Here is a 113,326-nt window from a genome sequence, read left to right on the forward strand (position 1 = left end):
ACACCGAGGATGAGCCGTTTTTCCTCTTATTTATTTACTATTAAGTTGTATTCTTAATTCAATATTTCTGATTTTTTGTCTCCGAATTATTTTTGAGTGTTGGAATTCGGAGTGCTTACACTATGCTCATGAAATAAAATCAAAATTACCAACAGCTTATATTATGATTAACTTAAACAAAAGGCAAAATAGGTGAGAGTATAATAACTTACTCTGTACTTGAGTATTTCTTGTTAAAGTCCTCATGGACATAGTGTGCGCACTCAATAGCAAGAAATAAATAAGACATTGTAATAAATTAATTTTTATTGCTTACTAGTGGACAAGTCAGAACCTCATTTTGTGGACAAACAGTGCTAGGCAGATACAAGTGGTGAATTATTGGACATGCAGGATAAGTATATGCAAGACTAACAACAACAACTTAGTAAAATGAAGGGTCAACTAATGTTTTCAAGTCAATTTAGCGAGGACAGTTTCAGGGAAGATCCTTGGTCAGTATACTACTTACTAATTCCGATATGAAGAAATCATAAGCATCCCTTGTCTTCTAAGCCTTCATTTCTTGCCCGGTTTTCCACGAGGCTTGGATGACTAGGTAGTTTTCAGATGCAAGCGGGAGAAAATCGTGGAAACATACGATCACTGCGTTACAGTGCAAATAGAGAGCTTAAGCACCAGACGTTCTTGACAACACGAACGGCAGAGAAGCCGTGTAAGACTGGATCGAGGCCTTCGTTCTTGGCGCGAAATAGGAAGGTTAAGCAGTCGACGTTTTTCAGACACGGACTTCTACCCGTGTTAACATGTCTTTGCTAAAAGATGCTAGAGATATGACCTTAATGAGCAAGGGAATAAGTTTCTTTACCCCACTCTCTTGACAGAATGAATAATTCGTCAATTTATTAAGCGACGTGAAATTTACCACTTCATACTTCTGTAAACAATGCGAACAAACGAGCGAGCATGAAGTTCTCAGTGCATGATCTGGATGCCTAGAGGACCATTTCTCTTTTTCTAAATTCGTTAATCACAGCGAGATTTGTTATTCTTATGTTTGTAGTAGGTTGCTCAAAACCTAGCATAGATGCATACGATATACAATGTGCAGTTACAAAATACAACCGACGCAGAAAGACAATCATCTATCTCATTTTGCACTTTGTTATTGTATCTAAATGTCGCTTAAGTGTCTTAATTCTAAATTATCGCTCAGAGTAATTTGTGATAAGCTTAAATCCGGTTTAAAAAAATCTTAGTTCTGCATTTGATGATTCAAATGGACATGAAATCAAATGACTTAACTCACCCAGACTTGGCGAGAAAATTGTCTGCCATTGTCGAATCCCGTTTAATCTATCGATTAAGCAAAAACCACTTTACGCGCTACGAAAACGTTTTTTAATCACTTAATGAAAAGCAGAAGAGCTTTTTATGGTTTTGAGTCAATAATTTATCTCCTATAAACAAAATAACAGCATATTTTTGTGGCGTCCTACCTTCAACCTGAAAAGTGGCGTTCTGGCGTCTGCGACGTGACCACGCGAACGTCATGACATGCGTAGTATGTACATAGTTCCTCTAATGACTTCCGGTAGGCGTTCGTGACCTCAGGAACGTCTGGTGCTTAAGCTCTCTAATATCATTGGGCGACTGCGTGTCGAAACGTTAGCGGACAAAGAAAGATTTCGACCGAAGCGTCTAAATTTGAAGAATATATTGTCATAATACTGCAGCACTGTGTACAGAAGCCTGCTTGCAGGTGATAGTTTGTGTCTTCAAGTGCGAGATTCAGCATGGCGAATATCGATCGTCCGGCGAATGGAGGGATGGAAGATTTAGGACCAGTGACAAGGCGAATCTCGCGCCTGAAAAACAAACTACCGCCTGTAAGCAGGCTATATGTACAGCCGCCCATTTTTAAACTCCTTTTAAACTTCGATGTCATTGCCTGTGAGACACAAACAGCGTAAGTCGGTCCTGATTGGTCAGTTTCAATCCGTCAATCGGCCGGCAGATTCTGTTCTGTAAACACCTGTTTCGGGAAAGGTTGTTGGAAGAAACTGAAAATATGCACGTGACAGCCCCGAAAGTTATTGTGGGCAGTTTTTATGTCGAGGTTCTTTGACTTCAGGATTTCAGGGAAATCTGAAAATGCCTCACAGTAAGCACGATCTATCGCCTGTTTGATGAATTCATTTATATGTTTGACTTATCCATTCACTTTTTACCGGATACCCAAATAACCTTTCAAATTGTCGCCTGCACTTTAGACTTTCTCAAAGTCTGTTTTTGTGGGAGTCCAGTGGGGCGGAGAACGAATTGGAATCCATACAGGCGCGACAAGTCGTCTCCTCGCGATTTCGTCGCTCGTTTTTCTCTAAGAAGAGCATAAAAATACGACTTGGGGCAAGTCTATCTCCTGGAGTGTCCACCAAGTACAAGTTCTAACTCATAAAATAACTGTATTCCATATCTGCCGACGTTCTTTGTCAACAGAATTACTGATTTTATTATGCTTTGTCAGTGCAAGCAGTCGCGACAAACAAATCATCCCGCGCAAGGTTTTTTTGAACACGAAAAGCTACTGAAACTCTTATCGAGCAGTGAGAGTCATAGAGAACTGTTGAACGCCATAAAAGAGTGGTAGTTTGTGTCACAGGGTCTCAATGTAGTAATGACTGGTAACAGTGGCCAATTTACATTATAACTCACAGCTGAGAAAAGAAATGAAATTGACAGTTCTTTATAAACTTATCGCAGTCCTTATTCACAGCATGAAATGATGAATTTACGTATCTTTAGCATTTGCGTAAAGATCCGTAAATATATGGCGTTTTCTTTACGGAAAAGTAACGCATTCCGTAAAGACGCGTAAATGCAAGGAGCACGTAAAGAATACGTAAACAATGTTACATATTCGTAAAGAATTTGGGTCAAAGATGGATACAACTCACTGCTTTCTAATTAGTAACCCCCCAAAAATTGACATAATCGTGTTTCGTCTGTCTTAGGTAAAACTTTATGTATTTTGAGCAATTTCACTGGTGACACTTTACGCGTCTTTAACATCCTTTACGATTATTTACGCACTGTTCTTTACGGACCTTTATCATTCTTTACGCACAATAAGTTTACACGTCTTTAATTTTATGTTCGTGTTTATCAGAATCTCTTCTTTTACGTTGTTTCATACACAGGCATAAACCTGCTGTCCGCGTCAATATATTTAATAACTTAAAATAGGCGCTCCCCATTTCGAGCTCGAGAGATTAGTTTTTTTTTTCTTTTTGAAACATGTATGATTGGACGAACAAAAATGCGTACAACCTACATAATGCCTATTACAGGAAGCTCTTCGAGCCATAAGATCAGCTGATTGCCTTGGCCTGCGTGTTTTCTATTCCATTACTCCATTACTGTGTCCCAGTCTGGGACACAGTAATGGCGGCCGGAAATCGCTGAAAACATCTGGAATTCACTTCTGCTGTAAAAATCGATCCGCTCGCCCTTTAGAACTAGCAGATATTTACATAAACACTTTTCACGATACCTCGACTGTTTAGATTGCTAAAAATCGCTGTAAGAGTACAAGAGCTGTAAGAGCTGAAAACCTTCAAAAGGAGATGCATTTAGGATGTTCAATAACCAAAGAAAGCTGAAAACTCAGAGGCCCTGCGATTTATCATTTTAGAATATCGATGACGTCACGTGAAAACAAACAATACTCAGCATCAAGTCTCATACAAAATCGGTAATGTTCGGTAAAAGATCGTGATCACGAGACTTAAATGGGCCTATCAAAAGGTGAGACATTTTATCGCACGAGTTTTAGCGTCTTCTCACCTCGTTTGCTATCAATTCTGAGTTACTTTCGCTGTGAGAAGTGATTTGTGAGCCGTTTTTCTATCGAGAAATCAAGAATGTCAAACAGTATCAGCCTGAGCGATAGTTATGTTGTTCTTCTCGACGATTCTCTCAAAGAAACTCAAATATTACGGGAGCAGTTTAGACAGCGCGATGAAGAAAATGCTGAAAGGTTCCAAGACCTGACAAACAAAGTCGACTCTTTGTGTAAACTTATCTCCGAGAACAACTCACGATCGGTAAACAAGGAATCAAAATCAAAAGGCCAATCCAAGATCCATGTGCCTTCAAGGTGTCGGGTAAGTAAGCTGTAATAAATTATAATACATTTGTTGCAGATGCATTGATTCCCAGCTTGTTTGCATATGTACCCGACGTAACTAATCGAACTGTTCGGTAATCGAACTTTATCGAACCCAATCGAACTTAATCGAACGATTCGGTTGGATTAGTTCAATAGTCGAAAAAAATCGAACTGAAAAACTTCTGTGACAGTTCGATTACGTTCGATTTTCAAACACAATCGAACCCAATCGAACTCAATCGAACACCATTGAAATAGTCTTAACTTCACCACAAATATCACTAGAGTGGAAATTACATTGATTTCACCATTTTGCAAACGAGAGAATACACTGACTTTAAAACTGAACAACCTTTCAACTGGCAATAAAAAATTACCTGGGAAAATTAATCTAACTTCACTTTAACGATTCTATAATTTATGTTTTACTCCTGACCCTGCAGGGCCTTTTTAAAATAGCCTAAGTAAAGCCTGCGCGACTGGAAATTTTCAGTGTACAGAACACGGTGAAAGAAATCGAAGAAATGGACAACTGAGCAAGAGAGCCTTTTTGTTTTTAGACGCTGGGAAAATGAGAGAGTCGTCAGGGATTCACATCCCCCCGACGAAACAGGAATTATAATAATATTAAAGAGAGCAATTTTCTTTTTTTTTATTCTCTATTTGGGGAATCCCGCGTTTATGCCACCTGTATTGCCCCATTTCAATTAGAATACTATCTCAACCACTGTTTGTTTCTATCAAAATCGAATCTATTCGAATTCAATCGAACTACTCGAACTTAATCGAACAGTTTGATTAGTTCCAATTCTCAGAACTTTTGTGACAGTTCGATTTTGTTCGATTATGGAGCTTAATCGAACCGAATCGTGTGATTAAGTTCGATTGAATTCGATTGAGTTTGATTAATTAGATGCCTCATGGACGATGATGCTAGCTTCCAAGGGTTTTATCTGGAAGAAAGGTAACATACAGCTGCAAGCCTTTATGGTGTCTAACAACTTCCTCTAGAGAAAACTAAAAAAAAAACATGCTTACCGTGCACGAATAAAAATGAGTTATAAACATAATTTGCTGAAGAATAAGTCAGAACTTTTGACATTGTTTCCATAATGAGTGGTTTAAATGGGCTTCTATGCCCAGCTGAGTATATGAGTTCAAAGGTTTTGATCTGCGTAGAATTGTAACTTTTATTTGTACCTTCCCTTGCTGTTAGATGATGTTCATTTGTTTACTTTTAAAACAGTTAACCAATTTTGAAGTTATGTTTTTGTAGTAAATAAGCAACTTCTTTTTGTTTTTAGTGCTTCCTCTGCACGGAATAAAGAAGCATTTGCAATAGTGTCAGATGCTATCAGTAATGATTATGGAGGAGTGGAAAGATGTCCTTGGTGCCCTGCCCAGCTCCGAGGTTAGCGCTCATTTTTCTTATTGAAAGCTTGTTGCACACTGTACTCCGAGTGTTAAAAGCTTCTTGTTGTCTAGCTTTTATGGTTGGGACATAAGATGTTTGTGTTGTGAAGTAACATTTTCTTGCTTGCATTTTTTAAAATTTGTTAATTTTGTGTGGGACTGCGCACACAGCCTGGGAGGATTAAAATACACTCCTCAATATTTAAAGTTTAAAAAAAGGCTTCAGAGGAGGAAATTATTCATAGTACACAGATACTAGTGTAACCATTAAACCATTATCTGGTTTAAACTAGTTATTTAATCTGTGCAGGTGCCTTTTCAACTTACTTGAGAACTTTGAAGGATACTCAGAGGAGAAGAAGGGTGCCGGGAAAGATTGACCACAAGACTGTATGTCGAAGGCAGGGGAGATTAAGAGAGGTTAGGAACCAAGTACAGTATATACACATGTAGTTGTGTATGTCACTTTGTAAAACAATGTTGCAACTGTAAATTTTGATGGATTTTTTGATAGAGATCAAGTTTTACATGTAGATTTAGATGGTGTGTTCGGGTAGCTAGTTTATTGTGTGTCAAGTTTCAGTGGAAGTGTGTATTGATTCTGTTTTTTGTTTAATCGTTTTTTTTTTTTTTTTCACATGAACAAACTGTAGGTCATGATTGCTGGGAACTAAATATATTAAAGAAATAAAAAACGCGCCCGAGTGCATTGTTGAGTTATATAAGCACGCGGGAATTTTTAAGAACATGAGAGAAGTTCATAGAGAAGCACGAGGCGTAGCCGGGTGCTTCTCGCACTTCTCAAGTGTTCTTAAAAATTCCCAAGTGCTTATATAACTCAACAATACACGAGGACAAGTTCTTTATTTCTTTTATAAAATGTTAAGAAATTGCGCGCGCTTAAGCTTGTGACGTAAGCAGCGTGCATTATAACTCCATAAAGCACGCGCGTGACGTAAGCAGCGTGCTTTATGGCGCTATAATGAACTCGAACTGGCCAATCACAGCGCGCGCAGTTCCTCTATGATTTTATAATATTTTATAAAACATTAAAGAAAGTAAGCATGTTCTCATTGGTCGATAGGTGTGTTTAGATGAGAGTATGTAAACATGGTTGTGACATCACGCTGCCTTTTTCTCATTTTATATAAGCAATAGAGGACTTTTTCCGTCTCGGGTTTGTATAACTGCCTCAAATTCTCCCAGTACCCCTCGTGTTAAGATGAGGCGATGTAAACACGGAAAAATTTCTCCATTGCCTAAATAGTATTGAATAGAACCTGATTTTTTATAAGCCTGTGTAATTATAAGGCAAGTCACAGGCTATTCATGTTTACTATCGATAAGCAGCCTGTTAGTATGTGTGAGCAAGTTCCAAAAGAAACACTATTTTGTTTATAATATTAAATAAAGAAATTTTTCTTTCCTTTTCAGAAAGTTGCTCGTCGAATTGCAGCAATTGACCAGATGACAGACTGGAACGATGAAAAAAAGGAGCGTGGTAAAAAATTTTTAACTATAGAATACACCAGCTCAGATGAAAGTGAAGTTTCAGTTGATGAAAATGGACCGGAAAGAAAGAGATTCCTGACGAAAAGGTTGGCATGGGAAAGTTCAAGTCTTAGAGAATTCAAAGAAATGCTTGATCTCAAATATAAGAAGTCCCTGAAGCCCCATGTTCGGAACTTCCAAGCTGAAAGAGTCGTCTCCCAAAGAGTGTCTGCAAGAGGTCCACCTCCATTTGCCCCAAAATGGGCATTAAAGAGTACCAGTGGTTCCACTCCAGTGGCTACTAGCACTCCTGCACGGGGAAGACATTAATCAGGGAGTGTTGCTTTGAGAGGGCTAGCAACCTTGATTAACACCTTCAATTTTTGGTATATACTTTGAACTATAGCTACTGTCTTGAAAAAATTTCATGAAGCCAAAAAATCGCATTGGTGAAATTGCATGTAAATTGTAGGTTTCTCTTGCTTTAAGCCAAAGTTTCTTTTAAAAATGAAAAAAATCAGTCAATAATCACTGAAGGAAGGCACATGTCAGTCATTTATTCATGCTTTTGTGATTAATAACTGAATGAGGATGGCTAGCCCTTTCATACCCGATTTTCTTGTTTAGTGTCTTCAGCCACAATAAAATGTTTTTTTTTTTTTAAGTAACAGAAAAAAAAGGTTGAGGAAATAATTTTCTCAAATGGGGTGTAGAAAAATCCCTGTTCTTGTTGTTTCTAATAACTTAAATATATAATGTCAGTTTTACTATTTTTGTATTTTTTTTTTTTAACGAACAGCTGTGGCTAAACTGATAATGTAATATAACTACTGTACTTACATTCATCCACATACATGGCATTGCACAGGATTTTTCAATCTTCAAAAAATATGATTTTTAGAATAAAGTCAATTTAAGTGGTTGTTTCCAACCATCAACAAATCCAAAAGGAGAATTTATAGGTATTTTAACCATTTTTTACATTTTTATTGTTCCAGTTGCATTGTTTTTCCCAGGTAAATTTCGAAGACAGACCAGTGCCAATTTTGGAATGGGAAAAACCATTATTTTCTTTTAGAAATCTCTTCCACATGTGTATATTTTCTGGTTATTTTTTGCTGCATTGTACCATAATTTGAAAAGAAAGAAAAGCATGCGTGCAAAGGGTATGCTGGGTGTGTGACACCAATGAGACAATGTATTTTTATAACAGATAATATATATTTCAGTAATGTCTATAATAGAATATTTATAAAATTTTTCAATTCTTTTCTTGTATTTATGAACGTTTCGTTACAGTAAGACAATAAAATAAATTGGAAAGTGCGAAATGTGTTGTAGTTCTTCCTGGGACTGGGTGCATTCTGAGAGGTTTGACCGTTTTATTGAAGCGTAAAATATCGTAAAATTCTGAATAGACCCTGAACGATGCGCGTTTGATAAGAGTATGTCGTTAAATTAACTCAAATCTACGTTTGCAATGGTCGGATTAAAACTGAAGAAAACGGAAAACTACAAAAGCTTTAAAGTCGCCGTAAAAATTAGCAAACATCCTTTTTACGAATTTTTACAATAGGCGTAAAGATCGCCTTTCGAAACACTTTACAATCACCGTAAAATATCGTAAACATTTGCTTTACGATTTTTTACAATACGCGTAAAGAAACCGTTTATAGTCTCATTACGTGATCTTTATATTCAACCGTTTACATCGCGTAAAGACTTTCTTTACGAAAGTCTAAAGAAGCTCGTAAAGATAAGTAAAGAGGATCTTAACGCTTTCTTTACGACGTCTTTACGGAACCGTAAATTCAAAATTTCATGCTGTGTATTGTTTTGCTAATTTCATATCAGAATATTTGCACAAAAGACAAACCATTAAGGGTCTTGATTAGTTGTGTGGGCATGCATGCACGCATGCAAAAATGGTCAATTCGATGAAATGGAAAGATAAAATTTTATTTGCTTAAATCGCAGTGTCGCCGTTCTCAAATAGCCTTTCGTTCTCTAGAAAATAGACAGCTATACTGTGAGCAGATTTTCAGACTCTATGATAATTTCTTTACATTGTACAATTCGATCGAATAAAGTTACAAATAAACTTAAGTAAAAGTCTTTATTAAGCATTCTAAACAACAAACGTGTTTAGTTACAATGATATGAACGTATAAAGCTAATGAACTAACTAAATTACTAACTGACTAACTAATAAGAGAACAAACATCTATTAAGAAAAGTCCTCTTGAAACGTTCAGTTCTGACAAGCGGGAGAATATAATTATGGCGCCTCTTTCGTAGCGTAACCATTGGTCGCTCAGGTGGCAAAAGGTCATCTAAAGCTGTTGTAAAATTGCTGTCGGTGATCTTGGCCCACAACTTCTTATCTTTTAGAATAATAATATTTTCAATCGAAAAAAGCTCTTTACAGTAGCCAAGCTTAAAAGCTCTCTTGAACAGCCTGTCTATGCGACTCAGATACTTATGATAATACGCGCAGCCCCATACTTCTACAGCATATGTAAATATAGGTAGAATAAGACTGATAAAAAGAAGATGAAGATGATATAGCGGCAGTCCATAGAATTTACAAACACGTAAGATGTACAGACGACTACTGGCTTTCGATATAATATTATCAAAATGTAAATCCCAGTTACACGGATCAGATTGAAAAGTCACACCCAACAACTTCAGACATGGTTTACGCTCTATAGAAACCAGAGGAGCAGGTAAGGCCATAGTGGATTTGCCTCTAAGAAGCATCTCCCACGTTTTCTTGAAGTTTAGTTGCATACGGTTAGCAGATGTCCGTGCGACGATCGATCGGACCTCCTCAGCTGCTGAATTGCCGTTGTTAGCCAGCGATTTTACTGGAATACTTAATGTTAAATCATCGGCATATTTCACAAGTAAATTCTGATTTGGTAGAATGGCCTTAATAGAGTCCTAAAGTGCTTACGTCACGTTTCCATAGCACCGGAATTCTGTGGTCTAAACAAACCAATATGGCGTCCCTAGCGTGACACATTGTCGTTGACCTCGAGCACTTCAAGAGCTATAATAGCGCAATTTATCCTCCAATAATAGAAATAAGATAAAGAGAATCAAGATAACCTTTGGCCTTACTATTGAAGAGTATAATAAGCGGACAAAAGCACCTGGTGAGCAATAATTCGAGTCAAAACGCAACGGAGACGAAGTTTGCGATGGGCCAGTGTTTTCATCCAGATTGCAATCACACATCTGAAAGCCACTGCTGCCGATTCTTTTCGTTTCCAGACCAGAAAAAACATAAAACACTCTATGATAAGTGGATATCATTTGTAAGGTGAGTATTTTTCGAAAAATATATATTTCGATGCTGTACCATCGATTAGAAATAGCTGTTTTTTTTTTATCTCAAACTGATTCACGATTAGCTGTTTCTCTTTCTTGTCTTATTTGTTTTCTCGCGGCTTTGCCTTTCCTTGTCTTCAGTCTTGATCTAAGATTATTTAGTTACTAAAAAACTATATGATAGTTGTGAGTATCAAAGCTTTCACTAGTATTAAGTAACAAGCTCAGAGAAATACTCGCTTCGCATTCACGTCTTAGACTACAAGGTTAAGCATGTGACCAACTAAACTTTGGGTTTTCTAAGCGCAAGTATAGTAACTGCTTCTGTCTTTTTCTGTTATAGGAGAGGAGATAGAAAGCCCAGCAAACATTCGCGACTTTGCAGTTGTCACTTTAAAGATGGGCGAAAAGAAAATATGCCAACCATCAGTGACAGAAACAGGCACAAGCTGTTTGATAGTTTGGACTTGCTGCCAGGTACAGGACCAACACCTCCCAGTACACCTACCCCCAAGAAAAAACGGAAAGTGTCTGCCGAGCCCACGAAATTACCAACTGTAGCATCTGTGCTTGAAGAGATTAAAGAGAACTCTGAACCATGTTCCACTGAATGCTCACAAGAGGAAAAGACAAGTTCCAAAGAAGCTCTACTGTCAATAGAGCTTGATATGACTTCAACAGAACTTGCTAAACACAAGGAAATGTCAAGTTACTATAGTGCACACTACTCTGCTAAGAGCTTGAGCCCTGAGGTGATACGGATGGAGACAGGTCTACCCACTAAGGATGTTCTTGATATTGTTGTGGGATATGTTTCAAGATTCAAGGGTGTGAAATAAACTATTATGCTGGATGGAAGGTTGAGGGGATCACACTTGAGGACCAGATATTTATCACTCTGATGAAACTGAAACAAAATTATACCAATCTACATTTAGCCCAGTTGTTTTCATGCAGTGTTGCAACTGTTGCTAACATAGTACTAACTTTTGTCCATGTTTTGCATTCTCTCCTGTTCAAAGACATCATGACAACCGTGCCATCTAGAGAAAAGAACAAGATGTGTTTGCCATCCTCTTTCACTGAGTACAGCAGTTGCCGCATTGTGATTGATTGTACAGACATTGAAATTGCTGCACCTAAGCTCATGTCCCAGCAGAATGCTACAAATTCCAGCTACAGGGGAATGAACTCTTTCAAAATCATTATAGGGGTTGCCCCAAATGGAGTTATAACCTATGTTAGTGATCTTTTTCCTGGCTCAGTCAGTGACAAGGTCATGGTTAAAGAGTCTGGGTTTTGTAAACATTTGAGTGCTGGTGATCTTGTTCTGGCAGACAAAGGTTTTCTCATCAGCGATGTAGTTCCAAGAGGTGTTTCAGTGAACATACCACCATTTCTCAACAATGGAAAGTTTACAGAGAGTGAGGCAAGGGCGACAAAATCAATAGCTCGATGTCGCATCCACGTAGAGCGTGCAAATGCAAGACTTAAGAGTTTTCGCATCCTTGGCTTCATCCCAGCATTTTTGAGGTGCCATGCTGACAAGCTATGCCAACTGTGCTAAGCTCTTGTTAATTTGCAGTATCCATTGATCAAGGATGGCTGCGAAGACTTTGAATTTGACTGAATAGAACTTTTTTTCAACTAAATTATAGTACAATGAGTTTTTAATATTATTTTTGTATTACTAGAAGCCCTACTGTAACAGATCAAATGGTATTGACATAGCTTTGGTCAAAAATATGATGTGGTCAGTTTTACATTTTTCTGATATTCATCTCCTTTATGTTCATTAATACAAACTACTATGTGTTCTGTGAAAATAGATTATAATGAAATCCAGTGACATTCTTAAATTGTCATTTCAACTAAATCCAGGTCAGGGGCATATGACCAGTATGGAATTCTTTCGTCCAGTAGTTCCAAGTGTGAAAGTCCTGCTGGCTGAAAGGTTTTACTTTTGTGTCTGTGAAGCTGGGAGCCTGAGTCCAGGTGTATAAAACTAAAGCCACACTTAAATTAGCTTTAAGGGATGGTGAGAGGTAGTCAGAAAAAATAACCTGTGCTGCATGGATTTTGTTTTGGTTCCCTCCCCTTCCCTTTGCATTGCTATCCAAGCCTACTTAAGTGTGGCATAAGTTTTATGCACCTGGGCCCTGTTGAGTAACCAGGATAAGTGTTACCAGCTACCAGTAGCCATTGGTTGCAAAAAAAAAATTGTTTAAGCTTGCTTTCAGGAAGAATGTAATTTATTATTAAGTTACTATGCTAAATGGAAAAATGTGGGTTCTTCATCTTGTGTCTCTATCTGAGTGTAGAATATGTAATGTTATATTAAGAAATTAATGTATGAAATTTAAAAAAATACCTTTTAACATTAGCTACTGCCTATTTACATTAGCTCCCACTCCCCCCCCTCCCCCCCACTTTGATTATGTCCAGCATCTGTGCACCACTTTTCAAAGTTCTCCCTCGGTAATCTTTGGGAATAGTTGATGAAAGTAAAAATCACTCAAGATAGTAATATTGTGCTCCCAAGATTCATCTCATTCACTCTTGATAACAACACTATCCTTTGTGGTCCATACAACAAAGTAGCAGAATTTGCGCTTTGTCAGGAACATCTGGCCTTGACACTGATGCCAGTAAACATATGTGGTAGACAGCGTATAATTCCCTTCCTTCTCCTCCAAGTAAAAGTCTTTGTGCCCACAAGCTTCCTTGATTGTCGCATTTCGATGTGTGTAGGGGCACTTACACTCAATCACCGAGTCGTCTCCCACAAGTCCATCAGGGGAAGCACCCAGAACTCCCGACTCGTGTAGCCAAAGGCCGGTCTGTACAGGTGTAAAGTTTGTGATGTTGGTGAAGGACTTCAGGGCCTCAGTCTCATTGTCCTGTCCCCATGCAATTGCTTTAACTCCACTCAAGTTGTATTCCCCAAGTAGTCGCTTGATAAGAGACGGTGTAACTCTTTTTGCCTGGAGGACGGAGCCAAAATTACTAGCAGTCAGGCGGCCTCTACGAGCTTGGTGCCATGCAGGGCTGTTTCGCTGGCCAGCCGAGAGGGTGCTCACAACATTTATGGTTCTCTAGCTAGCTCCTCTACTTTGGCATTCTCAATCAAGTACTCTAATTGTTTTTCCTTCGTAGATGCCATAAGGAAACCTTCTGAGTAAATGATATCCTCAATCGTCTTGATCGAGAGAGGGGTAGCAGGTTGTGGTTCGGGACTCAAGATCCAGCAGGTCCCTGTAAATTTGCCATAGCGCTTTAGTTCGCTGTACAGCTACATCCGATCTTCTCGGCTAGGATCGCGCGCCAAAGGGCTGTAATCCTTCTTCTTCGGTGGCGCTGGAAACATCTGGCTTGCAGACTGTACGCTTTCTGCCTTTCGCTTTCGTTTCCATTGGCATTCCAGGTCCGTCCTGCTAAGGTTATGGATGCCATAAATAAATATGGCTGCCGTGTGACTGCACTTGAACTCGCCGCGAGGACACTCGCATTCTGTGTTTTTTATTTCAAGGTTTTCATCGAGATAAATCTGATAAAAAGATAATTCGAAACAGACACGTAAGTTGCAATATATATTCCGCAATATAAACATTAAATTGGAGATGAAATCGGGGTTGGGAGTTCTTCGAATTGAACATACGTGTTGTGATCCCAAATTGGCAACTTACTGTGACTTTGTAGTCCTTATTTTTCATGCTTGCTTGGACTTCACCTTTGATAACTCCCCTGGAATAAATAAAGCTTTGGACATGGTCGAATTTGAAGTGGTTTTCTCCGCGATCAAGCGATTTCTGCTCTCCAGAAAAGAAAGAAACGAGTGAGGATATCGATAAAGACGCCATGTTTGAAGTATGAGTTTAAACTGTTTAGACCAGAAAAAAATGCTGTCATGGCAACGTGACGTCACACTTTAGGACTCTATATCGTTGACCATAATAGAAAATAGTATAGGGCCTAAAACTGTCCCCTGAGGGACACCCCTATTGATATTTAAATAATCCGTAACAATGGCATCAACAACAACTCTTTGTTTCCTGTTTTGTAAAAAACTAATAATCCAATTGGTCACGTATGGATTTATGTCAAGTGTTTTCAACTTAGAGCAGAGGATATCATGAGGGACCGAATCAAAAGCTTTGCTGAAATCAAAAGAGAAAATTCTAACACAATCAAAACCCGACTCGAGCCATTTCAGCCAAGCATATTGACACTTAATTAAGGCCATTGTCGTATTGTGGCCTTTGCGGTATGCAAACTGGTCGAAGCTAATGAAGTTATTCATATATTGAGATAATTCTTGTCTGTATACAAGACGTTCAAAAACCCTCATTATTACATTAGTCAGAGAAATAGGCCGCAACTGTGTGCAACTTTTAAAGTTGGGCTCTTTAGGCAAGGGAGTTATGTCGGCCAATTTCCAAAGATCAGGCACAATGTGGTTTTCCATAGAACAGCTGAAAATATGGGTACCAACAGGAGCGAGGTCGTACGCAAACTCTTTCCAAAACCAGTACGGGATTCCATCTGGACCAGAGGCAGTTCTTTTTAATTTCAGTAGACTCCTGGTAACACTGGAGACCGTTAAAACAGGCATCTCGCTTGATTCCGGGATAGTGACAGTGTCAATGGGTTTATAAAGGGGATCAGTGTTAATGGAACAGAAAAAATTATTGATCTCGCTCGGGGAGATAATTGAGCTTACTTGCGAGTTGGTAGACTTCCTTCCTGTCAGGGAATTAACTGTTGACCACCAAGATTTGGATCCTGCACTATGTTTCTCAAAATTCCCTTTAACTGCCCGAACTTGATTATCTCTGATCAACTTGTTGATTTTCTCTTGAAGAGTTTGGATGTCAATCGAAACAGAATTTCCTGATATGTTACTTCGCCGAATCAATTTCCGCCGTTGGTCCAGTAGATGTTTGATTAGAGAAGAAAAGAACGGGGGGTCTCTATTAGACACACTTACTGATATACCCGGAAAACACTCATCAAACATGGACTTAATCTTGGTACAAAAAAGATCAAGTTTTCCATTCACATCTCCGCATTGATAAACATTGTCCCAGTTATGAAACCTCAACAGTTTGTCCATATCCAGTTTATGATGATCACGAACATCTCTAAACATCACAGAACCTTGAAACTTGTCCATCTGATGTCGCTCAGTGCGAGCAAGAAAATACGAGTTGTGTTTAACAATGATAACAAGGAAGCAAAACCATCACAAACACTTATTCACCGGTTAAGCAACACAGAAAACATTTCGAACATCGATCAATTATCAAGATGGGCTTGAAAATTACAATTTATTTGATGGCAAATCTCATCGCGCTGTTCGCTGTTTTAATCCGCGCCAGACACCAATCCTGTACCGCCAATCACTGCGGTGAGATCAGCAATGACATTAAGACGCTTCAAACCGAAGTGAAAAATCTTGTTGCGCTCGTTATGGACGCTTTGCCTCCAAAGCCTCCAGGTACTTTTTTCACGATGATGTATTGGGGAGCGGCATTTCATGATTTCACGCTCACATGTTAAAACCGCAGTATTTTCATTCTCACAGCCTGTCCCTTCTCTTCCTGCATGGAGTAGTACAACAAAGGAAAGTAAGGAAACAGTAAGAAGTTTTCATTTCAATATTCTAAATCGCTCGCTTGATGTGTGCTGTCCATTATGGTAGGTATAAGGACTCTTGTCTTGCATACAGGTTGACTCAATCCGTTTTAATGCTCTCCTTTTCCATAAGGTCGAGACGAAGCCAAGTGTATCCGCTGATGTTTGGTTCACAAAAGATTCCTGTTTACTGTCACATGGGAAACTTTGGATGAGGTGATGGAGGATGGACAATGGCCATAAAGATTAACGGTGCAAAGGTAAACTCCTTGTCTCCTTTAAAAAACTCTGGATATAATTATTGATTAAAAAAAAAAAAGAGAACAAATGAGATTAAAAAAAAACACACACACAAAAACGAAAAGAATTAAAATATAAGTTCTTCGTTTCTCAGAGAACCTTCCATCACAACTCCCACTTCTGGAGCGACAGAAATTCCTATAACCTTGCTGGAGGCAGGACTGGGTTTGACTCACAAGAAACCAAGCTAGCGACCTACTGGAACACACCCTTCTCCAAAATCTGCCTCGGTATGAAGACTGGGCACCAGCTCAGGTTCATTGTCATCAACAGGCACGCCAACTCACTGTACTCACTGATTGCTGATGGAAAATACCGCGCTACCTCACTGGGTCGTGACAGGTGGAAGTGGTTAATTGCTTCACAGGCCTCCTTGCAGCACTACTGCAACAAGGAAGGGCTCAATGCTGTGAGAAGAAGCCTTCGTCAGTCCAAAGCAAGAATTGGCATCATTTCTAACCAGGAGAATGAATGCTACTCTTGTGACTCCAGGATTGGTCTTGGTACACGAGGTCTTCACGACGACTCCAACACGCGTGGCAATGAAGCAACATACTCGCCAGACAATGGACACAAGCACATCAAAGTCATGGGCTACATCCTGTTACAGTGACAGGGAACGCCGCTAACGTTCCAAATTTCAAGCCAAGAAGCCATCATAAATTTAAAAAAAGTAGTATCCTCAGGCTTACCAACTAATAAAACAACGGTTTCAAAATTATTTTCTTCTCTGATCAGATTTGTCTTAACTATAACTTTTTGAAAACCGGTCTAGGACGTATCAATTGTGCAAAGCCAATTCAAGTTTTGAGAACCAAGTAGAAATAGGCAATGGAGATATATTCTATGTTCATAATAGGTCGACGTCACGAGCTGCACGCGAAGGGAGGTTGTGATCTGATCACGCACTAAGAGGGGTACACGAGAATAGTGACTTTTTTTTTTTCTTTTTTTTTTTCTTTTTTTTTCGCGCGATTTGCCGTTTCCGCTCGCCTTACGCATTTGTCTGCTTGGGTGAAAAACCCGAAAAGCCTCGCCTGTTCTGCAAGGTAACCAGGAGACCAGGAAATTAATGATTTGCATGGACAATAATTGGCCCTGATACGATAACTAAAGGAACACAAAAAACAGTACCTTCAAAAGTATTGCCCATTTTCTCGCTCTCAATAGACCCGCCCATTTTTCTGAATCATTTGTTTGAGGCGTCAGTCTCTACGCGAAATACGAATGAATATATTAACAAGATTTTTATTAGTTATTCAACCGAACAGATTTCCTTCTGATATATTTCCCGTAGTTTTAACAGACCTCTTCACCACTACTTCAGACAATCCCCTTTTAATTCGAAAATAAGCCTAAATGGATCTGTGAGATTTCATTTTCAAATTTTTTAGAGAAAAGAATTCTGTTGTTATCTCGTGTAGAACAAAAGATAGTACTAAAACCGCTTTTACCTATCGACGGGGGTGGGGGAGTTAAGGGGGATAATATAGTTCAGGAAGTTTTAGAGAACGGATCGGTCGTTGCTTAGAGACCACGAAGGAAAAACATAGAAATCTGATTGCCAATTGAGTGCCAATAATGGGGGATGGGGGAGGGGGGGGGGGGGTCATAAGCATATTAAAACCAAAATTGACCGTACTCCCCCCTCAGCTTTAACTGGTCCCTTACAACAGAAATCGGTTATTTTGCTGTACGTTATGTGGTCGGCTGTTCTACTCGAGTCGCGTAAGTCATTCCTGACTGTTTAGTTAAACTCCGTCGGTAGGGTTGAGTGGCTTTGTTAGACTCGTTCGTTGTGAATTTGTGGCGAGTGAATGGTTTATATAGCGCCAGCAGTTGTTAAAATCTGTTGAGAAGAGTCTGTTCTAAGATAGCGAACCAGCTATATATCATCGTTGAAAGTAGTTGTTGCAGCCAGTGGAACTTTCTGCCAGCCCAATCTCAGGCCTGGTCAATGATGTGATTCGAATTCATTATCGACCAGGCTTTTTCACGGTGCACCATGCACATTTGGTCCATTTGCGGCAGAACTGTTGAATCAGTTTACACTACCGAGACCTATGGCAATCGACCGACCAAATACTCTTATTTTGAGTGAGATGATGACGAGTTATCAATCACCCCCACCGATAACAGTCCCTCTTAAGTCAACTCTTTCCTGAACGATCAAAGTGAACCATCAACTGAACTGAGGATAAGTTGTTGATGACGGTGTCTTTATTGTTTCTAGGAAGAATAGTTTTGCCGGTGAGGTCACAGGCTGTTCAGCTCTGTAAAACTTCAAGCAAACCGTTAGATATCAGTATAAAAAGGAAGAGATCAAATTAGGAAGTAACGGCCATTAAAAGAAAAAAAAATATGAGGAACAGAGCCTCTCACAAAATATCTTTTCTATCGTTAATTACACGTTCAGCTGGGAGGTTTGGATTTTGCGACTCTAGCAAACAAAGCTTCTCCCCTCTAATTGCTACACTTTTCCTTGTAAATGATATACGCGAACTTGGTGTTATATCATGGTAATTATTAACAACTATTCACCGAAGTGAAAATGGCTGGTGGTGGATATTACTGAGCCACGAAGCGGCGAGTTAATTATCCATCACTAGCCACCGACACTTAAGGTGAATAGTTTTTTAAGCATATACTAAAACGATGACACATGTAACTTCCCTGCGCATACAGCTCGCGACATCGACGTTTAATGGATGTCGAATATGTCTCCTTAGCAAATTTCTATAGAGTTTTAATACTTGAATTCGCTTTGTACGATTGAAGCATCTTAGACTTGATGTCAAAAACTTATGTTTGAGACAAATCTGACCAGAGGAGAAGATAATGCTGAACCTGCTCTATTATTAGCTAGTAAGCTGTACATTTTTCTAATTCATGATGGCTTCTTGACTTGAAATTTGGGGAGTGAACTGCCACTGCACCAGGATGTACCCCATGGCTTTGATGTGCTTGTCTCCGTCGTCTGACTTGTGTGTTGCTTCATTTCCACACGTGTTGGAGTCATCATGATGACCTCCCGTACCAAAACCAATTCGGGAGACACAATAGGCGCAATCATTATACTCGTTAGCGATGATACCGATTCTTGCTTTGGAATGAGGTGAGTCGTCCCCCACAGCATTGAAACCTTCCCTGTGGCAGTGGGGCTGTAAATAGGCCTCAGTACCAATGAACTCCTTCCACGTGTTACGACCCAATGAGGTGGAGTGGTATTTTCCATCAGCGATCAGTGAGTGCAGAGAATTGGCGTACTTGTTGATAACAGCGAAGTTGGCCTGTTGATAGATCTTTAGACCGAGACAGATCTTGGAGAAGGATGTGTTCCAGTACGTCTGTAACTTGGTCTCTTGTAAGTCAAACCCAGTCTTCCCTCCAGAGGGGTTATAAGCTTTTCTGTCGCTCCAGAAATCAGAGTGGTAATGGTAGGTTCTCTGATATTGATAATAAATGATTTTTTTCTTATTTAGTGTGATAGCCATTATAGACTGTTTTAGGCTCACGGTCATTAACTAATCATAAGCGACTCCTGGTGGTTGTAAGGAAGACCGTAGCCATAACTTGCCCGTCTTGTAAAGATGAGTGAACGGTCGAGCGAACGACTTTTGATAGCTGTAAAGGAAACAGCATACACTTTCTCACAAACACTATTTCGCTTACTTACACTGACCTGTATCTCGAATGAATTTCAAATGATTTTATACTTTATTAATAGCAAATCAATTTATACCTTGTTGCCATCAATTTTCATGACAGGTGTCCATCCTCTATCTCCGCATCCAAAGTCTCCCATATGACAGAAAACGGAAATTGGCTTTGAGTCCAAGAGCAGGACAACCTTACCACTCTTGTCCAATCTGTTGGATAAAATACTTTGTGAGAACTGGTAGTACATAGCGAGACTTTGGCATATTTAGTAGGTCTTATAACTTTTCAAAAGACACAACGTACGTTTCAATTCTTTTCCAAAAAGAATTCGGCTCGGATGATTATCATAAACGATCAGGAGCTGGATTGTTGTTAAAATAATTGCTTTTATCATATAAGGGGCAAAATTACTGAATTGTGATTGGCTGAAAATCGCTTAGCAACGGCTGCCAAGGTAAATAAAATTCTGTTTGTTTTGGCGTCCCGTCTTACGCGAGATCAGTAAGAAAACATTTTGCTCCTTATATTATAAACAAGTAATCACATGGTTCCTCGTAAAATTAAGGATTAATATCACTTGTGTTTTCGGAAGTTGCAAAAATTTCCCTCGTCGCTGCGCGACTCGGACAATTTCAGCAACTTCCGAAAACACGCGTGATATTAATCCATAATTTTTACTCGGCCCCATGCGATTATCTACACTTATTCCTTCTGATGGCATATCTCGTTCTTACCTATTTCTGATATTGTCATTGAGCTATTTTACTTACATATTCCTTTCGTAAATTTCCTTGCATGTTGAGACTGAAAGAAGAGTAAGATATGAATATTAATCTTCTCGGTAGCATTGTGAGTAGTTTTGCATTCATGTGATCATTAAAAGCATCAAGTTTCCTCCAAATTTTTGTAACCTGATCAATACAAGGCAGATGATTAACATAAACAAAATCACCCTCTCTGATAACTTAACAACGAACCCTTAAACAACAACAGAAAAAAGAACGTGTGGTATTTTATAAAGTCTGATTGAAACGAATATTTACATTTAAAGAGAAAAAAACACAAATGAAAGGCGTTTACTTTGAAACAGAGCATCACAAGAAACCTCATGGAAACATCAAAAGAGATTCATTACTTATTGTGCAGATTTTTCCATCCCCAAAGTATCCAGGTTTGCATGAACACTTGTATGATCCTTCAGTATTGTTGCACACAGCATTGGCATTACAGCTATGTGTACCTGTAGCACACTCGTCAGTGTCTGAGAAGAAATTAATAACTTTTGATGGCGGGACAATTCTCCAAAGAATGATTTTCATTTGAGCGTTAAAGGTAACCAATGGTCTGCTGGTTTTTGTCCTGCCCTGTGATTGGTTCAAATACTGGAGCCATACCCTTAATAAAACGTATCAAAACCAACTGCAACTCAATCACTCGTCATTTCCCGGCCTGCAAAGCTGGCGTATGTTAGCCCCTTACAGAGGTAAAGAGGGGCAGAGCCGCCAAAAGGAGCAGCTTACCAAACGCCTCGCTTCTCTGCCACTCATTTTTACCTCTCAAACCGCACTCAAAACTGCAAGCTACGCAGAATCGCGTTTTCTCACCCTTAGGCTTGCTGGCTTGTTTTTTCTTTGACTTGTCATTAATTTCTGCTGGATTTTTTCCTTTTTTTCTGATTGGCTGCCATGATTAGTAAGGGTCTCGCTTTTCGACATTCGGTTAAAAGGAGTAATAAGTTTTTGCGATGATTCAAATACAGCCTAGTGTAAAAAAGTAATTCAGATAAAGAACGAGATCGGTTCGTTCTTGGCAAATGGACTTTGAAATATTTTTTTTTCTAGTAATGAACAGGCGGGTGGCTCTGAATGATGCCCCCAAACCACGGTGGATGAGTAGTTAAAGCATAAATTTCGAAGTAAGCCTTGTTTGATCTCCTCTTTTTCATGAAGAAGAATTGACAGGTAAAGAAGAAGATCTACATTCCTTTGATAATCACCGCAGGTAAATCTCCTTTAACAGCTTTTCTCGTCCCGCTGGCTAGATAGTTTTGAACGTCCTCACTTATTTAAAAAACAAGTTCTGTTTACCTTGGCCGCAGTCTTCTCCTTTGAATCCAGCAGAACACAAACAGCGATAGCCTTTGTCAGTAAAACCACTTTGACAAGTGCCTTCATTCTTACAGCGGTTTGTAACACATGTGCTCTAAAGCCAAAGAGATAAATTAGTAATCAAGTACACTTCCCTTCAAACTGATGATAATTAGACTTAGTCATCACAATTGCATCTTAAGCCTTGTCATTCTCTTGAGACTGAGCCGATAAATGTTCATCGCGTTCGCTTTAGCCGCCTTTCAGTTTTATATTTCTGCATTTTGTAAACTTGTATTTTTGTTGGTTCTTTATTAGTTCAGACCTCTTCCTCTATCGAGCGTTTAAAATCATTGCTGTAAGTGGCCACGAAAGAACACGCCTTTTGGCAGTTACACCTACAACAAACTTAGTTGCATTATTGAAATATTTTTCGTTACTTTTTGGACCAATTAATAGATAGATTAACAAAGAATACTCGCATCAGCAGAATGATGAAAATAATCTATGTTCTCCTCCAGCTCATGTTCGTGTCCTTCGTGAGTGACATCATTCAGTTCGCATAGATACTCTCCACGTTCCTCTGCTCTTTTATCGAGATTAATACTGACACAGTCGGGTTCCATGTAGCACACGTTCTTACAAAACCCTGCGTTCATGATTTCCACCACGCGAATCACGTGGTTTACCAGGCGTTTGCCATCAAAGGCTTATTCAGGTCCAAACTCCAAAGTGCGGCCTTCGTCTGTGTCACTGAAGTCTGGAATTAAACAAAAACCTAGAATGAGCGTAGTAGTAGTAGTAGTAGTAGTAGTAGTAGTAGTAGTAGTAGTATTAGTAGTAGTAGTAGTTCTTTATTTAATGTGGCACCACACTTAGCTACAAGCTACCTACCAGGAATCCCACAACAAAATATACAATAAAAATTACAACCTACATCAAGAAATTATGTACGTTAAGTAAAATGTTTTTACAAAAAGGATATTTCAAAATTTAAATATATATTTGTATAAACGTGTAGTAAAACAGAGATCAAAAACTAAAAAATTAAAATTTTAGGCGACGGATATCGTGAAGAAACGTTCTTGTGCCAGCCTTTGCGCGTATAGCATCTGGTATCGCGTTCCAAGTCTTAGCAGCAAAATAACGAAATGACTTAAGACCATGCTTGGTACTGTTAATCTTAGGTAAGGAAAGCATGTTAGTGCCTCTTAAATTATAATCAGTCCTCCTTGGTTTAACTAAGTCAGTAATAGGTCTGGGAGCCTTATATAGATAGCAGTTATTGACCGTTAGCAACATGTCTTGAATCCTACGACTCTTCGATGTCGTATGCAAGCCTATACAATCGAGCAAGTCTTCTTATAAGATACCGTTATCTTCGTATACATGATCTAAGCGTACGTTGATTTACCCTTTCCATTTTCTTTGTATTCCTTTCCCCACAGTGGTGCCATATCTGGCTACAATAATCAAAGTGAGGTAAAATAAATGAGGCAGGATATTTTTAAGCCTATTTAAAGCATTAACCTGACCCGACACCTTTCGACAGGTCGATGCAACATGAGTATCAAATTTGAGCTTGTCATCCAATGTTACAGCTAATAATTTTATTTCACTGGAAGTAGGTATTGGCCTCCCTGCACATTCTAACTGGAAATCATAATCAGTGTTTCCTAAAACCAAACCCTGATATTTGTCTGGATTTGCTAACATCCCATTCTGTCGAAACCACTGTGTTGAACTGGCTAAGTCTCGGTTTATACTTTCCTCCAATGCTCGGGAATCATGGTGTGATAAATAGAGTTTAGTGTCGTCTGCATAAAAAATTTACTGTTGACTATTAAGCCCTTCAATATCAGTCGCGCCGAGTGGCGAGAATAATAATTTAACACTTCAATGGTATTTTAAAAAAATTGATCACAAAAAAATACATTTCATAAGTCACAAAGGGTATTATAGAAACCTTCTAGATCTGCTTCTGAGAAGTTTGAAATATCATATGGTCAAAGCCTCAAACATAATTTTTTCAGACTACTCATCTAACCGCGCGAGTTTTTACAAAATATAAAGCTCTGCGCCAAGTTAAGTGGGCTGAATATTTTAAAGGAACCTCTTATTAATAAGTAGTCAGTTTCAGTTGTCACGGTGGTACAACTCCATGGCAACAAACATTGTATTTCCAAGTAGCTTTCATCTTCGATAATTTTAAGCCGAGATGAAAGAGAAAAGAGAATGAGATTTTCCTTGCTCCATTCGCTTTGCAACGAAGTCTCGGTGCTCATGCAGATTTGTCAACTTGCTCTAGAATGATCTTAGCACCACTGGCTTTCAAACTTGCGCTGCCACCTGAGATACCTACATAATACTGCACATGACAAATGTCAGACAGGAATGGATTTCCTGAATTATAGAGAAAAATGACGGTGATTCTCCATTTAGAATTAAAGATCCTTTCGAACCATGTTCGCAGAAAACTTCAAAATAACTATAAGTAATTGTGTCTGCTTTGTCTCTATTTCGTCCATAGAACAGATGCAAGCCATAACTTCTATAAGCCCATCAAGATCTACCAAAGAATAATTTATTTAGTCATGTAAAGCTTCAAAAATTTAATTTATAAAAAAGTGATCTACCACAAAAACAAGAGGAAAAACGCAATCGTTGGAAACTAAACAAAGATGCTTTAAAACAATAGCATTTCATAAACAGTTGAAAAGTTTATTTTTACCATAATTTTTTTTCCGCTAATGATAGGTTTAAGTAAAACTAACCTTGTGTTGCAGACATCATACTAGACAATGCCAAAAAAAGACAGATATAGATCAAATACATGTACATCATCGAGAAGAACTCATTCAGAAAGTTTTCCGAGAGAAGTATAAATTCATGTCCAACCCTACATGCAGGTGAAGCGATCTAAAAACTATTTTTTCTTGGGCATAACCTTCTAATCTATTTGCAGCCAATAGAAACTCAGCTGTTGCGTGAAGTATAGTTATTTAAATACTTCATTTCTTGTCAGGACGATGGAATAATTAATAATTTACATGTTTTTGCTTTTTTTGTCTAAGAGATTCAGTCTTTGGCTATTGTTTCGTAAATTTTACTGAACCGGCCTTAAATCCTTCTGTTACTTTGTTATCTAAAGAGGTCTTCATGTTCCTGTTTTTGTCAGTATATTGATCAGGTTGTTGGGTAAACTGATTCGACAGAGAATCGCATGTGGATTTACACACTTTGAAAGCATTCCTATCTTATTGCTGGATCATAAACTCCCTTAAAGGGAAAAGAAGCTTTTATGGGTTTATTGTAATGTATATTAATCAGCTTTAAAAAAAAGAACAACTGCGTAGGTCTTATAATTATGTGGCCTGCTTTGCAGTATGACCCTTTGAGCAAAAGCAGTATTTACCGTTAGCCATCAGTTAGTAGAGAGAGAGTTGGCATGATTTTTTATAAAGATAAGCTATTTTTGATGGCCAATTTACATACCGAGGCATATCTTACTCCCGACCAATAGTTCGGTAAATGAATAAAGGGAATAAGTTTATAAAGAAATTGTGGTGCTGCGTCAATGGGGGTAAAAAGTTAATTTGGGTTTATTCCCTAAGTTGAAATTGTAAATTGGCCACCGCAAAGAGTTAAAAAGCTGACGTTTTGAACATAGTTTATATCTGACCACTTGCAGCCCAGAGGCTGAATTACGGGTGCAGTGTAAGGTTGAGAACAGACGTCAGCAGATCAGGCGCCTCTGGCAGCCGCTTCAGTCTATCGATCTCACCTTCCCACCCATCCCACCCCAGGGGAGGACATCCATCACACAGTAGTCTCGTGTGTGGGAAATTAACGTCCCCTACCCCAACCTTGCAGGAGACGGGACCTCCATTTATTCGTCCCTATCCGAGAAGACAAGAATATCTAACCATTTCTTGATGTTATAGAAAGGTAGCATATTCTTCTCAATTAATTTAAGACCTTGAGTGTTGGTCCGGCCGGGGCTCGAACCCTCGACCTCCCGCACAACAGTTCAGCGCTCTATCCATTGAGCTAACCGGGAGGCGGTTTCGAGCGTTAGCCCGTCGTCATTCGCTCTGACGAAGGGCCAACGCTCGAATTGTCAGCTTTTTAACTCTTTACGGCGGCCAATTTCCAATTTCAATTCAGTTTATAAAATCAAATAGTTGGTAATTAGGTCATTGGGAAGCTTGGTAAAGTAAAATGATTAGTTTATTTTCTCCCAATGAATTGAATACCTGCTGGAAGAATGAATAAAGATAACGTGACTTCCAGGTCTTATTAGTCAAAAGAAAATCAGGAAGTTGTTATCACAAGGAAAACAAATTGAAGGAGATATTTTGCACTAATTTGCATACTTTTCGTAAAGTGGGTTTCAGAAAGCGATCTGTGATATGAAGAATTCGATTTTTATCTTTGTTCTGTTACTTTGGTATTTCATGATACCTGCTTCTGTCTCATCGAATGGTCAGTTTTACCATTACTCATTTCTGAGTGGGGATAGTGAAGGGAAAGTAGTCCTTCTTAATAATATTTACCGTTTCACACCCTTACCTGCTATTTGTTTAAATGGGTTTTTGTTATTTATTTCCGAAAAAAAAAAACTTTAAAGATTACTAAACACTTTTAAATTCCTTTAAACTCCCCAACGAAGAACCTCTGGGGTGAATGGATGATGAGTGGGCGGATGGTTTGTTTGAGTAAGTTTTTGTGCATTTCTTACGCAGCGAATTGCAAAGGATCTTCTGTCTTTTTTTTAGGTTGTTGTAATATTTTCTACTTATGTATCCACCTCTTTATTTATTTGTTCATTTTTTTTATTGTCGCAATGAAGGAGTTTACTCTTTTTTTGATTTCACACTTCTTGTTTGTATCCGCTGCTGTAGTTAGTGTGCTGATAAAGTAAGATATTTCTTCAGTTTTAGTCAACTTTTTCCCCAACAAACAACTGCCTCAGTCTGGGTGTATCGAGAAATTTACCTTTCATGGCAATTACGTAGCTTTTGAGTAAATATAATCTGTTGAAAATCAAGATGTCACACAGCAACGCTTTTTTGCAATACAGGTTCTTTGCAGAAGTGACTTGTTACTTGATCTGCATCATTCTAGGATTTATCCAACGATTCAGTTCGCTTTACTAATTTAAACTAAGAACTTGCGTATTGACTGTGAAACTTTACCTCTCTTCTCTTTATTTTTGAGAATTTTCGAATTTAAACTTCTTGCATATGGCAGATGCAATACGGATAATTGCTACGAGAAATTAAAATGGAAGGCAAATGCCTAAGGGAGTTGAAACAGTCCGAATAGGAACGCGAATGGCTGGACAAATGGAAAAAACAATTTAGGATGCTTAAAGATTTGTACGAATAATCTGCCGATAATTATTCAAACTTATTAATAAACCCAACTATTGCTATAGTTACATGTATTATTAATTGCTATCTGCAAGTTTCCTGCAGATGGCGGTACGAAACATTACTACCGAGAAATTGAATGGAACACAAATCCCTGAGGAAGTTTAAGCAGTGCGAATAGGATCACAAGTGAATGGACGAATTGAAAAATTTAGGAATTTACTTAAGTATTTTGACGGATAAACTGTCGTTAAATACTTAAGGTACTAAACCTCAATGTTATTGAGGAGGAAAGTTTCTAAAGAAACTGTTTTGCTGCGTCGGTGGGGGTAACAAGGTAATTTGGTTTAGTTTGTCAACTAACTTCAAATTTTCAGACAATGGAAACAAGCACATCAAAGCCGTGGGGTACATCCTGGTGCAGTGACAGGGAACATAGTTAACTTCCCAACTTTCAAACTGAGAAACCATCATCAAGTAGAATAAATGTAGTATCCTAAAGCTTTAAGGCATATAAAGCAGTGGGTTTAAAATCATCACCTCCTCTGGTCTAATTTGTCTCAAACATCACTTTTTGAAATCCAGTCCAAGAAGTTTTAATTGTGCGAAGCCAATTCAGGTTTTAAAAACGAAGATGAATTTGGCAAGAAAGACATAGTCGATGTTGATGATACATCGATGTCATGAACTGTATGCGCAGAGAAGTCATGCACTGAGGAAAGTGAACAAAAATATTTCCTTTTTTTTTTTGCGCGATTCACCCTTTGGTCTCGACTCCCGCTTCTGTCCACTCATGTCAAAATGCCGAAAACTGCATCTGTTCTGCTAGAGAGCCACGGGCGTTGACGATTTATATTGGAAATAATTGGCTCAGATGGGAGAACAAACCAAATGTTCTGGAAAAAGTAATACCTCCCAAAGTATTACCTGCTTTTCTCGCTCTAACCAGAACCACCCAGTTTTTCTGTACCATGTGTTCTGAACGTCAGCCTCCACGCGAAATACGAATGTAGATATTCACAGCATCATCATTAGCCTTTGAATATATTTCTCTCCGGAATATTTTCCGTAATCATAACCTCCCTCTGCACAACTTCAGATGTCCCCCTTTTAATTCAAAAACTATTATTGCCTGAGGGAGGAAGGGGACTAGTCTCCTTCACAGCCGTTGTTTGGGCTCGTCACGCAACGCTCCCTCCCCCACCAATCATCTCCTTCGCAGCCGTTGTTTGGGCTCGTCAAGCAACGCTCCCTCCCCCACCAACTGGCTGCTTAAACCCGAGCCGTATTCCTTTCCCTTTGTTTAGATTTCACGGTGACTGCACGTGATAATGCGCGTTTGCACCAATCACACGTCGCCTTTGGTTTCACGATAAAACCAATCAAATTTCAATGACGTAAGTTTCCCGCGTAAATTCATCGGCGCTTTCTGGAGAAGTTGCCAGTCATCTAAAACATTTCCCATGGATGTAACTCCGAAGAAATTGGTAGAAAGTAGTTCAAGATGCTTCATCTGTTCCTCGATTTCACTCACAAAGGATAAAATTTACATTTTCGGTAAAAAGTTCATTTGATGTTGTTGAACTAATTATTTGTTCTTCGCTCACTGTTGACGGGTAGTCTGGAAAATCCGGAATTCCGCCGGAATATTTCAACGTCTGTTTTTTTTTCATTCAAAACGACTCCGGTGCTTTCCCGGAATTGAAATTGTGTAAATGGCAGACTGACCCTCGGATAGTTTTCGGTTAATCCTCGGAGTATCAGTATTCGGAGCTCTTACACTGTTACCTTTGCGGCTCATTTTATTAAAAAACGTGCCTTAAGCACGTTAAAGAACTGTTTTACCCTGATTGGGAATACAGCGACTCATACCAGGACTACATCATACCTAACAAACGACTTCAAAATCTAAAAGCATGTGAGAATAAGTCACGTGATATTACATAACGAAACAACCGGAAATGAAATTAACGAAACGGAATTAAAATGGTAGCCACATACACTCTTCGGTAAAGTCTTGAAAAAAGAAAAAAAAAGAATTGAAACAACAAGCCTTCAAAAATTCAGGGCTCTCTTGGTAACATCGGAAACCATCAAATAATCTTCGTGTTAATCATCGGAGTATATTCGGAGCTCGTACACTCTTCGGAAAATCATCGGAGTCGTTTTGAATTAAAAAAACAGACTTTGAAATATTCTGGCGGAATTCCGACGGAATTCCGGATTCCGGCTTTTCCAGACTACCACTTATATTAATTGTAAAAGGAACATATATAAAGTTAAATAACAAAGACGAAGCTAAAATGGCACGTTAAGAGAAGTAAGGAATTGGTTCTTGACTTACCACTGTCTTACAACATGTGCTTCATCGATAGCCACAGCACATAACCTCGCAAGGTATACATCATCGATCACCACGATCATTTGAAGAACCCGAATGATTTAGGGCTACAATTACGAGTTTAATTACAGGAAAATCCTCCTTGAACTTAAGAATTTGATAGCGAGTGAGTTATAAAGAAAACAAACTTTATTCAAATTAAAGAGAAAGCTTTCGCCGTAACATTTTTATTTGTAAAGGTAGTTAAAGGGCTTCCGAACAAATTTTCAAACATTTTTTTGAAAAGTAACTGTCACGACGTGACACCTGTCAATTGAAGAGTAAAAAAAGCATACGCTTTTGAAGAAATAGCAGTACTGGTGTGACAAACACACACAAGTTAGCTGATCAGACGACGATTTTCTCGTAAAGAGAAAAAACAGAGATCTTACGGAAAGTATTTTTCATTTCCAACGACGATTAATCTTCGAAGATTTACCTCTGTTACGTTTTAAAATGTCACGGAAAGTCAAATTGTAAGTGAATGCGAATATGTGTTTTGGAGTTGTCAGTCTGCTTGTTTTTTTTTTCTGTAATGGCGTGTGTAAATCGGTTATTCTTCCACCGAAAAGCTGAAGTCAATGAGACTCTTTCTACCTAGACACAAGGAGATTTAATGCGACTTTTATTCATCGAATTCATGCGTTTCTGCCGTGAAATTTACGACGAAAGTGTGTTTTAGGATTTTGAACTGGTGCTGAATAAAATTCTTTCTTAGCCTAAACTTATGAATTCGTTTGTATCTGGTGCATGTCAAACCCATGTGTAACTTAAAGGTCAAACAGGGATTGTCACTCACTAAATTGGCTCGGCATTAGGTCTTGTGATCGCCTTCGTAAAAAATTGGTTTTTTTTGTTATTGTTGTTGTCGTTTTACTAGTCCGCGTTTTACTTGCCCGCGTTTTACTAGTCTGCGTTTTACTAGTCCGCGTTTTACTAGTCCTCGTTTTACTAGTCCGCGTTTTACTAGTCCGCGTTTTACTAGTCCGCGTTTTGCTAGTCCGCGTTTTACTAGTCCGCGTTTTACTAGTCCGCGTTGTACTAGTCCGCGTTTTACTAGTCCTCGTTTTACTAGTCCGCGTTTTACTAGTCCGCGTTTTACTAGTCCGCGTTTTACAAGACCGCGTTTTACTAGTCCGCGTTTTACTAGTCCGCGTTTTACTAGTTCGCGTTTTACTAGTCCGCGTTTTACTAGTCCGCGCTTTACTAGTCCGCGTTTTACTAGTCCAGTCCATTCCCGTCCAGTCTGCGAAATACCATATGCTTTTGTATTTTGGCTTGACAGATTTAATTTTCACGAGAAAAGAAGTTTTCCACCTTAGACTGTAAAGTTGAAAATCTCAGTTGAAAGTTTATGGCAACTTTGTTTTAGTGTAAAATTAACAACTATTCACCAAAGTGGAGGTGGTTAGTGGTGGATATTTACCGAGCCGCGAACATATGATCAAATGGATAGAAAACCTATTTACCAAAAGCACAGCCATCGACAAGCTCAACGCAGTCCTTATCGTAAAAGTAATATATGGACCAAAAACAAAACAATAATGGCCTCAGTTAATTGTGTGGGCATGCATGCATGTAAACATGGTCAGCTCATTAAAAATAAACATATAAATTTGATTCTATAAAACTGCAATATATTCGCTCTCAAATGGGCCCCTCATTTTTCAACAGATAGATGGCTATATTACGAGCAGTATTCAAAGGCTATGATAATTTCTTTACAGGAAATTGTACAATGCGATCGAATGAAGTTAAAAATAAACTTCAAACAGGAACTTGTTTATTGGATGTCGGTGAGTGTGAGCAAGAAAATACGAGTTGTGTTTAACAATGATAACAAAAAGTAAGGAAGCAAAATCAACACAATCCGAGTTATTCACCGGTTGAGCAACACAGAAAACATTTCATGACGTTGATAAATTTTTAATATGCGCTTACTTTTCGCAGTTTATTTCATCGCAAATGTCCTCGCTTTGTTCGCTGTTTTAATCCGCGTCAGACAACAATCCTGTACCGCCAATCACTGCGGTGAGATCAGCAAGGACATCAAGAAGCTTCGAACCGAAGTAAAAAATCTTGTTGCGCTGGTAAAGGACGCTTTGCCTCCAAAGCTTCCAGGTACTTTTTTCGGTGATATGTTTTTATTTTTGAAGTGTTGTCGATGCACTCAGATCTTAAAATCGTAGTCTTATCTTCCTTATAGTCTGTCCCTTCTCTTCTTGCAAGGAGCAGTACGACATAGGAAAGTAAGTATATAGTGAAGTGATTTAATTGCGAGTTTCCAAAACGTTCGCTTGATCGCAGGATGTTTATACAGTCAGAGGACCTTTTGCCTACTTACAGGCTGACTTACTCCGTTAAATCTGACTTATTCTTTTTCCATAAGGTCGAGACGAAGCCAAGTGTACCCGCTGATGTTTGGTTCACAAAAGATTCCTGTTTACTGTCACATGGGAAACTTTGGATGCGGGGGTGGAGGATGGACGCTGGCCATGAAAAGATTAACGGCGCAAAGGTAAACTCCTTGTCTCCTTTCAGAAACTCTATAGATTACTGATTGCAAAAAAAGAGAAAAAATTGGAAAATTGTTTTTTCGCTTTTCAGAGAACCTTCCATTACAATTCCCATTTCTGGAGCAACAGAAATACATATAAACTTGCTGGAGGCAGGACTGGCTTTGATTTACAAGAGACTAAGTTACCGACCTACTGGAACACACCCTTCTCCAAGATCTGCCTCGGTATAAAGATTGGTCATCAGCTCAGGTTCATTGTGATCAACAGGCACGCCAACTCACTCTATTCACTGATCGCTGACGGGAAATACCGCGCCACCTCATTGGGTCGTAACACGTGGAAGTGGCTGATTGGCTCACAGGCCTCCTTTCAGCCCCACTGCAACAAAGAAAGTTTCAATGCGGTGGGAGACGACCCTCGGCAATCCAAAGCAAGAATCGGCATCACCGCCAACCAGCAGAATGACTGCTCTTCTTGTGACTCCCGAATTGGTTTTGGTACAGGAGGTCTACATGATGACTCTAACACATGTGGCAATCAAGCAACACACTCGCCAGACAATGGAAACAAGCATATCAAAGCAATGGGGTACATTCTGGTGCAGTGACTGGGGACACAGTTAGCTTCCCAAATTTTAAGCCAAGAAGCCATCATCAAGTAGAAAATGTAGTATCCTAAAGCGCAGAAGCTAATAAAACAATAGGTTCAAAATTATCTCTTCTGATCCGATTTGTCTGTCAATTATAGATTTTTTGTGGTCAGTCTAAGACGCGTTAATTGTGCTAATTCAAATTTTACGAATGCGGTAGATATTGGCTACGAAGACGTATTCGGTGTTCATTATACGTCCACATCGCAGGCTGTAGGCCAAGGGAAGTCACGATCAGATAACACACTAAAGGTGATACACGAAATAGCGACTTTTTAATTCTTTTGGAGCCCACAGACATTAACTATTTGTACGAAAAATAACTGGCTCGGATAAGAGAAGTAACGGAACCCAAAAAGTAGCACTCAAGTTAAAATATTGCCTACTTTTCCCGCTCTCATTAAAATCAACGACTTTTCTGTACCATTTGCTTAAGACGGTAGTTTCCACGTGGAATACGAATGAAGATATTAATTTTAACACGATGATCATCAGTTCTTCAACTGAACGGATTTCCTTCCGGAATATATCCGTTAGTCATGACCTCTTACACCACACCTTCAGATGACACCTTTTAATTCATAAATAATCCCAAAAGGATCAGTCAGATTTCATTTCCAAATTTTATAGAAAAGAATTCAGTAGTTGTCTCATGCAAAAGAAAGGATAGTTTTGGAACTAGTCATGATTTATCACCGGGAGGGTTTAGGGGATTTCGGAGGGCCGATCAGTCGTTAGCCTCCTACGCAGTCGTTCTTTGGGCTCGTCACGTAATCTTCCTCTCCCTCGAACGTCTGCTGAAACGAATGGGCACATTCCTTTCCTATTTTTCAAAACGATCTGTCGGAGAGCACGTGGAGATCACCTAAGAGCCAATTGGCGCTTGGTTATTGTTTAATAGAAAGCTAATCATAAGCTGTGATAAAACAACTCCCAAGAGGGGGTTTAATTTTCTCGCGTTTCTTATTATTCATGGAAAACAGATCTCAAAACCTTGCTTCACAAACTCCGGAAAAAATCGTCGGAAAGAACTGTTTTCTGTGCAGCTTTCCGTTAATCCCGCAGGCGAGAATAAGAGTGTTTGGTAAGAGTTCAGTGGATATTGCACACTTAACTGAATGCGCTGTGCAAACAGATTTGAATGTGTTTTCGTCCAGCGACCGTTCTTCTGCAATAAGTGCTACAAGCGGTTACTTCGTTTTGAAAAAGCTAAAACAAATCTGCGATCCCTTCAGGATGAGATAAAAAAAAGACTTGGAGAAAGTAGCAAATAAAACGAAACGCTCACGTCGAAATTCCGTTGAAAAGGACAGGGACATTGAGAACATTGACGTCCCGATCGAACCTACAACAGCTTTACAACTGCAGCAACGATCTGCAGCGAAATCACTGAAATTTTAACAATCCCCTACCACTTCTACTTCTTCTAACGCCGAAAATGATCGAACAATGGGCGAAAGTTATGATATACTCGGTGGAAGCACTTAGCTAAAAATGCCCAGGAAACACCATCACGTCAACAAGAAAAAATTTATCAAGGTTCAAAGTTTGCTGCCTTGATCGGAAAGCGCGCTGTGATTGGTCTAATTAAACAACCCATTCGTTTCAGCAGACGTTCGTGGGAGAGGAAGATTGCGGAAGATTGCGTGAGAAGATTGAGCCCAAAGAACGTCTGCGAAAGAGGCTAATCAGTCGTCGCCTACAGATCATGGAGCCGTGGAGGGGAAGAGGTGAACAAAGAAAACTGACTACCAATTTAATGCCAACAAGGCGGAATGGGGGGTCATAAGAATCAAAATCCTCTGGACCTCCCCCCTGTTATGACTGTTCCCTTACAACAGACATTGTTTATTTTGTTGCACGTGATGCCATCCACTGTTCGGTTCTGACTTGTCAGTTATAATCCGTCGGTGGGGTTAGGTGGCTCTGTTAGGTTCATGAATGTAAATATGGGATGAGGAAGTCGTTTATATAGCGCCAGTAGTTGTCGATATCTGTTGAGCGACTGAGAGTCTGTTCTAAGATAGTATACCAGCTATTCAAAGCCAAAGTTATTGACATTAGTTGGAAACTAATAAATAGTAGAACTTTCTGCTAGCCCAATCCAGGCTCGGTCCGAATATTGTGATTCGCAACTCATTACCGACCGGACTTTTTCTCATTGTAACCTACAGACTATATTTGCGGCAAAACTGTCCAATTAGTTTACACTACCGAAACTTGTAGCACTCGACCGACAAAATGCTCTTAACTTGAGTGAGATGATGACGAGTGGTCAGTCACCACCACCGACAACATTCCTTTTTAAGTCAACTCTTTCCTGAGCGATCGACGTGAACCATCAACTGAACTGAAAATAATTATAAGTTGTTAATGACGGTGTCTTTATTATTTATAGGAAGAATTGTTTTGCCGGTGAGGTTATAGGCTCTTCAGCTCTGTAAAACTTCAAGCAAACCATAAGATATCAGTATAAAAGGAAGAGTTCAAATCAGGAAGTAACGGCCCTTTAAAAAAAAGGCAATGTAGAACAGTACCTTACACAACTATCTTTTTCTGTCGTTAATTACACGTTCAGCTCGAGGGTTTTGGATTCTACGATTCTAGGTAAACAAAGCTTCTCCCATCTAATTGCTACACATTTCATTGTAAATTAGTCACGAGAATTTATTGTTAGAGCATGATAAAGTGATTAACAACTCTTCACCGAAGTGGAAATGGTTGGTGGTGGATATTTACCGCGCCACGAGGCGGCTAGGTAATTATCCATCGACACTTGATGTGCATAATTGTTTTACTTCGAGATACTAAAACGGTGAGACATGTAACTTCTTTGCTCATACAGCCCGCGAAACCGACGTTTCATGAATATGGAATTTGTCTTCTTGGCCAATTTCTACTTCGTTTTTAAAGCTTGAATTAAAATTTGGGAAGTGAACTGTGTCCCCAGTTACTGCACCAGGATGTATCCCATGGCTTTGATGTGCTTGTTTCCATTGTCTGGCGAGTATGTTGCTTCATTGCCACAGGTGTTGAAGTCATCAGGGTAACCTCCTGTACCAAAACCAATTCGGGAGTTGCAAGAAGAGCAGTCATTCTCGTTGTTAGCGATGATTCCAATTCTTGCTTTGGAATAACCTGAATCGCTTCTCTCTGCATTGAACCCTTCCTTGTTGCAGTTTTGCTGCAAAGAGACCTCCGAACCAATCAACTTCTTCCACCTGTTACGACCCAGTGAGGTGGCGTGATATATTCCAGCGGCGATCAGTGAGTGCAGGGAGTTAGCGTGCTCATTGATTACAGTGAAGTTGGTCTGTTGTTCAATCCTCATACCGAGACAGATCTTGGAGAAGGATGTGTTCCAGTAGGTCGGTAACTTGGTCTGTTGTAAGTCAAACCCAGTCTCTCCTCCAAAAAGGTTATAAGCTTTTCTGTCGCTCCAGAAATGAGAGTCGTAATGGAAGGTTCCCTGAAATCGATGATAAAGGAGTTTTTCTTATTTAGTTTGATACCCGTTATAGACTGTTTTAGGCTCACGGTCATTAACTAATCGTAAGCGACCCTTGGTGTTTGTTGGAAAGACAGTTGCCATTTTTTTTCCGCCTCGTAAAGATGAGTGAACGGTCGAGCGAACGACTTTTGGTAGTTGTAAAGGAAACGGCATACATTTTCTCATATACCCTATTTCGCTTACTTACACTGACCTGTATCTGCCATGAATTTTAAATGATTTTATACTTTATTGATAGCAAATCAATTTATACCTTGCTGCCATCAATTTTCATGACAGGTGTCCATCCTCCATCTCCGCATCCAAAGTCTCCCATGTGACAGAAAACGGAAATTGGCTTTGAGTCCAAGAGCAGGACAACCTTACCACTCTTGTTTAATCTGTTGGATAAAATACTTTGTAAGAACTGGTAGTACATAGCGAGACTTTTGCATATTCAGTAGGTCTTGTAACTTTTCAAAAGACACAACGTACGTCTCAATTCTTTTCCAAAAAGAAGCTAGTCGGCTCGGATGATTATCATAAAGGATCAGGGGCTGGATTGTTTTTAAATTAATTGCTTTTATTCCTTCTGGGTCCAGTTGTTCAAAGGCCGATTAGCTCTAGCCCAGGGTTAAATTTTAATCCAGGTTTCTAAATTTCTCTAATCAAAAGCCATTTTGGGATAATTTTCCTAGTTCTTTTTAGGACATTCAATTATCAAATTGTAGACAAATGGAATTAAGCTGAATTTTCTTTCAGAGCTTTCAGATCTAAAATCAAATTTCACACTAACCCTGGGTTATCTTAACACAGCTTTGAACAACCCGGCCCTGATGGCTTATCTCGTTCTTACCTATTTCTGATATTGTCATTGAGCTATTTTACTTACATATTCCTTTCGTAAATCTCTTTGCATGTTGAGACTGAAAGAAGAGTAACATATGAATATTAATCTTCTCGGTAGCATTGTGAGTAGTTTTGCATTCATGTAATCATTAAAAGCATCAAGTGTCCTCCAAATTTTTGTAACCTGATCAATACAAGGCAGGTGATTAACATAAACAAAATCACCCTCTCTGATAACATAATACGAACCCTTAAACAAAAACAGAAAAAAGAACGTGTGGTATTTTATAAAATCTGATTGAAACGAATATTGACATTTAAAGAGAAAAAAACGCAAATGAAAGGCGTTTACTTTGAAACAGAGCATCACAAGAAACCTCATGGAAACATCAAAAGAGATTCATTACTCATTGTGCAGATTTGTCCATCCCCAAAGTATCCAGGTTTGCATGAACACTTGTATGATCCTTCAGTATTGTTGCACACAGCATTGGCATTACAGCTATGTGTACCTGTAGCACACTCGTCAATGTCTGAGAAGAAATTAATAACTTTTGATGGCGGGGCAATTCTCCTAAGAATGATTTTCATTTGAGCGTTAAAGGTAACCAATGGTCTGCTGGTTTTTGTCCTGCCCTGTGATTGGTTCAAATACTGGAGCCATACCCTTAATAAAACGTATCAAAACCAACTGCAACTCAATCACTCGTCATTTCCAGGCCTGCAAAGCTGGCGTATGTTAGCCCCTTACAGAGGTAAAGAGGGGCAGAGCAGCCAAAAGGAGCAGCTTACCAAACGCCTCGCTTCTCTGCTACTCATTTTTACCTCTCAAACCGCACTCAAAACTGCAAGCTACGCAGAATCGCGTTTTCTCACCCTCAGGCTTGCTGGCTTGTATTTTCTTTGACTTCTCATTCATTTCTGCTGGATTTTTTCCTTTTTTTTTCTGATTGGCTCCCATGATTACTAAGGGTCTCGCTTTTCGACATTCGGTTAAAAGGAATAATAAGTTTTTGCGATGATCCAAATACAGCCTAGTGTAAAAAAGTAATTCAGATAAAGAACGAGATCGGTTCGTTCTTGGCAAATGGACTTTGAAATATATTTTTTTTCTGGTAATGAACAGGCGGGTGGCTCTGAATGATGCCCCGAAACCACGGTGGATGAGTAGTTAAAGCATAAATTTCGAAGTAAGCCTTGTTCGATCTCCTCTTTTTCATGAAGAAGAATTGACAGGTAAAGAAGAAGATCTACATTCCTTTGATAATCACCGCAGGTATATCTCCTTTAACAGCTTTTCTCGTCCCGCTTGCTAGATAGTTTTGAACGTCCTCACTTATTTAAAAAACAAGTTCTGTTTACCTTGGCCGCAGTCTTCTCCTTTGAATCCAGCAGAACACAAACAGCGATAGCCTTTGTCAGTAAAACCACTTTGGCAAGTGCCTTCATTCTTACAGCGGTTTGTAACACATGCGCTCTAAAGCCAAAGAGATAAATTAGTAATCAAGTACACTTCCCTTCAAACTGATAATAATTAGACTTAGTCATCACAATTGCATCTTGGGCCTTGTCATTCTCTTGAGACTGAGCCGATAAATGTTCATCGCGTTCGCTTTAGCCGCCTTTCAGTTTTATATTTCTGCATTTTGTAAACTTGTATTTTTGTTGGTTCTTTATTAGTTCAAACCTCTTCCTCTATCGAGCGTTTGAAATCATTGCTGTAAGTGGCCACGAAAGAACACGCCTTTTGGCATTTACACCTACAACAAACTTAGTTGCACTATTGAAATATTTTTCGTTACTTTTTGGACCAATTAATAGATAGATTAACACAGAATACTTGCATCAGCAGAATGATGAAAATAATCTATGTTCTCCTCCAGATGATGTTCGTGTCCTTCGTGAGTGACATTATTCAGTTCGCATAGATACTTTCCACGTTCCTCTGCTGTTTTATCGAGATTAATACTGACACAGTCGGGTTCCATGTAGCACACGTTCTTACAAAACGCTGCGATCATGATTTCCACCACGCGAATCACGTGGTTTACCAGGCGTTTGCCATCAAAGGCTTTTTCAGGTCCAAACTCCAAAGTGCGGCATTCGTCTGCGTCACAGAAGTCTGGAATTAGACAAAATCTAGAATGAGCGTGGTAGTAGTAGTAGTAGTAGTAGTAGTAGTAGTAGTATTATTATTAGTAGTAGTTCTTTATTTAATGTGGCACCACACTTAGCTACAAGCTACCTACCAGGAATCCCACAACAAAATATACAATAAAAATTACAACCTACATCAAGAAATTATGTACATTAAGTAAAATGTTTTTTACAAAAAGGATGTTTAAAAATTTAAATATATATTTGTATAAACGTGTAGTAAAACAGAGATCAAAAACTTAAAAGTTAAAATTTTAGGCGACGGATATCGTGAAGAAACGTTCTTGCGCCAGCCTTTGCGCGTATAGCATCTGGTATCGCGTCCCAAGTCTTAGCAGCAAAATAACGAAATGACTTAAGACCATGCTTGGTAATGTTAACCTTAGGTAAGGAAAGCATGTTAGTGCCTCTTAAATTCTAATCAGTCCTCCTTGGTTTAACTAAGTCAGTAATAGGTCTGGGAGCCTTATATAGATAGCAGTTATTGACCGTTAGCAACATGTCTTGAATCCTACGACTTTTCGATGTCGTATGCAAGCCGATACAATCGAGCAAGTCTTCTTATAAAATACCGTTATCTTCGTATACATGATCTAAGCGTACGTTGATTTACCCTTTCCATTTTCTTTGTATTCCTTTCCCCACAGTGGTGCCATATCTGGCTACAATAATCAAAGTGAGGTAAAATAAATGAGGCAGGATATTTTTAAGCCTATTTAAAGCATTAACCTGACCCGACACCTTTCGACAGATCGATGCAACATGAGCATCAAATTTGAGCTTGTCATCCAATGTTACACCTAATAATTTTATTTCACTGGAAGTAAGTATTGGCCTCCCTGCACATTTTAACTGGAAATCACAATCGGTGTTTCCTAAAACCAGACCCTGATATTTGTCTGGATTTGCTAACATCCCATTCTGTCGAAACCATTGTGTTGAACTGGCTAAGTCTCGGTTTATACCTTCCTCCAATGCTCGGGAATCAAGGTGTGATAAATAGAGTTTAGTGTCGTCTGCATAAAAAATTTACTGTTGACTATTAAGCCCTTCAATATCAGTCGCGCCGAGTGGCGAGATTAATAATTTAACACTTCAATGGTATTTTAAAAAAATAGATCACAAAAAAATACATTTCATAAGTCACAAAGAGTATTATAGAAATCTTCTAGATCTGCTTCTGAGAAGTTGGAAATATCTTATGGTCAAAGCCTCCATCATAATTTTTTCAGACTACTTATCTCACCGCGCGAGTTTTTACAAAATATAAAGCTCTGCGCTAAGTTAAGTGGGCTGAATATTTTAAAGGAACTTCTTATTAATAAGTAGTCAGTTTCAGTTGTCACGGTGGTACAACTCCATGCAACAAACATTATATTTCCAAGTAGCTTTCATCTTTGATAATTTTAAGCCGAGATGAAAGAAAAAAGAGAATGAGATTTTCCTTGCTCCATTCGCTTTGCAACGAATTCTCGGTGCTCATGCAGATTTGTCAATTTGCTCTAGAATGATCTTAGCACCACTGGCTTTTAAACTTGCACTGCCACCTGAGATACCTACATAATACTGCACATGACAAATGTCAGACAGGAATGGATTTCCTGAATTATAGAGAAAATGACGGTGATTCTCCATTTAGAATGAAAGATCCTTTCGAACCATGTTCGCAAAAAACTTCAAAATAACTATGTGTAATTGTGTCTGCTTTGTCTCTATTTCGTCCATAGAACAGATGCAAGCCATAACTTCTATAAGCCCATCAAGATCTACCAAAAAATAATTTATTTAGTCATGAAAAGCTTCACAAATTTAATTTATAAAAAAACTGATCTGTCACAAAAACAAGAGGAAAAACGCAATCGTTGGAAACTAAACAAAGGTGCTTTAAAACAATAGCATTTCTTCAACAATTTATAAGTTTATTTTTACCATAATTTTTTTTCCGCTAGTGATAGGTTTAAGTAAAACTAACCTTGTGTTGTAGACATCATACTACACAATGGCAAAACGAGACAGATATAGATCAAATACATGTACATCATCGAGAAGAACTCATTCCGAACGTTTTCCGAGAGAAGTGTAAATTCATGTCCAACCCTACATGCAGGTGAAGCGATCTAAAAACTATTTTTTCTTGGGCATAACCTTCTAATCTATTTTCAGCCAATAGAAACTCAGCTGTTGCGTGAAGTATAGTTATTCAAATACTTCATTTCGTGTCAGGACGATGGAATAATTAATAATTTACTTGTTTTTGCTTTTTTTGTCTAAGAGATTCAGTGTTTGGCTATTGTTTCGTAAATTTTACTGAACCGGCCTTAAATCCTTCTGTTACTTTGTTATCCAAAGAGGTCTTCATGTTCCTGTTTTTGTCAGTATATTGATCAGGTTGTTGGGTAGACTGATTCGACAGAGAATCGCATGTGGATTTAAACACTTTGAAAGCATTCCTATCTTATTGCTGGATCATAAACTCCCTTAAAAGGAAAAGAAGCTTTTATGGGTTTATTGTAATGTATATTAGTCAGCTTTAAAAAAAAAAAAAACTGCGTAGGTCTTATAATTATGTGGCCTGCTTTGCAGTATGACCCTTTGAGCAAAAGCAGCATTTACCGTTAGCCATCAGTGAGTAGAGAGAGAGTTGGCATGCTTTTCTATAAAGATAAGCTATTTTTGATGGCCAATTTACATACCGAGGCATATCTTACTCACGACCAATAGATCGGTAAATGAATAAAGGGAATAAGTTTATAAAGAAATTGTCGTGCTGCGTCAATGGGGGTAAAAAGTTAATTTGGGTTTATTCGCTAAGTTGAAATTTTAAATTGGCCACCGCAAAGAGTTAAAAAGCTGACGTTTTGAATATAGTTTATATCTGACCACTTGCAGCCCAGAGGCTGAATTACGGGTGCAGTGTAAGGTTGAGAACAGACGTCAGCATGTCAGGCGCCTCTGGCAGCCGCTTCAGTCTATCGATCTCACCTTCCCACCCATCCCACCCCAGGGGAGGACATCCATCACACAGTAGTCTCGTGTGTGGGAAACTAACGTCCCCTACCCCAACCTTGCAGGAGACGGGACCTCCATTTATTCGTCCCTATCCGAGAAGACATGAATATCTAACCATTTCTTGATGTTATAGAAAGGTAGCAAATTCTTCTCAATTGATTTAAGACCTTGAGTGTTGGTCCGGCCGGGGCTCGAACCCTCGACCTCCCGCGCAACAGTTCAGCGCTTTATCCATTGAGCTAACCGGGAGGCGGTTTCGAGCGTTAGCCCGTCGTCATTCGCTCTGACTAAGGGCCAACGCTCGAATTGTCAGCTTTTTAACTCTTTACGGCGGCCAATTTCCAATTTCAATTCAGTTTATAAAATCAAATAGTTGGTAATTAGGTCATTGGAAAGCTTGGTAAAGTAAAATGATTAATTTATTTTCTCCCAATGAATTGAATACCTGCTGGAAGAATGAATAAAGATAACGTGACCTCCAGGTCTTATTGGTCAAAAGAAAATCAGGAAGTTGTTATCACAAGGAAAACAAATTGAAGGAGATATTTTGCATTAATTTGCATACTTTTCGTAAAGTGGGTTTCAGAAAGCGATCTGTGATATGAAGAATTCGATTTTTATCTTTGTTCTGTTACTTTGGTATTTCATGATACCTGCTTCTGTCTCATCGAAAGGTCAGCTTTACCATTACTCATTTCTGAGTGGGGATAGTGAAGGGAAAGTAGTCCTTCTTAATAATATTTACCGTTTCACACCCTTACCTGCTATTTGTTTAAATGGGTTTTTGTTATTTATTTCCGAAAAAAAAAAATTTAAAGATTACTAAACACTTTTAAATTCATTTAAACTCCCCAACGAAGAACCTCTGGGGTGAATGGATGATGAGTGGGCGGATGGTTTGTTTGAGTAAGTTTTTGTGCATTTCTTACGCAGCGAATTGCAAAGGATCTTCTGTCTTTTTTTTTTAGGTTGTTGTAATATTTTCTACTTATGTATCCACCTCTTTATTTATTTGTTCATTTTTTGTATTGTCGCAATGAACGAGTTTACTATTTTTTGATTCCACACTTCTTGTTTGTATCCGCTGCTGTGGTTATTGTGCTGATAAAGTAAGATCTTTCTTCAGTTTTAGTCAACTTTTTCCCCAACAAACAACTGCCTCAGTCTGGGTGTATCGAGAAATTTACCTTTCATGGAAATTACGTAGCTTTTGAGTAAATATAATCGGTTGAAAAACAAGATGTCACACAGCAACGCTTTTCTGCAATACAGGTTCTTTGCAGAAGTGACTTGTTACTTGATCTGCATCATTCTAGGATTTATCCAACGATTCAGTTCGCTTTACTAATTTAAACTAAGAACTTGCGTATTGACTGTGAAACTTTACCTCTCTTCTCTTCATTTTTGAGAATTTTCGAATTTAAACTTCTTGCATATGGCAGATGCAATACGGATAATTGCTACCGAGAAATTAAAATGGAAGGCAAATGCCTAAGGGAGTTTAAACAGTCCGAATAGGAACGTGAATGGCTGGACATATGGAAAAAACCATTTAGGATGCTTAAAGATTTGTACGAATAATCTGCTGATAATTATTCAAACTTACTAATAAACCTAACTATTGCTATAGCTACATGTATTATTAATTGCTTACTGCAAGTTTCCTGCAGATGGCAGTACGAAACATTACTACCGAGAAATTGAATGGAACACAAATCCCTGAGGAAGTTTAAGCAGTGCGAATAGGACCACAAGTGAATGGACGAGTTGAAAAATTTAGGAATTTACTTAAGTATTTAGACGGATAAACTGTCGTTAAATACTAAAGCTACTAAACTTCAATGCTATTAAGGGGGAAAGTTTCTAAAGAAACTGTTTCGCTGCGTCGGTGGGGGTAACAAGGTAATTTGGTTTAGTTTTTCAACTAAGTTAAAATTTTAAATTGGGCATCGTAAAGGGTTTCATAGCTGACGCTTCGAGCGTTAGCCGAAGGGCTAACGCTCGAGACGTCAGCTTTTTTAAAACTCTTTACGGTGGCCAATTTACAATTTCAACTTAGTTGATAAAATCAAATTGCCATACTATAATCATAATATTATTTTTGCCATAATTATCAATTCTTTTAAGTTTATCTCTGTTAACATTGTTTTCCTTTTCTTATATCTCTTCTAAATTGTTAAGAATTTTCCTATGCAGACCAATGCCGCCATTTGGAGTTTACACCTAAAAAAGCATTAGACGGCAAGCGTCTCGTAAACCACGTGATTCGTATCGTTGAAGTCATGACAATTAATTTTTGTGAGATCATGTGTTACATGGAGCCTGACTGTGTCAGCATTAATCTTGATAAACGGGTGGGTAGACATGGAGGGTATAAATGTGAATTGAATAATGTTACTCACGAAGGACACAAAAGCGAGCTGAAGAAAGAACAATATTATTTTTATCATGCAGCTGAGGTAGGTGTTGGATCATCAGCAAATACTTATTTTCAGCGACGAAAATCTACTTTCTCAACCATAGGTGTTGAAATGATAGCTATAATTCTAATGATATTTTTATATCTAGCACTATCATTGTGCCCCTCGTTTTCTAACTTATTTTCAGTCGCCTGCTCTAAATCTAAAATTTAAAGATGATTGATCACCCATGCAACCTGCGACATCAATATTTCAACGTATGATACTAAGATTGTTAATACATTTTCTCCTTTTGGCTTCAGAGCGCTTGTGTTGATAACCCTTGCGATAACAATGCGACTTGTCAAAGCGGTTTTACCGAAAAAAGGATATCGCTGTTTGTGCACCACTAGATTCAAAGGTGCAAACAGTAAAAAAGGTAAGTCTTGCCATGTCAACTCGCGGTCGTAGACTTGTTTGGGTTCAGAGTTTTAAACACAACTTCTAAAAGTATCTGTAAAGTTTAGGCCCGATTTTCGCAAATTATAGCCATCTTTCAATTGGCTTGAACAGAGCCAATTCTGTCCAATGTAAATGCGTGCCGAAATCTTGATAGTGGCCGTCAAGTTATTTTCTTGGTCCTGTTTGGTAGCTACGCTCGCCTGATTCTCCTACAGGGAGCTGCAAGCTGACATGTTTAGCTTTGACAGAGTTGGAATGGCTTTTCAAGGCGCTGCAACTACTTATCTTGAATACGCTCCTGCATGTTTGCAATTCAAAAGACGCCATGTTAATTTCTTCAAGAGAAGCGGGTACAGTCGCGCTGTGGCAATCTACTATGGCAATCACCATTCGGCATTTAATATCGAACTTATTGCTCTGCATGGTAATGTTTCTTCAGACCTCGGCCCACTAGCGAGAAATGACACCACAGATGGAAATTTTACGATCTCGAACTCGAACATCCCACCTTCCCGATAAAATCAGATGTCAGATCTCTTTCTCGTTATCTTGAAGAAGTAAACACTCAGATGAACCTTAATGATTTTGATGTCTTTGCAATGAGTGAAACCTGGCTAAATTCCACTTGGAGCGACTGCATGATTGCTTCGAAGAATTATCAGATTCACCACTGTGATCGGAGCGAATCAAAAAGAGGTGGTGGGGTTGCCGCTTATGTTAACAATTCTCTTCTTTGTCATCGAGTTCGATTGTTGGATTCATCCATTTAGCTCGAACTTCTCTGCCTGGAGATGAAACAACATCGATCAGGCCCAAAGATTTTATTCATTGTTATTTACCGCCCACCGTACAGGCTCAAGTCATGATTTCTACAAATTTCTTGACCAATTAATCGGCATTTCTATGAGCAGGTATAACGAAGTAATTGCGGTTGGTGACTTTAACATCGACTTGCTAGCAGTAAATGGGTCTTGTAGGTTATTTACAATGTTTAGGGACGCAGGAATGAAACAGATCGTCTCTTCTTCAACCTCTACAAGGGTTGCTCGATGTTCGGCCGCGTTGCTAGATTATGTTTATCTTTCGCATCCAGAGCGGATCATCGAAACCCTAGTCCCAATATATGGACTGAGTGATCACTATCCAGTCTGCTTATACACAAGTTTCGCGACCTTAAATCCCCCAAACTGCATCATGATACCATCATATATCGAAGCTTTAATAATTCTGACAAAAACAGTTTTATTTACGATCTAGATACCGCTCCATGGTCAGTGCTTGATATATCCCAAGATGTTAACGACAACGTTGGACACCTGGGAGCTGATTTTCAATAGTGTAATCAACCAGCACGCACCCATTGTCGAGAAAAGAGTAAAGCGGAAAAAGCTGCCACCTTGGATGAATACTGAGCTCTGTCATTGATTGTATCCGAAACAGAGATAAGTTAAAGAAACGTGCGAAAATTAATGTCCTAGCGAATACCATGTATAAGAAGCTAAGGAATCAAGTTGTCAAAACGATCGCTAACGCAAAATCGGCCCATATGAGAAATGAAATCACTGAAAATATGGGCAAACCCGAAAAACTCTGGAAAACTCTTAAACATGCAGTACCAACTTATCCGATTCCTTGAACACCCTCTTTCATTGAAATGGATGGCTAAGAAATAACAGACCCACTTTCCATGGCTGATGCTTTTAACTATCGATCATTTCCGGGACTAACATACAGCGGGCTGCAAACCTGGCTCAGGTCACAGTCAACGAACAGGTACTTGCTAACATAGAGGCTAGCATTTCACACTTTATTAATGCTCGCATTGATTTCTCTACGCAGTTTGATATCCCCCTCATGACCAATCAAGAAGTTGAAGAATATACAAAGCGCATAGGAGGAAGCAAAGCCACAGGCCCGGATGGGATTGGAATTCAAATTCTAAAACTAGCACTACCGGCGATATCTAATTGTTTGACCAACATCTACAATTCTCGCATCAGTAAAGCCGTTTTTCCGTATAAATTGAAAACAGTAAGCTAACTCCTGTATACAAGAAAGACTCACCTCAAGACAGAAACAACTATAGGCCTATCTCAATCCTGCCAGTTATCTCTAAACCTCTTGAAAGAGATATTGCGTCATGCTACTTAAAATACCTATGGGACAATAACCTTCTATACAGCAAACAGTCTGCCTATCGCTCACATCATTCATGCGAAACTGTCCTGTTGAACCTCACAGACAACTGGCTGAAGGCTATTGGCAAAGTGTTTTGGGTCGATGTTTTTGGATCTGAGCAAAGCCTTGGACTTAGTGAGTCACGACATTCTATTATCTAAATTCGCTAAATACTACGCTAGTGATCCAACCTTGAGATGGTTCAAATCGTATTTATGCGATCGAACTCAAACATGCGCTATTTCTGGATCACTATCCAACCCTCTCACGTTGCCACTAGGCGTTCCACAAGGATCAATTTTGGGTCCCGTTCTCTTTTCACTTTATATTAACGACTTACCTCTTTGCCTATCAACTTCTGACCCCGAAATATATGCTGATGATACAATGCTATGGACCTCCGATCACTCCATTGATCGTATCCAACAGAATTTGCAAGTCAGCCTAAACAATGCTAGCAATTGGTTCAAGTTAAACAAAATGGTACCTAACACAAAGAAGACGAAACACCTACTCATAGCTACACGACAGAAATTGAAATACGCTAACAACCCAATCTTAGATCTTTACTTAAATAGCAACAGAAGAAGCCAAAGATGAAAAACTCTCAGGCGTCAAGATCGACAAGCACATTAGCTGGCACAACCACATGAGAAAAATGTATTGTCCTAAGGCTTATTAGCTAATGAAACAACTGGTTCAAAATTATCTTCTCCTCTGGTCAGTGGATTTGTCTTAAAATCTAGTCTAACTCGTTTCAATTGTGTGAAACCAATTCGGGTTTTAATCAAATTGTCTGTGAGCCACACAGGTCAGAAAATGTATTATGAAAGAGTTATGAGGTGGGCGACTGAACCGAGTTCGCTTAAATCCATTGGTCACTGGGGTTCAGTGCTGCGAAAATAATTTTCTTCTTAACTAAAATGCACAATCTTTTTAACGTAAAGAGGGTTTTTAGTTCTTTCTAGCTAGTACTGTGGTGAAAAATGGGGAATTCAGGCACAAACCTAACACTGTGGATCGTTTCGATTGCTTTCGATCTAATGCGGAGAAGAATCGCGAGAACGGTTAAAGTTTCTTGGCTGATTTAATAAATTCAATTATATCATGTAAACAGTGGTGGCTAGATCGGTTAGTAACACTTTTGCAGTGGAAACGAGTGATGCTATTTTCTGGTTTGAAAATATATTATGTTATATATTATGTTTGCAGCAGATTCTAAGAACTGTCGAACGCAAAGTTAGTAAGGGGCGAACTAACAAAAGAGCGCAACCTCCATAGCCAGGTACGCGAAAAGGAGATCACAAAAAATCGCATATCAACTGAATTTACTCTTAAAAACACCTTGAAACACTTTCAATTAGTTTTAATTAGGAAACGCGTGTTTGATTAGCATCTTTACATAACTAATTCTTTTTATTTTGGCTTTACATATTTTATTTTCTGGGAAGAAGAATTGAATTTTTTTCATCCTAACATGGAATACAAGCAGTATTCCATGTTAGGATGAAAAGTTGAGAATCTTTACAGCTTGGGAATACTTTGTTTAAGGGTAAATGCGTCTAGCTTAATTTCTGTTCTGTATTTAAACCGACGTTCTTTGTCAATAAAAATATTTTAATATGCTTTGTCAGTGCAGGCAGTCGCGACAATCAAATGATCTCTTTAATTATAACATAACCAAAGCAAAGCGCGCGCTCTGATTGGTCAATTTAGTGTCCCCCATTTGCCCATGGGTGTACGCTGCTGACGTGAGCAAATGCAAAGATTATTTTTCCACGCGCGCTTGTTTTTTTTCTGGTCACGTAAGATTTGTTAAATAAAAGGGAACTCTTTAGCTACAATGTATCAATGTTATGTTATAAAACAAAAGGTAAACACCACAGCGTACACTATTGAGTTATGGATGCACTTGGGAGGTTTGCTAAGCACTCAAGAAGCTAGAGTCGCTCTCGACTATCGCCTCGAGCGTCTCTTTCGCTTCTTTCGTGCTTAGCAACCTCCCGCGTGCATCCATAACTTAGTAGTGTACGCTGTGGTGTTTACCATTTGTTAATTAAAAGGGTAGACGTCAATGTCAGAGGTTCCCAATGGATTAATGACTTTACGTTGTTCAGTTTACATGATGAACTCAGTTTCTAAAAAGCTATAAAACCAAATGATCTTGTAACACCCGGCCTTTAAGTGATTTCTACAAATCGTTTGAACTTAACTGCAGAGCTGAGGACACCTCACGTTTTGTTTTAGTAATTGTTTAGGGATGCATGCATGCAAAACTAGTCAGTTCGTTAAAAATAAACATATAAAATTGATTTTATGAAATGCAGTATAGCCGTTCTCAAATTGGCCTTTCATTCTCCAGTAGATAGACAGCTATATTGTAAACAGATTTTCAAAGTCCGGTAATTTCTTTGCAAGACACTAGCACTGTACGCAGTGAATAAACTTGAAAACAAACTTAAACTTGGAACTTGTCTATTGGATGTTGTTGAGTGCGAGCAAGAAAATACGAGTCGTGTTTAACAATGATAACAAACAATAACGAAGCAAAATCCCCACAATCAGTTACTCACCAGCTGAGCAACACAGAAATTATTTCCCGACGCCGATCAATCTCAAGATGCGCTTGCTTTTTGCAGTTTTTTTAATCGCAAATGTCCTCGAGCTGATTGCTGTCTTAAGCGACGCCAGACAACAATCTTGTACCGCCAATCACTGCGGTGAGATCAGCAAAGACATTTAGACGCCTAAAACGAAAATGAACGATCTGATTGCGCTGGTAAAGGACGCTTTGCCTCTAAAGCCTCCAGGTACTTTTTTGGATCATATTTTGGGGAGTGGCATTTGATGTTTTCATGTTCAAAGTGTTCTCAACTCGCTCACATCTTTACACCGCAGTCTTTTCTTTCTTACAGCCAGTCCCTTCTCCTCTTGCAAGGAGCAATACGACAAAGGAAAGTAAGGAAACAGTACGATGTTTTCATTTCAAAATTCCAAATAGCTTGCTTGATGTTTTGAGATCATTGTTGTAGGTACAAGGACTCTTCTCATTCATGCAGCTGACTAGCTCGATCTGTTAAATGCTCTCTTTTGTCGTAAGTTCGAGACGAAGCAAAGTGTATCCACTGGTGTTTGGTTCTCAAAAGATTCCAGTTTACTGTCACATGGGAAACTTTGGATGTGATAGTGGAGGATGGACACTGGCTATGAAGATTAACGGTGCAAAGGTAAACTCCCTGTCTTCTTTCAGAACCTCTTTATTTATTAAGAATGAAAAAAGAAATGAAATAAAAATGTCACTCTTTATTTCAGAGAACCTTCCATTACAATTCCCATTTCTGTAGCGACAGAAATGTCTATCACCTTGGTGGAGGCAGGACTGGCTTTAACTTACAAGAGACTAAGTTACCGACTTACTGGAACACACCCTTCTCCAAGATCTGCCTCGGTATAAAGATTGGTCATCAGCTCCGGTTCATGGTGATCAACAGGCACGCCAACTCACTCTACTCACTGATCGCTGATGGGAAATACCGTGCTACGGCACTTGGTCGTAACACGTGGAAGACGCTGATTGGCTCACAGGCCTCACTGCAGCCCAACTGTAACAAAGAAGGATTCAATGCTGTAGGTGACAACCATCGTCACTCCAAAGCAAGAATCGGCATCACAGCAAACCAGGCTTCGGGCTTGTCATGTGCACTTTTACACTTTCCTCCAACAGCCTTTCTTAAAGTTAAAAAGAAGTTAAAAAATGGGCGGCTGTACACAGAGTCTGCTTGCGGGTGGTAGTTTGTTTTTCAAGCGCGAGATTCAGCGCGGCGAATCTTCGGTCGCCACATTGGACAGGTGGAAAATCTGAGTCGAGTGAGAAAGCGAAGAGGAAGGGGGAAGTAGAGTAAAATTTTTCTCTCCCTCCCCATCCCTCTCGCTCTGTTACTCGTCCTAAATCTTCTATCCGTCCATAGTGGCGACCGAATTTTCGCCGCGCTGAATCTCGCTTACATGCGATACCAAACCGCTATCAGTCTTCTGCCTTGGACTGGTATACCCCAGAAAGCATTTTAAGTGATCACTAGTGTTTTTGAATGACAGTAATTGAAACAATATGGAGCAACAAGTTCCACGATATTTTTTTTATCCCAGTACTACTGGTTTTGATTCTACACTGTCGCAAACATTCTACTCCACCCATCCTATTTATATTACGTGTTTGTCAACTTAAAGCTTTAAGCCCTGGAAGTCATGGCAGAGAATTGACTTATTAAATTTGGAATATTTTAGTCGAAAAGCGATTTATGGAGCAAGTTCTCTCCCTACCACCTTAGCCCCTACCTTTATGATCAGTTCGCCCCTAAATGCTATTACTCGTTGCCTTACGGTAGAACCTATTCCTGATCTGTCGAAATGATGATATAGTTTAATCAACATACAATTTACAGCGAAACCAGATCAAAGTTCGATCAACCTGCAAATTTTCAGGCGTGTTAATTGGCGCTCGAGTGACGCTATTTTCTGGTTTGAAAATATATTATGTTTGCAGCAAATTCTAAAACCTGTCGAACGCAAAGTTAGTAGGGGGCGAGCTAACAAAAGAGCGCAACTTCCATAGCCAGGTACGCGAAAAGGAGATCACAAAAAATCACATATCAACTGAATTTACCCTTAAAAACACCTTGAAACACTTTCAATTGGTTTTATTTAGGAAACGCGTGGTTGATTAGCATCTTTACCTAACTAATTCTATTTACTTTGGCTTTACATATTTTATTTTCTGGGAAGAAGAATTGAATTCTTTTCATCCTAACATGGAATACAAGTTGTATTCCATGTTAGGATGAAAATTTGAGAATCTTTACAGCTTGGGGTTACTTTGTTGAACGGTAAATGCGTATACGCTTTGTCAGTGCAGGCAGTCGCGACAATCAAATGATCTCTTCAATTAAAATAGTAGGCGTCAATTTCAGAGGTTCCCAAGGGATTAATGACTTTACGTTGTTACATGATCAACTCAGTTTCTAAAAAGCTATAAAACCAAATTATCTTGTAATACTCCTTACCGACGGAACTCCATAGGTTCTCTAGAGACTTACCCGGCCTTTAAATGATTTCTACAAATCGTTTGAACTTAAATGCAGAACTGAGGACACCTCACGTTTTGTTTTAGTAATTGTTTAGGGATGCATGCGTGCAAAAATAGTCAGTTCGTTAAAAATAAACATATAAAATTGATTTTATGAAATCGCAGTATCGCCGTTCTCAAATTGGCCTTTCATTCTTCAGTAGATAGACAGCTATATTGTAAACAGATTTTCAAAGTCCGGTAATTTCTTTGCAAGACACTAGCACTGTACGCAGTGAATAAACTTGAAAACAAACTTAAACTTGGAACTTGTCTATTGGCTGTCGTTGAGTGCGAGCAAGAAAATACGAGTCGTGTTTAACAATGATAACAAACAATAACGAAGCAAAATCAGCACAATCAGTTATTCACCGGCTGAGCAACACAGAAATTATTTCCCGACGCCGATCAATCTCAAGATGCGCTTGCTTTTTGCAGTTTTTTTAATCGCAAATGTCCTCGAGCTGATTGCTGTCTTAAGCGACGCCAGACAACAATCTTGTACCGCCAATCACTGCGGTGAGATCAGCAAAGACATTAAGACGCCTAAAACGAAAATGAACGATCTGATTGCGCTGGTAAAAGACGCTTTGCCTCCAAAGCCTCCAGGTTCTTTTTTTGGATCATATTTTGGGGAGCGGCATTTGATGTTTTCATGTTCAAAGTGTTCTCAACTCACTCACATCTTTACACCGCAGTCTTTTCTTTCTTACCGACAGCCAGTCCCTTCTCTTCTTGCAAGGAGCAGTACGACAAAGGAAAGTAAGGAAACAGTACGATGTTTTCATTTCAAAATTCCAAATCGCTCGCTTGATGCTAAGAGACCATTGTTGTAGGTATGAGGACTCTTCTCGTGCATACAGGCTGACTCAATCCGTTAAATGCTCTCTTTTGTCATAAGTTCGAGACGAAGCAAAGTGTATCCACTGGTGTTTGGTTCTCAAAAGATTTCTGTTTACTGTCACATGGGGAACTTTGGATGTGGCGGTGGAGGATGGACACTGGCTATGAAGATTAACGGTGTAAAGGTAAACTCCCTGTCTTCTTTCAGGACCTCTTGATTTATTGAAACTGAAAAAAAAAAGAAATGAAATAAAAATGTCACTCTTTATTTCAGAGAACCTTCCATTACAATTCCCATTTCTGGAGCGACAGAAATGCCTATCACCTTGGTGGAGGCAGGACTGGCTTTGACTTACAAGAGACCAAGTTACCGACTTACTGGAACACACCCTTCTCAAAGATCTGTCTTGGTTTGAGGATCGGCAATCAGCTCAGATTCATTGTCATCAGTAAGAGGGCCAACTCACTGTACTTACTGATCGCAGATGGGAAATACCGCGCTACCTCACTGGGTCGGAATACTTGGAAGTGGCTGATTGGTTCGCACGCCTCCTTACAGTACAACTGCAACAAGGAAGGGTTCAATGCAGTGGGAACAAGCCTGAGTCTATCCAAAGCAAGAATTGGTATCATTTCTAACCAGGAAAATAACTGCGGTTCCTGTGACTTCCGAATTGGTATCGGCACCGGAGGTCAACCTGATGACTCCAAAACGTGTGGAATTGAAGCAACATCCTCGCCAGACAATGGAAACAAGCACATCAAAGCCATGGGGTACATCCTGGTGCAGTGACAGGGAACATAGTTAACTTCCCAACTTTCAAGCTGAGAAGCCATCATCAAGTAGAATAAATGTAGTATCCTAAGGCTTTAAGGCATATAAAGCAGTGGGTTTAAAATCATCACCTCCTCTGGTCTAATTTGTCTCAAACATCACTTTTTGAAATCCAGTCTAAGAAGTTTTAATTGTGCGAGGCCAATTCAGGTTTTAAAAACGAAGAAGAATTTGAAAAGAAAGACATAGTCGATGTTGATGATACATCGATGTCGTGAACTGTATGCGCAGGGAAGTCATGCACTGAAGAAAGTGAACAAAAATTATTACTTTTTTTTTTTTCGCGCGATTCACCTTTTGGTCTCGACTCCCGCTTCTGTCCACTCATGCCAAAATACCGAAAACTGCATCTGTTCTGCTAGAAAGCCACGGGCGTTGACGATTTTTATTGGAAATAATTGGCTCAGATGGGAGAACAAACCAAATGCTCTGGAAAAAGTAATACCTCCCAAAGTATTACCTGCTTTTCTCGCTCAAACCAGAACCACCCAGTTTTTCTGTACCATGTGTTCTGAACGTTAGCCTCCACGCGAAATACGAATGTAGATATTCACAGCATCATCATTACTTCGCCATTGAATATATTTCTCTCCGGAATATTTTCCGTAATCATAACCTCCCTCTGCACAACTTCAGATGTCCTCCTTTTAATTCAAAAACTATTATTGCCTGAGGGAGGAAGGGGACTAGTCTCCTTCGCAGCAGTTGTTTGGGCTCGTCACGCAACGCTCCCTCCACCACCAACCATCTCCTTCGCAGCCGTTGTTTGGGCTCGTCACGCAACGCTCCCTCCCCCACGAACCGGCTGCTTTAACCCGAACCACATTCCTTTCCCTTTGTTTAGATTTCACGGTGACTGCACGTGATAATGCGCGTTTGTACCAATCACACATAACATAACATAACTTAACATTTATTCAGGAAGCTAGAACACAAATGTAAAAAATACATCCTGAAAAGGGAAAATCGTGAGGTTAACCCTGTATAAAAACAATTTCCCTGATTAAAAACATACAAAAGATAAAATTTAATGGCTACAGATTCATAAATATTCAATAAATATTCAAATAAATTTTAAGTCTACTCTTAAAAACAGACAATGATTCGGCGTGGACAATGTATCCTGGCAAGCCATTCCATTTCCCCACAATGCCAATGAAGAAACAATATTTGTAACAATTACAAACCGCTCTTTTCAGGGAAGGTTTATAGTCGTGGTTAGCTCTTGTACGCTTATCGGCAAACACAAAGAAATCTGGGAAAGAGAGGTGCTCAATACCAAAAACTATCTTATAACATTGAACCAGAGATAGAAATTCTCTCCGCTTTTCTAGTGTTTGCCATTTTAGTAAGCTACAACGGTGTTCGTAATTCATTTCGCCTCGTTTCTGCCTTAAAGCTAGTCGCGAAGCTCTTCGTTCAACCGTTTCTAGAGCCGTAATATTCTTAATCAAATACGGGCTCCAAACAGGAGCCGCATACTCCAGTATGGGCCTGACCAGTGACTTATAGAGCTGCGAAAACACGCACTGGCTATTAGTTCCGATGGACCGCTTTATGATACCTAGTACCATATTTGCCTTGTTTACCGTTGCAACATTGTTGACAACATTCAATGGCGGTCGGACGTGCAAGTGCTGCTCTGCCAAATATCCTTTTGACTTGCTTGTGGTTTTTATGGTTCTTGTTCTTATCGCTCCGAAACCATACGGTGAAACCATACGACTCTACAGATTGTAGTGTTTCTTTTGGTTTTCTACGAGAAAACCAGCAAAGAAATGGCCATGTGTTCTTCAGTCCGTCGTGTTGTGTCCGCCATTTTGGGAACCTTGCTGTTGTGACAAGAACAACGAAGAAAAGGGCCTTTGCTAAAAGTAGGATACCCTACTACAGCAATCACTCCGCGATGTTCAATATTCAAATTATTTGCTCCCATGGAGATATTCATCCTCATCCTGGTCCGAGCCGTGTAAGTCATCGGAATCATGACGGTAACGTGGCTTATAAAAATCGACATCGCAAACCTGATATATCCGTCTTCAATGCTAATTCAAGAAGCTTAGTTAACAAGACGGCCCTGTTGGAATTGGAAAATGCTACTTATCGTTATGACATTATGGTCTTCACGGAAACCCATTTAGACGGAACAATAATAGACAGCGAATTGTTTCCTTCAAATTACACGGTGTTCTGAAGAGACCGTCCTCACAAAGGCCGTAAAGGTGGTGGTGTGTTAATGGCTACACGGGATACAGTGAAAGTGTTCCAAAGAGAAGATCTTCTATGTGATTCCGAATTACTTTTTGTAGACATTCTTGTTTCAGGAAACAGGAAAGTTAACTTGGGGGTCTTTTAAGGCCACCCAAAAGCGGCATCAATCCTCTTCTAGATCTGCAAACAGCCCTAGACAGTGTTCTTTCGACACCTAATTCCGACCTACTACTCTTGGGAGACTTTAATTTGCCTGAAATAAACTGGGAAACTATCTGTGCCTCAAGGAGCTCAGACCACACCACGCTGTCATGCGAAATTAATTACGACAACTTCTTTACCCAACTAGTCAAGGACTCAACTCGAGAGGAAAGCATCTTAGACCTAGTTCTTGTTTCTTCGCCTGACTAAGTACACGACCTAACCGTTGGTCAATCTTTCTCCGATCACAACTCGATAAATTTTTTTCTATCGAGATCCCCTCACGGGTATCGTAGGTCCGAGAAATTGGCCTATTCCTTCAGAAAGGCAGATTGGGAACATCTCGAGAATCTCTTGAATTACATCCTTTGGCACTGTGCTTTTCTTGAAGACAACATCGACCTTGTTTGGTCTGCATGGTCGGATCTACTACTATCGGCTGTTGACGAATGTATTCCAAAACATCAAGTTATAAGATCTACAAATGCACCATGGATTGACAACAACCTTATCAAACTTTTCCGAAAAAAGAAACACACGTTTCACGATAAAACCAATCAAATTTCAATGACGTAAGTTTCCCGCGTAAATTCATCGGCGCTTTCTGGAGAAGTTTCCAGTCATCTCAAACATTTCCCATGGATGTAACTCCGAAGAAATTGGTAGAAAGTAGTTCAAGGTGCTTCATTTGTTCCTTGATTTCAATCACAAAGGATAAAATTTACATTTTCGGTAAAAGTTCATTTGATGTTGCTGAACTAATTATTTGTTTTTCGCTCACTGCTGACGGGTAGTCTGGAAAATCCGGAATTCCGCCGGAATATTTCAACGTCTGTTTTTTTTTTCATTCAAAACGACTCCGGTGCTTTCCCGGAATTGAAATTGTGTAAATGGCAGACTGACCCTCGGATAGTTTTCGGTTAATCCTCGGAGTATATATTTAGAGCTCACACACTGTTACCTTTGCGGCTCATTTTATTAAAAAACGTGCCTTAAGCACATTAAAGAACTGTTTTACCCTGATTGGGAATACAGCGATTCATACCAGGACTACATCATACCTAACAAGCGACTTCAAAATCTAAAAGCTCGTGAGAATAAGTCACGTGATATTACGTAACGAAACAACCGGAAATGAAACGGAATTAAAATGGTAGCCACATACACTCTTCGGAAAAATCTTGAAAAAAGAAAAAAAAAAGGAAATGAAATAACAAGCCTTCAAATATTCAGGGCTCTCTGGGTAACTTCGGAAACCATGGAATAATCTTCGTGTTAATCATCGGAGTATATTCGGAGCTCGTACACTCTTCGGAAAATCATCGGAGTCGTTTTGAATTAAAAAAACAGACTTTGAAATATTCTGGCGGAATTCCGGCGGAATTCCGGATTCCGGCTTTTCCAGACTACCACTTATATTAATTGTAAAAGGAAAATATACAAAGTTAAATAACATAAGACGAAGCTAAAATGGCACGTTAAGAGAAGTAAGGAATTGGTTCTTGACCTACCACTGTCTTATAACATGTGCTTCATCAATAGCCACAGCACATAACCTCGCACGGTATACATCATCGATCGCCAACGATCATTCTTGAGCCACGCTTCTGGTGAGCCGAAAACTAACGAATACTTTCCATACTCAATACCAGGGCGGTCAATCTCTGCTTGGGAACTAATATTTGCCGCGGTGACTCCAATACTTTGCAGGTAATTGACCTGATCCTCCATAAGACTTACGAGCGGAGAAACAATAACAACGATATGCCCGGCAAGATTGTTGATGTGACCGCACACGAGTGGAAGAGCCTGATAAATCAAGGATTTTCCAAACCCTGTACGCAGGTTTACAAATAATTTGGATATATCAACAAAGTTCAAATGGTAAATTGGCCACCGTAACGATTACAAAAGCTGTCGTTTCGAGCGTTAGCCTTTCGTCGTCGCTCCGACCAAGGGCTAATATCCAAATTATTTCGTTACTCCCACCGACGCAGCCCCAAACAGTTTCATTCGAAACTATCAGCCTTTATAGGTTTACAAATACATCTATTTTTATTTGCAAAAAAATTTTCTCAATTGCCAGCGTCTGGGGATCATTTAAACTAGGAATTTTGAATTTGGAAGCGGTCGAAACAAAAGCTTCTTCGAGATGCCACTTTCTCTGCTCAATGAGCGGCTGATAGAACACGAGTTATGATTGGACAACTAGTCTTGGCGGGACTTACTCCGAATTATATGAGCGAAATCGTGATTGGCTAAAACCAGGGAAAGGAATGCGGCTCGGGTTTAAGCAGTCGGTTGGTGGGGGAGGGACCCGATGATTGGGAGGGACCGGATGATTGTGAGGGATCACATGGTTTTCAGTCGTCGCCCACAAAGCATAAAGGAGGGACCATAGATAATTGACTGCCACTTAATTACCAATAAGAGATGTATCAAGAATATTACAAGCAAAATCCTCCAACCTTGGGCCTGATTATGGGAGCCTGATAAAGATTGTTTATTTAAGCACCAGCATTAGCCCGATTTTCCACTGACCAAATTATGCTCAAACTTATGCTGGTTTTCGAAATTATGTTGCGTACTTTTTTTCAACGTACGCCTTTCCAAAACGAAACGAAAAAAGTCTAAAGTATAATAATTATTGTTCCTAAAGCATGATATCTCCTTGTTCTTGAGTTACATGCACGCTTGCTTTGACATAACACGACTTACTACGACACTTCAATCAAGACTAGAAGGGGTGACTAATGTGTCAAAATGTACAATGTTAAATATGTTCTAATGATATCAGAACATAATGTGATACTTACTTCAAGATATATTAAAAAATAGTTAAACGCACGCACAATGTTTTTTACCTCGAACGCTTTATATCGGATGTTGACATAAGCCTTTTACGCTGGTCTTCCAAATTAAGCAAATTCACCGGCATATTCAACTTTCTAAATCAAAGTTAAGGCGGAGAAAATATTCCATTAAGAAATAACATAAGAGATGTTATAGGGGACTTTAACGATGCTACGGATGAGGATGACGGTAACCTAAGTGCACATGCCAAGAAGGGACACCGCCGAAAGCTTCATAATCTCGAAAAACTTTTGATTGTTTTGTGTCGCCTGAGGACATGCGTTTCTGAGCGCCACTTAGCTCACTTTTATGACGTAGCACAGTGAAAGTCTGTGTCAGCATCAGATGTAATTAAAGCGTTCGGAAGAAAAGTAACCGAGGAGAGTTCGCCCTTTCACGGTCGTTTGGCGCGATATTTTCTCATAGATCGAATTTTATGGATCCACTGTTTTCCCTAAAAGACTAACAGGGAAACTCAAGAACAAAACCTTCTCTCCTACGGAAGATTTTATTTCTTTTAATGGCATTCAGGATCACAAGAATCCGAATTAATTTTCAAGAGCCGCACTCTCAAACCAACCCCGAGGCTCTACAAAGGAGATGGGGGGGGAGGAGAGAAGAAGGGCAGACTTAAAATGGCTTAAAATGCCGCGAAACCTCAAGATACCCGAAAAGCAGGTCACACAAAATGTTATGCAAATTGATTTCATTTAAATTGGTTTCAATCAGGAAGCTCATGTTTGATTGACATCTTTACATAACCCTTTATCGCTAAAAGTGACAAGATATAATTTCTCCAAACTTGGAGGTCATGGGAAAGAAGGAAATGATCACCAGCTAAGAAAGGTTTTAATTGTTAAACAACTCCACTTTGACAGCACTATAAATGTATGTGGACCACGAATACTAATGTTAGGGTTAATGAAGTCAGAGAACCAGTTTACTCGTTCTTTTTGTATTTTGGCTTGACAGATTTAATTTTCACGAGAGAAGAAGAAGTTTTCCACCTTGGACTGTAAAGTTGAAAATCTCAGTTGAAAGTTTATGGCAACTTTGTTTTAGTGTAAAATGTTTGAAGCTTAATCTTTTTAAAAAGCGATATTCTTCGTTAACAGAATTACTTTCTTGTGCTTTGTCGATGCAGGTAGTCATGATAAACAATTAATCGCGTGCAAGTTCTCTCAAAAAATGTAAAGCTACTGGATCGTTTACGGAGCAGCGAGAGTCACAAAAGAACTGTTGAAGGCTATGAATGGATATAAGTTAGAGTCGTATTAAACAACATCGGTCACTGTATTTAGATGGTATTTGAGCGTGTAACAACATCTTTTTTAAAATGATATCTAGTATATGAGTCTGAGAGTTTAAAGTTGTCTTCAATTCAGTTCAAGAGTAAAGGTCGCTATTTTCCTTTCGAAACTCGGTCCGTGCAATCCCAGCAAAGGTTTTAAGGTGAAACCAGGCACATGACGAGCTTTGCTCAAGAAAAAAATTCTCAGCAGGCATCGTAAACTGATGCCGAGGTTTGGGGAAGAAGGCGTTGGGTGGATGTCATCACATTAATTACACCACAATGTAATTATACAGATTAGCGTCCACGATTCCACGAGAGATACACGATTGCGTGCGAGTTAACGCGGGGTCATCTGTTGGCGATGAAAATCAAAATCATGAAATGAAATGAAGTTTGTTGTGCGCGTAATGGTCATAAAATACTGCGTTTTCTCTGTTTCTGCCTGTTTCCTTATAACGACATTTTTAATCACGTAGTCTTTCAAAGATCCTTCCTTTTCACAGAAGAGGCAATACCGGCGAGGCACCGTATTCGAAAAGCCTTTCTTTCGATTATTTAAGTATGATTCTTTCGCTTGGTTTGCCATAAAGCAGTAACAAAAGATATCGCAATTTTCATGTACCGCACGACCTGAATAACAACCGTATCGAATTTCCAGTATTGCGTCACTTGGTGGATCGATCAGTGTTCACGCTTTGCGATCGTAGTACACGATGTTATTGTTTTGGTACAAAACCTGTGGCGGTCGCACGACTTGGCCTCGTATCCTGGTTAAATTCTTACCAATATTATAATATTAAACCTCGACGAGATTTTTCATGTCGAAATGTCGAAAAGCATCATGTTTTCGATTTCGAAACCATTCGAAATGAAGTCATAGAGGCAGTCGGATTTTCGACGTGCGGCTTTCCACCGGCTAACTTAACCACGCAGAGTCTTTGCAGGATTACAAGTGCCACACTTGACCCTTGCAAGCATTGGTATCTACTTTTGAAAGAGGTATGTGACGTTCCTTTGCGTAAATATTTCATATGCGATGTATTTAAGATATTTCCCGACGAAATCCAAAGTGTGGCGACACGGGAACTTCAGCCGGCCAACTCATCGTTCGAAGTAGTGGGGTTAGCCAGGATTCCCGACCTCGTTCACGTTGTGTTCACGTTCGGTCTAATAGCTGGTCTATCTTCTTCTTAATAAACAATCCCCGACGAACTTATTAAATCTGCGGGATTTATGACTATCGTAAATCTGGTGAACTCCGCCACGCTAGACTTTGAGCCCGAAGGCGCGAAAAATTTAACTTTTGGCGCCAAACTCAGTCACGACTCCGAAGAGCTCGCTTCCTAACTTACCGAAAGATCAGCTAGAGTAAATTCCCTTGGAGTGGAACTGAAGAAGCTTCGAACACAGATTTCTCATCTCGAATCAGCATGGAGTCAATTTTACAGACCCTTTTTTCCACCTCAATGTTCGTACCTTGTCGTGGTGAGGTGGCTTGTGTGCCTCAATGACCAATTGCAATACAATGCCTTTAAAGAATTCAGCTTCAGTTGGTGGGCTGTATTTTCTGCAAGGTAGAGGCCAGACTAACACGGACTTTGTCATTGTAGTCATTGCTATGATTATTATAATTATCATTATTATTAATGATTTTGTTATTGTTATCATTATCTTTATGATTGTGATTGAATCATTTTCAAAATGAAATAGGCTGCTCAATGAGGATGGCATGCTGAGGCAAGTAGATTTTCATTTATTTACCCCCCCCCCTCCCCCCAAGTAGAAATTCAAGTGTTTCTGATAGTTTTTCTCTTTACTAGAATGTTAGAATGCAGAAGATTTTCTAAGACACATTGTTCAGAGGGCTTGTCTTAAGTAGTTGTTTTCTGATTCAAAACCACCTGCCTAGTTCTGTTTCTCTTGGGTAGTTAGTCCATGGACTGTTGTTATCTGATGGCAGAACTAACAGGTGGATCTGTTTCTCTTGGGTAGTCAGTCCATTATGGGCTGTTGTTATCTGATGGCAGAACCACCAATCTGTTCTGTTTTTCTTGGGTGGTCAGTCTATGGACTGTTGTTATCTGATGGCAGAACCAGTCCCTATTTTTTTCAGCTCTATGCTGTCAGTCTTTTATGGACAGTTATTTTTATCTGATGGCAGTTTTAGCTTGCTCTTTTTGTTTTGAAAAATGTGTTGCTTATGCTGTTTGTCCCGTATCATCTGTTATTAGTCGGAGGCACTTTGGTCAATCAATGCTATCATTGTCTTCATTATTATTATAACTGTTAATTCAGCTGCTACTCTTCTCTCTTTGCCACAGGGCCCACTACAGACAGCACTAGCTTAATGAAGTCCCAAAACCTTTCACAATGAGCCAACTCAAGAATTGCAGTCCTGAACAGTTTTTGGGGTTTTCCTGGCTTTTCTTGAGATTATTTTGTCTCAGTTTCAATTACTTGGATACTCATTCAGCTAGACTAACAATAACACCATTTTGTTCATAGATAAACATTGAAATAATCATAATAGTAATATAAATGATAATAATAATGATTTCTTATTGTTATCATTATCATTATCTTTATGATTGTGATCATCATTTTCAAATTGAAATAGGCTGCTCAATGAGGATGGCATGCTGAGGCAAGTAGATTTTCATTTAATTCCTCCCCCCAATAGAAATTCAAGTGTTTCTGATAGTTTGTCCCTTCAATAGATTGTTAGAATGCAGAAGATTTTCTAAGACACATTGTACAGAGGTCTTAAATAGTTGTTTTCTGATTCAAAACCACCTGCCTAGTTCTGTTTTTCTTGGGTAGTTAGTCCATGGACTGTTGTTATCTGATGGCAGAACTAACAGGTGGATCTGTTTCTCTTGGGTAGTCAGTCCATTATGGGCTGTTGTTATCTGATGGCAGAGCCACCGATCTGTTCTGTTTCTCTTGGGTGGTCAGTCTATGGACTGTTGTTATCTGATGGCAGAACCAGTCCCTATTTTTTTTTTCAGCTCTATGCTGTCAGTCTTTTATGGACAGTTATTTTTATCTGATGGCAGTTTTAGCTTGCTCTTTTTGTTTTGAAAAGTGTGTTGCTTATGCTGTTTGTCACGTAGCATCTGTTATTAGTCATAGGGTGACTTTGGTCAATCAATGCTATCATTGTCCTTAGTATTATTATTATTAACTCAGCTGCTACTCTTCTCTCTTTGACACAGGGCCCACTACAGACAGCACTAGCTTAATGAAGTCCCAAAACCTTTCACAATGAGCCAACTCAAGAATTGCAGTCCTGAACAGTTTTTGGGGTTTTTCTGCCTTTTCTTGATTTGTTTTTGCCCCAGTTTCAATCACTTGGATACTCATTCAGCTAGACTAACAATAACACTATTTTGTTCATAGATAAACATTGAAATAATCATAATAGTAATATGAATGATAATAATAATGATTAGATTAATGGAAATAATCATAGGAATTATAACCATCAGGATAATGAACATTATTTCTCTAACTATTGTAAATATTTTTATCGTTATTATTATTATTATTATTATTATCATTATTATTGTTATTATTATTATTATCATTATTATCATTATCATTGTTATCAATGTTATTATTATTTCCAACATGAATTATTAGAGATGCTTGGAAAAAAATGATCTATAGTTCCCTCCAACTCATTATTCTTTCAGTTAAGTGAATTAAGACTTTGTGAACAGTTACTGCTTTATTCTGTCATTCCTGATGACCATAGAAATGGTGAAAGTCCACAGATATTATCCCTCTAAGAGTTTCTCCAGGTGTTTTTTTTTCCTCTGAATTTGGTTACAACAGAATGAAGGGCATCAGAGTATAGTGCGCCCAGCTAGACATGAATTGCATTAATATTACAGGGTCATTTTGCTGTATTCAGGGTTTAATCTTAGTCTTCTACAGACAAGTTTGTACCTCTAAATGCAAAACACATTTTACAAACTTACAAAAACTGCCAAGAAACAGCTACTAAATTTATGGAAACATGACGAACAAGTCAACTAGACTGTGTACTACACATCATTGAAATCAAAGTATCACTTTAGGAACATAAAATCGCAAGGTCAGTTTCCCATTTTTAGTGCCTGAGAAAAGATCAGGCCACCAGATTACTTCAAATTCCCTGGTTGCTCGTCCATCTCAATTGCCAACAACCATTTTAGTTTACTGGGTGAGAATCGTGCTTGATTTCTTGCCCCATGCTCTTAATTGGCCGCCTGTAAAGCTTGTTGAGAGTTTAACAGCTACTACTTGCAGCAACCTCCATATTCCCCCGATAGCTTTTCTTAACTCTAATGGTACAGAACTTTGATGACTCAGACCAGAAATAACATCATTCACTCTACCATCCCTGTAATAAAAAACTTTGGATTTTTCTCTCCATACAGGGGGCCGCAAATGTATTTTTACCCTCGCACGTTTATTAAAAGCATTCGGCATGCCTGCTAACAAACCTTGGATGTATGTTTCAGGAACTTAGTATCTTTCAACTCGACACCATTTGCCTGAAACCAAAATAATAATTACGAAAGTTAAGAGATTATTTACTTCTGGAGTGAAATGTACTAAATGATTTGCCCTTTCAAACATAAACCTGAGTTATCAGGTTTTGTCAATCACAAAGTTACACGCCGGGTTATTAGTATTCCTTGGGGACCTTCCTATATTATCATAAATATCTAAGACAAGCAGGTCATTTAGCTAGGTAATCTATGTTAAAAACCGCGCTGTACAGCACTTCGAATTATTTTCCTCACTCATTTTTCTCACACTGCAACTTTGCGTACAACGCAATTATTACTACGCAGTCATATCTGGTGTCCAATTGGGAGAAGGGCTTATTATTTTTGTTTAAGAGGTGAATTGCGATTTCTTGTATGTCCCCTATTTCGTCGAGGAACAGCTCGAACAAATACTGAAAGTAATGAGTAAGTCACTATGAACAACTACTGCAAAGTGACAGCACTATCGAGCCAAACTGAGAACTGTTCTTTAATGATTTTTAACATGAACCACCAATTCTTACTATTTTTAATTTCTGCGTTTTAATAGACTTTGACATGTTCTTGAGAAGATATTAAATCGGTTAGCGCTGTTGTTCCCTTCTAAATTATTTTGGTGGAAGCGCCTCAGAAGACACTGGTTTAACTAAAACCATGTTGGGCGACGTTACATTTTGACTGCACAACCCGCAATTAAATTTAATTTTAACAGCTATTCGAGTGTGTGAAGAACGGAAAAGAGCAAAATTACATACCATCGGCCTTTCGATGCACGGACGAATTAAAACTTTTTACAATTCCACTTATCCATTGCTTGTAACTGATAGACCTTGTCCTTATTCTTGCGGGAGGCCGTACGATCTGTTGTCCATTGTAGAACTTGGCAAACAGCGCACTCTGCCTCGAGCGCAACAATGTGATCTTTCGATTCTCTATCTCACTAGCGCAGTTGTTGTGTTGAACGTGGACGAATAATACATCGCAGCGTGTCTTGTAGATAGCTAGAGATGCCATGCATGTTTAGGATAAGCGCTGAATACGGACGAGCGTGAAAGCCGCCACTGAAAAAGCACAATCGACCGTTTTTCATTGTAAGGATCAGGTCTTTCACACAGCTGTCTGAATTAAAGAGAGGAAGAACGTCGATCTCGCTCACCTAAGTAGCGAAGTACACCACGAGCGGCGACGATGATCAAACACCTGGAAGATCACCGTGGTGTCCCTCTATTCTTTGGTATCATAACCAAGAGCGAGCCCTTTCGACTTGTCACTAAGTTTTACGGTTTATAAAACAAAGGCCACGCTCTACACAAAGCCTTAAAGAATGAAACACTAGAAAAGCTTACTTAGCTTGGAATTACAAAAATTTCCTTTCTTAAAAATCGAAGATTTTCATGGTTTCCGTAACTTCGTATTTTTCCAAATTTCCTCTTTTACATGTTATGCTGTTTTGCAATTTCTTCAGCGTATAATTTATTTCAGCGTCGATCATTTATCATCCTTAGAAGAAAATATTCTGATCTTTACGTTTAACTATAAAATTGCTTTGGCTTACATTGTGCGCATAGAAGGAGCGTTAAATTAAACATGAGTTGATTCCACGCGAGGGTTTTACCTGGAAAAATGCCTGCACACGAGAGACAACGACATTACCGCGTGTCCCTTTCTGGAAAACATTCGTGTTATGACAAGAAAGGTCAGCTTAAGGGTTTTGGGTTACCCAAACTATGCAATTTTGACGCCGAAAAGTGCCAAAAAGTAATTACAGAAACTTCATCCGCAACACCTTGAACGTGCTGTGGGCGCGAACTGAGATCTTCTCTTACAGTTAATAATTGCCAGGCGGAACTCAGATCCGGCTTAGCCTAATTTGCATAAATTTTTTTGGTGGGCAAAGCTCGTCATGCGTAAACGAAGTTTCACCAGACATCTTGTTGATGCCAATCGTAAAGCTTTAATCTATACAAGATAATTTGATTTTATCAGCTGAGTTCACAATGTAAATGGGCCACCGCTTCGATCGTTAGTCCTCGCTCTGCCGAAGGACGAACGCTCGAAATATCAGCTTTATAATCTATTTACGGTGGCCAATTAACGTAGGCAACTCAGATGTTAAAATCGAATTATCTCGTGATAATCTGAACTAAAGAAGTGCCAAAGTTTCTCAAAAAACTTACTCCTTTATTCGATTCATTTAAATCGTGTGAACTTGGTGGCTGAATCGGTAATACCTCACTTTTTGAATAAGCCGTAAACATATGATCAAATGGATAGAAAACCTAGTCACCAAGAGCACAGCCATCGACAAGCTCAACGCAGTCCTTATCGTTTTAACTAGATAAAGTAATATATGGACCAAAAACAAAACAATAATGGCCTCAGTTAATTGTGTGGGCATGCATGAATGTAAACATGGTCAGCTCATTAAAAATAAACATATAAATTTGATTCTATAAAACTGCAATATATTCGCTCTCAAATGGGCCCCTCATTTTTCAACAGATAGATGGCTATATTACGAGCAGATATTCAAAGGCTATGATAATTTCTTTAGAGGAAATTATACAATGCGATCGAATGAAGTTAAAAATAAACTTCAAACAGGAACTTGTTTATTGGATGTCGGTGAGTGTGAGCAAGAAAATACGAGTTGTGTTTAACAATGATAACAAACAGTAAGGAAGCAAAATGACCACAATCCGAGTTATTTACCGGTTGAGCAACACAGAAAACATTTCATGACGTTGATAAATTTTTAATATACGCTTACTTTTCGCAGTTTATTTCATCGCAAATGTCCTCGCTTTGTTCGCTGTTTTAATCCGCGCCAGACAACAATCCTGTACCGCCAATCACTGCGGTGAGATCAGCAAGGACATCAAGAAGCTTCGAACCGAAGTAAAAAATCTTGTTGCGCTGGTAAAGGACGCCTTGCCTCCAAAGCTTCCAGGTACTTTTTTCGGTGATATGTTTTTATTTTTGAAGTGTGTCGATGCACCCAGATCTTAAAATCGTAGTCTTATCCTCCATATAGTCTCTCCCTTCTCTTCTTGCAAGGAGCAGTACGACATAGGAAAGTAAGTATATGGTGAAGTGATTTAATTGCGAGATTCCAAAACGTTCGCTTGATCGCAGGATGTTTATTCAGTCAGAGGGCCTTTTGCCTGCTTACAGGCTGACTTACTCCGTTACATCTTACTTATTCTTTTTCCATAAGGTCGAGACGAAGCCAAGTGTACCCGCTGATGTTTGGTTCACAAAAGATTCCTGTTTACTGTCACATGGGAAACTTTGGATGCGGTGGTGGAGGATGGACGCTGGCCATGAAGATTAACGGCGCAAAGGTAAACTCCTTGTCTCCTTTCAGAAACTCTAAAGATTATTGATTGCAAAAAAAGAAAAAAAATTGAAAAATTGTTTTTTTGTTTTTCAGAGAACCTTCCATTACAATTCCCATTTCTGGAGCAACAGAAATACATCTTAACTTGCTGGAGGCAGGACTGGCTTTGACTTAAAAGAGACTAAGTTACCGACCTACTGGAACACACCCTTCTCCAAGATCTGCCTCGGTATAAAGATTGGTTATCAGCTCAGGTTCATTGTGATCAACAGGCACGCCAACTCACTCTATCCACTGATCGCTGACGGGAAATACCGCGCCACCTCACTGGGTTGTAACACGTGGAAGTGGCTGATTGGCTCACTGGCCTCCTTGCAGCCCCACTGCAAGAAAGAAGGTTTCAATGCGGTGGGAGACAACCCTCGGCAATCCAAAGCAAAAATCGGCATCACCACCAACCAGCAGAATGACTGCTCTTCTTGTGACTCCCGAATTGGTTTTGGTACAGGAGGTCTACATGATGACTCTAACACATGTGGCAATCAAGCAACACACTCGCCAGACAATGGAAACAAGCATATCAAAGCAATGGGGTACATCCTGGTGCAGTGACTGGGGACACAGTTAGCTTCCCAAATTTTAAGCCAAGAAGCCATCATCAAGTAGAAAATGTAGTATCCTAAAGCGTAGAAGCTAATAAAACAATAGGTTCAAAATTATCTCCTCTGATCCGATCTGTCTGTCAATTATAGATTTTTTGTAGTCAGTCTAAGACGTGTTAATTGTGCTAATTCAAATTTTACGAATGCGGTAGATATTGACTACGAAGACGTATTCGGTGTTCATTATACGTCCACATCGCGAGTTGTAGGCCAAGGGAAGTCACGATCAGATCACACACTAAAGGTGATACACGAAATAGCGACTTTTTAATTCTTTTGGAGCCCACAGACATTAATTATTTGTACGAAAAGTAATTGGCTCAGATGAGAGAAGTAACGGAACCCAAAAAGTAGCAATGCTTAAAATATTGCCTACTTTTCTCGCTCTCATTAGAATCAACGACTTTTCTGTATCATTTGCTTAAGACGGTAGTTTCCACGTGGAATACGAATGAAGATAGTAATTTTAACACGATGATCATCAGTTCTTCAACTGAACAGATTTCCTTCCGGAATATATCCGTTAGTCATGACCTCTTACACCACACCTTCAGATGACACCTTTTAATTCATAAATAATCCCAAAAGGATCAGTCAGATTTCATTTCCAAATTTTTTTGAAAAGAATTCTGTAGTTGTCTCATGCAAAAGAAAGGATAGTTTTGGAACTAGTCATGATTTATCACCGGGAGGGTTTAGGAGATTTCGGAGGGCCGATCAGTCGTTAGCCTCCTACGCAGTCGTTCTTTGGGCTCGTCACGTAATCTTCCTCCCCCACGAACGTCTGCTGAAACAAATGGGCACATTCCTTTCCTATTTTTCAAAACGATCTGTCGGAGAGCACGTGGAGATCACCTAAGAGCCAATTGGCGCTTGGTTATTGTTTAATAGAAAGCTAATCATAAGCTGTGATAGAACAACTCCCAAGAGGGGGTTTAATTTTCTCGCGTTTCTTATTACTCGTGGAAAACAGATCTCAAAACCTTGCTTCAGAAACTCCGAAAAAAATCGTCGGAAAGAACTGTTTTCTGTGCAGCTTTCCGTTAATCCCGCAGGCGAAAATAAGAGTGTTTGGTAAGAGTTCAGTGGATATTGCACACTTAACTGAATACGCTGTGCAAACAGATTTGAATGTGTTTTCGTCGAGCGACCGTTCATCTGCAATAAGTGCTACAAGCGGTTACTTCGTTTTGAAAAAGCTAAAACAAATCTGCGATCCCTTCAGGAGGAGATAAAAAAAGACTTGAAGAAAGTAGCAAATAAGACGAAACGCTCACGTCGAACTTCCGCTGAAAAGGACAGGGACATTGAGAACATTTACGTCCCGATCGAACCTACAACAGCTTTACAACTCCAGCAACGATCTGCAGCGAAATCACTGAAATTTTAACAATCCCCTACCACTTCTACTTCTTCTAACGCCGAAAATGATCGAACAATGGGCGAAAGTTATGATATACTCAGTGGAAGCACTTAGCTAAAAATGCTCAGGAAACACCATCACGTCAACAAGAAAAAAATTACGTATGATGCACGATCATCGCAGTAGATAGCGCTATTTAAGCAATAGCGAAAATCAGACCTGAAAAAAATCAGGCCTGTACGGGACTCGAACCACTAACCTCTGCGATACTAGTGCAGCGCTCTACCAATTAAGCTAACAAGCCAACTGGGAGCTGGCCGTTAAGTTGATTCAGAGGTCAGTGGTTCGAGTCCCGTACAGGCCTGATTTTTTTTAGGTCTGATTTTCGCTATTGCTTTAATAGCGCTATCTACTGCGAGGATCGTGCATCATACGTATCTAATACTACAGTTCAAAATATATGATCTTTATATATTCATTGTATCTCATTTATCACTTTCACGGGTTTATTACTAATCAACTTAACGGCCTGCTCCCAGTTGGCTTGTTAGCTCAATTGGTAGAGCGCTGCACTAGTATCGCAGAGGTCAGTGGTTGGAGTCCCGTAAAGGCCTGATTTTTTTTAGGTCTGATTTTCGCTATTGCTTAAATAGCGCTATCTACTGCGAGGATCGTGTATCATACGTATCTAATACCGCAGTTCAAAATATATGACCTTCATATATTCATTGTATCTCAAGAAAAAAATTATCAAGGTTCAAAGTTTGCTGCCTTGATCGGGAAGTGCACTGTGATTGGTCTAATTAAACAACCCATTCGTTTCAGCAGACATTCGTGGGAGAGGAAGATTGCGTGACGAGCCCAAAGAACGTCTGCGAAGGAGGCTAATCAGTCTTCGCCTACAGATCATGGAGCCATGGAGGGGAAGAGGTGAACAAAGAAAACTGACTACCAATTTAATGCCAACAAGGCGGAATGGGGGGTCGTAGGAATCAAAATCCTCTGGACCTCCCCCCAGTTATGACTGTTCCCTTACAACAGACATTGTTTATTTTGCTGCACGTGATGCCATCCACTGTTCGGTTCTGACTTGTCAGTTAAAATCCGTCGGTGGGGTTAGCTGGCTCTGTTGGGTTCATGAATGTAAATATGGGATGAGGAAGTCGTTTATATAGCGCCAGTAGTTGTCGATATCTGTTGAGCGAGTGAGAGTCTGTTCAAAGATAGTATACCAGCTATTCAAAGCCAAAGTTATTGAAATTAGTTGGAAACTAATAAATAGTAGAACTTTCTGCTAGCCCAATCCAGGCTCGGTCCGAATATTGTGATTCGCAACTCATTACCGACCGGACTTTTTCGCATTGTAACCTACAGACCATATTTGCGGCAAAACTGTCCAATTAGTTTACACTACCGAAACTTGTAGCACTCGACCGACAAAATGCTCTTAACTTGAGTGAGATGATGACGAGTGGTCAGTCACCACCACCGACAACATTCCTTTTTAAGTCAACTCTTTCCTGAGCGATCGACGTGAACCATCAACTGAACTGAAAATAATTATAAGTTGTTAATGACGGTGTCTTTATTATTTCTAGGAAGAACTGTTTTGCCGCTGAGGTTATAGGCTCTTCAGCTCTGTAAAACTTCAAGCAAACCATAAGATATCAGTATGAAAGGAAGAGTTCAAATCAGGAAGTAACGGCCCTTTAAAAAAAGGAAATGAAGAACACTACCTTACACAACTATCTTTTTCTGTCGTTAATTACACGTTCAGCTCGGGGGTTTTGGATTCTACGATTCTAGGTAAACAAAGCTTCTCCCCTCTAATTGCTACACATTTCATTGTAAATTAGTCACGAGAATTTATTGTTAGAGCATGATAAAGTGATTAACAACTCTTCACCGAAGTGGAAATGGTTGGTGGTGGATATTTACCGAGCCACGAAGCGGCTAGGTAATTATCCATCGACACTTGATGTGCATAATTGTTTTACTTCGAGATACTAAAACGGTGAGACATGTAACTTCCTTGCTCATACAGCCCGCGAAATCGACGTCTCATGAATATGGAATTTGTCTTCTTGGCCAATTTCTACTTCGTTTTTAAAGCTTGAATTAAAATTTGGGAAGTGAACTGTGTCCCCAGTTACTGCACCAGGATGTATCCCATGGCTTTGATGTGCTTGTTTCCATTGTCTGGCGCGTGTGTTGCTTCATTGCCACAGGTGTTGAAGTCATTAAGGTAACCTCCTGTACCAAAACCAATTCGGGAGTCACAAGAAGAGCAGTCATTCTCCTGGTTGGCGGTGATGCCGATTCTTGCTTTGGATTGCCGAGGGTTGTCTCCCACCGCATTGAAACCTTCTTTGTTGCAGTGGGGCTGCAAGGAGGCCTGTGAGCCAATCAGCCACTTCCACATGTTACGACCCAGTGAGGTGGCGTGGTATATTCCAGCGGCGATCAGTGAGTGCAGGGAGTTAGCGTGCTCATTGATTACAGTGAATTTGGTCTGTTGTTCAATCCTCATACCGAGACAGATCTTGGAGACGGATGTGTTCCAGTAGGTCGGTAACTTGGTCTGTTGTAAGTCAAACCCAGTCTCTCCTCCAAAAAGGTTATAAGCTATTCTGTCGCTCCAGAAATGAGAGTCGTAATGGAAGGTTCTCTGAAATCGATGATAAAGGAGTTTTTCTTATTTAGTTTGATACCCGTTATAGACTGTTTTAGGCTCACGGTCATTAAATAATTGTAAGCGACCCTTAGTGTTTGTTGGAAAGACAGTTGCCATTTTTTTCCCGCCTCGTAAAGATGGCGTAAAGAGTGAACGGAAGTAAAGAGTAAAGTTCCTCGTAAAGAGTGAACGGTCGAGCGAACGACTTTAGGTAGTTGTAAAGGAAACGGCATACATTTTCTCATATACCCTATTTCGCTTACTTACACTGACCTCTATCTGCAATGATTTTTAAATGATTTTATACTTTATTGATAGCAAATCAATTTATACCTTGCTGCCATCAATTTTCATGACAGGTGTCCATCCTCCATCTCCGCATCCAAAGTCTCCCATGTGACAGAAAACGTAAATTGGCTTTGAGTCCAAGAGCAGGACAACCTTACCACTCTTGTTTAATCTGTTGGATAAAATACTTTGTGAGAACTGGTAGTACATAGCGAGACTTTTGCATATTCAGTAGGTCTTATAACTTTTCAAGAGACACAACGTACGTTTCAATTCTTTTCCAAAAAGAAGCTAGTCGGCTCGGATGATTATCATAAAGGATCAGGGGCTGGATTGTTGTTAAAATGATTGCTTTTATTCCTTCTGGGCCCAGTTGTTCAAAGGCCGATTAGCTCTAACCCAGGGTTAAATTTTAATCCAGGTTTCTAAATTTCTCTAATCAAAAGCCATTTTGGGATAATTTTCCTAGTTCTTTTTAGGACATTCAATCATCAAATTGTAGACAAATGGAATTAAGCTGAATTTTCTTTCAGAGCTTTCAGATCTAAAATCAAATTTCACACTAACCCTGGGTTATCTTAACACAGCTTTGAACAACCCGGCCCTGATGGCTTATATCGTTCTTACCTATTTCTGATATTGTCATTGAGCTATTTTACTTACATATTCCTTTCGTAAATTTCTTTGCATGTTGAGACTGAAAGAAGAGTAACATATGAATATTAATCTTCTCGGTAGCATTGTGAGTAGTTTTGCATTCATGTGATCATTAAAAGCATCAAGTTTCCTCCAAATTTTTGCAAACTGATCAATACAAGGCAGGTGATTAACATAGACAAAATCACCCTCTTCTCTGATGACATAACAACGGACCCTTAAACAACAACAGAAAAAAGAACGTGTGGTATTTTAAAATCTGATTGAAACGAAAAATTACATTTAAAGAGAAAAAAACGCAAATGAAAGGCGTTTACTTTGAAACAGAGCATCACAAGAAACCTCATGGAAACATCAAAAGAGATTCATTACTCATTGTGCAGATTTTTCCATCCCCAAAGTATCCAGGTTTGCATGAACACTTGTATGATCCTTCAGTATTGTTGCACACAGCATTGGCATTACAGCTATGTGTTTCTGTAGCACACTCGTCAATGTCTGAGAAGAAATTAATAATTTTTGATGGCGGGACAATTCTCCAAAGAATGATTTTCGCTTGAGCGTTAAAGGTAACCCATGGTCTGCTGGTTTTTGTCCTGCCCTGTGATTGGTTCAAATACTCGAGCCATACCCTTAATGAAACGTATCAAAACCAACTGCAACTCAATCACTCGCCATTTCCCGGCCTGCAAAGCTGGCGTATGTTAGCCCCTAACAGAGGTAAAGAGGGGCAGAGCCGCCAATAGGAGTAGCTTACCAAACGCCTCGCTTCTCTGCTACTCGTTTTTACCTCTCAAACCGCACTCAAAACTGCAAGCTACGCAGAATCGCGTTTTCTTGCCCTTAGGCTTGCTGGCTTGGTTTTTCTTTGATTTCTCATTAATTTCTGCTGGATTTTTTTCTTTTTTTCTGATTAGCTGCCATGATTACTAAGGGTTTCGCTTTTTGACATTCGGTTAAAAGGAATGATGAGTTTTTGCGTTAATCCAAATGCAGCCTAGTGTAAAAAGTAATTCAGATAAAGAACGAGATCGGTTCGTTCTTGGCAAATGGACTTTGAAATAATTTTTTTTCTAGTAATGAACAGGCGGGTGGGTCCGAATGATGCCTCGAAACCACGGTGGATGAGTAATTAAAGGATAAATTTCGAAGTAATTCTTGTTCGATCTCCTCTTTTTCATGAAGAAGAATGGACAGGTAAAGAAGAAGATCTAAATTCCTTTGATAATAACCGTAGGTAATTCTCCTTTAACAGCTTTTCTCGTTCCGCTTGCTAAATAGTTTTGGACGTCCTCACTTATTTAAAAAACAATTTCTGTTTACCTTGGCCGCAGTCTTCTCCTTTGAATCCAGCAGAACACAAACAGCGATAGCCTTTGTCAGTAAAACCACTTTGACAAGTGCCTTCATTCTTACAGCGGTTTGTGACACATGCGCTCTAAAGCCAAAGAGATAAATTTGTAATCAAGTATACGTCTCTTCAAACTGATGATAATTTGACTTAGTCATCGCAATTGTATCTTAGGCCTTGTCATTCTCTTGAGACTGAGCCGATAAATGCAATTTGCGGCCCAGGTTTCGTTCAATCTCAACCTCTTTACTAAAACTCAAAGAGGATCGTTAGGTTAAAGAAGAAAAGTGAAATTATTCGAAGGCTTACAACAAACATAGTTGCATTATTGAAATATTTTTCGTTACTTTTTGGACCAATTAATGGGTAGATCAACACAGAATACTTGCATCAGCAGAATGATGAAAATAATATTTGTTCTCCTCCAGCTCATGTTCGTGTCCTTCTTGAGTGACATTATTCAGTTCGCATAGATACTTTCCACGTTCCTCTGCTGTTTTATCGAGATTAATACTGACACAGTCGGGTTCCATGTAGCACACGTTCTTACAAAACCCTGCGATCATGATTTCCACCACGCGAATTACGTGGTTTGCCAGGCGTTTGCCATCAAAGGCTTTTTCAGGTCGAAACACCAAAGTGCGGCATTCGTCTGCGTCACTGAAGTCTGGAATTAAACAAAAACCTAGAATGAGCGTAGTAGTAGTAGTAGTAGTAGTAGTAGTAGTTCTTTATTTAATGTGGCACAACACTTAGCTACTAGCTACTTACCAGGAAGCCCACAACAAAATATACAATAAAAATTACAACCTACATCAAGACATTATGTACATTAAGTAAAATGTTATTACAAAAGGGATATTTCAAAATTAAAATATATATTTGTATACATGTGTAGTAAAACAGAGATCAAAAACTAAAAACTTAAAATTTTAGGCGACGGATATCGTGAAGAAACGTTCTTGCGCCAGCCTTTGCGCGTATAGCATCTGGTATCGCGTTCCAAGTCTTAGCAGCAAAATAACAAAATGACTTAAGACCATGCTTGGTACTGTGAACCTTAGGTAAGGAAAGCATGTTAGTGCCTCTTAAATTGTAATCCGTCCTCCTTGGTTTAACTAAGTCAGTAATAGGTCGGGGACCTTATATAAATAGCAGTTATTGACTGTTAGCAACATGTATTGAATCCTACGACTCTTTGATGTCGTATGCAATCCGATACAATCGAGCAAGTCTTCATATAAAATACCCTTATCTTTGTATACATGATCTAAGCGCACGTTGATTTACCCTTTCCATTTTATTTGTATTCCTTTCCCCACAGTGGTGCTATATCTGGCTACAATTTTCAAAGTGAGGTAAAATAAATAAGAGGCAGGATATTTTTAAGCCTATTTAAAGCATTAACCTGACCCGCCACCTTTCGACAGATCGATGCAACATGAGTATCGAATTTCAGCTTGTCATCTAATGTTACACCTAATAATTTTATTTCACTGGAGGTAGGTATTGGCCTCCCTGCACATTCTAACTGGAAATCACAATCAGTGTTTCCTAAAACCAAACCCTGATATTTGTCTGGATTTGCTAACCGTCATCCCATTCTGTCGAAACCATTGTGTCGAACTGGCTAAGTCTCAGTTTATACCTTCCTCCAATGCTCGGAGATCATGGTGTGATAAATAGAGTTTAGTGTCGTCTGCATAACAAATTTACTGTTGACTATTAAGCCCTTCAATATCAGTCGCACCGATTGGCGATATTAATAATTTAATACTTCAATGATATTTTAAAAAAATAGATCGCAAAAAAATATATTTCATAAGTCCCAAAGGGTATTATAGAAATCATCTAGATCTGCTTCTGAGAAGTTGGAAATTTCGTATGGCTAAAGCCTCCATCATAATTTTTTCAGACTACTTATCTCACCGCGCGAGTTTTTACAAAATATAATGCTCTGCGCTAAGTCAAGTGGACTGAATATTTTAAAGGAACCTCTTATTAATAAGTAGTCAGTTTCAATTGTCACGGTGGTACAAATCCATGGAAACAACCATTGCATTTCCAAGTGGCTTTCATGTTTGATAATTTTAAGCCGAGATGAAAGAGAAAAGAGAATGATATTTTCTTTGCTCCATTCGCTTTCCAACGAATTCTCGGTGCTCATGCAGATTTGTCAATTTGCTCTAGAACGATCTTAGCACCACTGGCTTTCAAACTTGCACTGCCACCTGAGATACCTACATAATACTGCACATGACAAATGTCAGACAGGAATGGATTTCCTGAATTATAGAGAAAATGACAGTGATTCTCCATCTAAAATTAAAGATCCTTTCGAACCATGTTCGCAAAAAACTTCAAAATAACTATCAGTAATTGTCTGCTTTGTCTCTATTTCGTCCATAGAGCAGATGCAAGCCATAACTTCTATAAGCCCATCAAAATCTACCAAAAAATAATTTATTTAGTCATGAAAAGCTTCAAACATTTAATTTATAAAAGGCTGATCTACCCCAAAAACAAGAGGAAAAACGCCATCGTTGGTAACTAAACAAAGATGCTTTAAAACAACAGCCACTCTTAAACAGTGTAAAAGTTTATTTTCGCCATATTTTTTCCGCTAATGATGGGTTTAAGTAAAACTAACCTTGCGTTGCAGACATCATACTGCACAATGGCAAAACAAGACAGATATAGATCAAATACGTGTACATCATCGAGAAGAACTCTTTCAGAAAGTTTTCCGAGTGAAGTGTAAATTCATGTCCAACCCTACATGCAGGTGAAGCGATCTAAAAACTATTTTTTCTTGGGCATAACCTTCTAATCTATTTTCAGCCAATAGAAACTCAGCTGTTGCGTGAAGTATAGTTATTCAAATACTTCATTTCGTGCCAGGACGATGGAATAATTAATAATTTACATGTTTTTTTGTTTTGTTTAAGAGATTCAGTCTTTGGCTATTGTTTAGCAAAGTTTACTGAACCGGCCTTAAATTCTTCTGTTACTTTGATTATCTAAAGAGGTCTTCATGTTCCTGTTTTTGTCAGTATATTGATCAGGTTGTTGAGTAAACTGATTCGACAGACAATCGAATGTGGATTTAAGCACTTTGAAAGCAATCCTATCTTATTACTGGATCATAAACTTTCCAGAAGATTAAAGAGGCTTTTACGGGTTTATTGTAATGTATATTAGTCAGCTTTCAAAAAAAACTACTGCGTAGGTCTTATAATTATGTAGCCTACTTTGCAGTATGACTCTTTGAGGAAAAGCAGTATTTACCGTTAGCCATCAGTGAGTAGAGAGAGAGAGTTGGCATGCTTTTCTATAAAGATAACCTATTTTTGATTGCCAATTTACATACCGAGGCATATCTTACTCCCGACGAATAGGTCGGTAAATGAATAAAGGGAATAAGTTTATAAAGAGATTGTGGTGCTGCGTCAATGGGGGTAAAAAGTTAATTTGGGTTTATTAGCTAAGTAGATATTGTAAATTGGCCACCGCAAAGGGTTAAAAAGCTGACGTTTCGAGCGTTACCCCGTCGCCATTCGCTCTGCCGAAGGGTCAACGCTCGAAATGGCAGCTTTTTAACTTTTTACGGCGGCCAATTTCAATTTTCCAATTTCAATTCAGTTTATAAATTTCGAATAATTGTTAGTTAGATCATTGGGAAGCTTGGTAAAGTAAACTGAATAATTTATTTTCTCCCAATGAATTGAATACCTGCTGGAAGAACGAATAAAGATAACGTGGCATCCAGGTGTTATTGGTCAAATAAAAATGAGGAAGTTGTTGTTGTTACCACAAGGTAAAAAAAAAAAATTGAATGAGATATTTTGCAATCATTTGCATACTTTTTGTGAAGTCGGTTTCAGAAAGCGATCTGTGATATGAAGAATTCGATTTTTATCTTTGTTCTGTTACTTCGGTATTTCATGATACCTGCTTCTGTCTCATCGAAAGGTCAGTTTTACCATTACTCATTTCTGAGTGGGGATAGTGAAGGGAAAATAGTCCTTCTTAATAATATTTACCGTTTCACACTCGTACCTGTTATTTGTTTAAATGGGCTTTTGTTATTTATTTCCGAAAAAAAATAAAACGTTTAAAGATCACTAAACACTTTTAAATTCCTTTAAACTCCCCAAGGTTAGTTTTACTTACACCTATCATTAGCGGAAAAAATTTTGGTAAAAATAAACTTTTAAACTGTTTGTTTGTTGGGGAAAAAGCTGACTATAACTGAACAAATATCTTACTTTATTAGCGCAATAACCACAGCAGCGGATACAAACAAGAAGTGTGGAATCAAAAAAGTAAAGTAAAAAACTCCTTCATTGCGACACCACAAAAAATGAACAGATATATAAAGAGGTGGATACATAAGTAGAAAATATTACCAAAACAACAAGAAAAAGGACAGAAGATCTTTCGAAATTCGCTGCGTAAGAAATGCAAAAGTACTTACTCAAACAAACCATCCGCCCACTCATCATCCATTCACCCAGAAGAACCTCTGTATCTCTTAAACAAAAAAAAAAACAAGTAAATTATTAATTAATTTTCTATCGTCCTGACACGAAATGAAGTATTTGAATAATTATACTTCACGCAACAGCTGAGTTTCCATTGGCTGAAAATTGATTAGAAGGTTATGCCCAAGAAAAAATAGTTTTTAGATCGCTTCACCTGCATGTAGGGTTGGACATGAATTTACACTTCTCTCGGAAAACTTTCTGAATGAGTTCTTCTCGATGATGTACACGTATTTGATCTATATCTGTCTTGTTTTGCCATTGTGCAGTATGATGTCTGCAACACAAGATTAGTAACTTTTGAGTAATTGTAATCGGTTGAAGATCAAGATGTCACACAGCAACGCTTTTCAGCAATACAGGTTCTTTGCAGAAGTGACTTGTTAGTTGATCTGGATCATTCTCGGATTTCTTCAACGATTCAGTTCGCTTTACTAATTTAAACTAAGAACTTGCGTATTGACTCTGAAACTTTACTTGTCTTCTCTTTATTTTTGGGAATTTTCGAATTTAAACTTTTTGCATATGGCAGATGTAATACGGATAATTGCTGCCGAGAAATTAAAATGGATGGCAAATGCCTAAGGGAGTTTAAACAGTCCGAATAGGAACGTGAATGGCTGGACATATGGAAAAAACCATTTAGGATGCTTAAAGATTTGTACGACTAATCTGCCGATAATTGTTCAAACTTATTAATAAACCCAACTATTGCTATAGTTACATGTATTATTAATTGCTATCTGCAAGTTTCCTGCAGATGGCAGTACGAAACATTACTACCGAGAAATTGAATGGAACACAAATCCCTGAGGAAGTTTAAGCAGTGCGAATAGGATCACAAGTGAATGGACGAATTGAAAAATTTAGGAATTTACTTAAGTATTTTGACGGATAAACTGTCGTTAAATACTTAAGCTACTAAACCTCAATGTTATTAAGGGGGAAAGTTTCTAAAGAAACTGTTTTGCTGCGTCGGTGGGGGTAACAAGGTAATTTGGTTTAGTTTGTCAACTAACTTCAAATTTTCAGACAATGGAAACAAGCACATCAAAGCCGTGGGGTACATCCTGGTGCAGTGACAGGGAACATAGTTAACTTCCCAACTTTCAAACTGAGAAACCATCATCAAGTAGAATAAATGTAGTATCCTAAAGCTTTAAGGCATATAAAGTAGTGGGTTTAAAATCATCACCTCGTCTGGTCTAATTTGTCTCAAACATCACTTTTTGAAATCCAGTCCAAGAAGTTTTAATTGTGCGAAGCCAATACAGGTTGTAAAGACGAAGAAGAATTTGGCAAGAAAGACATAGTCGATGTTGATGATACATCGATGTCATGAACTGTATGCGCAGGGAAGTCATGCACTGAGGAAAGTGAACAAAAATAATTCCTTTTTTTTTTTTGCGCGATTCACCCTTTGGTCTCGACTCCCGCTTCTGTCCACTCATGCCAAAATGCCGAAAACTGCATCTGTTCTGCTAGAAACCCACGGGCGTTGACGATTTTTATTGGAAATAATTGGCTCAGATGGGAGAACAAACAAAATGTTCTGGAAAAGGTAATACCTCCCAAAGTATTACCTGCTTTTCTCGCTCTAACCAGAACCACCCAGTTTTTCTGTACCATGTGTTCTGAACGTCAGCCTCCACGCGAAATACGAATGTAGATATTCACAGCATCATCATTAGCCATTGAATATATCTCTCTCCGGAATATTTTCCGTAATCATAACCTCCCTCTGCACAACTTCAGATGTCCCCCTTTTAATTCAAAAACTATTATTGCCTGAGGGAGGAAGGGGACTAGTCTCCTTCACAGCCGATGTTTGGGCTCGTCACCCAACGCTCCCTCCCCCACCAATCATCTCCTTCGCAGCCGTTGTTTGGGCTCGTCAAGCAACGCTCCCTCCCCCACCAACTGGCTGCTTAAACCCGAGCCGCATTCCTTTCCCTTTGTTTAGATTTCACGGTGACTGCACGTGATAATGCGCGTTTGCACCAATCACACGTCGCCTTTGGTTTCACGATAAAACCAATCAAATTTCAATGACGTAAGTTTCCCGCGTAAATTCATCGGCGCTTTCTGGAGAAGTTGCCAGTCATCTCAAACATTTCCCATGGATGTAGCTCCGAAGAAATTGGTAGAAAGTAGTTCAATATGCTTCATTTGTTCCTCGATTTCACTCACAAAGGATAAAATTTACATTTTCGGTAAAAAGTTCATTTGATGTTGCTGAACTAATTATTTGTTCTTCGCTCACTGTTGACGGGTAGTCTGGAAAATCCGGAATTCCGCCGGAATATTTGAAAGTCTGTTTTTTTTCATTCAAAACGACTCCGGTGCTTTCCCGGAATTGAAATTGTGTAAATGGCAGACTGACCCTCGGATAGTTTTCGGTTAATCCTCGGAGTATCAGTATTCGGAGCTCATAGACTGTTACCTTTGCGGCTCATTTTATTAAAAAACGTGCCTTAAGCCCGTTAAAGAACTGTTTTACCCTGATTGGGAATACAGCGAGTCATACCAGGACTACATCATACCTAAAGAGCGACTTCAAAATCTAAAAGCACGTGAGAATAAGTCACGTGATATTACGTAACGAAACAGCCGGAAATGAAATTAACGAAACGGAAATAAAATGGTTGCCACATACACTCTTCGGAAAAATCTTGAGAAAAGAAAAAAAAGGAATTCAAAAAACAAGCCTTCAAAAGTTCAGGGCTCTCTTGGTAACTTCGGAAACCATCAAATAATCTTCGTGTTAATCATCGGAGTATATTCGGAGCTCGTACACTCTTCGGAAAATCATCGGAGTCGTTTTGAATTAAAAAACAGACTTTGAAATATTCTGGCGGAATTCCGGCTTTTCCAGACTACCACTTATATTAGTTGTAAAAGGAACATATATAAAGTTAAATAACAAAAACGAAGCTAACATGGCACGTTAAGAGAAGTAAGGAATTGGTTCTTGACTTACCACTGTCTTACAACATGTGCTTCATCGATAGCCACAGCACATAACCTCGCACGGTATACATCATCGATCACCAACGATCATTTAAAGAACCCGAATGATTTAGGGCTACAATTACGAGTTTAATTACAGGAAAATCCTCCTTGAACTTAACAATTTGATAGCGAGTGAGTTATAAAAAAAACAAACTTTATTCAAATTAAAGAGAAAGCTTTCGCCGAATCATTTTTATTTGTAAAGGTAGTTAAAGGGCTTCCGAACAAATTTTCAAACATTTTTTTGAAAAGTAACTGTCACGACGTGACACCTGTCAATTAAAGAGTAAAAAAAGCATACGCTTTTGAAGAAACAGCAGTACTGGTGTGACAAACACACACAAGTTAACTGATCAGACGGCGATTTTCTCGTAAAGAGAAAAACAGAGATCTTATGGAAAGTATTTTTCATTTCCAACGACGATTAATCTTCGAAGATTTACCTCTGTTCCGTTTTAAAATGTCACGGAAAGTCAAATTGCAAGTGAATGCGAATATGTGTTTTGGAGTTGTCAGTCTGCTTGTTTTTTTTTCTGTAATGGCGTGTGTAAATCGGTTATTCTTCCACCGAAAAGCTGAAGTCAATGAGACTCTTTCTACCTAGACACAAGGAGATTTAATGCGACTTTTATTCATCGAATTCCTGCGTTTCTGCCGAGAAATTTACGACGAAAGTGTGTTTTAGGATTTTGAACTGGTGCTGAATAAAATTCCTTCTTAGCCTAAACTTATAAATTCGTTTGTATTTGGTGCATGTCAAACCCATGTGTAGCTTAAAGGTCAAACAGGGATTGTCACTCCCTAAATTGGCTCGTTATTAAGTCTTGTGATCGCGTTCGTAAGAAATTGTTTTTTTTGTTGTTGTTGTTGTCGTTTTACTAGTCCGCGTTTTACTAGTCAGCGTTTTACTAGTCTGCGTTTTACTAGTCCGCTTTTTACTAGTCCTCGTTTTACTAGTCCGCGTTTTCCTAGTCCGCGTTTTACTAGTCCTCGTTTTACTAGTCCGCGTTTTACTACTCCTCGTTTTACTAGTCCGCGTTTTACTAGACCGCGTTTTACTAGACCGCGTTTTACTAGTCCGCGTTTTACTAGTCCGCGTTTTACTAGTCCGCGTTTTACTAGTCCGCGTTTTACTAGACCGCGTTTTACTAGTCCGCGTTTTACTTGTCCGCGTTTTACTAGTCCGCGTTTTACTAGTCCGCGTTTCACTAGTCCTCGTCTTACTAGTCCGCGCTTTACTAGTCCGCGTTTTATTAGTCCAGTCCAGTCCAGTCCAGTCCAGTCTGGGAAATACCATATGCCTTTGTATTTTGGTTTGACAGATTTAATTTTCACGAGAGAAGAAGAAGTTTTCCACCTTAGACTGTAAAGTTGAAAATCTCAGTTGAAAGTTTATGGCAACTTTGTTTTAGGGTAAAATTAACAACTATTCACCAAAGTGGAGGTGGTTAGTGGTGGATATTTACCGAGCCGCTTCGCGGCTCGGTAAATATCCACCGCTAACCACCGACACTGAGGTGAATAGTTGTTTTAGTATATACTAAAACAGTGAGATAATATACACTGCTTCGTCGTTAATTTGAGTGATTTCTTCGCTTGTCACGGATGCAAACCGGGACGCCATTTTTTCCCGAGTTGCTCGGAGGTAAATAGCAAAGGATATTCGGAGTTTGACTAGCCAATCAGGGCGCGCCTTCAACGATATCCACTGTTTTACTATATACTAAAAGGCGATATTCTTCGTTAACAGAATTACTCTCTTGTGCTTTGTCGATGCAGGTAGTCATGATAAACAATCAATCGCGTGCAAGTTCTCTCAAAAAATGTAAAGCTACTGGATCGTTTAAGGAGCAGCGAGAGTCACAAAAGAACTGTTGAAGGCTATAAATGGATATAAGTTAGAGTCGTATTAAACAACCTCGGTCACTGTATTTAGAAGGTATTTGAGTGTGTAACAACATCTTTTTTAAAATGATATCTAGTATATGTGTCTGAGAGTTTAAAGTTGTCTTCAATTCAGTTCAAGAGTAAAAGTCGCAATTTTCCTTTGAAACTTGGTCTGTGCAATCCCAGGAAAGGTTTTAAGGTGAAATCACGCAGAGCGTAAACGAAGTTGCACCAGACATCTAGTTGATGCAAATCGTAAAGCTTTAATCTATACAAGATAATTTGATTTTATCAGCTGAGTTAACAATGTAAATGGGCCACCGCTTCGATCGTTAGTCGTCGCTCTGACGAAGGACGAACGCTCGAAATATCAGCTTTATAATCTATTTACGGTGGCCAATTTACGTAAGCAACTCAGATGTTAAAATCGAATTATCTTGTGATTCTCCGAACTAAAGAGGTGCCACAGTTTCTCTGAAAACTTACTCCTTTATTCGATTCATTTAAATCGTGTGAACTTGGTGGCTGAATCGGTAATACCTCACTTTTTGAATAAGCCGTAAACATATGATCAAATGGATAGAAAACCTAGTCACCAAGAGCACAGCCATCGACAAGCTCAACGCAGTCCTTACCAGTTTAACTATATAAAGTAATATATCGACCAAAAACAAAACAATAATGGCCTCAGTTAATTGTGTGGGCATGCATGGATGTAAACATGGTCAGCTCATTAAAAATAAACATATAAATTTGATTCTATGAAACTGCAATATATTCGCTCTCAAATGGGCCCCTGATTTTTCAACAGATAGATGGCTATATTACGAGCAGATATTCAAAGGCTATGATAATTTCTTTACAGGAAATTGTACAATGCGATCGAATGAGGTTAAAAATAAACTTCAAACAGGAACTTGTTTATTGGATGTCGGTGAGTGTGAGCAAGAAAATACGAGTTGTGTTTAACAATGATAACAAACAGTAAGGAAGCAAAATCACCACAATCCGAGTTATTCACCGGTTGAGCAACACAGAAAACATTTCATGACGTTGATAAATTTTTAATATGCGCTTACTTTTCGCAGTTTATTTCATCGCAAATGTCCTCGCTTTGTTCGCTGTTTTAATCCGCGCCAAACAACAATCCTGTACCGCCAATCACTGCGGTGAGATCAGCAAGGACATCAAGAAGCCTCGAACCGAAGTAAAAAATCTTGTTGCGCTGGTAAAGGACGCTTGGCCTCCAAAGCTTCCAGGTACTTTTTTCGGTGATATGTTTTTATTTTTGAAGTGTTGTCGATGCACTCAGATCTTAAAATCGTAGCCTTATTTTCCTTATAGTCTGTCCCTTCTCTTCTTGCAAGGAGCAGTACGACATAGGAAAGTAAGTATACAGTGAAGTGATTTAATTGCGAGATTCCAAAACGTTCGCTTGATCGCAAGATGTTTATACAGTCAGAGGAACTTTTGCCTGCTTACAGGCTGACTTACCCCGTTACATCTGACTTATTCTTTTTCCATAAGATCGAGACGAAGCCAAGTGTAACCGCTGATGTTTGGTTCACAAAAGATTCCTGTTTACTGTCACATGGGAAACTTTGGATGCGGTGGTGGAGGATGGACGCTGGCCATGAAGATTAACGGCGCAAAGGTAAACTCCTTGTCTCCTTTCAGAAACTCTAAAGATTATTGATTGCAAAAAAAGAGAAAAAATTGAAAAATTGTTTTTTTGCTTTTCAGAGAACCTTCCATTACAATTCCTATTTCTGGAGCAACAGATATACATATAAACTTGCTGGAGGCAGGACTGGCTTTGATTTACAAGAGACTAAGTTACCGACCTACTGGAACACACCCTTCTCCAAGATCTGCCTCGGTGTGAAGATTGGTCATCAGCTCAGGTTCATTGTGATCAACAGGCACGCCAATTCACTCTATTCACTGATCGCTGACGGGAAATACCGCGCCACCTCATTGGGTCGTAACACGTGGAAGTGGCTGATTGGCTCACAGGCCTCCTTGCAACCCCACTGCAACAAAGAAGGTTTCAATGCGGTGGGAGACAACCCTCGGCAATCCAAAGCAAGAATCGGCATCACCGCCAACCAGCAGAATGACTGCTCTTCTTGTGACTCCCGAATTTGTTTTGGTACAGGAGGTCTACATGATGACTCTAACACATGTGGCAATCAAGGAACACACTCGCCAGACAATGGAAACAAGCATATCAAAACAATGGGGTACATTCTGGTGCAGTGACTGGGGACACAGTTAGCTTCCCAAATTTTAAGCCAAGAAGCCATCATCAAGTAGAAAATGTAGTATTCTAAAGCGTAGAAGCAAATAAAACAATGGGTTCAAAATTATCTCCTCTGATCCGATTTGTCTGTCAATTATAGATTTTTTGTGGTCAGTCTAAGACGTGTTAATTGTGCTAATTCAAATGTTACGAATGCGGTAGATATTGGCTACGAAGACGTATTCGGTGTTCATTATATGTCCACATCGCGGGCTGTAGGCCAAGGGAAGTCACGATCAGATAACACACTAAAGGTGATACACGAAATAGCGACTTTTTTAATTCTTTTGGAGCCCACAGACATTAATTATTTGTACGAAAAATAATCGGCTCAGATAAGAGAAGTAACGGAACCCAAAAAGTAGCACTGCTTAAAATATTGCCTACTTTTCTCGCTCTCATTAGAATCAACGACTTTTCTGTACCATTTGCTTAAGACGGTAGTTTCCACGTGGAATACGAATGAAGATGTTAATTTTAACACGATGATCATTAGTTCTTCAACTGAACGGATTTCCTTCCGGAATATATCCGTTAGTCATGACCTCTTACACCACACATTCAGATGACACCTTTTAATTCATAAATAATCCCAAAAGGATCAGTCAGATTTCATTTCCAAATTTTATAGAAAAGAATTCTGTAGTTGTCTCATGCAAAAGAAAGGATAGTTTTGAAACTAGTCATGATTTATCACCGGGAGGGTTTAGGAGATTTCGGAGGGCCGATCAGTCGTTGACCTCCTACGCAGTCGTTCTTTGGGCTCGTCACGTAACCTTCCTCCCCCACGAACGTCTGCTAAAACGAATGGGCACATTCCTTTCCTATTTTTCAAAACGATCTGTCGGAGAGCACGTGGAGATCATCAAAGAGCCAATTGGCGCTTGGTTATTGTTTAATAGAAAGCTAATCATAAGCTGTGATAGACAAACTCCCAAGAGGGGGTTTAATTTTCTCGCGTTTCTTATTACTCATGGAAAACAGATCTCAAAACCTTGCTTCAGAAACTCCGAAAAAAATCGTCGGAAAGAACTGTTTTCTGTGCAGCTTTCCGTTAATCCCGCAGGCGAGAATAAGAGTGTTTGGTAAGAGTTCAGTGGATATTGCACACTTAACTGAATGCGCTGTGCAAACATATTTGAATGTGTTTTCGTCCAGGAACCGTTCGTCTGCAATAAGTGCTACAAGCGGTTACTTCGTTTTGAAAAAGCTAAAACAAATCTGCGATCCCTTCAGGATGAGATAAAAAAAGACTTGAAGAAAGTAGCAAATAAAACGAAACGCCCACGTCGAAATTCCGCTGAAAAGGACAGGGACATTGAGAACATTGACGTCACGATCGAACCTACAACAGCTTTACAACTGCAGCAACGATCTGCAGCGAAATCACTGAAATTTTAACAATCCCCTACCACTTCTACTTCTTCTAACGCCGAAAATGATCGAACAATGGGCGAAAGTTATGATATACTCGGTGGTAGCACTTAGCTAAAAATGCCCAGGAAACACCATCACGTCAACAAGAAAAAATTTATCAAGGTTCAAAGTTTGCTGCCTTGATCGGGAAGCGCGCTGTGATTGGTCTAATTAAACAACCCATTCGTTTCAGGAGACGTTCGTGGGAGAGGAAGATTGCGTGACGAGCCCAAAGAACGTCTGCTAAAGAGGCTAATCAGTCGTCGCCTACAGATCATGGAGCCATGGAGGGGAAGAGATGAACAAAGAAAACTGACTACCAATTTAATGCCAACAAGGCGGAATGGGGGGTCATAAGAATCAAAATCCTCTGGACCTCCCCCCAGTTATGACTGTTCCCTTACAACAGACATTGTTTATTTTGCTGCACGTGATGCCATCCACTGTTCGGTTCTGACTTGTCAGTTAAAATCCGTCGGTGGGGTTAGGTGGCTCTGTTAGGTTCATGAATGTAAATATGTGATGAGGAAGTCGTTTATATGGCGCCAGTAGTTGTCGATATCTGTTGAGCGAGTGAGAGGCTGTTCTAAGATAGTATACCAGCTATTCAAAGCCAAAGTTATTGAAATTAGTTGGAAACTAATAAATAGTAGAACTTTCTGCTAGCCCAATCCAGGCTCGGTCCGAATATTGTGATTCGCAACTCATTACCGACCGGACTTTTTCGCATTGTAACCTACAGACCATATTTGCGGCAAAACTGTCCAATTAGTTTACACTACCGAAACTTGTAGCACTCGACCGACAAAATGCTCTTAACTTGAGTGAGATGATGACGAGTGGTCACTCACCACCACCGACAACATTCCTTTTTAAGTCAACTCTTTCCTGAGCGATCGACGTGAACCATCAACTGAACTGAAAATAATTATAAGTTGTTAATGACGGTGTCTTTATTATTTCTAGGAAGAATTGTTTTGCCGGTGAGGTTATAGGCTCTTCAGCTCTGTAAAACTTCAAGCAAACCATAAGATATCAGTATAAAAGGAAAAGTTCAAATCAGGAAGTAACGGCCCTTTAAAAAAAGGCAATGAAGAACAGTACCTTACACAACTATCTTTTTCTGTCGTTAATTACACGTTCAGCTCGGGGGTTTTGGATTCTACGATTCTAGGTAGACAAAGCTTCTCCCCTCTAATTGCTACACATTTCATTGTAAATTAGTCACGAGAATTTATTGTCAGAGCATGATAAAGTGATTAACAACTCTTCACCGAAGTGGAAATGGTTGGTGGTGGATATTTACCGAGCCACGAAGCGGCTAGGTAATTATCCATCGACACTTGATGTGCATAATTGTTTTACTTCGAGATACTAAAACGGTGAGACATGTAACTTCCTTGCTCATACAGCCCGCGAAATCGACGTTTCATGAATATGGAATTTGTCTTGTTGGCCAATTTCTACTTCGTTTTTAAAGCTTGAATTAAAATTTGGGAAGTGAACTGTGTCCCCAGTCACTGCACCAGGATGTATCCCATGGCTTTGATGTGCTTGTTTCCATTGTCTGGCGAGTATTTTGCTTCATTGCCACAGGTGTTGGAGTCATCAGGGTTACCTCCTGTACCAAAACCAATTCGGGAGTCACAAGAAGAGCAGTCATTCTGCTGGTTGGCGGTGATGCCGATTCTTGCTTTGGATTGCCAAGGGTCGTCTCCCACCGCATTGAAACCTTCTTTGTTGCAGTGGGGCTGCAAGGAGGCCTGTGAGCCAATCAGCCACTTCCACGTGTTACGACCCAATGAGGTGGCGCGGTATTCCCCGTCAGCGATTAGTGAATAGAGTGAGTTAGCGTGCCTGTTGATCACAATGAACCTGAGCTGATGACCAATCTTTATACCGAGGCAGATCTTGGAGAAGGGTGTGTTCCAGTAGGTCGGTAACTTAGTCTCTTGTAAATCAAAGCCAGTCCTGCCTCCAGCAAGTTTATATGTATATCTGTTGCTCCAGAAATGGGAATTGTAACGGAAGGTTCTCTGAAATCGATGATAAAGGAGTTTTTCTTATTTAGTTTGATACCCGTTATAGACTGTTTAAGGCTCACGGTCATTAACTAATCGTAAGCGACCCTTGGTGTTTGTTGGAAAGACAGTTACCATTTTTTTCCCGCCTCGTAAAGATGAGTGAACGGTCGAGCGAACGACTTTTGGTAGTTGTAAAGGAAACGGCATACATTTTCTCATATACCCTATTTCGCTTACTTACACTGACCTGTATCTGGACTGAATTTTAAATGATTTTATACTTTATTGATAGCAAATCAATTTATACCTTGCTGCCATCAATTTTCATGACTGGTGTCCATCCTCCATCTCCGCATCCAAAGTCTCCCATGTGACAGAAAACGGAAATTGGCTTTGAGTCCAAGAGCAGGACAACCTTACCACTCTTGTTCGATCTGTTGGATAAAATACTTTGTAAGAACTGGTAGTACATAGCGAGACTTTGCATATTCAGTAGGTCTTATAACTTTTCAAGAGACACAACGTACGTTTCAATTCTTTTCCAAAAAGAAGCTAGTCGGCTCGGATGATTATCAGAAAGGATCAGGGGCTGGATTGTTGTTAAAATAATTGCTTTTATTCCTTCTGGGCCCGTTGTTCAAAGGCCGATTAGCTCTAACCCAAGGTTAAATTTTAATCCAGGTTTCTAAATTTCTCTAATCAAAAGCCATTTTGGGATAATTTTCCTAGTTCTTTTTAGGACATTCAATCATCAAATTGTAGACAAATGGAATTAAGCTGAATTTTCTTTCAGAGCTTTCAGATCTAAAATCAAATTTCACACTAACCCTGGGTTATCTTAACACAGCTTTGAACAAACCGGCCCTGATGGCTTATCTCGTTCTTACCTATTTCTGATATTGTCATTGAGTTTTTTTACTTACATACTCCTTTCGTAAATTTCTTTGCATGTTGAGACTGAAAGAAGAGTAACATATGAATATTAATCTTCTCGGTAGCATTGTGAATAGTTTTGCATTCATGTGATCATTAAAAGCATCAAGTTTCCTCCAAATTTTTGCAAACTGATCAATACAAGGCAGGTGATTAACATAAACAAAATCACCCTCTTCTCTGATGACATAACAACGGACCCTTAAACAACAACAGAAAAAAGAACGTGTGGTATTTTAAAATCTGATTGAAACGAAAATTTACATTTAAAGAGAAAAAAACGCAAATGAAAGGCGTTTACTTTGAAACAGAGCATCACAAGAAACCTCATGGAAACATCAAGAGAGATTCATTACTCATTGTGCAGATTTTTCCATCCCCAAAGTATCCAGGTTTGCATGAACACTTGTATGATCCTTCAGTATTGTTGCACACAGCATTGGTATTACAGCCATGTGTTTCAGTAGCACACTCGTCAATGTCTGAGAAGAAATTGATAATTTTTGATGGCGGGACAATTCTCCAAAGAATGATTTGCATTTGAGCGTTAAAGGTAACCCATAATCTGCTGGTTTTTGTCCTGCCATGTGATTGGTTCAAATACTCGAGCCATACCCTTAATGAAACGTGTCAAAACCAACTGCAACTCAATCACTCGCCATTTCCTGGCCTGCAAAGCTGGCGTATGTTAGGCCCTTACAGAGGTAAAGAGGGGCAGAGCCGCCAATAGGAGTAGCTTACCAAACGCCTCGCTTCTCTGCTACTCATTTTTACCTCTCAAACCGCACTCAAAACTGCAAGCTACGCAGAATCGCGTTTTCTCGCCCTTAGACTTGCGGGCTTGTTTTTTCTTTGATTTCTCATTAATTTCTGCTGGATTTTTTTCTTTTTCTCTGATTAGCTGCCATGATTACTAAGGGTTTCGCTTTTCGACATTCGGTTAAAAGGAATGATAAGTTTTTGCGTTAATCCGAATACAGCCCAGTGTAAAAAGTAATTCAGATAAAGAACGAGATCGGTTCGTTCTTAGCAAATGGACTGTGAAATAATATTTTTTCTAGTAATGAACAGGCGGGTGGGTCCGAATGATGCCTCAAAACCACGGTGGATGAGTAATTAAAGCATAAATTTCGAAGTAATCCTTGTTCGATCTCCTCTTTTTCATGAAGAAGAATGGATAGGTAAAGAAGAAGATCTAAATTCCTTTGATAATAACCGCAGGTAATTCTCCTTTAACAGCTTTTCTCGTCCCGCTTGCTAAATAGTTTTGGACGTCCTCACTTATTTAAAAAACAATTTCTGTTTACCTTGGCCGCAGTCTTCTCCTTTGAATCCAGCAGAACACAAACAGCGATAGCCTTTTTCAGTAAAACCACTTTGACAAGTGCCTTCATTCTTACAGCGGTTTGTGACACATGCGCTCTAAAGCCAAAGAGATAAATTTGTAATCAAGTATACGTCTCTTCAAACTGATGATAATTTGACTTAGTCATCCCAATTGTATCTTAGGCCTTGTCATTCTCTTGAGACTGAGCCGATAAATGCAATTTGCGGCCCAGGTTTCGTTCAATCTCAACCTCTTTACTAAAACTCAAAGAGGATCGTTAGGTTAAAGAAGAAAAGTAAAACTATTCGAAGGCTTACAACAAACTTAGTTGCATTATTGAAATATTTTTCGTTACTTTTTGGACCAATTAATAGGTAGATCAACACAGAATACTTGCATCAGCAGAATGATGAAAATAATCTTTGTTCTCCTCCAGCTCATGTTCGTGTCCTTCTTGAGTGACGTTATTCAGTTCGCATAGATACTTTCCACGTTCCTCTGCTGTTTTATCGAGATTAATACTGACACAGTCGGGTTCCATGTAGCACACGTTCTTACAAAACCCTGCGATCATGATTTCCACCACGCGAATCACGTGGTTTACCAGGCGTTTGCCATCAAAGGCTTTTTCAGGTCGAAACTCCAAAGTGCGGCATTCGTCTGCGTCACTGAAGTCTGGAATTAAACAAAAACCTAGAATTAGCGTAGTAGTAGTAGTAGTAGTAGTAGTAGTAGTAGTAGTAGAAGTAGTAGTAGTAGTTCTTTATTTAATGTGGCACCACACTTAGCTACTAGCTACTTACCAGGAAGCCCACAACAAAATATACAATAAAAATTACAACATACATCAAGAAATTATGTACATTAAGAAAAATGTTATTACAAAAGGGATATTTCAAAATTAAAATATATATTTGTATACATGTGTAGTAAAACAGAGATAAAAAACTAAAAACTTAAAATTTTAGGCGACGGATATCGTGAAGAAACGTTCTTGCGCCAGCCTTTGCGCGTATAGCATCTGGTATCGCGTTCCAAGTCTTAGCAGCAAAATAACAAAATGACTTGAGACCATGCTTGGTACTGTTAACCTTTGGTAAGGAAAGCATGTTAGTGTCCCTTAAATTGTAATCAGTCCTCCTTGGTTTAACTAAGTCAGCAATAGGTCGGGGACCTTATATAGATAGCAGTTATTGACTGTTAGCAACATGTATTGAATCCTACGACTCTTTGATGTCGTATGCAATCCGATACAATCGAGCAAGTCTTCATATAAAATACCCTTATCATTGTATACATGATCTAAGCGCACGTTGATTTACCCTTTCCATTTTCTTTGTATTCCTTTCCCCACAGTGGTGCCATATCTGGCTACAATTATCAAAGTGAGGTAAAATAAATAAGAGGCAGGATATTTTTAAGCCTATTTAAAACATTAACCTGACCCGCCACCTTTCGACAGATCGATGCAACATGAGTATCAAATTTCAGCTTGTCATCCAATGTTACATCTAATAATTTTATTTCACTGGAGGTAGGTATTGGCCTCCCTGCACATTCTAACTGGAAATCACAATCAGTGTTTCCTAACACCAAACCCTGATATTTGTCTGGATTTGCTAACATCCCATTCTGTCGAAACCATTGTGTTGAACTGGCTAAGTCTCAGTTTATACCTTCCTCCAATGCTCGGGGATCATGGTGTGATAAATAGAGTTTAGTGTCGTCTGCATAACAAATTTACTGTTGACTATTAAGCCCTTCAATATCAGTCGCACCGATTGGCGATATTAATAATTTAATACTTTAATGATATTTTAAGAAAATAGATCGCAAAAAAATATATTTCATAAGTCCCAAAGGGTATTATAGAAATCTTCTAGATCTGCTTCTGAGAAGTTGGAAATTTCGTATGGTCAAAGCCTCCATCATAATTTTTTCAGACTACTTATCTCACCGCGCGAGTGTTTACAAAATATAATGCTCTGCGCTAAGTCAAGTGGACTGGATATTTTAAAGAAACCTCTTGTTAATAAGTAGTCAGTTTCAATTGTCACGGTGGTACAAATCCATGGAAACAACCATTGTATTTCCAAGTGGCTTTCATGTTTGATAATTTTAAGCCGAGATTAAAGAGAAAAGAGAATGGTATTTTCTTTGCTCCATTCGCTGTCCAACGAATTCTCGGTGCTCATGCAGATTTTTCAATTTGCTCTAGAATGATCTTAGCACCACTGGCTTTCAAACTTGCGCTGCCACCTGAGATACCTACATAATACTGCACATGACAAATGTCAGACAGGAATGGATCTCCTGAATTATAGAGAAAATGACAGTGATTCTCCATCTAAAATTAAAGATCCTTTCGAACCATGTTCGCAAAAAACTTCAAAATAACTATCAGTAATTGTCTTCTTTGTCTCTATTTCGTCCATAGAACAGATGCAAGCCATAACTTCTAAAAGCTCATCAAAATCTACCAAAAAATAATTTATTTAGTCATGAAAAGCTTCAAAAGTTTAACTTATAAAAGGCTGATCTACCACAAAAACAAGAGGATAAACGGCATCGTTGGTAACTAAACAAAGATGCTTTAAAACAATAGCAACTCTAAAACAGTGTAGAAGTTTATTTTTACCATATTTTTTCCGCTAATGATAGGTTTAAGTAAAACTAACCTTGTGTTGCAGACATCATACTGCACAATGGCAAAACAAGACAGATAAAGATCAAATACGTGTACATCATCGAGAAGAACTCAGAAAGTTTTCCGAGAGAAGTGTAAATTCATGTCCAACCCTACATGCAGGTGAAGCGATCTAAAAACTATTTTTTCTTGGGTATAACCTTCTAATCTATTTTCAGCCAATAGAAACTTAGCTGTTGTGTGAAGTATAGTTATTCAAATACTTCATTTCGTGTCAGGACGATGAAATAATTAATAATTTACTTGTTTTTGCTTTTTTTGTCTAGGAGATTCAGTGTTTGGCTATTGTTTCGTACATTTTACTGAACCGGCCTTAAATCCTTCTGTTACTTTGTTATCCAAAGAGGTCTTCATGTTCCTGTTTTTGTCAGTATATTGATCAGGTTGTTGGGTAGACTGATTCGACAGAGAATCGCATGTGGATTTAAACACTTTGAAAGCATTCCTATCTTATTGCTGGATCATAAACTCCATTAAAGGGAAAAGAAGCTTTTATGGGTTTATTGTAATGTATATTAGTCAGCTTTAAAAAAAAACTGCGTAGGTCTTATAATTATGTGGCCTGCTTTGCAGTATGACCCTTTGAGCAAAAGCAGTATTTACCGTTAGCCATCAGTGAGTACAGAGAGAGTTGACATGCTTTTCTATAAAGATAAGCTATTTTTGATGGCCAATTTACATACCGAGGCATATCTTACTCCCGACCAATAGGTCGGTAAATGAATAAAGGGAATAAGTTTATAAAGAAACTGTGGTGCTGCGTCAATGGGGGTAAAAAGTTAATTTGGGTTTATTCGTTAAGTTGAAATTGTAAATTGGCAACCGCAAAGAGTTAAAAAGCTGACGTTTTGAATATAGTTTATATCTGACCATTTGCAGCCCAGAGGCTGAATTACGGGTGCAGTGTAAGGTTGAGGACAGACGTCAGCATGTCAGGCGCCTCTGGCAGCCGCTTCAGTCTATCGATCTCACCTTCCCACCCATCCCACCCCAGGGGAGGACATCCATCACACAGTAGTCTCGTGTGTGGGAAATTAACGTCCCCTACCCCAACCTTGCAGGAGACGGGACCTCCATTTATTCGTCCCTATCCGAGAAGACAAGAATATCTAACCATTTCTTGATGTTATAGAAAGGTAGCAAATTCTTCTCAATTAATTTAAGACCTTGAGTGTTGGTCCGGCCCGGGGCTCGAACCCTCGACCTCCCGCACAACAGTTCAGCGCTCTATACATTGAGCTAACCGGGAGGCGGTTTCGAGCGTTAGCCCGTCGTCATTCGCTCTGACGAAGGGCCAGCGCTCGAATTGTCAGCTTTTTAACTCTTTACGGCGGCCAATTTCCAATTTCAATTCAGTTTATAAAATCAAATAGTTGGTATTTAGGTCATTGGGAAGCTTGGTAAAGTAAAATGATTAATTTATTTTCTCCCAATGAATTGAATACCTGCTGGAAGAATGAATAAAGATAACGTGACCTCCAGGTCTTATTAGTCAAAAGAAAATCAGGAAGTTGTTATCACAAGGAAAACAAATTGAAGGAGATATTTTGCACTAATTTGCATACTTTTCGTAAAGTGGGTTTCAGAAAGCGATCTGTGATATGAAGAATTCGATTTTTATCTTTGTTCTGTTACTTTGGTATTTCATGATAGCTGCTTCTGTCTCATCGAAAGGTCAGTTTTACCATTACTCATTTCTGAGTGGGGATAGTGAAGGGAAAGTAGTCCTTCTTAATAATATTTACCGTTTCACACCCTTACCTGCTATTTGTTTAAATGGGTTTTTGTTATTTATTTCCGAAAAAAAAAAAACTTTAAAGATTACTAAACACTTTTAAATTCCTTTAAACTCCCCAACGAAGAACCTCTGGGGTGAATGGATGATGAGTGGGCGGATGGTTTGTTTGAGTAAGTTTTTGTGCATTTCTTACGCAGCGAATTTTTAGGTTGTTGTAATATTTTCTACTTATGTATCCACCTCTTTATTTATTTGTTCATTTTTTTTTATTGTCGCAATGAAGGAGTTTACTCTTTTTTTGATTTCACACTTCTTGTTTGTATCCGCTGCTGTAGTTAGTGTGCTGATAAAGTAAGATATTTCTTCAGTTTTAGTCAACTTTTTCCCCAACAAACAACTGCCTCAGTCTGGGTGTATCGAGAAATTTACCTTTCATGGCAATTACGTAGCTTTTGAGTAAACATAATCGGTTGAAAATCAAGGTGTCACACAGCAACGCTTTTCTGCAATACAGGTTCTTTGCAGAAGTGACTTGTTACTTGATCTGCATCATTCTAGGATTTATCCAACGATTCAGTTCGCTTTACTAATTTAAACTAAGAACTTGCGTATTGACTGTGAAACTTTACTTCTCTTCTCTTTATTTTTGGGAATTTTCGAATTTAAACTTCTTGCATATGGCAGATGCAATACGGATAATTGCTACCGAGAAATTAAAAGGGAAGGCAAATGCCTAAGGGAGTTTAAACAGTCCGAATAGGAACGTGAATGGCTGGACATATGGAAAAAACCATTTAGGATGCTTAAAGATTTGTACGAATAATCTGCTGATAATTATTCAAACTTACTAATAAACCCAACTATTGCTATAGCTACATGCATTATTAATTGCTCAGTGCAAGTTTCCTGCAGATGGCAGTACGAAACATTACTACCGAGAAATTGTATGGAACACAAATCCCTGAGGAAGTTTAAGCAGTGCGAATAGGATCACAAGTGAATGGACGAATTGAAAAATTTAGGAATTTACCTAAGTATTTAGACGGATAAACTGTCGTTGAATACTAAAGCTACTAAACCTCAATGTTATCAAGGGAGAAAGTTTCTAAAGAAACTGTTTCGCTGCGTCGGTGGGGGTAACAAGGTAATTTGGTTTAGTTTGTCAACTAAGTTCAAATTTTAAATTGGCCATCGTAAAGGGTTTGAAAGCTGACGCTTCGAGCGTTAGCCGAAGGGCTAACGCTCGAAACGTCAGCTTTTTTAAAACTCTTTACGGTGGCCAATTTACAATTTCAACTTAGTTGATAAAACCAAATTGCCATACTATAATCATATTATTGTTGCCATAATTATCAATTCTTTTATGTTTATCTCTGTTAACATTGTTTTCCTTTTCTTATATTTCTTCTAAATTGTTAATAATTTTCCGATGCAAACCAATGCCGCCATTTGGAGTACACACCTAAAAAAGCATTAGACGGCAAGCGTCACGTAAACCACGTGATTCGTATCGTTGAAGTCATGACAATGAATTTTTGTGAGATCATGTGTTACATGGAGCCTGACTGTGTCAGCATTAATCTTGATAAACGAGTGGGTAGACATGGAGGGTACAAATGTGAATTGAATAATGTTACTCACGAAGGACACAAAAGCGAGCTGAAGAAAGAAGAAAATTATTTTTATCATGCAGCTTAGGTAGGTGTTGGATCATCAGCAAAAACTTATTTTCAGCGACGAAAATCTACTTTCTCAACCATAGGTGTTGAAATGATAGCTATAATTCTAATATTACTACAGATATTTTTAAATCTAGTACTATCATTACGCCCCTCGTTTTCTAACTTATCTTCAGTCGCCTGCTCTAAATCTAAAATTTAAAGATGATTGATCACCCATGCAACCTGCGACATCAATATTTCAACGTATGATACTAAGATTGTTAATACATTTTCTCCTTTTGGCTTCAGAGCGCTTGTGTTGAAAGCCCTTGCGATAACAATGCGACTTGTCAAAGCGGTTTTACCGAAAAAGGATATCGCTGTTTGTGCACCACTGGATTCAAAGGTGCAAACTGTAAAAAAGGTAAATCTTGCCATGTCAACTCGCGGTCGTAGACTTGTTTGGGTTCAGAGTTTTATACACAACTTCTAAAAGTATCTGTAAAAGTTTAGGCCCGATTTTCGCAAATTATAGCCATCTTTCAACTGGCTTGAACAGAGCCAATTCTGTCCAATGTGAATGCGTGCCGAAATCTCGATAGTGGACTTCAAGTTAATTTCTTGGTCCTGTTTGGTAGCTACGCTCGCCTGGTTCTCCTACAGGGAGCTGCAAGCTGACATGTTTAGCTTTGACAGAGTTGGAATGGCTTTTTAAGGCGCCACAACTACTTATCTTGAATACGCTCCTGCATGTTTGCAATTCAAAAGACGCCATGTTAATTTCTTCAAGAGAAGCGGGTACAGTCGCGCTGTGGCAATCTACTATGGCAACCATCGTGCGGCATTTAATATCGAACTTATTGCTCTGCATGGTGATGTTTCTTCAAACCTCGGCCCACTAGCGAGAAATGACACCACAGATGGAAATTTTACGATTTCGAACTCGAACATCCCACCTTCCCGATAAAATCAGATGTCAGATCTCTTTCTCGCCATCTTGAAGAGGTAAAGACTCAGATGACCCTTAATGATTTTGATGTCTTTGCAATGAGTGAAACCTGGCTAAATTCCACTTGGAGCGACTGCATGATTGCTTCGAAGAATTATCAGATTCACCACTATGATCGGAGCGACTCAAAAAGAGGTGGTGGGGTTGCCCCTTATGTTAACAATTGTCTCCTTTGTCGTCGAGTTCGATTGTTGGATTCATCCATTTAGCTCGAAAATCTCTGCCTGGAAATGAAACAACATCGATCAGGCCCAAAGATTTTATTCATTGTTATTTACCGCCCACCGTACCGGCTCAAGTCCTGATTTCTACAAATTTCTTGACCAATTAATCGGCATTTCTATGAGCAGGTATAACGAAGTAATTGCGGTTGGTGACTTTAATATCGACTTGCTAGCAGTAAATGGGTCTTGTAGGTTATTTACAATGTTTCGGGACGCAGGAATGAAACAGATCGTCTCTTCTTCAACCCCTACAAGGGTTGCTCGATGTTCGGCCGCGTTGCTAGATCATGTTTATCTTTCGCATCCAGAGCGGATCATCGAAACCCTAGTCCCAATATATGGACTGAGTGATCACTATCCAGTCTGCTTGTACACAAGTTTCGCGACCTTAAATCCCCCAAACTGCATCATGATACCATCATATATCGAAGCTTTAATAATTCTGACATTAACAGTTCTATTTACGATTTAGATACCGCTCCATGGTCAGTGCTTGATATATCCCAAGATGTTAACGACAAGGTTGGACACCTGGGAGCTGATTTTCAATAGTGTAATCAACCAGCACGCACCCATTGTCGAGAAAAGAGTAAAGCGGAAAAAGCTGCCTCCTTGGATGAATAGCTCTGTCATTGATTGTATCCGAAACAGAGATAAGTTCAAGAAACGTGCGAAAACTAATGTCCTAGCGAATACCATGTATGAGAAGCTAAGGAATCAAGTTGTCAAAACGATCGCTAACGCAAAATCGGCCCATAAGAGAAATGAAATCACTGAAAATATGGGTAGCCACGAAAAACTCTGGAAAACTCTTAAACATGCAGTACCAACATATCCGATTCCTTTAACACCCTCTTTCATTGAAATGGATGGCTAAGAAATAACAGACCCACTTTCCATGGCTGATGCTTTTAACTATCGATCATTTCCGGGACTAACATACAGCGGGCTGTAAACGTGGCTCAGGTCACAGTCAACGAACAGGTATATGCTAACATAGAGGCTAGCATTTCACACTTTATTAATGCTCGCATTGATGTCTCTACGCAGTTTGATATCCCCCTCATGACCAATCAAGAATTTGAAGAATATACAAAGCGCATAGGAGGAAATAAAGCCACAGGCCTGGATGGGATTGGAATTCAAATTCTAAAACTAGCACTAATGGCGATATCTAATTGTTTGACCAACATCTACAATTCTCACATCAGTAAAGCCGTTTTTCCGGATAAATTGAAAACAGTAAGCTAACTACTGTCTACAAGAAAGACTCACCTCATGACAGAAACAGCTATAGGCCTATCTCAATCCTGCCAGTTATCTCTAATCCTCTTGAAAGAGATATTGCGTCATGCTACTTAAAATACCTATGGGACAATAACCTTCTATACAGCAAACAGTCTGCCTATCGCTCACATCATTCATGCGAAACTGTCCTGTTGAACCTCACAGACAACTGGCTGATGGCTATCGATAAAGTGTTTTGGGTCGATATTTTTGGATCTGAGCGAAGCCTTGGACTTAGTGAGTCACGACATTCTATTATCTAAAATCGCTAAATACCACGCTAGTGATCCAACCTTGAGATGGTTCAAATCGTATTTATGCGATCGAACTCAAACATGCGCTATTTCTGGATCACTATCCAACCCTCTCACGTTGCCACAAGGCGTTCCACAAGGATCAATTTTGGGTCCCGTCCTCTTTTCACTTTATATTTGCCTATCAACTTCTGACCCCGAAATATATGCTGATGATACAATGCTATGGACCTCCGATCACTCCATTGATCGTATCCAACAGAATTTGCAAGTCAGCCTAAACAATGCTAGCAATTGGTTCAAGTTAAACAAAATGGTACCTAACACAAAGAAGACGAAACACCTACTCATAGCTACGCGACAGAAATTGAAATACGCTAACAACCCAACCTTAGATCTTTACTTAAATAGCAACAGAAGAAGCCAAAGATGAAAAACTCTCAGGCGTCAAGATCGACAAGCACATTAGCTGGCACAACCACATGAGAAAAATGTATTGTCCTAAGGCTTACTAGCTAATAAAACAACTGGTTCAAAATTATCTTCTCCTATGGTCAGCGGATCTTTCTTAAAATCTAGTCTAACTCGTTTCAATTGTGTGAAACCAATTCGGGTTTTAATCAAATTGTCTGTGAGCCACATAGGTCCGAAAATGTATTATGAAAGAGTTATGAGGTGGGCGACTGAACCGAGGTCGCTTAAATCCATTGGTCACTGGGGTTCAGTGCTGCGAAATAAATTTTCCTCTTATCTAAAATGCACAGTCTTTTTAACGTAAAGAGGGTATTTAGTTCTTTCTAGCGAGTACTGTGGTGCAAAATGGGGAATTGAGGCACAAACCTAACACTGTGGATCGTTTCGATTCCTTTCGATCTAATGTGGAGAAGAATCGCGAGAACGGTTAAAGTTTCTTGGCTGATTTAATAAATTCAATTATATCATGTAAACAGTGGTGGCTAGATCGGTTAGTAACACTTTTGCAGTGAAAACGAGTGATACTATTTTCTAGTTTGAAAATATATTATGTTATATATTATGTTTGCAGCAAATTCTAAGAACTGTCGAACGCAAAGTTAGTAGTGGGCGAACTAACAAAAGAGCGCAACCTCTATAGCCTGGTACGCGAAAATAAGAACACAAAAAATCACATATCAACTGAATTTACTCTTAAAAACACCTTGAAACGCTTTCAATTAGTTTTAATTAGGAAACACGTGTTTGATTAGCATCTTTACATAACTAATTCTTTTTATTTTGGCTTTACATATTTTATTTTCTGGGAAGAAGAATTCAATTATTTTCATCCTAACATGGAATACAAGCAGTATTCCATGTTAGGATGAAAAGTTGAGAATCTTTACAGCTTGGGAATACTTTGTTGAAGGGTAAATGCGTCTAGCTTAATTTCTGTTCTGTATTTAAACCGACGTTCTTTGTCAATAAAATTATCTTAATACGCTTTGTCAGTGCAGGCAGTCGCGACAATCAAATGATCTCTTTAATTATAACATAACCAAAGCAAACCGCGCGCTCTGATTGGTCAATTTAGTGTCCCCCATTTGCCCATGGGTGTACGCTGCTGACGTGAGCAAATGCAAAGAATATTTTTCCACGCGCGCTTGTTTTTTTCTGGCCACGTAAGATTTGTTAAATAAAAGGGAACTCTTTAGCTACAATGTATCAATGTTATGTTATAAAACAAATGGTAAACACCACAGCGTACACTATTGAGTTATGGATGCACTTGGGAGGTTTGCTAAGCACTCAAGAAGCTAGAGTCGCTCTCGGCTATCGCCTCGAGCGACTCTTTCGCTTCTTTCGTTCTTAGCAACCTCCCGCGTGCATCCAAAACTCAATAGTGTACGCTGTGGTGTTTACCATTTGTTAACTAAAGGAAACGACGTCAATGTCAGAGGTTCCCAATAAATTAATGACTTTACGTTGTTCAATTTACATGATCAACTCAGTTTCTAAAAAGCTATAAAACCAAATGATCTTGTAATACCCGACCTTTAAGTGATTTCTACAAATCGTTTGAACTTAAATGCAGAGCTGAGGACATCTCGCGTTTTTTTTTAGTAATTGTTTAGGGATGCATGCATACAAAAATAGTCAGTTCTTTAAAAATAAACATATAAAATTGATTTTGTGAAATCGCTGTATCGCCGTTCTCAAATTGGCCTTTCATTCTCCAGTAGATAGACAGCTATATTGTAAACAGATTTTCAAAGTCCGGTAATTTCTTTGGAAGACACTAGCAATGTACGCAGTGAATAAACTTGAAAACAAACTTACACTTGGAACTTGTCTATTGGATGTTGTTGAGTGCGAGCAAGAAAATACGAGTCGTGTTTAACAATGATAACAAACAATAACGAAGCAAAATCCCCACAATCAGTTACTCACCGGCTGAGCAACACAGAAATTATTTCCCGACGCCGATCAATCTCAAGATGCGCTTGCTTTTTGCAGTTTTTTTAATCGCAAATGTCCTCGAGCTGATTGCTGTCTTAAGCGACGCCAGACAACAATCTTGTACCGCCAATCACTGCGCTGAGATCAGCAAAGACATTTAGACGCCTGAAACGAAAATGAACGATCTGATTGCGCTGGTAAAGGACGCTTTGCCTCTGAAGCCTCCAGGTACTTTTTTGGATCATATTTTGGGGAGTGGCATTTGATGTTTTCATGTTCAAAGTGTTCTCAACTCGCTCACATCTTCACACCGCAGTCTTTTCTTTCTTACAGCCAGTCCCTTCTCCTCTTGCAAGGAGCAGTACGACAAAGGAAAGTAAGGAAACAGTACGATGTTTTCATTTCAAAATTCCAAATAGCTCGCTTGATGTTTAGAGACCATTGTTGTAGGTATAAGGACCCTTCTCATTCATACAGCTGACTCAATCCGTTATATGCTCCCTTCTGTCATAAGTTCGAGACGAAGCAAAGTGTATCCACTGGTGTTTGGTTCTCAAAAGATTCCAGTTTACTGTCACATGGGAAACTTTGGATGTGGCGGTGGAGGATGGACACTGGCTATGAGGATTGACGGTGCAAAGGTAAACCCCTTGTCTTCTTTCAGAACCTCTTGATTTATTGAAACTGAAAAAAGAAATGAAATAAAAATGTCACTCTTTATTTCAGAGAACCTTCCATTACAATTCCCATTTCTGGAGCGACAGAAATGTCTATCACCTTGGTGGAGGCAGGACTGGCTTTGATTTACAAGAGACTAAGTTACCGACTTACTGGAACACACCCTTCTCCAAGATTTGCCTCGGTATGAAGATTGGTCATCAGCTCCGGTTCATTGTCATCAACAGGCACGCCAACTCACTCTACTCACTGATCGCTGATGGGAAATACCGTGCTACGGCACTTGGTCGTAACACGTGGAAGACGCTTATTGGCTTACAGGCCTCATTGCAGCCCAACTGTAACAAAGGATTCAATGCTGTAGGTGACAACCATCTTCACTCCAAAGCAAGAATCGGCATCACAGCAAACCAGCAGAATGACTGCTCATCGTGCGACTCCAGAATCGGTCTCGGTACTGGAGGGCTGTTTGATGACTCCAACACCTGTGGCAATCAAGCAACACACTGGCGAGACAATGGAAACAAGCATATCAAGGTCATGGGGTACATCCTGGTGCAGTGACAAGGGACACAGTTGACTTTCTAAATTTCAAGCCGAGAAGCCATCATCAAGTAGCAAAAATGTAGTATTCTAAAGCCTAGAAGCTAGTAAAACAATGGGTTTAAAATTCTCTTCTCCTCTGATCCGATTTATCTCAATTATAGATTTTTTTGTAGTGAGTCTAAGACGTGTTAATTGTGCAAAGCTAATTCAAGTTTTAAGAATGAGGTAAATATTGGCTACGAAAACGTATTCGGTGTTCATTATTGGTCCACATGGGAGCTGTAGGCTAAGGAAAGTCACGATCCGATCACACACCTAAAGGTGATACACAAACATGGCGAATTTTGATTTTTTTTGGAGCCCACAGATATTAATTATTAATACGAAAAAAATAATTGGCTCAGATACGAGAACTAACGTAACCCAAAAAGTAGTACTGCGTAAAATATTGCCTACTTTTCTCGCTCTCATTAGAATCAACTACTTTTTTGTACCATTTGCTTAAGACGGCAGTTTCCGCGTGGAAAACGAATGAAGGTATTAATTTAATCATTAGTACTTCAACGGAACGGATTTCCTTCCGGAATATTCTCGTTAGTCATGACCTCTTACACCACAACTTCAGATGACACCTTTTAATTCATACCGGTAAGTAGTCCTAAATGGATCAATCAGATTTCTTTTCCAAAATTTATAGAAAAGAATTTTGTAGCTACCTCATGCAAAAGAAAGGATAGTTTTGGAACTAGTCATGATCAGTCGTCCCCTACAGACCATGGAGGGTAAGAGTTAAACAAAGAAAACTGACTACCAATTTAATGCCATGTCTCTAACAGTGTTGCACGGATAAATGACAGTGACTATGGACAGGACTTAGAAAATCATCCTAGTATTTTGGCCATTCATGAACATTATAGGGACATCAATACACCATTTTCTTTTGATTTTCGCTGTACCAACTGTGTGCAGGTTAAAAAATTGCTTAAAGAAGTTAATGTGAGCAAGTCGAGTGGTCACGACATGATACGGCCATGATACCGGTTAAAGAAGAAAAGTAAAATTATACGAAGGCTTACAAGAAACTTAGCTGCATTATTGAAATATTTTTCGTTACTTTTTGGACCAATTAATAGATAGATTAACACAGAATACTTGCATCCGCAGAATGATGAAAATAATCTATGTTCTCCTCCAGCTCATGTTCGTGTCCTTCGTGAGTGACATTATTCAGTTCGCAGAGATACTTTCCACGTTCCTCTGCTCTTTTATCGAGATTAATACTGACACAGTCGGGTTCCATGTAGCACACGTTCTTACAAAACCCTGCGATCATGATTTCCACCACGCGAATCACATGGTATACCAGGCGTTTGCCATCAAAGGCTTTTTCAAGTCCAAACTCCAAAGTGCGGCATTCGTCTGTGTCACTGAAGTCTGGAATTAAACAAAAACCTAGAATGAGCGTAGTAGTAGTAGTAGTAGTAGTAGTAGTAGTAGTAGTAGTGTTAGTAGTAGTAGTAGTTCTTTATTTAATGTGGCACCACACTTAGCTACAAGCTACCTACCAGGAATCCCACAACAAAATACAGAATAAAAATTACAACCTACATCAAGAAACTATGTAAATTAAGTAAAATGTTTTTACAAAAAGGATATTTCAAAATTTAAATATATATTTGTATACATGTGTAGTAAAACAGAGATCAAAAACTAAAAAGTTAAAATTTTAGGCGACGGATATCGTGAAGAAACGTTCTTGTGCCAGCCTTTGCGCGTATAGCATCTGGTATCGCGTTCCAAGTCTTAGCAGCAAAATAACGAATTGACTTGAGACCATGCTTGGTACTGTTAACCTTAGGTAAGGAAAGCATGTTACTGCCTCTTAAATTATAATCAGTCCTCCTTGGTTTAACTAAGTCAGTAATAGGTCTGGAAGCCTTATATAGATAGCAGTTATTGACCGTTAGCAACATCTCTTGAGTCCTACGACTCTTCGATGTCGTATGCAAGCCGATACAATCGTGCAAGTCTTCTTATAAAATACCGTTATCTTTGTAGACATGATCTAAGCGCACGTTGATTTACCCTTTCCATTTTCTTTGTAATCCTTTCCCCACAGTGGTGCCATATCTGGCTACAATAATCAAAGTGAGGTAAAATAAATAAGAGACAGGATATTTTTAAGCCTATTAAAAGCATTAACCTGACCCGACACCTTTCGAAAGATCGATGCAACATGAGTATCAAATTTGAGCTTGTCCTACAATGTTACACCTAATAATTTTATTTCACTGGAAGTAGGTATTAGCCTCCCTGCACATTCTAACTGGAAATCACAATCAGTGTTTCCTAAAACCAAACCCTGATATTTGTCTGGATTTGCTAACATCCCATTCTGTCGAAACAATTGTGTTGAACTGGCTAAGTCTCGGTTTATACCTTCCTCCAATGCTAGGGAATCATGGTGTGATAAATAGAGTTTAGTGTCGTCTGCATAAAAAATTTACTGTTGACTATTAAGCCCTTCAATATCAGTCGCGCCGAGTGGCGAGATTAATAATTTAACACTTCAATGATATTTTTTAAAAATAGATCTCAAAAAAATACATTTCATAAGTCACATAGGGTATTATAGAAATCTTCTAGATGTGCTTCTTAGAAGTTGGAAATATCATATGGTCAAAGCCTCCATCATAATTTTTTCAGACTACTTATCTCACCGCGCGAGTTTTTACAAAATATAAAGCTCTGTGCTAAGTTAACTGGACTGAATATTTTAAAGGAACCTCTTATTAATAAGTAGTCAGTTTCAGTTGTTACGGTGGTACAACTTTATGGCAACATTATATTTCCAAGTAGGTTTCATCTTTGATAATTTTAAGCCGAGATGAAAGAGAAAAGAGAATGAGATTTTCCTTGCTCCATTCGCTTTGCAACGAATTCTCGATGCTCATGCAGATTTGTCAAATTGCTCTAGAATGATCTTAGCACCACTGGCTTTCAAACCTGCACTGCCACCTGAGATATCTACATAATACTGCACATGACAAATGTCAGACAGGAATGGATCTCCTGAATTATAGAGAAAAAAGACGGTGATTCTCCATCTAAAATTAAAGATCCTTTCGAACCATGTTCGCAAAAAACTTCAAAATAACTATAAGAAATTGTCTGCTTTGTCTCTATTTCGTCCATAGAACAGATGCAAGCCATAACTTCTAAAAGCCCATCAAGATCTACTAAAAAATAATTTATTAAGTCATGAAAAGCTTCAAAAATTTAATTTATAAAAGGCTGATCTACCACAAAAACAAGAGGAAAAACTCCATCGTTGGTAACTAAACAAATATGCTTTAAAACAATAGCAGTTCTTAAACAGTGTAAAAGTTTATTTTTACCATATTTTTTCCGCTAATGATAGGTTTAAAACTAACCTTGTGTTGCAGACATCATACTGCACAATGGCAAAACAAGACAGATATAGATCAAATACGTATACATCATCGAGAAGAACTCATTCAGAAAGTTTTCCGAGAGAAGTGTAAATTCATGTCCAACCCTACATGCAGGTGAAGCGATCTAAGAACTATTTTTTCTTGGGCATAACCTTCTAATCTATTTTCAGCCAATAGAAACTCAGCTGTTGCGTGAAGTTTAGTTATTCAAATACTTCATTTCGTGTCAGGACGATGGAATAATTAATAATTTACTTGTTTTTGCTTTTTTTGTCTAAGAGATTCAGTCTTTGGCTATTGTTAAGTCAATTTCACTGAACCGGCCTTAAATTCTTCTGTTACTTTGATTATCTAAAGAGGTCTTCATGTTCCTGTTTTTGTTAGTATATTGATCAGGTTGTTAGGTAAACTGATTCGACAAAGAATCGCATGTGGATTTAAACACTTTGAAAGCATTCCTATCTTATTGCTGGATCATAAACTTCTCTGAAGGGAAAAGAAGCTTTTACGGGTTTATTGTAATGTATATTAGTCAGCTTTCAAAAAAAAAAACAACTGCGTAGGTCTTATTGTGTGGCCTACTTTGCAGTATGACGCTTTGAGCAAAAGCAGTATTTACTGTTAGCCATCTTTCTTTTTTGGGAATTTTCGAATTTAAACTTCTTGCATATGGCAGTTGGCAGTACGGATAATTGCTACCGAGAAGATAAAATCATCATGGAAGTCAAATGCCTAAGGGAGTCGAAACAGTCCGAATAGGAACGCGAATGGATGGACAAATGGATAAAACCATTTAGGATGATTAAAGATTTATGCAAATAATCTTTCGATTATTATTCAAACTTATCAATAATCCCAAGTATTGTCATAGTTACATGTATTATAAATTGCTATCTGCAAGTTTCTTGCAGATGGCAGTACGAAAAATTACGGCCGAGAAATTTAATGGAACACAAATCCCTGAGGAAGTTTAAGCAGCGCGAATAGGATCGCAAATGAATGGACGAATTGAAAAATTTAGGATACTTAAGGTAACTGAAGACAGTTTTTGATACCTTTGTTTCTTTCACCATTTTCTCTAAAACCCTTGCATGATTTCTTGGTCACCAAAACTGGCAGCTAGCAAGTTAACAACACAAACTTTGTCTCTTTTTTATAGTTAAGCTGACGTATGTGCCGTTGCCATGGCTACGTGAATAGATAGAAACAGGCAATTCAAATCGGTTTTGTTAATTTGTAGAAAATCTAGTCATTAGATTTTCTTTATAACCTGCATGCAACAAGTTTGTAACGATACTCACAAGTTAACACCATTTTGCTAACAATTTAACAGAGAGATCTTCAGTTCATAGACAGGTAAAAACAAGCGATATAATATCCCGAGGTTTCGGCGACTTCATGACGCCATTATCAAGGGTACAATTATCCCTTGTTCAAGGTTCACTCGATTTTCTAGAATTTCCTTTGTTTAAAATCAATTTTTTTCAATACTCCAGTTACTTATTTCCTAAAGTATTTTCGTGCCAAATTTCGTGAAATTCTAATGAGTGGTTCTCAAGAAATAGGGATATATTCCGAGAAAGCAATTTTCCATTCAATCGCAATTTTTTGACTTACTACGCATGCGCTGCATTAAACTGGGTTCTTTCAGTAACAACGAGAAAGCTGAGAACTGCTGGGTTCTTTGCACCGTTAACTTTTCTAACATATCTTTGTAATAAAAGATTAAAGCCTTCAATACACTGCGCCAACTATAGAGAAAAATCGCACAGATAGTGCGGGTACGCGTTGAGTAATTAAAATGACCACTCTTTTGACGGCATGTTTGTTTTTACAATCCTTGTGCGCGCGCTGAGTTGCATCAGCAAAAGCGCGCGCGAAAACTTTTTTCAGCCAATTCTTCAGCCTCCTAAAGGTGTCTCGTACCAGTTTCCTCGCGCGGGGAACAGGTCACTCTTGCGTGACGCGCGCGAGAGAAACATGCGAAAGAAGCGCGAGATCAAAAGATGAAAATTCAAAACAAAGATGGCAGCGCGTGGAATTTTTTCTACTCTTGTGAGAAGTTTACCTAAGACCTTGTATTTGATGTGTTGAGCGGCTACTGTGAATGCAGGAGATAAAAATTAAGATAACGAAGACGATTTTCGGATAAGTAAAGGTTGCTTCACTTCACATTTAAAAGAAATATTCAACCGATATGAAATCTTGCGACGGCGAAAAAAGAAGGACTCAAGTGAAGGATAATCTGCATGAAGTGGAAGAAGACTTTGAAACTTCAAGGAAAATAATATGATATAGCCAGAAGTCATGTGTAGGATTTTTAAGATGAGCTCGGGAGGCTGTCTTTGAAGGCTGTTTAATGTTTCAATCAGATCGTAGGTGCTCGCGCGAGCACACGCAATTGTTAGCGGTAGCTAAAACAGATCATGAGCAAATGTCGATCTTATAGAATCCAGATTTTTAAATGCGCGAGAACGCGCGTGGAAATTGCAAAACTCACGAAAACTATTGCATGAAAACAAGTCCGGTGACCCCTTCTTTTTATTGTTCCAATATGATAATAACATCGAAAGGAATCATCAGAAAAAAGACTAGAAAATTCTACAGAAGGAAATTTGTGATGTGTGAAAATTGCCCTTTTTGTAGATTTTCTGAAATTCCGCTTCGTAGAATTTTTTAAAAATCTTTGTCCATTTTCCTTTTCAAGTGCCAAAAGCAATTACTGAGAAAAATCAGGGTATCACCGGTTTAGTTTTCGAATTATTTAAGCCACAAGCTAAAAAATGCGTCTGAATGAGCCTATGAAAGCGTTGTCACGGAAACTGCTAGTGACGAAATGACACGTATTTTTGGATAATCAATGATTATGTAATTCATCCCCGTAAAAGTGTTCAACTGGCCTTGGTCAGTCTTTCTGTTGTATTCTTTCAAAGTTACAAACCATCAAAAAGATGAAAACTGGTACGAGCCACCTTAAGGAGGCTCGAAAGGGTTTTTTCGACCGCGCGGAGAATGAATTCCAAGGTACACGCAAGCAAATTACTCGCGAGAGTAATAAGCGATGGCGCGCGCGATCAGATCCGCGGCCGAGTTGTAAACAAACATGGCCGCCATGAGCGTTTCAAAATTCCCTGGTACCTCTATTGTTTCCTGCGGAAGTGGTTGTTTGAGAAACAAAAATGGAAAGTTTTCTTCTTGAAAGAAGGTAGGAAAATGTTTTAATGGCAGGGCGTTTGCCGAAAGTGGTCAAAAAAAGTTTATTTAACGAGCTAAAGGAGGATGGTGAAGTCAACAACCCATCTATAAAGTCGCGACGAGTGTATTCGGTACGTCTTATTTTGTTCCGCGAAAATTTTAAGTGGATACTTCTGAGTGCTACGATTTGTTTCGCATTGAATTTGATTCCTAATAAAATGAAATGACCGAGAACTTTCCTAAACAACTCACCGGAAGATGAAAAGCAAAATGAAATCATTGTTGAATCCAGGGTGGTAAACGAAAGTATGTTTTATGAACGAAAATGGAGAAGTGTAAATGTTGCCATAAAAAAACAACATAATTTTCAGTAAACAAGAGATCGTAAAAATGTAGATGAGACTTCAATTCAAATTCAACCAGAAACGGTAAAATTAAAATAAAATATTCATCTTAAACTTGTGAGAAAGATTGTTGATATTTCACTCGATAAACTGTAAATTACAACTACGAAAATGCAAACTCGCATTTGTTAAGAAAGCATTGCAAAATTTGCTTTGTTTTCCATTTAAAACGGAATAATGAAAGTTCACGGCCATGACACTGGCAAAGACAAAAAAAAGGAAAATGAAGACAAGGCTTGTTCCTACCTGTAGTACCTTGAAAAATATAGAAATTCGCGAAATCTGTGACGACCAACAAATTACTGTTGTATATGAAACCCTGATTTCCGCTTAGTTTGACGCTCATGACAATCTGGAAGTCGTCAAAGCAAATTCTTTTAACTCCAAATTGTTTTCACTCCTCCACTTCAAATTGCACACAAACAATTATACGGTCAATAATGGTAAATGTGCATCGCCGAATGAGGCCTTCGATCAAGCCATCTTCTCGGAACAATGAGAGGATACCATCCAGACG

At 39.0% G+C, this 113,326-nt stretch overlaps 13 protein-coding genes, 1 long non-coding RNA gene and 4 pseudogenes across 16 annotated transcripts; 11 read left to right on the forward strand and 7 right to left on the reverse strand.

Moving 5' to 3' along the window:
• The first annotated feature begins 3,756 nt into the window (after positions 1-3,756).
• Positions 3,757-8,905, forward strand: LOC148729070 (uncharacterized). Its single transcript, XM_088725418.1, has 2 exons — positions 3,757-4,166; positions 7,019-8,905. Exons 1-2 carry the CDS (start codon positions 3,924-3,926, stop codon positions 7,403-7,405), a joined length of 630 nt encoding a protein of 209 aa, XP_088581544.1. The 5' UTR covers positions 3,757-3,923; the 3' UTR covers positions 7,406-8,905.
• A 1,103-nt stretch (positions 8,906-10,008) lies between these two features.
• LOC148729071 (uncharacterized) lies at positions 10,009-12,794 on the forward strand. The gene is made up of 2 exons (XM_088725423.1): positions 10,009-10,403; positions 10,755-12,794. The coding sequence occupies exons 1-2, from the start codon at positions 10,282-10,284 to the stop codon at positions 11,248-11,250; spliced, it is 618 nt and encodes a 205-aa protein (XP_088581549.1). The 5' UTR covers positions 10,009-10,281; the 3' UTR covers positions 11,251-12,794.
• Positions 12,064-14,356, reverse strand: LOC148729072 (uncharacterized). Its single transcript, XM_088725474.1, has 2 exons — positions 14,098-14,356; positions 12,064-13,958 (listed from the first exon to the last, which is right to left on the reverse strand). Exons 1-2 carry the CDS (start codon positions 14,269-14,271, stop codon positions 13,704-13,706), a joined length of 429 nt encoding a protein of 142 aa, XP_088581600.1. The 5' UTR covers positions 14,272-14,356; the 3' UTR covers positions 12,064-13,703.
• Positions 14,357-15,443: 1,087 nt separating this feature from the next.
• LOC148729073 (putative skeletal organic matrix protein 5) lies at positions 15,444-17,057 on the forward strand (annotated as a pseudogene).
• Positions 17,058-19,227: 2,170 nt separating this feature from the next.
• Positions 19,228-23,549, reverse strand: LOC148729074 (uncharacterized). The gene is made up of 6 exons (XM_088725076.1): positions 23,507-23,549; positions 22,575-22,801; positions 22,093-22,207; positions 20,776-20,809; positions 20,088-20,214; positions 19,228-19,791 (listed from the first exon to the last, which is right to left on the reverse strand). The coding sequence occupies exons 1-6, from the start codon at positions 23,547-23,549 to the stop codon at positions 19,228-19,230; spliced, it is 1,110 nt and encodes a 369-aa protein (XP_088581202.1).
• Positions 23,550-31,525: 7,976 nt separating this feature from the next.
• Positions 31,526-33,058, forward strand: LOC148729075 (uncharacterized). Its single transcript, XM_088725077.1, has 4 exons — positions 31,526-31,643; positions 31,798-31,937; positions 32,237-32,365; positions 32,455-33,058. The coding sequence occupies exons 1-4, from the start codon at positions 31,526-31,528 to the stop codon at positions 32,971-32,973; spliced, it is 906 nt and encodes a 301-aa protein (XP_088581203.1). The 3' UTR covers positions 32,974-33,058.
• Positions 33,059-35,656: 2,598 nt separating this feature from the next.
• On the reverse strand, positions 35,657-37,425 carry LOC148729076 (putative skeletal organic matrix protein 5). Its single transcript, XM_088725434.1, has 3 exons — positions 37,398-37,425; positions 36,780-36,906; positions 35,657-36,484 (listed from the first exon to the last, which is right to left on the reverse strand). Exons 2-3 carry the CDS (start codon positions 36,840-36,842, stop codon positions 35,966-35,968), a joined length of 582 nt encoding a protein of 193 aa, XP_088581560.1. The 5' UTR covers positions 36,843-36,906; positions 37,398-37,425; the 3' UTR covers positions 35,657-35,965.
• Positions 37,426-37,636: 211 nt separating this feature from the next.
• LOC148729077 (uncharacterized) lies at positions 37,637-40,167 on the reverse strand. Its single transcript, XM_088725078.1, has 4 exons — positions 40,125-40,167; positions 39,199-39,476; positions 38,717-38,831; positions 37,637-37,887 (listed from the first exon to the last, which is right to left on the reverse strand). Exons 1-4 carry the CDS (start codon positions 40,165-40,167, stop codon positions 37,733-37,735), a joined length of 591 nt encoding a protein of 196 aa, XP_088581204.1. The 3' UTR covers positions 37,637-37,732.
• Positions 40,168-44,826: 4,659 nt separating this feature from the next.
• Positions 44,827-51,351, forward strand: LOC111347596 (putative skeletal organic matrix protein 5 pseudogene; annotated as a pseudogene).
• A 1,668-nt stretch (positions 51,352-53,019) lies between these two features.
• On the forward strand, positions 53,020-54,384 carry LOC111347594 (putative skeletal organic matrix protein 5). Its single transcript, XM_088725521.1, has 4 exons — positions 53,020-53,290; positions 53,401-53,443; positions 53,583-53,709; positions 53,799-54,384. The coding sequence occupies exons 1-4, from the start codon at positions 53,101-53,103 to the stop codon at positions 54,315-54,317; spliced, it is 879 nt and encodes a 292-aa protein (XP_088581647.1). The 5' UTR covers positions 53,020-53,100; the 3' UTR covers positions 54,318-54,384.
• Positions 54,385-61,545: 7,161 nt separating this feature from the next.
• LOC148729078 (uncharacterized) lies at positions 61,546-65,337 on the forward strand. Its single transcript, XR_015988828.1, has 2 exons — positions 61,546-62,655; positions 63,240-65,337. It is a non-coding gene; the product is annotated as an uncharacterized LOC148729078 (long non-coding RNA).
• A 2,319-nt stretch (positions 65,338-67,656) lies between these two features.
• LOC148729079 (putative skeletal organic matrix protein 5) lies at positions 67,657-69,553 on the forward strand (annotated as a pseudogene). Its single transcript, XR_015988721.1, has 4 exons — positions 67,657-68,406; positions 68,491-68,533; positions 68,674-68,800; positions 68,890-69,553. The product of XR_015988721.1 is annotated as a putative skeletal organic matrix protein 5 (transcript).
• Positions 69,554-72,661: 3,108 nt separating this feature from the next.
• LOC148729080 (putative skeletal organic matrix protein 5) lies at positions 72,662-74,358 on the reverse strand. Its single transcript, XM_088725406.1, has 2 exons — positions 73,829-74,358; positions 72,662-73,489 (listed from the first exon to the last, which is right to left on the reverse strand). Exons 1-2 carry the CDS (start codon positions 73,991-73,993, stop codon positions 72,971-72,973), a joined length of 684 nt encoding a protein of 227 aa, XP_088581532.1. The 5' UTR covers positions 73,994-74,358; the 3' UTR covers positions 72,662-72,970.
• Positions 74,359-86,765: 12,407 nt separating this feature from the next.
• On the forward strand, positions 86,766-87,568 carry LOC148729081 (putative skeletal organic matrix protein 5). The gene is made up of 2 exons (XM_088725510.1): positions 86,766-86,888; positions 86,978-87,568. Exons 1-2 carry the CDS (start codon positions 86,790-86,792, stop codon positions 87,494-87,496), a joined length of 618 nt encoding a protein of 205 aa, XP_088581636.1. The 5' UTR covers positions 86,766-86,789; the 3' UTR covers positions 87,497-87,568.
• A 2,312-nt stretch (positions 87,569-89,880) lies between these two features.
• LOC148729082 (putative skeletal organic matrix protein 5) lies at positions 89,881-92,383 on the reverse strand. 2 transcript variants are annotated; one of them, XM_088725398.1, is made up of 4 exons: positions 92,266-92,383; positions 91,900-91,933; positions 91,284-91,410; positions 89,881-90,988 (listed from the first exon to the last, which is right to left on the reverse strand). In XM_088725398.1, the coding sequence occupies exons 1-4, from the start codon at positions 92,267-92,269 to the stop codon at positions 90,470-90,472; spliced, it is 684 nt and encodes a 227-aa protein (XP_088581524.1). In that variant the 5' UTR covers positions 92,270-92,383; the 3' UTR covers positions 89,881-90,469. The 2 variants fall into 2 exon arrangements, with proteins under 2 accessions (XP_088581524.1, XP_088581523.1); XM_088725397.1 differs by lacking the exons at positions 91,900-91,933; positions 92,266-92,383 and having other exon boundaries at positions 91,284-91,860.
• Positions 92,384-93,228: 845 nt separating this feature from the next.
• On the reverse strand, positions 93,229-96,038 carry LOC148729083 (uncharacterized). Its single transcript, XM_088725493.1, has 2 exons — positions 95,915-96,038; positions 93,229-93,911 (listed from the first exon to the last, which is right to left on the reverse strand). The coding sequence occupies exons 1-2, from the start codon at positions 95,982-95,984 to the stop codon at positions 93,616-93,618; spliced, it is 366 nt and encodes a 121-aa protein (XP_088581619.1). The 5' UTR covers positions 95,985-96,038; the 3' UTR covers positions 93,229-93,615.
• A 1,506-nt stretch (positions 96,039-97,544) lies between these two features.
• Positions 97,545-100,057, forward strand: LOC148729084 (uncharacterized; annotated as a pseudogene).
• Positions 100,058-105,025: 4,968 nt separating this feature from the next.
• On the forward strand, positions 105,026-106,881 carry LOC111337084 (putative skeletal organic matrix protein 5). The gene is made up of 2 exons (XM_088725416.1): positions 105,026-105,172; positions 105,258-106,881. Exons 1-2 carry the CDS (start codon positions 105,026-105,028, stop codon positions 105,771-105,773), a joined length of 663 nt encoding a protein of 220 aa, XP_088581542.1. The 3' UTR covers positions 105,774-106,881.
• The last annotated feature ends 6,445 nt before the right edge of the window (positions 106,882-113,326 follow it).

This window comes from Stylophora pistillata, chromosome 6 (genome assembly GCF_964205215.1).
Source record: "Stylophora pistillata chromosome 6, jaStyPist1.2, whole genome shotgun sequence".
NCBI lineage: Eukaryota > Metazoa > Cnidaria > Anthozoa > Scleractinia > Pocilloporidae > Stylophora > Stylophora pistillata.

Coding starts and splice junctions, on each gene's coding strand:
- LOC148729070 (XM_088725418.1), top strand. CDS start 3,924: ATGTCAAACAGTATCAGCCTGAGCGATAGTTATGTTGTTCTTCTCGAC. Junction 4,167..7,018: donor ATGTGCCTTCAAGGTGTCGG/GTAAGTAAGCTG, acceptor TTTCCTTTTCAG/AAAGTTGCTCGTCGAATTGC.
- LOC148729071 (XM_088725423.1), top strand. CDS start 10,282: ATGGGCCAGTGTTTTCATCCAGATTGCAATCACACATCTGAAAGCCAC. Junction 10,404..10,754: donor AAGTGGATATCATTTGTAAG/GTGAGTATTTTT, acceptor TTTCTGTTATAG/GAGAGGAGATAGAAAGCCCA.
- LOC148729072 (XM_088725474.1), bottom strand. CDS start 14,271: ATGGCGTCTTTATCGATATCCTCACTCGTTTCTTTCTTTTCTGGAGAG. Junction 13,959..14,097: donor ATAAGGACTACAAAGTCACA/GTAAGTTGCCAA, acceptor TCTTTTTATCAG/ATTTATCTCGATGAAAACCT.
- LOC148729074 (XM_088725076.1), bottom strand. CDS start 23,549: ATGGCACCACTGTGGGGAAAGGAATACAAAGAAAATGGAAAGG. Junction 22,802..23,506: donor ATACAAAGAAAATGGAAAGG/GTAAATCAACGT, acceptor GACCTGAATAAG/CCTTTGATGGCAAACGCCTG. Junction 20,810..22,092: donor AGGAGAAGACTGCGGCCAAG/GTAAACAGAACT, acceptor CTCTTCTTTCAG/TCTCAACATGCAAGGAAATT.
- LOC148729075 (XM_088725077.1), top strand. CDS start 31,526: ATGGCTATATTACGAGCAGTATTCAAAGGCTATGATAATTTCTTTACA. Junction 31,644..31,797: donor AACTTGTTTATTGGATGTCG/GTGAGTGTGAGC, acceptor TACTTTTCGCAG/TTTATTTCATCGCAAATGTC. Junction 32,366..32,454: donor AAAAGATTAACGGCGCAAAG/GTAAACTCCTTG, acceptor TTCGCTTTTCAG/AGAACCTTCCATTACAATTC.
- LOC148729076 (XM_088725434.1), bottom strand. CDS start 36,842: ATGGGAGACTTTGGATGCGGAGATGGAGGATGGACACCTGTCATGAAA. Junction 36,485..36,779: donor TGAAAATTGATGGCAGCAAG/GTATAAATTGAT, acceptor CATCGATTTCAG/GGAACCTTCCATTACGACTC.
- LOC148729077 (XM_088725078.1), bottom strand. CDS start 40,167: ATGGCACCACTGTGGGGAAAGGAATACAAAGAAAATGGAAAGG. Junction 39,477..40,124: donor ATACAAAGAAAATGGAAAGG/GTAAATCAACGT, acceptor GTCTAATTCCAG/ACTTCTGTGACGCAGACGAA. Junction 37,888..38,716: donor AGGAGAAGACTGCGGCCAAG/GTAAACAGAACT, acceptor ATTTCTTCTCAG/ACATTGACGAGTGTGCTACA.
- LOC111347594 (XM_088725521.1), top strand. CDS start 53,101: ATGCGCTTGCTTTTTGCAGTTTTTTTAATCGCAAATGTCCTCGAGCTG. Junction 53,291..53,400: donor TTTGCCTCCAAAGCCTCCAG/GTTCTTTTTTTG, acceptor TCTTACCGACAG/CCAGTCCCTTCTCTTCTTGC. Junction 53,444..53,582: donor GAGCAGTACGACAAAGGAAA/GTAAGGAAACAG, acceptor TTTTGTCATAAG/TTCGAGACGAAGCAAAGTGT.
- LOC148729080 (XM_088725406.1), bottom strand. CDS start 73,993: ATGTACTACCAGTTCTCACAAAGTATTTTATCCAACAGATTAAACAAG. Junction 73,490..73,828: donor TGAAAATTGATGGCAGCAAG/GTATAAATTGAT, acceptor CATCGATTTCAG/AGAACCTTCCATTACGACTC.
- LOC148729081 (XM_088725510.1), top strand. CDS start 86,790: ATGTTTGGTTCACAAAAGATTCCTGTTTACTGTCACATGGGAAACTTT. Junction 86,889..86,977: donor TGAAGATTAACGGCGCAAAG/GTAAACTCCTTG, acceptor TTTGCTTTTCAG/AGAACCTTCCATTACAATTC.
- LOC148729082 (XM_088725397.1), bottom strand. CDS start 91,463: ATGCAAAGTCTCGCTATGTACTACCAGTTCTTACAAAGTATTTTATCC. Junction 90,989..91,283: donor TGAAAATTGATGGCAGCAAG/GTATAAATTGAT, acceptor CATCGATTTCAG/AGAACCTTCCGTTACAATTC.
- LOC148729083 (XM_088725493.1), bottom strand. CDS start 95,984: ATGATGTACACGTATTTGATCTTTATCTGTCTTGTTTTGCCATTGTGC. Junction 93,912..95,914: donor TATGATGTCTGCAACACAAG/GTTAGTTTTACT, acceptor GTTTAATTCCAG/ACTTCAGTGACGCAGACGAA.
- LOC111337084 (XM_088725416.1), top strand. CDS start 105,026: ATGCTCCCTTCTGTCATAAGTTCGAGACGAAGCAAAGTGTATCCACTG. Junction 105,173..105,257: donor TGAGGATTGACGGTGCAAAG/GTAAACCCCTTG, acceptor TCTTTATTTCAG/AGAACCTTCCATTACAATTC.